Raw genomic sequence first — 123432 nt, 5'->3', positions numbered from 1 at the left:
CTATTTGGGTGTGTCTCACAGGCTGTTCCACCGCAACCCAATTCCATGGCATGCCCACCCCCGGGCAATGTTGTCTACAAGTAATTAAATGCCCTGGCACTGATTCAGTCATGCTGTGGGACAGGGACTCCTATCGATTTGGGGGCAATGTTTGAAACCAGAGGTATAATTTGGTTTCTGTTTCTCATAAAATCTGACACAAGCAGCTGCACCAGGCTGATGAGCTCTCCAAGGAGCCAGACATTCAACAGTGGTTACATCAGCCTTTTCAGCACCCGTGGGATGGACTTTGTAGCAGTGAGTGTTTTCAGAGCTCGGTGAAAGAGGGGACCACAGCCATGAGTCCTGTATATGACCAGCTATTCCCTGCAGAAGCCATAATGTTATGTGTGGGTCATCCATAAAACTCCATGCACTGACTACTATCTAATTTTGGGAGCTGGCATGGCAGAGCTTGTTCTGGTGGGGGTGAGGCTGAGGTGGGAGGTGGGCACCAGTTTTACTGTTTCACTGCCTCAGCCTGTGTTCTGGCACAGGCTCCAAGTGCCTGAGCTGCCCTTTCTCAGAATATTGCCGTTAGTACAGGAGTCACACATGGAAAAAGACAGTCACAAAGTCACAGGCTCTTTTGTGTCTACCTTGGGGTAAGGTAAAGGGATTTTTTGTGACCCTTACTTGGGGCAGAAGAGCCTTCTAAAATATCCCTGGTTTGGCTATGGCTTGCATGAACATAAATTTGTGATGACTTATCTCTATAGAACAGGTCTTATCTCTTCTGCTTTTCCATCACTTCCAGGGGCTGGAACATAAGTCTTATAAGCAATGGCTGAGGGAGCTGGATTCTCCTGAAAAGCTGTAAAAATATATTAGTGAATGGCTAGTAGTCATAGGAATGATGTAGCAGTGTAGCTCTGCTGACATGTACAATGTATTTATATTTAATTTTCAAAATTCAAATTTTCAGTAGAAATCTCTACATTTAATTGGGCAAACCCACTGCCGTTTGTCCACATATTTTGTGCATGGTAGATATTACCAGAACTCCTGTTATCATTAATATGGACTAACAAAAAAAAACGCCAGCTAAAAACCCGTCTTAATTAAAGACAGTAAAGTAGAGAATTTACCTGGTTAGTACTGCTGCTTGTATTTAATTCCCTATGAAGTATCTAACTTGTTTATATTTCTGGCATCTCCTTTTTAAAAAAAAAAGTGACAAAGGAAATGCTAAATACAGAAGTAAGTACCTCTTTTGCTCTCTGTGTAAAAAGAAATAGAGTCATTTTTTAAATTGAATGACAAACCATGGGTTTGGCTAAGTTACATGAGAGAGCTGTCTGGGACTCAGGTATTAACAAAGGATGAAATACATGCAGTTTTTGTAACCGCTTAAAATTTAATAACTACCTCATATGGACATGCATATTACAGTGTATTTGCAAATACCACCACAAATAATATAGTTCTTACATTGGTAGATTATACCTTTTTATTATACTTTATTTTTTAAAGAGTAGGCTAACTGCATCCTATTGAAATTGCCCTTCCAAATCCCACTTTTTTTTGTACATACAGCAGTTCCTCTGTTACTTTCTTCGCAATACAGTGGCCTCTACTTCCTTTCCAAACCTGTTGAGCAATATTGCGATGTAATTCCAAACAGCTGCTGTGGTCACCCTATGTCTGTACATCAGTAGCAAGTGAAACAATTTCTATATATAGTTTGTAAATCTGTTGGCAATGTTTGTAAAGCAGACTGAGATTCTTCCTGAGGAATAAGAGCAGCTATGTGAAAGCAAGAGCATTAAGACCCTCCTTGCGCACAAAGCAGTTTATCTTTTTGGTGTGGCAGAAATGAGGAAATGGCCAGACTGCAGAGACATGAAGAAGCACTTGCTTTGGGCAAAACCCTGGCAGGCATAGTTTGTGCTGTCAAAGATAAGCAGGTTCATCTCACACTGTTATTACAGAACATGACATTGTACTGACACAAGATGATTAAAAAGTATTAGCTGTGTAGGAAGGAAAGAAAACTGGGAGTGGGAATGACATTTATTCAGTAAGATTTATTTTTCCCTATTGGCTTCCTTATTTTAGTGTGATTCAGGTATGCAAAAGGAGCAATAAACCCCGAGTCTGCTGCACCTTTGGCACCCAGCTGCATCCTCTCTGTATAATAAAATAGACCTCCAGGATCCATGCATGAAGGTGCCTGTGCAATGTGAGCAGTGAGTTTTCTTTCTTTTAATTAAAGGTTGAGAAATTTGTTAGTTCAGAAATGTTGAACTCAGATGTATTTTTTCCCCCCAGTCCTTCCCTGCAGTCAGGTCGACCTCTTGACTCCCCTGCCAGCCTGCATCCTTACTGTCTTCCCATCAGTAGCACTATCAGAGCCCACTCACTTCTTCACTCACTCTTCCTCTTCTGTCTTGATAAGTAAAGGAACCCAAACACCCCCACCACCGAAATACATTAGATTAGTGCTTGCTCTGTGGCTTGTTGGTATATGGTGTATAGTTATGTCCCCAGCAACTGTTGAGAAAGCTGTTTTCAAAACTGATCTGAGCAATAAGGCAGCCCACATGCACATGTTTTTGAGTGAAAGCTGATTACTGTTTGTGATGGTCTGAGTTGTTAAACTACAGCTTGGACATGGAATCTGCCCTCCTGGTAGCCTAGGGTGTGTTGCAGGGAATCTGTGGGAAAAACTTATCTTTGATTGAGGATGCTGAATCTGATTCCCAAGCAAAGACTGGTTTTGAATGAGGGTCATCTTTGCACTTACCCCATTTTTTGTTCCCCCAGCATGGCTGACAGAAAAGATCTTTTTCTTCTGTGTGACTCCCTGTTTACAGCACCACCCGGAGAGATGGACTGAACAACAGAATCATCTGGCATAGAGAAAAGCAGCTGAAAAATTGTTCCTTCAAATGCCTTCAGTGCATGCTTCATCCCATTTTCTCTGCTGATACCACTGTTAAATGTAGGTGATGACACATCCTTTTCAGGCACAGTACCGTGCGCACGATTTTCACAAGTTATGTGAGTCTCCCAAGGGTAAGAGCTGCAGCTTGTCCCATCAGTCTGCCTCGTGGCCCTGTGTACTTGCCCGGCTGCTTGACCCTGTGTCTCTCCAGGATGGTTTGAATTCTTCATTCACCCGGGGCCTGTACACTCAACATACAAAAACTGAGACACGTACAGAGATAAATAAATAAATAAATACATACATTGCTATAGTGAGAGGGGGAAAGCAGCAGGCAGTGAGGAACACGAGGGCAGGACAGAGAGGACGTGCAAGGAGGAGTAGGAAGGAGAGGTCAGCAAACAGGCTGAGAAGTGGCTGAGAACAGTGAGGGGCTTGCAGGCAATGCAGGAGATGAGGGGCCTGCAGGGCCAGGGATGGAGAAGGCAGCACAGCAGCAATAAGGCATGGAGAGAGAACTCAGTGGGGGGGCCTCAGGGTCTGCTTGAGTGGATGGCAGGAGGGAAGGAGTTGGTTGAGGAATGAGGCTTGCAAAAGTGATGGTGAGAGGCAGGAGCAGCAGCACTGCAGACAGGCAGCAGAAGACATGGGGAAAGCCCAGCGTGCTGTGGTGCATTGTTTTTAATGTGCTCTATGGCAATTGGCCCTGTTCCTGCAGCGTGGGACTGAGCTCAGTATGAGCCAATGCATCTGTCTGACAGGCTGTCCTCGGGAGCTGGGACTGAAATAGCCACTGTCCTGTGCCTGAGGACAAGGTTGTACAGCCCTTTCTTTGCCTGCCTGTAGTTTTCCCTGCACTCGTCTTAGTGGAAATACACATTTAACTGTGGGCTTTGTCCTGCTGAGGGGTGAGCACCACCTGCCACATGTTGCTTGTGTCCTTTCAGCAATTTTGCCAATGTGCCCCAAATGTAGAAACGTGAGAAGTGGAACAAAGTTCCCTAGGCTGCTGATTGAAATAGTTAATTGCTTGGAAAGGCAAAAAGGACACTTACAAGGGTTTCGTCTTTTAAAACCAAGAAAATAAATCACCAGGTTAGGAAAGATTTAAAGTCTTGTCTGAAATCTAGCCGCTGAAAGCCAGGAACCTGGGTGCCAAGATCTACAATGACACAGTGAATCCTCCTCCTATAAAAATGGATGCTTCCAGTTCTCACTTTCTCTCATCTTAGCTCAGGTTCTGAAGTGAACAAACCTTTTAATAATTCTGTTGAATGAGTGATGAGTTTTCATGGCCTATTGGTGAAATGGTTAATTCCCTTCGTACAGAATTTCAGCAGGGCATTAGGGAGGAGTTTGGGTTTTTTGTTAGGATGTGGCAAAGCACTTCATCAAATCATCACAAAGCTCTTTTAGGTCATCAAGTCCAAATGTTAGAACCTAACACTGCTAAGACCATAACTAAACTGTGTTCCTAAGTGCCACATCTACACATCTTTTCAATCCTTCCAGGGATGGTGACTCAACTACTTCCCTGGACCATCTGTTCCAATACTTGACAACCCCTTCCATGAAGAAGTTTTTCCTAATGTCCTGTTAGAGGTTTCATCCTAAACAACAGTCAGTGTAGCTGTTATAAATCTGCCTCCTGTACTACATGTGGTTCATGCTCTATTCACTGCCTCCTGTGATGGAAGGAAGTTCACTGTGCCACCTCACTAGCACATGATGGACTCTTCCTAGACTGTTTATAATGGTGTGACTGAGAATCTCCACAGCCTGGGAGATAGAACAGTTTGCTCAGACTGCTGAGGTTTTTGCTTGTTTTTTTCAGAAATCAGAACATGTATAGTGCCTGAGAAAGGGGACTATGAAACAGGAACAAAATGTTTCCGGTGAGAATGCTAATAACAGGAAAATACAATCACTCCTGTTGTTGCTCTGAGTTCCTCTCGAAGTTGGAGCCTGTGATCTGAAATGTTGTAGGGGTGGGAAGCTTCAGCCATGGCTGATGCCCACAGGAACCGAACCCCTTTCAGCTGACATGCTTGCATAATGCCAAATACTGCCAAAAAGGGAATCCAAAATTCAAAATTAGTGGGTACTTTGAGTCTTAAGGTTTCTGTTACCTCTATTCTTTTTCATTAAAAAAGTGTTAACATCTTCATGTTCCCTGAAACGGGCCACTGGACAATTAAAACCATTGGTAGCCTTACTATGCTGAAGAACAGGGCAAAATAAAATGCTGAAAGGCTATTAAATGTGTGTGATGTTTCCTATGTAATGAATAAGAGTAAAGATCCTGCGTACTCATGGGTCTAGGATCAAAGTATATGATTACAGAACTGTGGAGTTAAGTGCTCTTCAGCAAGCAACAACGAATACTATTCCCACATTTTCTGACCTGTGAGTACTTAGCTTTACAGGTTTAGCATCTTTTATTTTTTTTCTCTGTGTGTAATTTGCCATGTGCTACAGCCTTATTTCTTTTATTAAAATTGTCCTAGAAAGTGTTCATGGGTCTTCACCTTTGACCATTTCCATGTAAAGAATAGGTCCTAAATTACCATGAGTGTCATGTAGGATCAAGAAAGGACAAAAATCTCTCATAACCTAACTTAATTGCCAGTTTTCCCCCTGATTTAGGGGAGAAATGTACAAGAAAGTACCTTGTCCATCTTTAGTAACATCTTTAAATTATCTTATCTCATGGCTAGAATGCACATCTTTGGCATTTTGTGTAGGAAACATCAGCACTGGCCCAGTGCTGTATCATGCCTCAGCAAGGAGTAGCCTTGAAGGTAATATTCATGTTATTAAATCTTCCTTTGGAATATTATTGTAGAAATGAATAATACATGTTGTTTTTTGAAGTTCCTTTGAGTTTGAAAAATTTGGTTTATACACAGAAAACTTTGAATAGACAATTCAGGTATCTGTATCTTTGTACTTTGTATTATGGACTCTCAGCTCAGGAAAATTGAAAGACTTACAAATTTTGTTGTACCTGACAAAAAAGGAAAAGCATCAAGCTCAGATTTTTCTGGGAAACACTATATTTGAATAGGTTTAATTTTTAACAGCATATTTTTGCTTTTAATATTGTACATATCAGTGTTGTACATATCAACATTATACTAATAAGATATAGCATATTTCTAAAAGCATTTCAGTTTCAATCAGCATCTTCCAACAGAAAATCTGTCCAGTGCAAATTTCCTAACTCCATACAAAAATGTTTGCAACAAAATGTTGTCAGCAAAAATGCATTCAAGAAGCATAACTTTGTTGTGCTGCTTCTCTGGCTAACTCCAACAATAACAATGTGAACCATTGTCCTAGACATACTGAAGAAATAAAATTGCTTGGAGTGCAGTTGTATACATAAAATGAATACCTATGTCAGCTCTACCAAAACGCATTGATGATGCGAAGTTAAAAGAAAAAAGGTACTTATTATTTTCCTACTCTTTCACATTTTTCAGAATTTGGCCCAGGCTTCATTCTGCAGGTGCAGCTGAAGGAGTGAGCAGAACTCCTATGGACCCACTGACTGGTCTGGTGCACTTGACCCATCATGGTACCTTATACTGTGAAGGTAACGCTCTTAGCTCTGTAATCCAAGCATCTGCCTCCTTTTTATTTTATCCAAAGGTTCTGTCAATGTAAATGACCTGCAAATATTTATTTTATTTTAAGGTGTACAATAGTCTTATGTCTGCTTTATTAATGTATTTTGTAGGTTAGGAAAGACTAGGGTTATAAGCTTTCATACCTTTTCTTGATCAACATAACTACATGCAGTTCATACAGACAAATGATCAAAGGAAAAATATAATTTGTTTATCAAATCTTTATGAAAATCTTGCTCAATCTCCTCTGTCTACTGTCAGTAAAGCAGTATGCATAATAATAAAACAAAATGTGCAGTTTGGCTGAACAACATATGTTGATTCAGGTGTTCAATCCATACTGACCAAAAAGAGATGATGTTAGACAAAAACAACACCTCAAATTATGTTCACTTACCTTTCCATTAAATATTGGCTTGACTGTCTAAAGCGCACTGTGTGTTACCGTTTAAGAAGGTTGATACATGTTGTTATGGATGCGTTCCTACTTCCCTGTACCAAAACCTTCTCTCTTCCTCTCCCTCCCCCTCTCTCACAACACAAGTTATCAGATATTGCTGGCCTGCATGTTTCAGAAAATGTTGCTAGTTCACCATCATTCACTGCTAATAGAAAAAAGAAAAAAACAAAAAACAACCACATCAGAAAAGCAAACAAACAATAAACAGTACGAAGTTTAATCTTTCTTTTTTAAATTTCTTCTTACTGAAATATACCTCTCTATAAAAATAATATTAGAATAGTGTACCATCTATTAGCAGAAACTGTTATGTAGCTATACATTTAGAGTAAAGATTTGAAGGGCACTCTCCAGCTGCACATCAGTCAGTGACAGCGAGCAACAGCCACTAATAGCCGCTAGAGGCCTTCAGTTGCTCGGCCTGTCAGAAGTGATGAAGGCACAGCTCCCCTGCCCACCCAGGGCTTGTTGCCCTTAAATCTCTGGGTGACTCTGTCCTTTCTCCCCAGCAGACCACAATTCTCCACGTGAAAAAAAAATCTCACAGGTGCTCCAAATGGACATGTCAAGCTGATTCTCCCTCTGATAGTCCTAGAAAAAATAAAGGAATTAATAAAAAATTCAATTGTGTGATTTGTTCCAGGCAACATGTGACACTGCAGGAGCAGTGCTCCCCACAGGTGCTGGCATGCTGACCTCCTCCCCTTGGTTGCCTTTCCACCGATCCCAAGTGCCTGCAAACACTTTGGCGGGATAACAGCATTCCAGTAGAAAACTGTGAAAGTGAGAGGAAGTCCACTGAGCAATGACAGGGGTGTTTTATTTCCAGCCCCTGTGACAGCTCAGGATTAAATGGATTTTCATTGTTCTTTCCCTACTGCAATTTGGACACAATGCCAGTGTAAGTGCACCCGGGGTTTTATTTGGTGCCGCCCCCCCGTCTGCAAGGCTGGTATTCTCCCACTAGCTGCCTGCTCTAAATATGGCCATGGCCAGTGTGTCAATAATCCCCCTCTTTAAGGGACCTGCAAACATTAGTGTTGGGACATTCTTGCTGTTCAGATGTCTAGCTGACGTCTGATGCTTAAAACGGAGCATGCTTTCATCCCTTCATGCATTGTCGTAAGCCCCCGATGATTACTCTTAAAAGGGTGTCTCTGGCTATGCAGGGAAACAGTTGCTGACCACACGAGACACAGCTTGCTTGCTGCAGCCTTCTTGAATGCCTGGTCACTTTAGCTCTGTACCAGCCTGACCAAGCAGGATCATGTCTACCTTTGGGTATAGAAGAGAGCTCAGTAAATATGAAGACATTGATGAAGATGAGCTCCTCGCTTCTCTCACTGAAGAGGAGCTGAAGGAGCTGGAGCGGGAGCTAGAGGACATAGAGCCAGACCGTAACCTTCCCGTGGGACAACGGCAGAAGAGCCTGACCGAGAAAACACCGACAGGGACTTTCAGCAGGGAAGCGCTGATGGCCTACTGGGAGAGGGAGACCAAGAAACTCCTAGAAAAAGAGAGGTTGGGTGCATGCGAGAAGGTAAGATGCTATTTGGTTTTATTCTTCATTGGTGATCTCACTGTGTGATTTAATTCCCTTTCAGTCTCTTGTAGCGTTTTTAAGAACATTGTTAGCCATACCTCTGTGCCTGCTAAAGCGCTGAGTATTAGCTCAGAGAGTTTTTGCTTTCTCTGGAGGTACCTTAAATGCTCAGTTCAGAAGAAAAGAAAGTGCCATAAAAACTATCACTAGTGATCAAGACAGGAAAAAATTCAAAGGGCATGTTAGAAATTATTAATATGTAGAGATGTGGGCTTTTGGATAGCATTTGGTTTTTTAAGATAGCTACACAAAATGCCTTTTCCTTTCCTTAAAAAACAGCCAGTATTGCCTGCTGAGAAGCATGTCAGGAAGATAATTTTGAATACATGTTATGTCAGAAGTTGAGTAAGTGGATGCCAGGCTTTGTGCTTGTTGGAAGAAAGCTGCGTTGCAGTCAGCAGCTTGTGTTGCTTTGTCCGTGCTGAGGATCCTTGGCATGGTTCAGGAGTCTTCTGGCAACTGTTGTCAGAGGGCAGCTGTACATTATTTGAAAAGTGGCCTGGGATAGAGTCATCAGTCAAACCATTTAACTGCATTTCCAAAAAATCAACTAATAGTGTTTGTTAGGCAACTCATCCCCCAAAATAAAAATGTTACTAATAAAGGCCATTTCCTGAACTGCAAATGAACGGTACAGCTGGGCAGGAGTGAAGGGCTCAGTCTTGGCAAGCAGTGAGCACTCTCAGTCTCAGCTGATGTCCATGTTGGCACCCTGATCCTCGCTAAAAGTATTTGTGAGACTGAGCCAAATCAAAAAGCAACTTCTATTTTCATGATGGCTCCGTGTAATTTCAAAGCAGAGTGGGGACTTGGGAATTTTTAGTCACTGCTTCATACCAAGCTCTTACTCTGTTTATAGGGACACGTTTTCCCATGTTTAAGCAGAAAGTAATACAACAAAGGCAAAGACAGCAAAACTGAATCAAAACATATAACAGCCTTGATTCAGGAGCTTGGTTCGTTTGCAAGGAAATAATTGCAGTTTATACATTAGATAAAATATCCTCCTAAAGGAAAGTCAGATGGATTAAATTACCCTGCAATATCCAGCATGTTTTTATATGTAAGTGTTTTCTCTTGCTTGTGAATGGTGGTATAAGGTCTTTGCAGGCAAGTGCACAGACCAGTAGCTGTCATCAGACCATTAGTATCAGCTTGCAGACATTGACTTCACTCCCTGTTTGTCAGTCCTAGAGAGTAAATGGCAAGATTAATGTTTATTTCCAGCTTAGCCTGGAACTCGAAACTTGGGCAGTTCTAAAAAACCTGCTGAACAGGTCTAGTTTGGTGTCTTATATAATGGCAGGATCATTCTTTTTTTTCTTTTTCCATGTATATATAGCATTAATGATGGGTACTGGCTAAACCTCAAAGTCCTGGCAAAAGACTTTGTACTTTTTGATCTGAGAAAAAACTCCCTAAATGCATCCTTAAATAAGAAAAGGTTAATATGCTGATATAGAGGGCACAAAAACTGTCCACTGAAGGCAATAAGAAAGCTCCTTGAAAGCAATTTTCTTCTTGCTTTCAGCTGTCTGGAAATTATACACCTTTATCTAAGATGGTTATTCATGCTCCTTCTATAGTTAGTGGTGAGAGATCAGCTGGTCCAAAAGGCAAATAACTTGCAGATAGCCTTTTAGGGTGAATAACTTGTCCTCCAGAAATATTTACCTCTGCATTGACTCTCTTAGTCCTAACTTTTCATCAAATTTCTCCCCCAAACTAAGGTGAAGCCCTGCAGGCTACCTGCAGCAGTCCTGTACCACAGTGCTCCCACAGTAAGAATACATCTCTGTATCAAATTTCAAAATTATCATGTAGATTATTATGACACCAGACAATGTATGTGACAGGAAATGAAATTCCACCTTTGACCTCAGAAATGCCACTAAAAAAAAAAAAAAGTGTTTTTTTATTAATCTAGCATCATTAAACATATCAACAGTGCATTTAAAGGCACCTCCTTCTGTTCATCTGTAGTATATATTCCTAGAGATATAAAACCAAAGCCATGAAGACAGGGTTTTAGGTACCTGGTATTTTCAGGTCTTAAAGCCCTACACATATATAGAAGCTCCAGATATAAGTCTTAGTCCCATAATAAGCCTATAGGTAGCACAGTATCTCTCAGCATAAGGGCCTTGCTGCACCTGTTCTACAGGAGAAGCAGTGGGGCTGGATCCTGCAAGACCTCTGTGTGCAGCCCAGTGCAATCAGACCCTGTCAGCCCCCCAGGCACTGAATGCTCAGGAACATCAGGCAGAAACAGCTCAATGTCCTGTCACAGTTCTGCAAACATTACAGTTAGCATCTTTTTTGCATATGTCCCAACACAGAATTCTGCTGAAGATTGTGAAATAGTACCATGCATTTTAACAATTCTCTATTTTCAGAGCCAGATAATTAAGCAAACCTAAAACTGCACAGGTTGTCTAAAAATAGGCTGTCCTGTTAGTAACACTTTTGTTTTCCAAAACAGAACCGCTGTGTCTCTGTAGAGTGTGTACTCACTTTGGAAAATACACTCTAGCGTTTTACAAAGATTAAAACACAAATGTTGCTAAAGTAGTGCATACAGAACAACTACGATTCATCCAAAATTTTATAAACATTTACAGTTGTAAAGAAAAATACATGCCTATAGTTTTTCCAGTAGACAAAACATGACATGGAAGATCTTTTTGAGCAAGAGGTTTAAGGTTTGTTGTAGATTCTGGGTTCAGTCACACCCCATAGATCCCCACCGCACTACTGGAGTCCTCCATGTGGAGAGTGAGGCTTTCCTGGGGCGAACACCTCTTCCTGCTCCTCTGCAGAGAATTCTCTTTTGCCACCGTAACTGCTGAAGGCAACAAGCAGAACTTTGGGGCATGGTTCCGAATTTGCCTTCCAGGTACTCACCAAACATACTAAAATAACCTCGTATTTCAGAAAAACAATGTGTTTGCTCTGTAGACAATGGGTTATAACAGTTTACAGTGTGGCAGCTGACCTGCAACAGCTGGCAGTGAGCACCAGCTTAGCTCTTGACAAACATGAAGAAATTCAGGGGTTATTGACATGTGGTTACATGTTACCTGTGGGAATGCATCTGAATCCTTTCTTAACAAGTAGTTCATTAGTACGTACAGCCCATGCAGTGCATCCAGAGTATTTTTGACATGACTTCTGTAATTCTGTATTGTTTTGCATGCCGGTATACAAGATTATGCATGCAGACACTATTTGTATTTTAAAGCATGGCAACCTTTAATCTTCTAGGCATACTAACATATGCAAGGCAGCCTGAGATGCCTGCTCCTCATGAAATGAAGAAGCTTGTTTCTTCTGTCCATTCTGAAATTGTTGTCTTATGTTTCTGCTGTCAAGGATCCAAATTATATCCCCTTGTGGATATGCCAACACATAGAAAACATGAAATATGTCTGTGTCGTAATACCTTGTATCAAGTTTTCTCTTGGCAGAAATCACTGACATTGGTAAAGTGGTTGCAATTTATGCTAAGCATTTTCTAAAGAATGTAAAAGAAATAATGTTAAAAAGGTGTTAGGTGAAACATTTTTTGTTCTCCTAACTGTATCTGTTTCTTTTTAGCTTTCTACATTAACTTATATAGTTTCTTATAATTGTTCCTGTGCCAAAAGACAGTAGTTACATTACTTCAATCATGTTTAACGTGCACACCTACATTCCTGTTCAGGATTCCGAGCAAGAGGAAGACAATTCAGAAGAACTTCAAGAAGAGTGTTTCACAGAGAGCAATAGTGAAGTGTCTGAGGAGGCATATACTGAAGAGGATGATGAAGAAGAAGATGAGGAAGATGAAGATGAGAGTGATGATGAGAATGAGGAAGAGCAAAATGCTGCAGCTGGTGAAAGACCTGATTATGGCAAGCGTTCTGACCACATCAGACACAAAAAGTGTAATGGTGCAAAGGACAATGAAAACTTCCTCAATGGCCATGATGGAAAAGACAGCGATAATCAGAGCTTAAAAAGCAGTGCCATCCACCCTTGTGGAAATCCAACAGTTATTGAAGATGCTTTGGAAAAAGTTAGGAGCAATGACCCTGACACCACAGAGGTCAATCTGAACAACATTGAAAACATCACTTCACAGATGCTTATACAATTTTCACAAGCCCTGAGGGACAACACAGTGGTTAAGTCATTCAGCCTGGCTAACACCCACGCTGATGACAATGTGGCAATAGCTATTGCTGGTATGTTAAAGGTAAATCAGCATATAACTAGTCTGAATATTGAGTCAAATTTTATCACAGGCAAAGGCGTGCTGGCCATCATGAGAGCTTTGCAGCATAACAAGGTTCTGACAGAACTGCGGTTCCACAATCAAAGGCACATCATGGGCAGCCAGGTGGAAATGGACATAGTCAAACTGTTGAAAGAGAACACCACTCTGGTAAAGCTGGGGTACCACTTTGACCTTGCTGGCCCAAGAATGAGCATGACGAGTATCCTGACAAGAAATATGGATAAACAGAGGCAAAAGCGTATGCAGGAGCAGCGGCAACAAGAGTCAGGTTGTGATGGAGCCGTCAGTCCAAAGACCAAAGTTTTGCAGAAGGGGACACCACGGTCCTCACCTTATGTGTCACCTAAAAGCTCACCATGGTCTTCCCCAAAGCTCCCTAAGAAAGCACTGCCAGTGAAATGCCAGCCTTCAGCACCTGCACCCCCACCTCCCCCACCCCCTTGCCCCCCACCTCCCCCTCCCCCTCCTCCTCCTCCGGTTATTCCACAGAAGAAGGCACCAACCAGGAATATAGCTGAAGTCATCAAACAGCAAGAAAGCTCCAAAAAAGCCTTACATAATGGACAGAAAAAGAAAAAAGGCAAAAAAAGCAGAAAACATGAGAATAGCATATTGAAAGAAATTAAAGATTCTCTAAAATCAGTCTCGGACAGAAAATCAGAGGAAGGTTCACGACCCTCCACCCGTCCATCCACCCCACAAAGGTCTCTCCATGACAACCTTATGGAAGCAATTCGGGCAAGCAGCATAAAGCAATTAAGGCGGGTAAGTAAGAGATCCTAGTTCAGTAGCTGATTGTGGCCTGACTATAGCACAAGCTCAGTTAATTTTAGTACACACATTAAGTAAAAAAAAAAAACCAAAAACTTAGAAACGTGAGTATAATAAAGTACTTGAGGAGGTTGCCTCTGATTGGGCTTTTCTCAGCACAGTGATTTCTGTCTGACTGTGATTTTAACAGAAAGTGGGGTACTTTCCCAGGCTCAGTCTTGTTATGGGAGATGATGTGTAGTACAGAGCTCTTGGCAGTGTATGTCTGGCTGGAATTTCAGGAATTTTGCCATCTAGACTGTACAACAAATGTAATGAATGCCCTTCTCACCCCTGTTTTATAGGTCGAGGTACCAGAAGCCCTTCGGTGAAAGCCTGGATGACAAAAGAAGCAGAGCAGTGGTCGAGGGGGAGGCTGCTTGTCCTTTCACTGTTGGTGACATAGACTGTCTAGAAAGCTGCTTCCAAAGTACACTCTTAGATTCAAGCCATTTCTCTTTTATTTCAAAGAAATAAACCTGCTAAATACAAAATAATGCTTTAAGGATCCATTTGCATTGTAATCTGTAAATATGGAAATAATTTTCTTTTTTATTTAATGAGATTTATATTGAGAAGCTGTTGCTTATTTAGATATTCTTGTCAATATCTGATTGCACATCACTGGACAAGTTCTTTACACTGAGATGTAATAGTTTACCAGCCTGTGGTTTCTTTTTTTTTTTTTTTCCCATGAATTTACAATAAATGTGGTTTGAAGCTTTCAAGCAGACACATAGTCCTGGATTTCTGTGAGTGAAAACCCACCAGATGGTTGCATCAAGCTCATGAGCGTTTGGGAAGTCTCCTGGGAAAGAACCTGAGATCTTTCTCAGCTGCACTTGAGCCTGTGTGGAGGATAGTACCTGAGCCCATATGTTAGTGCAGTTTCATATTGACATTGGAAAAAATGGTTCATAAGTCTATATACCACTAAAACTAAGCTAGGGATTGTGTCAGGTCACCAATGTTGCACACCAGGTCCTGAACATTGGCCTAAAGAACTGGGAGATGAATAGAGCTGTAGTTCACCTTGACTTACAGGCTGAAAGTTAACGTCAGTATTTTAAGGATGCAGCAGAGTTATTCAAGTGAGATCCATTTGGTACAAGTGCTGTCTATAGTCAGACCTAACCCCAGTGCAGACATCCAGTCAGACAGAGAAACTTGAAAAGCAGTCTACCATCCAGGTGGAAAAAGGCTTTCCTATGGTATCAGTTGAACAACAAGCAGGGTGTGAACTGTCAATATGATAGAGTGGAAGCAGAGCCAACATCATTTGGAGATGCACGACTGGAGGTATCACATCGCAGGCAATGGCACGAATAGCCCTTCTTCGTGTAGCACTAGACATCTCCCTGTCAGATTAGTTATGGTTCTGGGTGCTTCAGCTAGTGTGAAGGCAGTGATAACATGAAGGAAACTGAGTAGTGGCCAAAATGTTGAAAGGCGAGAAGAGAGATATGTTCAGAAGCACTACTAAGTATTAATTAGTTAGCTCATTGCAACTATAAATAACAGAATTAGTATTTCTTTTATATAAAGCCACATCAAAGAGAATTACTTAGGGTTACCCAGTAGTGGTACTGAAAAAATATGGGTAAGTTTGTACCTGCAAGTATTAATGAGACAGATTTTCCCAGAAATAGGAGCAAATTACTGGAGGGAAATTAAGCATAATGGAGAGGGAATCTTCTGATGAATTGTCAAAAATGTTACTGCCATGGCAAGAAAACAGTGGGCACCTTTTTCTTTTGTATTTATTGACCAGAACATACCAAAAGCAATTTATAACTAACTGAAACACTTCCTGACAATTTTCTTCTTGCTCAGGATCACAACAACTCATGAGTATTTCTAGATCCAGTATTACAGGAAATATGGTATGTACAATTGGTCTTTAGCTGCCTTTATAATTTCATAGGCTCCCATAGCATCAAAATCGACCCATGGTCAATCTCCCATGGCCAAATGGAAGCTGGGGCTTGGGATCTTCTGAGAATGGAAGCAGTACTGGAATGCAGATCACAGTCAGGATACAGACCTGTGACCCCAGGCCTTGTCCACAGAAACTTGTGAAGGATGAGAAACATCCTGGGTGTTTAATCAAAAGGCAAAAGCATCTAAGCAGCTGCAAGGGAAAATAAAAGGCAATGAGGTAACTCAGGGAAAGCACAGTGGAGAGGATTTGGACAAGACAAGTGAATGTATTTAAGGAACAATACCATACTTTTGAGGAAAGAAGTAGAGTGACGAGGGAGGAAACTGTATGAGAGGTAAAAAATTATATAGAAAAAGAAGGTGATAAAGAAGAAAATGAATATTGAAAAGTGGCAGATGAAAGAAGAGAAAAATGTGGAAGAAGAAAAAGCCTTGAAAAAAAGGAAAAGGGAAGGTAGAATTCATCTTTCAGGTTGGTAAGAGCTGTTGGAATTACCCTTTTGAGAAAGGAGGATGATGGGCACAGCTCCTATGAAGATTTGTCCAGAGCTACTGCCTATGGTGGCTGTCAAGTGGCCATGGGCCCTCTCAGGTGTGAGCCCTGCTCTGAGGTGTTGAGCAGTTGCGGAAGCGGCGGCCGCGTGCAGTTGTCGAAGCTCCTGCAGCACACTCCCTCACCATGTGTCAAGTCCTGTGCCTTAGCCAAAGTCTAATCTGGGCAATTACCTTCTGCCTACATACATTTCACGGCAGTTTCCCTTGGAGGCATTTCAAGGCATGGCTCCTATTTGCAGAGCCACAAGGCATCCCCAAACACCTTGTTAAGGTTTTGATGCCCCACTGAAGGGAAAGCCAGTCCCCTTCCCTCCGCGGTGTCAGCTCTGCTGCCAGTGGTCCTGAGCTCCCTCACAGATGTGTCCAAGAAGCAATCTCTTTTCCATTCAAACAGGCAAGTATGACAAGCATCCAGACTCCTCTGGGAGCTACTGTGCTGCCTTCCTGGGCAGCAATATGGTTTAGCAGGAGCCAGGAGGTGCCAAGGCATGTTTCCACCTTGGGAACAGACACCCCTAGGCCATTTCCCCTGGGGCTCAGGTCCTGCCCATAAGCTCAGTTCACTTCTTTTTGGTCACAGGGAGATAAATGATCTCTGCTGGAGGCCTCTTGTTTGGCCTGCAGGAAGGGTGTCAGCTCCTGCACATCCCGTGCTAGGCTCCCATCCAAGTTGGACACGGGAGCCCCAGGATGCAGGTATGCTCCTCGTTTGGACTCCTAAGGCTCCTGCAGTGGGTGGCCATCCATTTTCTGTGGAAGACCAGTCAGAGAAACAAACACATCAAAATCCAGCATCCGTGTGTTTCATGTGTAACATGGAACAGCTCAGCACTGTGAGGCCGCGCCTTGAATCCTGTACCCATCACTGCAAGAAGGGCATGGAGGTGCTGGAGCATGTCTGGAGAAGGACAACAGAGCTGGTGAAGAGTCTAGACAGAGAGTCATATGAGGGGTGGGTGAGAGAGCTGGGGGTGTTCAGCCTGGAGAGAAGGAGGCTCTGGACGATTACCTGAAAGAAGGCTGTAGCCAGGTGGGAGTCAGTCTCTTCCAGATAACAAGTGACAGTACAAGAGGAAATGCCCTCAAATTTCACCAGGTGAAGTTTAGACTGGTTATTAAAAAAAATTTCTTCAGCAAAATGGTGATTAAGTGCCCAGGGAAGTGGTGGAAGTGTTCAAAAAATGTGTAGGTGTGGTGCTTCGTGACATAATTTAGAGGTGGACCTGGCAGTGCTGGGTTAAGGGTTAGACTCAGAGGACTTTTCCAACCTTAATGATTCTGTGGTTCTGTGAAAGAGCTGACCTTTGAAAGCACCAGAAATATCAGAGCCTGACTGCTACCTGTAATTCCAGTATGTGGCCCTTTAGTTCATGTCTCACTACCAAGGGAAGTGTCTGAAATTATAGAAAGAAAATGAGCTCATAAAAGAGCAAGAAATTTTAAATTTTATTTTCACATCTTCTGGAAGTTTCCTGTCTCCTTCTTATCCCTTGTTGATGTTCTGGACAGTGACCCACCTTGCTGGGGCTTGGCTGAGGACAAAGGTGCTGGTCCAACTGCCCTGCAGAGGTGCTTTCTTTCCACCAGACAGGGCAGGTGGCCATAGGGTCTCCTGCCAGGTGAAGCCACATCCATTTCTGGAGGCCGAGTCTGTGCTGCACAGAACGGGGGAGCCAGAAGAGCTGGTGTGGGACAGTCCCTGCATGATGTGGGAGAATGAATGTCCTGAGAGGCTGGGAGGCAGAGGGGAGTGGGCAGCTGTAGCCAAGGCCTCTCCCTTGCCCACATGGTAGCACAACACAGTTACAACTTGAAGAACCCAGCAGAAGCTGTAAGTATTGCAGACTTCCACGCCACCACTAGTAGAGCTTCCTCAGAAGTCCTCCAGTTCAATGAAGTAATGCTTAAGGCAGAGCAGCTCCACACCCGAAATAGAGAGGACTTGTCTGCAGGCTGTTTAGAGAGTGACAGGAATGACCACCATGAGTTAGCCATGAAGGGAGTACTTGCAGTCCCTGGATGTAAGCGGAGAGGTAGCTCCAAACACTATTTTCACAGGTGCGGGCCCAAGTGAAAGAGCATCTGGAAGGGTGTGTACAATTTCAGTAACTAACAGCCAGGAAAAATAGTTTTGAATTGGAAGAGGGACAGAAAATGGCTGGGATAATTGGGAAACTGAAGAGGCTGTCCTGTGAGAGAGATGAGAACAGGTGGTGGGATCAATCTAGCCAAACAAAGGCTCAAAGGGATTTCAGCTCATGTCTATAAATACCTCAGCGTAGAAAGAGCTACAGGACACGGTTAGCAGTAGAAAAAAAAGAAAGACAGAAACTGTGCATGACTGCATTTGGATCAGAAATTAGATGACATGTCCAAACTCTTAAAATGAGAAGGTTCTTGGAACAGCCTTCCCATTAAAAAAGAAAGAGCAAATTCTTACTGTTACAATAATGCAAGAAGCTTGTGAAAATGGTAGTGTGCTTTGATGTTTTCAGAAGCAGAAGCCTGAAACTGGTAACACAGAAGCTCTGCCATTATTAAATTAATGCTCTTAGATGTGATAACTCCACAGGATCTGCAACCTGGAATAGTACTGAAAGTTGTAAAATTCTCCTACAATTTGTAGTAAGATGCTTTATTTTCAAATCCATGTAAGTCAGATGTAACTTTAGAAAAAGACTATCAGATGGAAACCAAAGTTTTCTATTAGATTCTGGCTTAATACCATCCACACCTGATGCTGACAGGAAACTAATAATTTACTAGAGGGAGTAAAATTTGGTTCACATATTGATAAGCCCAGCACTGTACATACACTCTCTGGTTCTGACAGATCCATGTGTCCAATGTTGCACTTAGAACATAATAAATTTTTAGATTCATTCCCCAAAAGTTGTAACACAAGTTTACTTTGACTTGCCAATTCAATTACTTGATTTTGAAGTTCTTAAATAGGATAGTGATAATTGTGCCATACACATAAGGAGAAATTTTCCTGCACCCAGGAAAAAAAGCCTTGCTTAGAAAATAAATTGTGTGCCTGTGTCACTGAGAAGATGTTTTTTACAAGCACCTGGTGATTTGTGGTGGCCCCTTTTATGTAATAGCATGAGATATTTTTCTTTTCATACATGTAAAATATCTGCCCACTCACAGTGTTTCAAGTTAGGCACTAAATGAAGTTTCCGTTCGGGACTGTGATTTTTGCAGTACTTTGGTAATTTTATTTTATCTGACAGTTCTCTTGCTCCAGGTAGTACAGAGGACTCATGTTTAAAAGCTGTTAACTCAGAAAATACCATTATCAAGGGAAAACATCTCAATATCCTACCTCTTGGGTGGGATTTGAGCTTCCTAGTCCTCAGTCTCACCCTGAGCTGCCAAGACCTGAAGCCAGAAAGGAGGAGAGTAGAGTGAAGGGGTGCTGTCACAGCTTGGGTGGGCAAAGTGAAGGTGTGAATCTGGACAAAGCAAGGGGGTGACTGGTAGGGATGGGGCAGCTCCCAGCATGGACTGACCATTTCCCCCAGCTCCACGCTACTCCCTGCCTTGCCAGGGCTGTCCTGCAAGGGCAGCATGGGCTGAAGGTCCGTGGTGGTTTTGGGTCTGCTGGGTGGATGCAACCTTGTGGTGAAACTGGAAGGCGAAGGAGAGAACTGCAGTGAGAGCACAGCAGCTGAGGGCTTTCTTTCTGTGGAGGTAGTGGAAAAATAGGGCAACTGTCATGCACAGGCTGCAGGGTAGCTGGGGCACTATCAGACCCAGATGTAACTGTTCTGTGTGAAAAGGATGGATCAGTCCAAAAGAAAAATGGAGATACGAAAAAATTCTGTCACTGTGGAAAGCAAGGAAACAGTCTATCTGCCAGATGTATTTATTTCTGTCTATAACCTTTGACTACTTTCAGCTTCAAATTAATACGAATTTTATAAAGCCTTTTTAATGGCAAAAAAATTTGAGTTATTTTCTACAGAACTATAACACAGGAAAAGATGTTTTTCTTTCATTAAAATAGAGTCACAGTAAAAATTCTTACTGAGTGTCTGGTAAGAACCCAAACATGTGTTTCAAAGCCAAGACTGAGGGTTGTGTCCTGGGCTGTTTGTGTACTCTGGGGTATATTTTTTAATTTGTTGTGCCTCTACTTTGCCTTGGAGACATCAGTACTGATACATCTCACAGTACTGCAAGGTTATGTTCACATAGACTGAAGTGTGCTCCAGGATCCTCAGGCATAAAATACCATTGGATTCATTATTACTATATTTATTTTATTTTTATTTTTGCTAACAGAATGCTTTGACTGGTGGAATATAAGTGACTATGATCATTGTCAGTGCATTTCTAAATGGTGAGAGAAGCACAGCCCATGATCCAATGCAGGAAATTTTGTAAATGCAGATGAGGCAAGCCATGAGGACAGGAGTCTCACAGCTGACCTGGCTGTGAAAGAATGCCTGTGGAAAGGAAAACATGCCATTTCTGTCATTTCCTCACCTAAGAAACAAGTGTATAAGGAACTGACAGTCAGAAATGCTTATGAACTCTGAGGAGGATAAATTTGGGATGATTCCCAGGAGTGGCCTAGAAGACATTTCACCAAACTAACCAGGTACAGCCTCTACGCATGAGATGATTTTTCTTGTGTGGGATGTACTTGAAGTTTCAATTCTATATGTAAGAAATTAATTCCTTCTGCACCCCATTATGCCCTTCTGCTCAGAGCATTAGGTCAGCCCACCCGTGAGGGACTAAATATTTCTGGGGCTTTTCTTTCCAGGTTTTTTTTCCAAGAAACATTTGGAGCTATAGCTGTATTTTTTAATTATCATACTCATGAGTGTTCTTGAGGGCTGTCAATGAGCTACAGTTAAAGCAGTGAATTTTGCAGGCACCTGAAGGAAGTGTTTATGTGTACACAGTGTGGGGTCAGCCCTGTCGCTGGGTCTCAGCTTACTGCTCTCTAAATCTGTGACACATGCACGTGTTGCTGTGTTTCACAAACAAGTTGGAGGGCAACAGCGCTCGGGTTTCATGTGCTCTTGATCACTTCTGCCAAATTCCAGCTCTTTGTTTTCCTCTTCACCAAGTGGGCCCTGACCATGTCATGTTAGTCTCAGCTGCAGAGGGTGGGCAGGCACAGGCAAACTCTGCCCATATTGTGAGTGGTGAGACAGGCACCAGCACCATTCCAAAAGGTTTGTTGTGACTGCAAGTTTGTGACACAAACTTTCATCCCAGTGTAGCATGGGTTTGGGTGTGTTACAAGCCCTTGTTACAAGATTTATGTCATCCCATGCCAGGATTATCTTCTGTCTAGCCACTCACGAGCTAAACTTTTCAGTCTCTGCTATAGTTTAAAGTGACTGAAATCAGTTTGAGATCCAATCACTCCAAACATCCTAGTAGTTGGATTTTAGGTGTGACACCAGCTGGTACAGCTCACAGACAATTTTGCAGCTCTGGACATGCACTGCAGTAATAAATCACAACAAAAAGGAAGACTGTTCCAGTTTGTTTCCCTAGTCCTCTCATTGCAGTTTCAGAGCTGTGTGGCTGGTGCAAAGGAGATGCTGGGAACCTCTAGCTAGAAACAGAGGGAGGACAGTATTGGGCAGCAAGGATTTAGCTTGGATTAAATTTTTCTGGATCAGTATTCTAGGTCTTTGTGACAAAGGAGCCACAGATGTTGATAGTTGATAGCCCAGCACAGCTGAGCAGCCTGAATAACCCCACCACTGGCTCCCACTCTCAAATTCCCACTGCAAAGAATCCCACAGGTCACATGGAGAGCTGAGCTCACAGCTGGGTGTCAAACAATGCTGAGCCCTAATCCTGCTCTGACAGCTCCCTGTTACAAGACATGGTGTTACCTCAAGGACACTGAGCACATTTTGTCAGCTTCCTGTCTGTAGAGCATAAAAACTCCAGACTGGCCTTTGCTCCAGGGAAGCATCAAACATAATTAAACCGTCCCTTAAAAATACACAGTAGATGGAGCTCCTATCCATTTGAAAGTCTTATTTAGTACTTTGTCATCTTCTTAGGTGAGAAGTAAAGTCATTAATATCAACCAAGCTGGGCATGGAGGACCATTCACACTGGATGGCTATCATTTGACTACCTCAGAGTGGCAGTGAATGGCCTTATCTGTGAGTGACTGTATAGCACGTCAGTACAACAACTTGCTCTGTCTCAGTCTAATGCTTAGTTAAGTGCCGGGTGAGCAGACCGGTCCAATGCAGAGGGCACTAGGTCCTCAGACAGCCACCCTCAGGGCCCTCAGCTCCTTGCCCATGTCAGACAGCTGTGATCCCACCTACAGACTGATTCTGAAGCAGCCAACTATCCCTGCTGCAGTGTGTTGCTTCTCACCTTTATTCCCCACCGGAGGAGACACGGTGAAATGTGGGGTCCTTATCACATTTGGGGATGTGCATTACCCAAGACTGCTCTCCCATCTCTTGCTCTGCCTGTTGGTTCTCTGATACTGTCTCATCGTTGTACTGACACTAGTGGTGCCACCTGGGATAAAGGGGCAATGGAGTCATACATGCAGAGGTTCTTTCATCAGTGATGGGTCAATCCATCACTTCCTGGGTGGAATTTCTGGGTCTCCAGTGCTGCTGTTGTGGTGGGACTCACATGACTGAGATGTCTCAAAGCAAAGACCTGAACTTCACTCTGTCATATTCCAATGAATGTTTAAACACCTGCTTTCCAAATCAGCTTCTTTCCAAGATGATAAATATTTAACCCCCCTCCAAATCAAGCAGTAGTCTCAAAAGATTTTCAAATTGACTATAGCTTTGTTTATAGGATATTTTCTTCTTTGAAATTCAAGGTTAATGTATCTCTTGGGCAGACTCAGGGTCTCTCTCTCATTTGCTTTTAAATTAACAAGTCTGGAGAGTTCATTACTTCTGGAACAAATGGTGAAACTGCTCAGTTCTTCAACAAGCCATGAGGTGGAAAACTTCTGCAGGACTGTTCAGTCCTCTTGCTGGGCTGGGGGAGATGCAATGATCTGTGAAAAGAAGATTCAAATGTGTCCACCTTGTTCTAGTATTAGTCAGCAAAAGATGCTGCCTGCTGGTCCTGAGGTCATGGGAGGTTTCCAGGGCCCTTCCTGCCATTTAAAAGCAAGCAGTGGGCTTGAGTAGCTATTTCTGACACAGAATATCATAGTTTAAAAGCAGAACATCTGGTTTAGTTGAAACCAGCTGGGGATGGCCCGAAGGCAGATCAGGAGTTGCATAATTACAGTTAGCTTCTAAGTGAAATTAGGGATTTAGTCTGGAAATTCTGTTGAAGCTCTAGCTCTGCTCTGATCTCCTGCCTCTTACACCAGATATATTATAATTCTTCAAAATGAAAACCCTGAGTTAACCAGTGCTGGCAGAATTTCCTTCACGGTATCTGTACAGCTGCTCTTGAGCAGGGCCCACACTGTGCTGCAGAGAGGAAGGCTGCGTTCAATGTATGAGGAAGAAAGGATGCTACACCCCAGCACAGTGAGAACATCTACCTTGAAGTGAGTCCGGAGGAGGCTACCAAGTTGATTAGAGGGAAGTAGCACGTTTCCTACATGAAAAGGCTAAGAGAAATGGGACTGTACAGCCTGGAAAAAAGGCAGCTTTGGGGTGACCTAATTGCAGCCTTTCAGTACTGAAGGGAGCCTACAAAAAGGTTGGAGGGGACTTCTGTAGATCAGGTAGTGACAGGACAAGGGGAATGGCTTCAAACTGAAAGAGAGCAGGTTTAGATTAGATATTAGGAAGAGATTCTTTCCTATGAGGATGGTGAAACATGAACAGGCTGCTCAGAGAATTTGTGGATGCCCCATCCCTAGAAGTGTTTAAAGCCAGGTTGGATAGAGCTCTGAGAAACCTGATCCAGTGGAAGGTGTCCCTGTCCATGGCGGGGGGGTTGGAACTAAATGATGCTTAGGGTCCCTTCCAACTCAGGCTCTATGACTCTGATTTTATTTGCCTTTCCCCCAAGTCGTGTGTGAAGGATCACCTTGCTGAAGGGCAGAGGTGAGCACCATCCTGCCAGTGACCTGACTTCTCACTGGAAGGGCTTTCTCACCAGCTTGGCCTTCATGCTGCACAGCACCAAGAAAAGCTTGACTATGGTCAGTTTTTCTTTTTTCTTTCCATATCTCTTGCCATTCCTCCAATTACTACTTTCAAAATTATGGAGGAAGCATGCTCCATCCCTTCCATTTTCTCCTGCTGCCCCTTCCCTTCATTGCAGTGTTTTGCATAGAAGAGGCTTGATTTTTTCCATGTTTGCTTTGGGACATTTGTCTGTTTAATAACTCTCTCAGAGATGTAATCAGCGTGATTCAAGTGGTATCGGCTTGGGCTTAGGGGCTCTCATCAGTGTCAATCCTTTCCTCACATGTCTGTCTGCTGAAGTCCACATTTTTATGTCAAAAGACACCCTGCAACCTTTTTTTCCCCTCTTTAATCCTCATCTGGCATTGCTCGGGTAATGGGAGATGTAGGTACATGAGGTAAGGAAAAGCCAAGCCTAACCCATGAAGACAGTCTGAATCAAAGCTTCATCAAGATGTTTTTTCCTTCCCACTGGCTCTGAACCAAAACAAAGAATAAGACATCTTTTCATCTCACATCTCACTACTGATGAAGAATATTCTCTCCTAGTAGATATCACACAATCCCTCAATTGACATCCCTCGTGTGTTTCAGGTAAAGGGTCGTCTCCTTGTGGTTGTGATATCAAGCCTGTCAAGATTTGAGCCTCTCAAAATTTGAATCAAACTGAATTTTTTTGTTGTTGTTAATCAGTAGCTAGAGTTGGACAGTTATGATAAAGCAATTGCATTGTGAACATTGTGTGCTTGGCTAATCTTTTAAGGGAAAGGGAAGACAATCCCAAGCTGAATGGGCTGTTTGGACAAGAGCCACCAGGAGTGAAGTCAGCAGAACTGAGCAGTAACTGGGGGAAAGGTAATTCTAGCAGTGGGAGGTCTTGACCACCAACCCATTCACCACCTACTCAAAATGAACCCAACTCAAATGGAGGGAAGAACTGTGCATGCAGAACAATTAGCGTGACAAGTGAGAGATATAATTAGGAAATAGGAGGTTCAGTACTAATTAATGAAAAACTTATGTACTCTGTAACCAATGAATGCTGATGCCTTTTTTAAAATGTATAAATAGCATAAAGTTTTGATGATTGAGGAGCCAGCCTTTTGTGAGTTACCTCCCAGCTCCCTACTTTGCACAAACTAGAATAAAAAGTAGAAATACCTCATCTTGGTGTGAATTGGCACTGCACACCTGATAACAAGCCTGTGTTTGGAACAACAGCTGGGTACGTGATAAACATAAATGAGAGGTTTCCTTGGTATATAAAGATAAAACTGAAACTTCCACTATGAATCTAAATAAATGTTCTTCAGCATTAATTTCTCAAAAGCAAAAAGTTCACAAAGCTTTTTAAATATAGATTTGCTTCTGTTCTGTAGTCTAAAATTATTTTTTATAGATTTTATTGGAAAGCAGTTACATAATCACCTGCACCACATAAAAAATACATAATTGTATCTTGGAGGACAAAATAGGTTTGTTCTGGTAATAAAAATTCTCTATCAGAAGAATTTTATGAATACAGTGCAGCATGCAGAATCAGGCTTTTTTTGAAAATGCCTTCTCCAGTACCACAGAGGTATGTCCTTTATATAGATAGCTCCAGTCTCTGGTCAGCCCAGCAATGACCCCTGTTACTAACGCCAAATGTTTTGTTTTGCCAGTTTGCAAGAGCCACCAAAAGTGTAGCAAGAACTTGTGGAACTCTTGATATGACCTCATACAGACTGATACCCTTCTGTGTGATGGGGCACTGCTTCAGACAGCCTAGCACATCCCTTCTGAACTCTGTAACTCCAGTCTTTGTTTCACCCTGTGAATGCTGCCAAACCCTTGCGTGCCACAGGAGAGAGAAGGGGGCTTTGTGCATAGTGTGCAGATTGCTTCAGATGCTCCCATCTGCAGTGTAAATCTTGTCTGTTGTGTATCAGCTTCTCTTTGCTAACATACACTTCAGAGGAGAAACAGTGATGACATGCAGAGACAGCCTCATAGCACGAGTCCCCAGCAGGTAACCATGGCCCATGACAGCTGCTCAGTGCTCATTATGAAGACTAATCCTACAGGGACTCACTCTCTGCGGACCAATAACTCTACTCCTGTGGTTGAAGTATCACACCAATTAAACGCATATTCTTCTCTGGGACTGAGACTATTGCTAGGGAAGTAACAACTGTACCACTGCATTTGCTGCTGCAGAGCTCCCATCCTGTCTGTTTCTGGAACATCCCACCAGCATGCACATGCATGCAGAGAACAACCAAGATTTAAAGTAAGTGAAAAAATTGGGTGTTAGTACCTCTATGAAGTTCTGCTCAGCAAGACCTTAAGAAATTGTGTAGGGCAGAAACATTTTGCCAGTTTCACTCGAAGTAGCAACACAAAGGACAAAGGTTTTGTTGGTTTCTTTTCCTTCTTTAATGCAACAAAATAGATGCTGCTAAATAAGCACCCCACTGTCTTCATAGTAATAAAGCAGGAGGTCAGATTTAAAGAGCAGTGCTTGCCCTTGTGTTTCTTGGAAGCCTTCTCTTTCTCCAAGTCGACAGTGAAGCTGTCCAGTGAAAATTATGCAGAAAGATTAATAAAATCTTAGCTGAAATCTTAAAATGTATGGCAACTCCAGAAGTTTTTTTAAGTAAGCGTGGATCATGTTGTTCAGATGCAATAGCTGACACATTTTTACCTTATGGTCGTAATTATCAAGTGCAAATTGTAAAAGAAGAAATTTAATAGAGGAAAGTAAATCAATCTGACTTCAGCCACATCATGTCACAATTTCTCCTAATGTTCCATGATGATCCAAGAGGCTGGGGAATATAGTGTGACTATCACCCAGCAGCAAAAATATTATCACACGCTTCAAAGATACTGGCTGCCTTTCCTCTAACAAAGTCAGAGCTCTAACGTGCACCCTGATGAAAACAGGATGGCCCCTTTCAAACTGAGATGATAGAGACAGATGAGGCAGTAAGACGAAACCAGCAGGAGCCAGCACACACAGAGCTGCAGTAAATCCAAGCCATAAACAGAATGCCTCCTGTAGCTCAAATCTGCCAAGGCCCCTGCACTTTCTGAAAGCATGGCAGCAGCACTGCTGCACCTTCGACCTTGCAGACCTATAGGGAGTCAGAGAAGCGACGATTCTGGCGATTTTAAATGAGTCACGCCCATGAAACAAACGCTTTTCACATGCTCAGGGAGGTCGGTGGGCAGCCAGGGAGGCAGCCTGGTGCAGCCCCAGGCGCGGCCATACGATAGGGCTGCCCACACACTGCGGCAGGACTCCCTGTTCGGGATCAGTTAAGCTTCTGACAGCGTCACTCATAGTGAAGTGCTCCTGATGGGAGCTGTGCAGCAAACCTGGCTTGTAAACCAGGGGATTAGCAACTACTCTGTAGGTCCCAAAACTCATGTCTTTCACATAGTGTATTGAAACATTTTTAGTTTACTAAATCTAAATCCATGGGGAACTGCACACTGTGGCTGGTTTCCAAAATATTAAATCAAAAATCAGTTTTAATGCAACACTAGAGCATGACCCAATAGTTGCACACACAAGTAATCAAACTGCTTAGATTAACTCTGCTCTAGACATGATTTGTGTTGTTTTGATTTTCTTCTTGAGAGCTTAAAAATGGCTACTGATTCTGAAAACCAGACCTTGTAGAAATAAAGAAGTCTTACCTAATGTTTTTGTTCTGAGAACTGAGATACCTAAATTTGAATAAGGAAAATGGCATTTAAAAGTATTTTAAGTGTCACATGTCTGGACTGCAGTACATGTCTGGACTAGATGCACTTATATGCATTGTGCTATTAGCACCATTACACAAGTGAGCAACAGAGGCACAGGGCAAGACAGATTTGGTTTCTGTTAAAACACCTGCATCTAAAGTGTCTGAAGTGCAAGATGGCACCTGCTCATTGTCTACATGCTCATTACAGCAAGTGGAGAAGAATAAGGGTCAGAAGAGTGACTGAATTGGACAAATGCAGGATTCCACTTTGTGCTGCTTGAGGTTAGACGAGATGCTTCAGTCACACACAGCAGCAGTTTCATTCAGGGCTCTGTACTCCTGCTAACAACATGAATTTGTTTTATGGCAAAGAATGGACACAACAGCAAATGTACAGACAGCTTGACTCTTCACTGTCTTTCAGAAGGCACTAGTTCTACCGAGGCAGAGGAGGAATATTTGAAGAATGGACCGAAGGTTAAGAGCCTTAGTGCTGAAAATGGCTTGGGGAAGAACAGAAGGAAGCATATAATCTAGTTTTGGTGTAAAGTCAGGAGCAATGAAGATCTGTAATGATTTCATATTGCATCACTCTTCTGGAGGATTTTAGGACAAACAGAAAGGCTGTTCTGACTGAAAACACAAGGAATGCAACTAACAACTTGATCTACCACAGTATTTGATTTCAATCAGGAGGCTGAAATTACAGCCTTTCAGAAAACAAAGATACCTTGTGCCTACAAGTAACACTGTGACAATTCACTTCTGCTTGTCAGAATACACAGGTCTCACCAAATCCTCCCCACTGCAGTGCAGCTGAAGGTAACTCCTGCAAAACCTATAATCCAGGGCACAAAGTACAAGGAATCTGCTCTGAGTCATTCCCAATCCAGGCATCATCTCTAGACTGGACAGGCAGCTTGACTGAGGACGCCTATCCTATACATACAATGTTGGAATGATGATGATCAGCCTGAGTGGCTGCTGCCCAGGCTTTGCATGGTTTCCTGAGGTTCGTAGCCAGGAGAGTGAGCACACACAATGAACCAGGCAACATGCCCAGTACCAAAGAAAGACTGCAGTATTTTTGTTGTTTTCTGTGCCAGCACTGATCTGTGTTGGGTTGATTCCTTGAAGAATGCTTCTTGGATTACACCTATCCTTTAACCAGCCACCCACCTCCCACAGGGCTCATGAGAGCAACCAGCATGACCTTTTCTCAACTGGTCATTTAGGATCTCTGTTGTTCTTCACCTTGGTACATAGGCAAGACCACTTTTTTCCCAAAGAGGAATCCACATCAGGACAACTTGTGTTCTCTTGAAATAGCTGATGTGTTAAAAAACAGCTGTGTGCTGTAAGCTGCTGAAGGTATTTGTGCTAACTGTATTTCTACCAAGAGGTTTAGGGGCATTGTTAGTGAGGACTAGAATGGCCAAGTAGTAAGGGCTGAGACTGGCTAACATCTCAGTTGTCTAGGCAGGACGTTATTGTAGTATGAGTCAGAAGAGTATCCCAGCTCCTGTCAGGCAAGCATAGAAGATACTGCAGCACAAAAGGGATCCTTTAACATTACAAAATTATTTCATACTCTTTTTCTTCTACCAGCTGCAGGCCTGAGCACTGTGAACACAACTGACAGCAGAGCGGTTTGCTCCCCAAAAGCTCCTACACTTCTTACCTGTCTCGGAGACAGCAGGTGAGCCTCAGTAACATATTCTCTAGGGATTAGATACTAGAAGCTACTACAGGTGAAAAAGACTACTAACTAGCAGATTTCTGCTTTAACCATGGGCCTTTCACATTCATACACATTACCCTCAGGAGATGAACCACAGAAAACATGTTTTATGTTAACAGGGTGTGGACTGCTTTTTCCATTTCATTTTTGAATTTAAAAATAAAGCCAGATTCTCTGCTGACAGTTGGACTGCCGTAACTCAGAAAGACTGTATTCTGAGGATTATTTCTTCTCTTGATTATTAAATAAGCACTATTTTGGTCCCAAGGACTATTCAAACCATAAAAATCTTGTAGTATTATCTAGAAAAGAAAGAGAAAAGAAAATGTGCAAGCTTCTCAACAGTTTGTCAGTCCCTGTTCCTTGTATCCTGACCATCTGGGAAAGACCCATCTACCAACAAAGTGCTCCAAATCCAGCTCAGATGCTCCAGCAGTTCCCTGGTTTTTGGCATCAACATCCAGAAGAGCCAGTTCCCAATTCTGTGTGCCTGCCAATGTCAATTAAGCAAGTACTTTGTGTCTGATATACGATACAACCATTATCCTATTTCTTAAGCTTTAAACACCAGATTGCATTGTGTTTCCCAACTGTTACATATAAAAATATAATGCTGGTAATGGCTGTTTTTTAAGCAAAACTTGCACTCCCCCATCTAGTCCTTCAGTAATAAATTTAGAATTCATACTGCTCAAGTAACGAAACTCAAGATGATTAAGCTTCAGGGAGGAAAAAGCACACACATGAAGTAATGGCTCAAGAATTTCATTCCAGAGAGACTCCAAAAACCCTTTAGAGCACAAGAAAAAAGGCCTTTAATTATATTTGTTGATACTAATAGATTTAAAAAACCCCACAATAAATGTAACATATCAAGCTTCCTAATTTGAGGCACTGTTTATAGATGGGTAAATCCTGCAGTTATTACCTAAAACTATATCAGAGAAAAATTTGAGTAACTGACAGATTACTAGTCTAACTCATTACAGCAGGTTAAACCTGCAAATACTGTAAAATTCAGCATAAAATAAAATTAGTCAGAAAAACATCCCACTAATTATATTTGGACAATGATTCTACTTCTCAACATGTATCTTAATTGTTTTCAAACCTGTGATTTCAAACAACCAATGCTTTTTTTTTTCAAGCACAGTATAGCAGACATGCCATAGCAGATTGGCAATTAAAAAAAAAAAACAAACCAAAAAGGCTCCTTCACAGCTGGACAAACATCCTCAAACTTTCAAAGACTGTCTTAGAAGTGTCAGGCTAGAGTCACTGACAAGATAGTTAAAACATGGATATTAAACCTCCCAGCTCACATTCTAGTTCTTACTACCCCATCCTTTCCATCTTCTCACTCACAAGGAAACTCCAGGCAGTAAACAAATACATAGCAACAGGAGTCCTTACTGCAGTGCTAGAGGGTAACACTGGTCCTCTGAGAGACAAAGGCTATCTTTTAAGCTTCCCTAAACCATTTTCACTTTTCTATAAATAAAGCTGCTTATCACTGTACTTAAGCTTCAGGAACTTTAATTAGACCAAGAATTCCTCTAATGATTAGATAAAGGCTGTTGCAGTGGGACTGCTAACAGTCTTAAAAGCAATAGGGTCTTTCCTCCTTTTTCCTCTTTACAAGAATCTTACTTGCGAAAGTAACCACTGGAAAAGAAAAGAAAAAATAAAAGAAAAGAAAAGAAAAAAGAAAAGAGAAGAAAAGAAAAGAAAAAGAAAAGAAGAAAAGAAAAGAGAAGAAAAGAAAAGAAAAAGAAAAGAAGAAAAGAAAAAAGAAAAAAAAGAAAAGAAAAGCCTCCTTTCAAAAGCATATTTTAACCTTCTGCTTATGAAGTGGAAAGGAAATGATTATATACCTCAGCTCATCCTGCAATTAACAATTCAACTTTCCTCATACTTAAGGCCTAGAAATCAGATAAGCACTAAACTTCAAAACAAAGCGTATGCCAGGTAACAGTTTGAAATGCTGGACTCTTCAGATGCTTTAGAAGACAGAAGCAAACTTCTGAAGTGTCCTGAACTCAAACTCAGGTTAAGTTAGAGCACTCATTGACAAGAGTTAACTATTTAGTACTTCTTCTAGAATGTTTATTAAGGATACCATGTTTGTTTGACCTTGAAATGTTGCTGGCTTATTACACTTGCCTGCAGCAGTAGCTGTTTCCAAGGAAGCTGCTTAGCAGCGGTGAGATCTGCCAGGAGGATGGGGTGTCACGTTCTTACTCATTGTGTTTACTCAACAGCACAATCCAACTTTCCAGAGACATGAAACTACTGCGATTTGACCGTGGCTATTTACTGCTTTGTGAATTTGACCAGGTGACCAAAGTTACTTTTAAAGTGTGTCATCAATCTACAGATCTATTTAAAAACCTGTGCCACAATCAGCACTTAAAAACCACACAGTTTTACACTAGTTGGGTCAAATTAATTTTATTATGCTTCATGATGAATTGCCACCAGTGCAACATCCTATTCACTGTACATTTCAAAAATTCACATACTAAAAATTTCAGTTCGATAAATGGAAAACTGAATGATTGAGAAGTTCTTACGAATTTCATACGTACAAGTGGCTAGCTGATATTGTCTATGCACATAGAGTGTTGAGATACAAAAGCCTCATGCTAGTTTGTTAATTGCTAAGGCTATCTGGACAGTCAATTAACCAGAATATATAAGAGGCCTTCATTACAATGTTTAGCAACAATGCACCAGTATCATGAAATGCTATCTTCTGCTCGGAGTGCAAGTGGCAGAGTGCTGAAGCATGCAGCTATGACTAACTTAACTGCCATCGCAGTCGGTATGCCTGACATTTATCATGAACAAACACTACTTTAAAGTAAATATTAACCTGGACACCACAGGTGTGAGTGTACTTTTTGTATGAAGAAATAGAAAACCCAAAAACTTTCTTTGGCCAGTATCTACAAATCAAAGTTTTATTCAATAATGTAACTTCAGAGCTCCCAAAATCCAGAACAGAAATTTGATTAATAAACTGTGATGCTTAATTATTAACTATATTACAGAAATTCCAATTCTGGGAACATAACAGCTAAACATATCTAGTAAGTAGCATGTTAGGAAAACCTCTAGGCCTCATCTGCTTAATTTTAAAATTCCCTATATGCAATAAAAATAAGTGAGCAGTGCCAGAAGTTATATGAAAGCCATACAAATATTTTCCTTATACACAAGTTGTTAACTCCACTGCCATTAGCTACACCAGGCTGCACTTGCACTTGATCCAAAGCTCAAGCCATGACAGCAGCAAAGCTAGCAGGAAGTGTTTCCAGCAGCAGAGGCCAATGCGAAAGTTACTGCAAGAAAGTGAGACCACTTGGCAATTTTTTTTTCTCAAGTTATGTGCTTAAATTACTCTTGGAAAGAAGTTAGCATCCTCTGAATAATTTAACTACAACCTTACCTCTCTCACTACTTTTCAGTAACTTTCTTTTCTTCTCATACGACTAAATTAATTTGCTAAAGACTAGGTTATAACTGGGTTAGAAATCCAAGCCGTATCATGCAGGTCCAGCCTGTCAAGATCAGGTCAACACTGGGTTTCAGTCAATACAATTTCGATAACTTAAATTTTGTTTGATACCCTGACTACAGTCAAAGACCCAGGACACTATGTATTAACTACACTCCAAAGGTAACTGATTTAACTAAACATTCTGTGTCAGATAATGTGGTTTTTAAAATGATTTTCTACCTGAAAATTACAGTAAGTACAGTAATTAATGCTGCAGATATTAAATACCCACGTAGCATAGATTAGTTTCTCATAATAGGCAGATGTGCCAATGTTTACTGCACTACAAAGTACAACTTATAAAAATGTGCAAGCTGTGAAATGAAAATCCCATTTTCTATCCACTTATTCAAATACTATTCTTGTGAATCAGGTTCTTGATCTTCATCACAACCCTCAGTCTTAAAGCCAACATATGAAGACAAAATCCTGCCATAAAATTCAGTACTTATCCAAGTGTCATTCTGAGTTAATGACTTTCCAACCTAAAGGATGAAGGATTGATGTTTCAGCATCTGCTGTGTACCATAAAGCAAAGACTGCAAAGTAATACCACTTGTGTTTATTAGTACACCAATGTCCTACAAAATTTAAAAAGTAATTAAATGCTATTGAAGCAAGCCTTAAATGTAGCCCTTCAGCCTAAAAACCACAAAAAATTGGTTTTAAAAATAAATCAAGCTGTAGCGATTGCCAGCCCCCAGTACAGCCCCCAGTAATTTAGACATCTTCATTCTGAAAGTAAGAGCAGGGAAGAAAAAAAAAAACCAAAACCAAAAACCCCAACCAAAAAACCAACCAACAAAACCCAACCACCAAAAAAATCCCCCCAGAAACCCTCCCCAAAACCCCAAACCCAAACAAACCAACCAAAAGTTGAACTTGTCTGCATCGAAGTTGCCTTCACAACTCAGACAATATAGAGCCACCCTGTTTAGCTTCAGATAGAGGTCTCCAATTAAGAATTTAATTACTAATGCCATTCAATGGCAGTCAGTACTATAGTTAGGGCAAGGTAATTTTCACAACTAGCTGTGCATTTCTGTAGTGCTTTTGTGTTATGTAAAGCATACTGCTAAGATTTGAACTGCAATACTGTTTTGATGTATTTGAAACCATGCAATAGTATAAACCAGCCTCAACATTCATATAGCATTGCATTTGAAATCAAGGGGCTAAATAAACTAAGAGCTGCATCACTTAAAGAACATAGTGCTATACTAGGCTTTAATAAGAAAATTTAGATACAGAAAAAGTAGGGTATGAAAATAGTGTTTTCCTTCTTGCATTATAACTAAATTACATTAAGGTTTTTGTCAGTCTCACATATTACATTTAAACTCCCTTATTGATGGAATGGAAAGTATTCACATGTACATGATCATCCAGGTGTAAACTTGCACACATTAACAGGGAGTAGCTTTGTAGAGGATTATGACAAACCTTTACAGATTAAATGAGGTATTGCACAGATTAATAAAAAAGCAAAAGGCAACAAAAATATACAGCAAATTGGTAGAACATTTACATGATAATTTTACAGAATCCATAGACAGAAAGCAGTGTTTAGTATATCATTCACCTTAAAAAATATATATATAATAATATATGATCAATCATCCCATTCGTCATCATCCTCAAAGTCTTCTTCATCATCTTCATCCTCATCTTCATCTGTAAGACAAGAAAAGCAAGTCACTTGCATGCACAGAATTAACATGATAAAAGTGTTACTGATTTCTGTCAGTTTTTTGAAAAGAGAACAATCAGTTCAAGGTTGTCATGACAATACATTTAGTAATACTCTATTTTAAGATTGCTAGACATGACATCCAGTTTAGACAGTTACTTGCTATAAGTTAAATCTATTTTGTTTCTTTTCTCACTCTTTTTCTCACGTAGGAAAAACGTGTTTTGTTCTAGGAGAAAAAGAATCAGAAGTTCTTGTTTAACAGTTACTACTTACTACTCTTTCTTAGAGAATGTGAGAGTTACCAGCTTGTTCCAGACTGGATTTAAAACTTCAGGAACACAATTATTTCTAGAATGTAAAGAACTGCTTTCCCAGATTTACTACATAATGGAATTTGTTTACTTTACAAACAGAAAAAAACCAGCGCCCCCAAAAAAGGTCTGGTGTGCTAAAGACCATTGTGGATACTGGAATATTCAAAGCTGTGTAATGAACATCAACTTCAAAGTCAATGCTTGTTGCTGACTTTATTCAGCCTTCTACTTTTTTATGTGCAAAATACTTTAAAAAAAAGTAGCCTGTTAAAATTAGACTACTTATTTGTTGGACAAGAGCATTTCCTTCCCATAGGAAAACACTGCATTTAGCTCCCTTCAGGTATTTAATTTATGTTAAGTACCAAAACTGGCAATTACTACATAGCACAGCATATCAACAAACCATACTGCACTTGGTCAAATGCTCTGCAGACTGCATACCCAGTTCTGATACCAAGGCAAGCTCTAGAAAAAAAATGCATCAAAGCCTAAACAGAACAGATGTACTCAAACAGCTGCATTGCAGCTACTGAAACACATTTATTACAGGCTGGTATTTGAGAAATGCAAATCCTCTTGCAGCCCTGATTTTTCCCAGCACTTAAGCATGGAAAGTTGATTCAATCCTGGTAGAGGCCTAGTCAAGTAACACTGGATATCTGCTCCTTATCCAGGAGGTGGCAGCCAAAGCCCACTGGGAGCCACAGCTCAGGAGCTGAATACTGGCAAGAGATTTAGCATCAACAAACAGAAAGCATGAAAAACTTTCTTCCAAAATATTTTGACAACTTATTTCATCAGACAGCTAGTAAATAAAAATGAGTCAGTTGCAACAAGAAAGTCTTTATAAGGATATTAACCTTGCTTAGTAACTTAATTGAGGATTACCACAAATTGCTACACCCCAGTAATTCAAAGCAGCATGAAGGACCCATTCAGCCCATCACCAGGGCGCTGCTGAGAGCATCCTGGTCTGCACTATATGCTGGAATCCATGCTTTTCTCCAGGAGTACTTTTCGATAAACAGAAGTGTTAATTCTTGAAAACCCGACACCGGGAGGTCACAAAAATTCCGTAAGACGCACCTGAAGAATGAATGGCTTTGCTCCTTTTCTGCATAACTTCCATTAACGCACCCACAATTCCTGAGGTGGGCGCAGGTGTAGGTGGCGCACTCTCCTGACCATCAGATACCTTGGAAAAAAGGTTACAATAGAAAGATGCAGTTAGCTAAACAGAACCTCTGCATTTTGAGACAAACTTCCTTTAAGATTAATGAGTTTATTTTCCACCAGAAGAAAGTGTGTTCCTTTAGCTCAAACTGCAAAATCTTTTATTAATAAAGTTAACTTTTTTACCGTATAACAGACCTGCAGTTAGCCATACCCAAGGTTAAATATTTCAGCTCTGATGAAGTGAGCATTCATCTAAAGGAAACCTTCTTAATATGATTGTACAGGCATGACTTGTGTGGCTGCATAACCACTATTTATTTTGTCTTTGGTATATACCACAAAACATTTTTCATTGTTTGGGTTTGTAAACTGAGACTGCTTTGGGCTGATAATCCTTTCTGAAGTAATTAACTTTGAGAACGCATACCTCTAACGGCAAATAAATATGAACACACCCTTACACTTTTTACAGCAGAAGCCTCAAGTGCAGAGGAGTGGCAAAAAATAAGAACCAACAGGCAAATTATTTCTAAGAAATTAATTTTAAGATAATCAGTGGCATCAATAAGAAACAGTAACAGCCTGTTCTGCAGCAGGGACAGCTACAGCTTCTCTCATGGGCAGCACTTGTCCAGACACAGGCAGCCACCTTCTTACAAGCCTCAACAGTTGCAGAACACAGGTCTGTTTTAAGACAAAAATAAAACTAATAAATGTAGTGTTTGCCTTCCGCTGTCATTACTCCTAAACTCATCCCCTGCAGTTTAGATTATTTTACTGAATACTCAGGAGAGCAGTAATCTTTCATAATTCTTGCAGAAGTTCTGTACAGCCATGATACTATGGCATCATCATTGTAGGATTTACGCTTAAAGCTTTACTCAAAAGTGAGAAATGAGTTTGAAAGGGTAATTTCATGTACCAATACTCATCTGTAGCAAATGTGTGTTTTTTGCATTTTCTCAGTACTACTGTTTAGTCATCACTTCGGGAACTCTAAAACTTACAATCTTGGCCCCAAAGCAGAGCCACAATTTACTGTTCACACTGCATTTGCAAGTCTCAAGGGGACCTGGATAAGAAAGAGCTTTTACTCACAGATTTCAACTGTATACCCTGTCGTATCTGGTCTAGCAGTGCATCTCTTCCTGAGCAGGACACTGGTCGACTGTTCTGTTCTACCTTCTTCAACTGAGCTCCTTCTCTGATCTGATCCAAGAGTGCTGCTTTGTTTCCCACAAGAACTGGAAGCTGGTGATCAACCTCTGAAGGAAGGCCTGGTGGTGGAGGAGGACCAGGAGGGGGTGGAGGAGGTGGAGGGGGTGGAGGAACAGATGACCCACTTGCTGGTGGTGGTGGGGGCGGAGGAGGGCCGGATGGTGCAGATGAGGAATGCACTGGTGGTGGTGGAGGATACATCCGGTTTGGAGGAGGGGGGGGCACTGTTTGCACCAGGTCTAGATGGAGGTGGGGGTGGAGGTCTGCTGTGGGAGCTCTTGAAGGAGGTGGAGGTGGTGCCCCTCGGCCTCTAGCAGGGGGAGGAGGAGGGCCCGAGCTATGGGGAGGAGGAGGTGGAGGTGGAGGGGGTCCTCCTCTGCACGGTGGTGGCGGAGGTGGAGCTGAAATGAAACAAAACAACTTTGAATTACATGCTACTCCATACCTGAAAGTCTTTCAGAGACTAGCAGAAAAAGACAACAGGCTGTGCCTTGCCTTTTGCAAGGATCTCTGTGCCTGTGCAGATTTTACCAATTCTGGATTAAACTGGATACAGCTGAATATAAGCTATGCCTATATGGCAAACCAAGCTAAACATAGCCTATGTCAGTTGTATATTCTGTAAAAGAGTCACCCACTGCACGAAGCACATGCACTACACAGAAAGACTGATTAAAATTCAGAAGAATCCTGTAAAATTTTGTTGACCTAGGACAGAACAAAAGAGAAAAACTTTTCAGAAAACAGACTTAAAATGAATTTTCCACTTTCTAGTCTATCCATTATTTTATTAGGTAATTGCAGAAACATTTTTTGAAGCAGTATCTTCTAGTAACAGAAATTCCCCTACTAATGCATTATAATGCAGCATAAACTGACTCTTAGTCTCTTTTACTGAAAATTACTTCCAACAATATCTTCATGGTAAGGACGGCCAAAAGGAAACAACTTTAGGGCTAAACACACAGGATCATTTCTCTGTGAAGTGGCCTTGAAACGTACTTGCTTTGCTAATGGCATTTTAAATAGCACCGTTTCATTTCCTCTTCCATTAAGCATCTAATGGCTCATGGTACTTCAGGTTGTGTGGTTGCTGCACATAACTACTTAATAATCCAGGTGCCGTCACATAAATAGGAAAATTCATGTTTGATTTCATATGCCTTTATAACAAAAAGGGTATTACACTCAAGAAGATACTTCTTTACATCTTCTACTATCCCCTTCATGTTACTTGCAAAGAAAGCAGGCTGGCTGCACTGGCATGGAGAAGGGAACATCCCTAAAAATGGGATTCTGCAGAAGCAGGAGTCACTAGTACCTCAAATGCTCCTTCCCGGCTCATCTTTAGAGAAGATACTACTCTTGAAATCAAGTATTATGTTCTTAAGTTCCACAAGCTGCTGGTTTTTTTCTACCCCTTCACAAGAACAACACGGAGAGAATTGCCTCTGAAATGTCATATATTTTCCAAGAGACATACTGCCAACGTTCTCGATTTTAAAAACTGCCACCATTTTTGGCTGATATGACTGTAGTTCCCTTTCCGGCCACTGGAGGGCGGCATTACCAAGCGTAACAACCCGCCAAGCACTCCGTACGGGATTTTGGCAATACTGAGGAGATACTCAGCGTGGTCACGGCTCCAGTCTGCACTGTCTGTAGATTTTGAACACAAGGTTTAGGTTTTCCTGCGGGGAAATGGTTTATTCGCATTATATCTAGAGAAAGATGCCAAATCTAATCTGTGGAAACAGCACTCAGCTCGTCTGTACTCAACTGTAGTGAAATGAGGGAGGAGCAGCAGGGAGAGAGCACATTAACTCATCCTCTCTCCCTTCCCTCTCAGATGGTACAAGTAAAGCAAGAAAATAATTTTTCTTTTTTATAAATGCACGCTAATCTGTACACTGCTATTAACAATAAAGTTTGTATAATCTTCTATTGATGGTACTGTCACCAAGAAAACAACCACCAGTACCAAAACTAGGGAAAGAGCAGGGAAAACAGGAAAGTAATTTCCATCTCAGCAGAACGGCTTGTCTGCAACTCTCTAGTCAGCATCCTCGCAGAGTGAATATGTAAGCACAGAAATTCTTGCAATAAACACAGAAAAATGTGCTTCAGTCGAGAAAGAACACTTCAAACAGCAGTCAAGCCTATATGTCAAGTAACACAATTGTGGATAAACTCACTGAAATACTGGAGTATTTTATCTACCTCTATCAAAAAGCACAGAGGTAGATTATCATCACTCATGTTCTAGATGAGGTTTTTCTTTTAATTGCATACATGCAAGTGGCCATAATGTGAAGTTAACACATACAAAATAAAAAATGGGCATTTTAAAAATATTTTAAACTAGTCATAAGACTCCAAGGCAAGTCTTCTCAATCTAGTTTCACAGTTAGCAATCTGGGAGCAACGACTCTGTAAACATTTAAACAGAGTTAAGATTCTATAAAGAAGCTGACAGATATCTTACTGAGACAAAAAAATTGTAACTGGAAGTTTTGCTTACAATTTAACTAAGAAGTTCAAACATAATTTTTAGTATTGCAGTCAAACAGGTGCAGACTAAGATACCATCAAGGAAAGAAATCACACAACAGCATGAATACTTTGAAGCATATGCTTAGATGCCAGCTCAAGTACATACCGCTCCACCGCGGGGGACCTAAGGAATAAATGTTAACAAGTCATTGTACCCCGATTCTGTATCTCTTCAGTCACTGAACAATTTACTCATTGCTTTCAAACTGCTATTAATTTCAATTTACATAATTTTCCTCTTGAGAAGAGCTCTAAGTAAATTTTTGGAAGTTTGGCACTGGCAGGGCAATTTTAAACTGACTTGCTATCTTCCACTAGATAATACATCAGCTGAGGTCACATTTAAAGATTAGGCAGGCAGCAGCTTGAGAAATTTTTTGCAGCAGAAGCATGTTTAAAACTAGTATTTTTAATTTCAAATTAGAAAAAAACTAACTTTAAAAAATAATATTAAATTTGCAGGTCTGTAGGTGTTGGAAGGCTCACTACATAGAGCTGCCAGGGTAAATGGGCACCATACATACCTGCCAGCCATGTACTACCACTACAGCTGACAACAGCATTATGGCTTCCAACATTTTATATTCTTTATAAGATTGAGATTACAAATAAATATTTAACACACGCAGTCTAAAAAAATCTTTATCAAACATACTGCGTAGCTTTGCAGCCAGACTAAGTGCTACTGGAAGTTATTTAATTGGCATAAATATCTTTATTCCTAAGGGACAAGTACTCTCATGGGTCATGCCTGAACATTTTTATATAGTGTATGGAAACATGATCCAGGGCAACTGCAGTGACATGAAGCCCAGAGAAGAGAATCAAAAACTGCTCACCATCAACAGTTAAGGCATCAACATCGTTAAGGCAAAAAATGCCCTGTTAATTTTTACGTAGAAATAAAAGGAATCCCACCTTGTCTGCGCAGTTCATTTTTAACAGCTTCCACACCTCCTGTTTTTTCAATGAAATCATATATGACCTTTGAAGTTTCTTTGTCTTTTAGTTGAGCCTCTGAAATTCCACACAGATCAAACAGGTTTTTCAGTTCTGGGTCTAAGTTGTTCACCTGCAAGTCAGATACACTAGTTTTAAGTAGCTTGAAATGTGGAGGTATTTTTAAAATATCATTTGTATTGGGGGAAAACAATAGCCACAAACCGTATCATTAAAAGGAACAGCAAGGTGACGTACATGTCTCTGGGTTGACTTTTCAAGTTGGAAAATACTACTTTAGGAGGGGTAAGTATCCTGCATGAAAAACTGAAGGTTCTGAATCTTTTCTCCCCCCCTCAGTCCCCTTTGGCCTATTCCCTTCTACTCCAACATCTGTTTACATCACATCATAAAATCCCCATTTATAACTATTTAATTGTACAGTTAACTTTTTATTTAATGCAAATCTTCATGACTTACATTAGAAAGTCTCTAAAGTTTAAATCATTGTCTTCAGTAACTTATTAAATTACTTACATCAAAACCTGTGTTTGGATCCCAACCAACATGTCCAATGTGTCTAAAAAAGCAGAAAAGTCCATTTAATCAGCATAAAAAGGATCTTGTTAACTAAAATAAGAAGACACCAAGACAACCAGAGATCACTACCAGCTTCTAAGCAATTCTTATTCCCCAGTGCCCCACTTGAGAATGGAATAGTAAAACTTCTTTACTTCCACTTTTTGTCTCTCGTCCAGAAGATCGAGAATTTATTTCTCTCCTTAAGTTACAGTCTGTGGAAAACATGAAGGCTTCATGCTACCCTATGGTGCACACGGATAATGATGGAAGGACTGCACAGAGATCAAGGAGAAGTTTAGCCTTTACAGAGCAACTGGACCTTGAGCTATTGCCAAATTTTTCAGTGGCATGCAGCTGGAAAACCTCCTCCTCCCTACCATCACTGTGTGTTCTCTTATCACCCTTCTCCCATTTACATCTTTCAAAGGTAAGTCAGGACTATTTTCAGCTGCCATCTCCCTAAGCTTCTAGTAGCCATGTCATGTGGCTACTAAAGTATTACTCTATGTGATGCTATAACCAGTTAGAACAAAGATGGGTTTTGTGCCACTCCAAGCTACTTCATGTTACTGCTGTTGGATATGGAAGACAGAGCCATAATGTTACCAGGACTCCATGTTTTGTGATTATTTTCACATATGGTGACTTCTAGAAGCAAGATACAGTTTTGAGGAAGTTCAACTCAGAGTTAAAAAATACCAGGTGAGCTGTTAGTAGCCAATGCAGTTTAGGCTAAGCTTGCCAAATTACAAAGGCTGTTTGGCTCCTATTAAACAGTGCCTCACCCACCAGACCTCCTATTCTTGCTTGGGTCTTTTATTACCAACAGCACAAGTTTTCTTCATGAGAATATTGAAGTAAAATGATCAGTTTTGGTTTTGGTGTAACTATGACTAGCTAACTACTTATTTTAAGAAGAAAAGTAAAACGTCTGGTTTAAAGTCACATTATGCCATAAAAAAGGAAAACCAAGGAAAGCCCTGTTTTGCCTAATTATTTAAATGCCTTTAACTACCAAAATATGGGATGATTTATTGATTACAGAATTCTGAATGCTAAGCTACAGCTTACTTCACATAAATGAGACACGCATTTCCTAACAGAGTCTCATAGCTGATTGCAATGTATTAACTGGCACATGTAAATTGACATTGGTTTACCACTAATGTAGTATTACCCACATACTTGAGCACATGTGTGTGACTCAGGATGCTCTTTTAAGAGGTTGTGAGCATACAACTCAGAATTTAGTGCGCTTAATTGATACTGAAGTTTTATATGCCATACTTTTAGCATTATTTATCATTTATTTTTCACCCTTCAGAGTAAGATAAATTACTTGTACACACTGACTGTGACACATGTTTTTCAGATCTTTTCAATACAAATGCATTAAAACTCCAATGCTACTTAGAAGAACGTATACAGTAATAAGTTGTACTCATGTTGAGTACAAATTGTTGTTTTTCTCTCAAAACACTGAAACTTCACAGCTGTCTAACAGAAGGCATTTAAAAATTTTATCTACTGATTGCAACTTTGATCTGGAATGAACAGTGACTGTGTTGGTCTTCACCAGTATCACAGCGCAAGTGACATACAAGTTATCCTAGTAGCTTATTTGCCTAACAATATCAAATGCCAGTTTCCGCATGTTTGTACAAAACCCGCAATTAAACTATCTTACACAGTAAGATGACACATAGCCGCTGCACTCCACAGGGAACTTAAATAGCCAAAAAGACTTTCAACAGACTTCTTTTGTAAAGGTTCACCACTTACAATTTAATATTACATTTAATGATACTGGAACGTATCTTTTGCTTGAGCTCCATGAAGTATTTTATCACCTTACTCTCAGCTTTTCTAGGTCACACTCTGATAGACGTCATACACAAAGTCTCAAAGTAATTTTGTATCTATGCTGCTGCACAACCTCTTCCAGACATTCCAAACAGAGGTCTGACATGGTGACGCAAATTTTGTCCGCATATGCTCAAGTCTGCACCAGTACAGCCACAACAGTGGCCAACTACCAAGCACTCTTCATTTTTGTTCCCCTCTTCCTTCTTTTCTCTATTTTTCCATTCAAGTGACACTAACAGATGCAGCACTTCATTGATACTCATATCAGTAAGAACAAGGTTGATGCCTAAATTTTCTAGGCAGAGTCGGTTTAGGGAGAGTTTAGAGACTCTGTTTAGAGTCTGTTTAGCCCACCTCTTTTATGTTCCATCCACTATGCCATTCCACAGAGCACTATCCCAAAACACTGTGCAGTAATGTTACTGTAACTGGTAATGTCAACATTATTTTAATGGAATTTTATTCTGGGAAAACACATTAGTGTAAGTGATGCAACATACCAGTTCAAAAGAACAAGACAATCACTTGGCATGTAAACCTCACACTGGTTTTCTAATGCTTCACAGAAACTGGTCTTTCCTGTAACTAACTCAAGCTCTTTAAGTTCCTGTTGCTTCAGCAAATAAAGTACATTTATTTTAAAAGGCAGAAGATTATAATATCAATAATGTTCAGGAAAGCAACAGTTAATTGAGTAAAGTGACCAAAACCAAGTTTCATGAAAGTGAAGCTTAAAGTGGTACATCATAACTACTCCAAAAGATTAAAGATACATTAGAAACTACATCAGGAAAAATTCTTGAAGGATGTATACATGCTGTACTTTCATCACAAGATGTATGTCCTAGCCTACACATCAGAAAAAGTTTGTAAACAGAAAGCCAAAGATGAAATTATGGCAAGTCATTTCTGCAGTTATGACAAGTCAGGACCCAAATGTGTACTTCACATGACAAAGCACAGCTAAATATGTGCAGGCATAGGAATAACAGTATTAAAGGGTTGACCAGTGAGGTTGAATATGAGTCTCCACTGAGCTAACAACTTCAGTAAGGCACCCCTATGCAGCTGAAGTGTTTTCTAAGCTGATTTTGGATAGCAAGTGACTTTTTGTTAACAGCTGCAGTAAATCCTCATCTGTATATAAGCTAACCTGCTTAAACCCCACAGCATTCCAGCTAGCATTTACTTAGTTCAAGTTCAGGTTACACAGATTCAAGACTTGGCCATTTTCAAGTGTAACTGACACAAAAAAAAATCAGAAAAGAAAACAGAACCAAATGCCAACAACCACCCTGCCCCAACAAAACTTCCACCCATCCAAAACCAAACTCAAAAATGTACTTACTGGAAATTAGATGGAGTTCCAATATCTGCCTTTGTCAATCTTCTTTTTTTAGTTTTTCCTTTCTTCTTTTCTTTGGTATATGAAATATTGTTGACTTGTGGAGTATAAAATCTGTTAGTTGTAATTTCTGGGTTTTTGATATCAACAGTTGCCATTGGTAGATTTGGGCCTGTAAAAGTAAAGTACAGGATTTTTACTACTGTGTTTCAACAATGCCATGTTCAATCCACAAACGTTGAGGGTTGTTTTTGAGCTGTAGCTCTACAAGCCATGTGCATCCAGATGGGTTCTGGATGTCAGATGCATAAACTAAGTTATTTGATGAAAAAAAAAATGTTGCTAAAGCAGAGAAACAGAAATATTTTCTGAATTATGACTTGGTTTTTGCCGCTTGCACAGAACACATGGAATGATGAGACACATGAAGATACAACATAGCTACAATCCTAGATAAGATCAAAGATGTGACTTCATAAACAGCTGGACCCGAAGAGCCAGCAGGCCATTACCTGGGCAGCACACTAAACTAATCTTTCAGGGGACAGAACCTTTGCTTAATAAGCCCCAAGTGGGAATGCCTTCTGCCATCACACACAGAACCTGAACATCACAACAACTACAGAAGGCTGCTCTGGACACACTACTGTCTTCAAATATAGGACAACATCTGTGGAACTGTTCAGGATTTCTTATGTCTTACTCTTTGACAGGTTTTCAAAACAGTGAAGTCCCAGGTAAGCAACAGCATGCAAAGAGTAAAAACGGCACCAGAAATAAAACTTGAGTGTTTCATGCATGTTCTCAAACTTTGTCCTTAATTATGAATAATTCTGAATTATTTTTCTAGTTATTTAAAATGTATCTGAATTATACTCCTGCGAATTTAGCATTTTAATGTTATGTTACTTGTGTAATACTAGCAAATGAACATACCTAGCACATGTTCCACTCCGGTTTTTTAGCTTTGACAGAAGATAACTCTTGACATAAGCAAGTGGTAGCAGTACTTAAATACTAAGAAGCAATTTATGCATTTATTATATACATATATATGTATACATACATACACACAGGTGTATATTTAAAGAAACCTACAAAAAGGGTAAGTAATTTCAGTTTTGGAAGAATGAGATTAAGCAGGTAATTTAAAACCAGTTTGGCAAGAAATAGTTTGAAAACACTCCCTACTTCCCTGTGAGTTAAGACCCAGTGGTTAGCAAATCAGCTGAAGTAAGACCCAGTCTTACTGGGCAGATGATAAAAAAAGTCTAATTAGACTTTGATAAATCTGAACCTTATTTTGACACTATTTTTTCATAACTGCATTCAGAAAGAACCAACAAGCCTTATGTTCAGAGTTCAAAATAAAAATCATAAAGGACAAGTAGACAGTACAACAGATAACATAGCTGACATTTGCAGTTAAACACCTCAGTGGGAAGCACCTAGTACTGGCCAGGAAAAGAAATAAGAACAGAAACATGACATTGGGCTAGACAAAACTCATCTAAAACATGACAACTCCAACATTCTTAACATTCTCCAACACCCTAGGAGTCTTAAAGGACAAGATTTAAAACTGCATGGAAAAATTTCTGAAACATTTTCTGCTAAGCAGAAATGCTTTTATCTAGAAATGTTTTGATCTAGACAACTGTCCTCTGAGAGTACATAATCTGACCACATACAACAACACAAAACAATCTGCATTGTTGGAGTTTCACTTAAAATTAGCACTGAATTGACTAATCATCAAATATTATCAACTCTAAACTTAACGGTAAGTTCAGTAAAATCTCAGAATGAATTGAAAATTACAGTCTTAATTTCCTTGGTACAAAACAAAAAACACTAGGCGTTAATCTTCACTTTAATCACCACTTACATTTTCTGTTATATTCTGCCCATTTTCACCTATTATATTGGTATTTACAGTTTCAATAGCTGTACTGACATTCAAAAAAGAAATGGGTGCCTTTATAATGCTAGTAAGTTTGTGATATTCTTCTCTCAATTTCTAGCAGTCTTTGAAATGCACCTTTTTGTATATAAAATCCTGAACTAACCAAACATGGTCAGTTGTATGTAAAGCAGCAGCAATTTGCAAAAGGAAGTTTTAATCAGCTGAGCTAAAAATCAAGGATTAATAGCCTGATTCCTTGACAATGATATTCATACAAGAGAGGTCACAGTAAACTTAAAGATGAAAATTTTTCTTACCATCTGGTTTAGACCTTAGATGTCCACGAGGGATAAAAGAACCTTGGAAAGAATTGTACTCTTCTAGCACTGCCATATTTATATCCAGTAATATTTTTCCCATCATTAGACATGCACCTTCCCCATCAGGTGTAGACAGCTCAATAAATGAAGATGAGAGAGGCATATAGAGCTCATCATTAGGAAGTACCTGACAGTACAGTGGCCTTAAGCATCCACTGTGATCAGTATCTGTGACGTCTTCAGAAGGGGCTCCAGAAAACGTCGTACAGAACATTTTGAAATGTTAATTCTATTCTGTATTTTATTTAGAGCCTCTCTAGGTATCTGTGCCAGACTACAGACAGCCCTACAAGAAATGCAAACTGTTCTAGTTAACAGCTGAAACAAAAGTCCATCACATGGTTCTTTGAGATTCCCTCAAAACCTAATACTCTGACAAATCCTCATTTCATCCAGTACTTCACTAAAAGGTCAGTTCAACCACAGTAACTCTTCTTTATTTGCATAAAGAGACCTAGCTATTACAAATGAGTAGAACACAAATCCCAGGAAATTACAGACTAATACATTTTACATAACTGCTAATGCCAATTTGAGTTTAATCCTGCGATTCTACAAAAAAAAAAATCTTAAATCTGTATCATTGAAAACGTCATACAAAAGACCAAGTGCTTTTTCCATGCAGCTTCAATGTATGCAGAAAATCCAGACTAACAAGCTCCAGTAAAACAAAATTCCCCACAGTATTTAAACCATGGGTCATGTGAGTACAGAAATGCGACTGTTCTTGTTTTTCAGTTTTAGAGCTAATAATGCACTAATACCCAGCACAAAAAAACAGGTGTTTCATCATTTCTCCCTAACAGAATTTCTGAACAGAAACTGCATATGAAGAGTAAAACAAAAACTAGCTGTTATTAGAACAGGTGTGGGGGTTTTTTTTCCAGTTACATTTTGATAGTATGTATCTGTTCCAGTCTTAATTCCAAATACTGAAATGTGAAGTCTGTGGAGAGTGTAACAACCTAAGGCTACAATCCATGACCTGACTGTGTCTTATCTGTGACTACTTGAGGACATGGCTATGCAACTTTCTACCAGCAGAGAAGCCAGGCATTACAGAATTTGATACATTCAGAAAAGGAAAACGGACAGATTTTGAGAGAGCATGTGGATGTCCCAGGGAAACAGTTTATTAAAAAACAGATATGCTGAAAACCTTTGAAGTGATTACAAATCTGAAACACTGAGCATAAACCCTATGTCTTCCACAGAATACTCAGGATAAATCCAGCATAGGGACAATGACTGCAAGTTTAGTATGAGAGAATTTTTCTCAGAAAAATATTGTTCCCAAGGTCTTACAGCATGAGGTATGGAGAGTATTTTAAGCAGAAAAGTTTTTGCAGGCTTAGTTTTCTTAAATCTTATTCTAATCAAGGATAGCAAACTAGACCAGTAAATTGTGTCAGAATAGAGACAAAGGCTAAATTTTTTGTGGTAGGTGTTACTACATGATCACTGCTGTTGTAATTCCCATCTGCTCTGCAGACATTGCTATCACGGATGTGCTGTTTAGGAGAGCAGAACAGTCAAAACCTTCTGAAAGCTCAGAAAACCTGGCGAGACCATCACAGATGATATTACTATGAGTGTCTCAAAACTTAACAGCCCAGTCAAAGTTGAATCTATACTAAAAATACCTGGCCTCAACTGATGATTGCCTCAATTTCCTCAAAACTTAAAGGTTATCAATATGAAAAAGCTATGTTTTTAAGAAGTATTCCACATGAGGGAGGTTTTATCTGCGTATATAAAAGGAATCAGTAGTTCCTATAATTCAGGATTAGTTAGGAATTAGACATTTTGGTGACCTACAGAGAGATGCTTGAATGACTTGGTTAGTACAAATTTTAAGGCTTTCACCTCAAGCCATACAGGTATTTCAGAACATCAGTTGACTCTACCCTTGCTCCAGCAGCAAACTCAGAGATACAGGGGTATGATCTATGATCTGGATCACCAACAGAAATATGACAGGTGAAATCCCTTTTTAACTTCAGTGTGAATTCAGAAATCAAAAACATCAAACTTAATAATCAGTGATGTGGCTTTTTCATGATTTTAGAATAGATGGTAAAAAAGTTCTGTATCAAACTGATACACAGTTTGATTCCTTCCATCAATTTAATAAGAGGATCTTCTGAGGAACCTGTTATCTTCATGCTAGTGGGACATGTTTCTGAGAGACAAGGAGATTCAAATAATTCTTCATTCGGAAAGAGTTTAATATTAACAAACATATGACGTAAACCCAAAAGACTGTTACATTCTATTAAATCCATCATCGTTATGCTTGCTATTAAGACGAATGGACTAACTCTGTATAGTGATCCTATACATCATATTCTGAAGATCAAGCAGCAAATGCAAGGTCCAAAGTTTTCTTCTCAGTTTAAGCTGAAGGGCCCTCTGTCCTATTTGCAACAAAATATGCTCCTCCAGAAACATTCTTTACAAATTCCAGCTAAGCCACAAAGTTTTCAAGCCACAACTAAACAAATACCATAGAACAGAAACAAAAAGGATACTGTAACCTCCAGTTTACCTCTTTTGTCACTACATGATCATCCTGAACAAATCTGAAACAAAGCTATACATAAACAGTAAATGACAGCAAAAGGAAAAAATAAAATGCAGAGATTCATGCAAAAAGCTTACCATTTGGTGGGTCTCGTCTTTTTTCTGTTGAAAAAGAAAAAAGAACCTTTGAATGAACAGGAAAAAATAATTCTAAATTTTAGTTTCTATTGAAGCTTTTAATGACCTTGACCTCAAACTTAGGAATCTATTTATATCCCTAAAGTCTACCTGTGCAGTTGAAAAAAAGTATTACAGAACAAAACCCCCCAGTTTTAGACACTACGCACTGATTTCAACTGTACAAACTGAGCAGGAGCATAAGGCAGTAGCTACTGACTTGGTTTCAGGCATTTCAACCGTGAAGTAGAGTGAAGTATTCAAAAACTATCTGTTTTAATATGACCTATCACAGTAAGATTTTTGAAGCATTATGCTTTCTGATGTCCACTGAATGAAACTGTCCTTTCATTTTAATCTGAAATATAATTAGCACTTTATAGAGTATTGTTCTCTCACAGAAGCTAAAATTTAATTAGTTTTGCTTTATGCATAAAAAATAGGACACACAGGGGCAAGACACCTCACCTACATTATCCAACAGGTAGCTGAACAATATGGTAAGAACTAGAATCTCCTTGATACTAATATGATACTCTATTCACAGCACCAGAGTGTTTCAAAGACCATGAAGAATCTGGCTTGATGATTTAAAATGTAAGCATTTCACACCTCAATATTCTCAGCTTATAATAGTAAGTTCCCCTTTAAAGAAGATTCCCTCACTTACTATTAATTCCTATCCACCCCCAGTACATATTTACACTATTTGTGTATCTATACACATACTCTTAAGAAATTTGGATTTAGCAGCACCCATAAAGGCAAGCAGTTTATCATCTCTCTACAACAAAACCCACAGCCCTGTAAGGATCTGGAGTATCCGTAGTAAGTAACAGGGCTCCCAAGAGTTGTATAATAAGGGCATTTCGCTTTCCAGCAAACCCCAGAAAAACCGTTAACTTCTTGTATTTTTCCAGACTCACAAACATAAGGGAGAAGGTGCCTCCACAGATGGTGCTGACCTTGTCCTAAGAATACTTAAAAATCAAAAAATATACAATCATAAGTATGCAAGGCAAGTCAGCCTCATGTCAGTCCACTGATCTTCAGATAGGAACAAAAGAATCCATCAAGATCATCAAACCTTCATGGGAAGGTGACAAAAACCTATTGAGAATCAACTTTTGATGAACAAGCCTTCCACAGCCAGCCAGCCGATTTTTAAGTCACAGCAGGGTAGTTTCAGGCATAGAGGTGGAGAACCTCTGCAAGGGTGCCTCAGCATAAGGTATCAGGTCTGAGGTGAGAAAAAGAAAAAAAAGGCTTTTTGGCCAAATACTGTGCTCTCTCTTCCTACAATATTCAGTTTAAGAAACCACATCTTGTACTGTCCACCAATAATAACAATAAAAAAACCCCAAACAACAAAACAAAACAAACTTAAAAAAACCAATCAACCCCCACCTCAACCTCTGGACCATAATTAGAGTTTTAATCAACAACTCGATTGCAAGTCATCTGTCATAGGATGGGAAGATGGCAAAAGTAGGAGGTATTCACAGGAAGTGTGACTCAAGTGGCTTTGAGTCAAATCATGGGAATCCTTTACAATTTTGATTAGAATAAACAGTTCAAGAAAATAAATAGTGTGTAACAAACCAAAACATTATCCTGTAACTTCTACTGGCTAATTTATTTGTGGCCCAAAGAGACTAGCTCTGTTTTTCTGTGGTTACCACTGCTGACAAGAAAGTACAAACTTTTGTTCCTGAAATGCAGATGACCTGACAAGAGTGGCAGATTTTGCATTTTTAAAGAGGAACATGCCTACTGATCTAAAACAGATGAATATCAGCAGCTACCTATGTACAAAAAACCACAGCTCCCTTCAATGACCATTCCTGGAAATGAGAATAATCTCTGCCAAGAGTTGAATCCAATGCAAGCTGAGCAGGTTAGAGATGCCCTTGTCACCCAGACAGCAAAAACTGTGACCAAAGATGAAAGAAGAAAACCAAAACAAATAAAAAAAATCCTTCTTCATATTAAGTATCTATCTTGAAATTTAAGAAGTCTATTATGAAGGAGCTAAGAGCTTGTGGAGGAAAAAAGAAGTTTCATGGAAGGTTAACAGGGCTCCCACCCATAAAGCTACAAGCAATACATAAAAACTAGTCAAGAAGCCTCCTACTTCAGAAAAGACTATTTGCAGTTAAGAAAAAGTATCTGCTTCCCTTTTAGGGCTAAGTGCTCAGCATGTGGAGAAGGCACTTGTGTGTGTACACACATTAACATTTCTGAGGCAAGATACTAAAAATAAAAACTAATGGTATTTATGTGCAATACCTGAAGTGAGAGTGTATTACAGTGGCAAGGGCACACTGTGTTCACAATGCTTACTGGGGGAACTTATCTGGGATTGTTTTAAGAAGTAAATGGAGAGATTATTTAAGTAAGTCCACAGACAAATTAATGAATTATAAAAATTTCTTTCTAACCTAAGGTTAAGAATTTAATTGACAAAAAAAACCTCAAGGAAAAAAAAAACAAACCCAAGACCCCCAAAATGAAGCCAACCCAAACCAGAGTTCAGTTAGATGAAACCCTGCACTATTACAAAGATTAGGACAACAGATCAAGAATTGTTTCTCTACCTTTGTCCCTCATTCTAGTCTCTACTTGATACTTTGTACATTTGCAAGCTTTTGTACATTCTCTGGAGCCAAACTTTCACCTCTCTGGAACTCCAGATGCACTTACTCAGGGGTTGTCTGTATACTGGAGTGCATTTCACGCTGAATGAGGAAGAGCAGAACACTGTTGTGTCTTCTCTTAGCTGTCTGACAGTATTTTGTGTACTAACCTCCAAGTCACAGCTTTGTGAGCCAGAACTGCTGTTACTGCTACCTTTCAATAAGCTTTCCATAAGACTCCTGGAGAAGTCTCCTAGCAAGCCCTGAATAGCATAACAGGCAGCTAAATGATCACATGGAGTACTTAGTTGAGTTGAAAGCATCTCAGGTGGCACTACTATGAAATGACACATAGTTTGGAAGGTATGGGAGTAAAACCAGAAAAACATCAAAATTACCAGACTATTATCTCTGTGACTGAGAAGTTGTGTTAAGCTATATTAAGATGTATTAATATTATACATAATACACAACTTTAGTATCATTTCTACTATATATAAATCTTTGTGTAAATTAATATATGTTTTATACAAGCATTTAAAAATAAATAAAAGCATAAACACCAACAGCAAATCAGCTTTGATTTGAACAAGTGCAAAGCCTGTTATTTTAGAAGCACAAATAAATAGTCACAAGGACAAATACAGAACTCCATCTGGTGGCTTGACTAAGGAATCTCCTAACTGTTCTAAATTCTTGGTTTGCAGCTTTTAACAAGGAAAAACCTGAAGTGCTTTGTTTTGAGGGTTATTTTTTGTTTCATTTCTTTTTTAAAATAATGGTTGTCTTGAAGTTGCAAATGTTTGGGGAGGTGGAGTTGTTGGTTAAAACAATATATAAAGTAACAAGAGCTTTAGCATACAAACCAAGATTAAGTCCAAAGAGTGAACAAGAAAAACTTAATGTGGTCCCATGAAAAAAAAATCTCTATGTAGAAGAAAAACTCTGTGAACAGAAGGTTTGATTGAACCACTATTTTCAAACGAAGTTTGCTATGGCCAATAATGCAAACATGCCTCCTCCCAAGTCATGTCTGTGCATTGTAGCACTGTGTTTTAGACATAGAGTAAAACTTCAGGAACAGTAGATGCAAAATCACTTTTCCAGTGTGGGTATGAGAAACTTTATTAATGTCACTTCTTAGTGATCCCACTTCTTCTCATGAAACCTTATGAACTTTTTCTGAGCTGAGGGAATCTCGTCATTTAAGCTCCTGGAACAAGTGCTCTGGTCCTGAGTCACCATGCCTTGGTGAAATCCAAGTGAATACATACAGATAATGCACATTCCCAAGAACAGTTGCAAGGACAGTTCTCCAGGAGGAAGGCTTCCTCCTTTTACAGTAATTTACACTGCATTGCTAGTGCAATTCAGTTCCAGAATGGATTACAAAAATACATCCTGTAGCTCACACACAGGTCCACACTACATCTTAGAGCAAGCCTGAACACATCTACTTGTTCCAAGCCTGTATTTTGTATCACTTTATCCTTCGTGGACATACGGCTGTCAAGACAGGAAAGTTGTTTATGGGCTCCCTGCAAAATGACCGATATCTGCAGGAAGCCTGAGCTCCCTTTAAAGCACTGACCATGTTCCCAAGGCATCTTGCAGCTGGCAAAAAGCATGCTGTGCTTCACTGTCCCATGCTGCTAAGGACAGCATAGGCACATTATGTCTTCTGTTCTTGGCCTAAGCCAAGATCACTAGTTCTGAATAAAAGATATTTCCCTACTAGCTGCTGGATCAATGCCAAAAATTCACGAACTACTGAACATACCAGATGGTAAAATTTATGTTACAACCCACTTGGGCTGAATTTCACGAATCAGTTATAAACAACCCAGGGCTAAAAGAGAGTTTATTCAAATACAATAACAACTTAGAGAAAGATTTCTAGTTTTCCCAATGTTGGTGTGCCATTTTTATTTTCCCTGATCTATATTTTCAAATCACAACCTTGGGGTCTCAGCTTACACTGAGACTTACAGACTCATAGAACAGAACACCAAGAGTGAGTTGTTTCAGAAAATACTAATTTTTGCACAATAGAGAAAGAAGCATGGTTTAATAGCATAATTACTTCAAAATATAAATATGGGAGTAGTGCCCCGAGTGGCTTTCAGACATAGCAGTAGCTTCCTGCCTCCCCCTCCCCACAACAACATAAACAAGCCTGAATTTAAGATTAATTTGAATATTTACCAGATTTTCTCTGCCGTCGTCCAAGTAAATCTGTTACTGTTTTGCGGAATAGTTTAGCTTCTTCTTCATTAGCAAAATTAAGACCAACTTGACATGTCTGAAAAACATTAATATTCCCCCCCCCATGACTGAGATGATGTTTTAAAGGCTTTCTTAAATATTGTCTTACACCTTTCTGAAGGTATAACCAGAAAAAATCACTGCAGATTTGGAACCAAGTCTTAGTGAAACATTGCATCTTAGGAATGCCTGTCTACTAATCAAGTTTCTAGAGATCATGGCTAACAGATATGAGCAAAATCTTGTACCTACAAATCAAAGGGGGGAGGGGAGAGGAAAATTAGTGCTTTAAGAATAGATGATATGTCATAAACATCATCTTCAAGTCAAAATGTAATTTCATTAAAGAAAGCTAAAAAAAAAGAACCATGTTTTATGCTTCCGTACTACACATTGAATTTTCTAGTTGAGATACCAAAAAAATTTCCTTTAATAAATAAGCTTTTATAAGTAATTTACAGAATTAATTAATAACCTCAGTTACACTAAAAGAAGATACTGTTCAAACCAAAGACATTTTAAAACATGTTCAAACACATTGAGACTCACATCTCCAGCAAAGGTATGAAAATATCCTCTAGGACTATTATATACAAAGTTATTGTACAGCTCCTGCTCCCACAGTAATTTTCCATCCTGAAAAGAAGAAAACAAACAAACAAAAGACTGAAAAACATCAGATGAAATTGTAGAGTTTAACTTCTTTTACAATAGAACCTACTAAGAATTGAACCAGCGTAGTGCTAAACATCTGCCTTGCTATTAACCCAATGGATAAGCTCAATCAAAATCAAAATACACCAGAGCTTGTGGAAGAGCTATGAAAGCCTATTACTTTAGGTAGCTGTGTTCTGTTCAAATTCCCGGATGTTTCCAAAAACTTCTTTCAAGTTCTACAACCCTGCAAGAGTGATACTGAGAGAAGTAATAGTGACCAGTCATAAGAATACAGTGATGAAACAGCAACAGCAATAAAGGAGGCTTCCAGACTCCTGTTCTTATCTCAGGCTTGACTTGAAAACAGTTAACTTAAAGAGAACAAAAATCTCATCTTTTTAAGAAGTCTCATGTATTTAAATGACATTACAGTTCAGCACCCAAAGAAGAGGTTTCTCACAAAGTCTTAACAGTCAAGTGACCAAATCACAAAGTCAAATGCAAGTGCCAGCTGGCAATCCTGAACAAATCTGAGAGTCTTCAAGCACTGACTGCTGACAGATAAGGAGCTGTTTCCTGGCTGCGGAAATAAAGGGAAGCTTTCCAAAGTCTCAGCACAGTCAGTAGGACTTAGGTTTCTCAGCATCATTTTTGTTATGAAAACACATCTTGGACACTTTGTCTCTCAGTTCCCACTCTCTTGAGTGGAATATTATAATAAGACAAAGATCTTCAGTATGAGTGTCTATATTGTGGAGGGGGGATGAAAGAAAAAGCCACCAAAACCCCCCCAAAAAGTCAGAACATACAACTTGTTTATTCTGCAGTTTTCACATGCACCACCACACTGATCAAAAAGATTGTTTCCACCCACGCATAAGACAGCATCTATTTTCTTAAACCATCCAAAGCAGTGACACCTGCTTGAATTTTGATAGCTATCCATACCAATGACACTATACTAATTTCCACTAATGTGACTAATCAGATCTGTAGAGGACAGCTTCTGAGAGCTATAAAAAAAAAAATGAATCTGATATTTATTTCATCCATTAAAGATGACATATATGAAATTGTTTAGATTTGGGATACCTGAGAAAGTTGCAATTGCCTATTAATAACCACTGCAACTGCACTGCTTAAAACACGACCACATATCTAAGAATTTCTGTGAATGCATAGCTACAACCTACACTCATTGAATTCAAAATGGAGAATGAATGCAACCAAACTTAAAGAGTCTGAAAAAGAAAAAAGATGCTTACCTTAATGTCAAATATTCTGATAAAATACGACCTCTGCGGATTGTCCTTTACAAGGCAAGCTACACCACAGCATTTCTTTGACCACATGGCATTGCGATCTGCTGCATATATCTGAACAACTGCCGAAGACATCGTCTAAAAAGAAAAGGTAGCTATTATTTCTAAGGAAAAAATCATTAATTCTATAATTGATCCTTTCCCAAAGGATCTCTTAATTTTGTTCCTTGTTCTAGGCAGCAATTTTGCTGCCATATAGATATATCCATATAGACATTTGCCACTTTGATTTCCCAGGTAGTTAACACCATAAAGTTCAAATAACACCATATCACTCCTATGCTTTAGATTTTCACTTCTGTGCAATATTTAGACACTTTAAGAACCCAAATGAACTCTTCATTCTTTTTCGTGAAAATTAGCGAAGAGATTTAGCCTGTAAGAAGCAGATCTGTAACTACAGTAGTCACACAGAGAAGCCCTATTGTGCCAGGAAATGTCTGTTTAGTACTTCAAAGTGGATACAAACACAATACTCAAGATGAAACTGTAAATTACACAGTGCCTGGACACACTCCTGGGTACTGGAATGCAACTGGAATACATTGCTTAATTGTTTGAGTGGTCTCTGGCACAATTTTAACCTATGCCAACTAGTGAACTCTGAAAATTCCTGGGCATGGTTTGAGAATTCACATGAGCTAGGCTCATTGCCAACTGGCAACCAGGAATTGTTCTGTTTTCAAACTGAGAGATTTTAGTAAGAGATGAAGATTATTCCACACCAGATTGCTTCAGTCACTAGAACGTTCTGGAGCGTATTTTCTAGTATATATGTGTCTTGCCTTAAGAGTCCCATGAGGGAAGGAAAATGGAAGCCCTCTAAGAATATTTATTTAGCAGCCAAGTCGTAAGGACATAAAGCTTAAATGATCTGTAATGGGCCAGACCAGAGGCTATCTAGCCTAGGATCTACTCTCCAGCAGCACCAGATGCCAAGAGAAGGTAAAAATACAAGAGTACACCATTACAACTATGGAATCATATCCCCAGGAAATTCCAGGTTGGAGCTCAGAGATTCCCCGGCCAGCATGCATTTTACAGCACATACCTCATTCTTCCTTTGTGAATTTGTCTATTCACTTTTCAGACCCACGTGAAATTCGGAGCATGACAACACTGGACAGGATTGTGTTTCACAGTTTACTTATGTACTGTGTGAATAATTAGCTCCTTTTATGTAGACTTTTGCCACCTGCTAGTTTCAGTTGATTGTCCCTCCTTACTCTTATACTAAGAGATGGTATTGATGGCTCCACAGTTGTTTCTTTATGCTGCACATGCTTTTATAGGTATTTGACACACTTCTTTGGCCTCTACGTTCTCCTTAGGAAGTTTAGCAAACAACACTAGGTTTTAAGTCATTCTTGTACCAAGAGAAAAAAAATCATGCTGCATGTTACCCTTGTCACTCTTACATGGATATTAATTGTCCTACTATGTCCTTCTTTGAATGAGGGTAAGACTTATCCTTATCCCATATGAATCCTGTTTGTTAGCCCTTCGAACACAGGGTCACAATAGTAGTTTTCTGCTTTGTTCTCTACTTATTTCACTATCAGTCAAAAGCTGTATTTCCTTATTCACTATGAAATATTAAGCAGATGTTCTCTTAGATCTGTTATAATTCCAAGACCTTTCTGGATGAATTATACCTAATCTGAGTAATGGGCTCCCTATGGGGTTTTCCTCACCTGCTCAACAAGGATTACTCTGCCTTCATCAACACCAACCAAGCCAAGACAGTAGACATCTAGAATGCAGGCATGTCTTCTTGCACTATGAGATTATCTACTAAATATCATTATCACCATGGTCATACTTTTTAAATTGTTTTAAAACCCAAAAGAATAGCCTAATTGTTTTTTTTTTTAATCAAAAACCTTTCAGTTTTGTTAAAACAGAGTCGATGTAATACAGTCAGACTGACAACTATGCCTTAGGGAAGCTATATAACCTTTGCTCGAGAACTGTGATGCTAACTTCCACAAGTCAAGATATATTTCTGTTCTTCTTTGCAGCCACCTCATCAGAAGTTGTCAGATTACTACTAATCTTGCTGGTAACCTACAGAAGAAGTTAAAGCATGATTGTCTGATGAAAAGAGCGCTTTGTAGATGCCTCCTCAAATGCTCTACAACTAAGTGTGGAATAAAACTTCTCTCCCTAAAATCTGCAGGGTAATATGAGTAATTTAATCATAACTGCACTTGTCAGATGAGTAAAAAGGGACCTAAGAATTAGCCATATTACCACAACAAAACAGTTACATCTGCAACTTAATGTCAGCTAAGAGATACCATTTTCCCCTCTATGTTGCAAACAGGCAAAGACCTAATTTTGGGCACAGCTGGGCAGATTTTTTTCAAAACCTCTGATTCTCTAACAGCCTTTTCACCTCATTTCTCCAATATTGTCTAACAGTTAAATTGATAACCTTGTAGACACAAGACAGTATGCAGGAGCAAAGGTGGGCCATTTTACAGTTCACATTTAACCACAGTAACTACCTCGCCACCCCTGCAAGAAACCTTCTTAACACTCCAAAACAACTCCAGCTCCACTAACCTCTACCCAACAGGACTTCTCACAGAAATGGGTAATCTTGGCAGGAATTATACAACTTAAATTCAAGGCACAGGAGACAGTGATCTGTGTCAAGAAAGGGCTCCCAATGCATTGCTTACTATCATATCTAATAGCAAAAGCACCAACTGGATTATCTGGGTAAACCAGTAACTGTCATAACTCGACAACTGCTTATAAAATCTTGAACCAATACCTAACCCATGACTACAAAGAAGAATATTACACAGAGTGTGTCCTCATTCTGCATAATCATAATATATTTAATGTATACTTGGTTACCCTATGAGTAGAGCTTGATTTACAAGTTAGAAAACAATTTCACTGAATATAAAGTAGATTTTGTTTTGAGGTCTACCAAGTTTAGAGTTCAATTGCATTTTAACTTACTCATTAGCACTGTACAAATTCCTAGTGTTGACAAGTTGCGATGAGGCTTTTGCATATTAGAATATAAAGTTACAAATTCTGCTGTCACACCACTCATGTTTTTTTATTAAAAGGACAATATAGGAAAAAAACCACGAAGTGTATTTTTTGGGGGGGAGGGGAGCGCAAAGGACAATAAAATCCAACTCCTTTTACTTCATGCCCTGTTCATTTTCATTACGTAGAGCAGTGGTGCCAAGCTCTCTGCTAGTCAGCTTCTAGAACAAAGTTGGTAAAAGTAATTATCCACATCACTAGGAAATTTACAGACTTATCAGCAAAATTTAAAACTTGAGAAAATAAAACTTCACCTACCACAATTCAATATGAATCCTAGCCACACAAATTCAATTTAAAAAGTTGCAAGTTTAATTGCATAATTGCTGCTGCACCTGAGAACATTTACACAAATATCATAATTTGAGTATTCTACTGCATTTACTGAGTGAGTATTCACTGTCTATTTTGAAGCCAATTAATATATTTCTTTCAGCATTCTTGAAGAGAATATTGCATTTAAAAGTATGGGTTCTTTTATATGTAAATATTTTGTTGGAGTAGGTCACACCACTAATTCAACATAACGAGTGTATTTTTTTCTGACATGTAGTAGGTTACTTAGTTACTACTGTATTTTCAGGAGGAGGATTTTAAAGTTGTCACTACTGCTTTTTTCAAGAGTTTTGGTGAGGACCTTGTTCTTCTTATATAGCTGTATATTTGGAAAAGATGTATAGGGGAAAGAAGTAAGGTAGTCCACCAAAAACTGATGGGCCATGGAGCTGAAAAGCAATCCTGCTCCATTCCCTTTACTTTTTCCACAAGCTCCAGGAACTTGTCACACCCTTCAAGCTGATGAGCTATGAAGCAGTAAGTCTGTGTTGTCAGCTGTACACTGGCTCCTCTCACTGGAAGATCTGGTCCGACCCTTGGACTCATACTGCAGGATATGTGGTATCAACAAAAGGCTCACAAGAACACTTTCTGCCTGGAAAACTTAGCCACAACCAGTCATCACAAGTTCGTAGAACGTGATCACAGCAGCCACTGACAGTTTCCGACTGGGCAGCAGATAGCTGTGCACTTTGATCAGCTTCTGGTGTGAACATTTGCTGCAGTGCCTGTCAAGTTAATGACTTGCTGTAACTCAAGTGTTTCTCAAAAAACAGTGAAGCAAGCCAACACAGACGGTGGCACATCTCATTACAAGAAAGAATCATTACAATAGATGGCTTATGGCTGACAGACATTAAAACATAGCTGGCCAAGAGTCACAACAAATAGTGGCAGCAAGATTAAAGCTGCAAGATATTCAGCCACCTCAGTATACACCGGAACAGAAAGCAAGACCCACTGTGATGTTTTTTGCAGTGTTTACATACAGCTGACAACAGGTTATGGTGCAAAGATCAAAGACTCATAAAATTACTTTGGTTGGATGTGATCTCTGTAAGTCTTCCAAGCCAAGCTCTGGCTCACAAAAAGGGTAATTAAAAGCCTAGGATTCATTTGCCCAAGGTCCTGTCCAGTTAAGTTTAAGGGCTACAAAATCACTTCTGTGCTTAACCACTCCCATTTTGTTGCTGATATAAGTGCATCTAGGTTTCATGTATTTCTCTACTGGTTCAGTATCATTATGTGTTACATGTTGACAGTACTACTGAAGACACACTGGCATTAACTTTCAATCTTTTCCCAACTTTAAGAGTGTTTTTTCCCATAAAGGTGCAAAACCCTGCATACACACGAAAGTTAATCACACGACAGGCTTGCTTTCCTTAAGTTATCCTTCCCAGCCCCTGAAAGTGTCTTACAAATAAAACCAGGAAAAAATGATTTTAAAAAAAGAAAAGACTTTGTCCTGTGATGTAAGAATGCAAGTAGTAGCAGTTGCTTCCAAAAAGAGTAACCTCTTGAAGCTACGGCTTTTGTATAAGCATAGCTTTTCTTCACAAAGTCAGTCTGAGGACTTTCGGCTCAATTAGCTACTTTTTCCTGTAGGAAAAAACAAGCTATAGTGAATAGTTGTGTGCAATCCAAACCCTCTAAGAATAGAAATCAGTATTTCTATTCTCTTTTCCATAGAGCAGGTATCTGGAAACATTGTCCTAATCATTACTAGAGCTGGTGAGAAAGTATGCATGGCAGGTATTTTTAATTTGGTGGAAATCCTCATTATGGCTAAGCCAACACGCTGCAGCCTGACCAGATAAAGCTGGGTGCTCCTGGGTCACACATTTCTCCTTTGATACAAGACCAGGAAGATAGCCCACTATTTGCTTCTAGAGTGACTGTTCAAGAATAAAGGGCTGTTGCTATTCACTGACATTACAACAGCAGGAATAGTTTTCCTCAGACAGCAGGGTTCAGGAACACAGGGATGCTAACATCAAGTACCACTTCACAGTAGAAATGCTTAGTAAGGTCCAACTCTAATCTTGACCACAAGAACAGCAGGAAGCTTCAGTACCAAAGCAATCTCTAATGGCCTAGCATTAGCTGAGTCATGAAAGAACATACGGAAACAATGTCATTAAGACTTGTGAATGAGAAAGACAAGAATCGGAAGTGAGACCGTGCTCTATAGAAAATTGAGCTTCATTCACAAAAAGTTAGGCAATTAGATAGAATTCAGTGGCTGACATTTTTTTCTCCAGATGACAAATATTCTGAAGGAGAAAAACAACCAAAATGTACCACTGACTAATCAAGTAGAGACAGCACTTGAAATCTTAGTTTTTTTCCAAAATAGGCTTATGTTTAAGCAATTACACTCTTAAATGTTGGTACTTTAATTAATTCGTGTTATTCAATGCAAACAAAATTGTAATTAGACAGTGATAATAAATCTCTGTTGTTTTGCAAATGCTTTATCTTCAGAGTTTTATAAATACATGGACCTTCCAAAAATGTTTCTGCAGTGCACAATACAGCTACGCATTTTATCTCATCACTCTATACAGAACCATAAAACCTGCTGTAGGGACCATGCACCAGAACTTCCACCCCTTTCTCAAGGGAAGACTTTGGTGCCCTACACAATCAAGCTCTACTTGCACCTTCTGGCAGTTTAATTTTCCTTCTGCACAGTGGTCCTGTTTCAAGAAAAAATGTAGCTTTTTTTCTTGGCATTGAGGAGTCTCCTATCACGTGGGAACAGTATGTTCCCTTCCTGCTAGAAAGGGCTGATAACCCACTTCCAGGGAGAATGTTCTCTCCACCATGCACTCCTACAGAAGGCATGCAATGCAGCCTCCTCCAGAGCTAATCTTAAATGAATTGACTAAGCCTGCCACTATTGAAATGACCCCCTAACTAATTAGGCCACATAAAAAACATGCAAGTATGCTTCCCTAACAATTGCAACATTTTAAGTAGCAGAGGCATTTGCTAGAGTAGACAAAAAGATTTCCAGGCACTTTCACAGAAACTTAGAAGAGTTTAATTAGGTTCAAAATCCTACAATATTTATTAGCCCTGGAGAGTAGGTAGGCCAACTTTTTTAAACATGGGCGTCTAGTATGATGGTATAGGTGCAATTCAGGCCTAGCAGCGAGAAATAAGAACACAAATTAACATCACCACCAAATTTTAAAAATCTCAGTAAGTATTCACAAGTGTCAACTTGTAATTATTTTTCAGTTATAGATGGGAAGGGATTGAGATGGGAAGAAACTGGAGAGAGGAAGGACTGCTGATGCTGAAGGCAGACTACTCTTGCTTACTGCTGACACCTTCATCTGAAGGACTTGCAAGGATTATGGCCCCAGACGACAGAATAAGCACAAGAGATACATCTGTCTTTTTAAGTTTTGCCCCCCAAAAACCAGTGTATCAGGCTATTTATGGCTGCAGCATCTTCTACAAAAAAAGTGTGATACTGTCTTGATAGCATGCACACACACATGTGCTGTCCTGTTGCTAAAATACTCTTCAAGGACACCACAATATTTTGACTACAAAATTAGATTTTCGTCAGTCAGATTTTGCAACTCTCAGACTGGTTTATAATTTATGTTTTCACACCAGGTTGCCTCCAGAATCTTCACAACTGAATCTAAATGTGACAGTGTTCATCTACTGGGGATTTGACTACTACGTTAATTTGGATAAACTGTGATCACTTCAATTTTTAAAGCTATTACAGCTTCTAAAGATGTATTTGGCAAATTATTAATAACGTTTTCTTTAAAGACAATTGTGTATTGCAAAAAAGCTACCTCTTCAGATGTTACCAACACGATTTTAAACTAGTTTCCCATAGAAAGAACACATACAGAATTTCAGAAGTTTGCTGGCAGATTTCAGTAAGTTAAGCAGCTAGAAACAATCTTCTTTTTTATGCCATTTACAGGACATTGTTTTCAAAAGACCAACTGATTGCTCCAAAGACAGGAAAACTAAAGCAAGACTTCACATCGATGGAACTGACAAAAGAAAGCCTTTTGTAAACATCCAATCACATGAGTAAAACTTTATTTGGTGCAAATTTAAAAATTACTCAGCTGAAGACACTGAGGCCTCACTGATGCCTTAGGTTTTAACTTTTATATTTTTCAAATCCTGTACTGCCTAGTGTGTAACTCTGAAGTTTCTTGTAGCCTGTTAACTTCTGCTCTCTCATGCTAGTTTGACCTAACAAGCCTCTCCAAGCTTGCTCTCCAAGGACACCAAGATTGTCCCAGGCCCAAAATGTGTACACCAGTATCTTAAGATGGGGGGTAAACTCGGGGAAATTACATCATTAACTGAAGTTTTAATTGAAGAGTTAACCCTGATATGCAAATGAACCAAACTTACAAAAGTGTGAAGAACTTGTGACTCAGCATCTTGGGTGTAGCCTTTGGCCTGCCCAGGGTATACCTTTGAAGGCCCTTCAAATAAATACCTACCTTTATTCCCTTATTCTTGTCTAGTCTCTGTTTTTAGGTGGCCATCTCAGGCATCATCACCAGTTCTACTGCTTGTGAAATTATTTGCTACAATTACCAACAGTGTTCAATTTCAAGCTTAAAGCTTTCTTTTACTTTTATTAATTTCCCATGATTGCCCACTGATTTAAAAATGCCGCATGTATAGATGCTAAGAAAATAGTAATTTTTTTCCACCGATACACAAAGTTAGGCTATGAGAAATAAAGCCACTGTGTAAGAGATACTGCTTTTTCTTATTTGAAGGGAGAAGGAAGAAAGAAATTTTTTCAGAAATAACAAAGCCACTTCAGGTATTTCCTATCACTTCTGAAATATGAGAAGACAGTTACAGATAACATAAAAAAAATAAAACCTATTAAAAAAAATTAAAGTTAATACTTAAGAACAGATTCCCTGCCTTGCCTGTGCCGTGATAAGCAGACAAGTCAGCTGCAATATCCCCACTGAAGATCTTTTACTGATGTGAAGAAGGTACCAGTGATCATTAAGTGATGTCACAATATAAAAAAGGGATGAAACAAGGGACTGCTCTTTAGCAAATCTAAGCCATTAAAGTGCTTGTCTGAGCTTAAGTCTGCTGTTGTCCAGTAAAGAGATCCTTCACTCCTAATCCTCAGCCAGCCAGTTAAGACAGCTCACATTTTTCCAAGTGTCTTCAGATACTTCAGATACAAATTCATTTGCATTTCCAGTACCTCCCACAATCCCTCAGTTCAGTTAGAGCCGGCCAATTCCTTTTCAAAACACCCACTGCTCAACGGTGGATCACAGAACACCAACAATTAGGGTGTGGGTAAACAGCATAGCATATAAAGCCTAATCAAACAGCACATGATTAAGAGAGACATTCTTTTATCAGACACAGCATGAAGATATTTTAAAATCCTACAACCTCAGTTCAGAACAGCACATGGAAGACTTCAGCCTTCCTGTGATATGACATAACCATAACCACAAGCATGCTGCATATTATAATATTCCAAACTATCTCAGGTTGGCAGATCATTTACCAGCTGACATACACAACCTGGGGCTTCCACTGATGAGCAAACTGAACACCGTCACTTCCTGATTACCTGCACAGCATCACTCACTGAGCTGCACGTCACTGTCACTGCTTAATGCTGCTGAAACCTAGGCTGGCCACAAAATAGCACACACGGCAGAACAGTCATTTGTGTTCTGGAGTTGCAGCTGTACATATAGTTATTTTCAGAAAAAGAGAATGTGCTGCATACAGGCTTTCCATAAATTTGTCACTGTCTACTGTCACAGAACAAAAATTCTCACTACAGAAGACATTTCGTCTTGCAGTTCCACTCCCATCTACAGCCTCCCAAGAAACACTCAGATTCAAAGCATTTAAGACTGTTCTTGCCAACGGTCAGGGAATTTTTAGATGAAATGCTGAAGTCTACCTTTGAATTTTGATCCATTTTAAATTTATCAAGACTCCCAAGACTCGGGTGAAACTTACACAACCAGACCATTGTACAGATTATACATAGATTAACCAGTTCTCAAAACTGTGTTTCGTGGTCATACACAGAAATTGCAGATTCAAGTCAAGAATCATGAGTTTCATGCAACGCATGGGATAAAATTGGAGTTTCCCTCTGTTTCGTCCTGTTCCACCGACCATCCAGCTGTAAGAAAACACAGCTTCTTTCCCTCAACATTCCCTTCTCTTCTACAGCAACTCACTGCCTTCATGAACTAAGGTCCTCTTTCTTCAGCCGTCAACAATCATTCCATTCTCTACACAGTAACATTTTTCTAGATGATACATGCTAGTTCCACATTAAATGCAGATTCTTGTAAGCCAATCCTCATACCCACTTTGAATATATGAGTGCTTTGAGAAAAAACATTAGAATTCAGGCCCATTTTTTTAGAGTTAGATCCACTGCAGTTTCTTATTGACCAAGTCAATGATACAGGTATCATGAAGTTCACAAGTAAAAATCTGTAGAACAGCAGTTAAATTGATTAAGGAAAGGATGTGAAGCATAAACTTCAGGAATTTAGAAATTATCCCAGCTCTGAAACACTCATTAATGAGCCCTTTAAAATGCTATTTAGCATCCACTGGTACTCCCAGGTCCAGATTTAAAAAAAACAGATTAAAAAAATGAGTATTTGCTTTGCAGAGATGATGTTTAGGTGAACTTTACTTATGATCTTTACACTTGATGACAGAAAATAATATGGACTTTTGACTTTTGATACTTAGGGAAGATTGAAATAAACCAGCTTAAATTGTTTTAAAAGAAAAGAACTCTTTTTTAAGACTACGTTAATTACATGCCAACATAAAACAAAGAACTCCCTTCAAAATATTAGCAAATATGAGAAAAGGCTATTAAAAGTAAAACCTCTTTGAATAATAGTCAGCAACTGGTCTCGCAATTGTGTATACAACTTGTGTCCTGTCCTGTAAAGCAGACTCAATCCACTTACATAAAGGTACTTAGACATGCAACCCCCCTCACACGTTCACCGTGCCACAATTCAACATGTTTTAATTCCTCCTTCAGCAGTTCACATTGGAAGAGAAGACTTGTAGCAATTCTAGTCTGATCCAAGAAAACATAACTACTTCATGTAAGATTTTTTTTTAAAATATATACCACCAACTGAGTCTACTATGAATAGTTGTTCCCAGTGACAAGTCTTAAAAAGTAGATATACTATGGGGGGAAAAAAAAAAGGCATGAAGATGCATTATTTCTATGATCCCTTGCCATATTCAAAGTTTACTGCAGGGATAAAACATCAGACAGCAGTTGAATGCCCAGGAGACTGCTGGTTTTCATTTAGTTCTGGCAATGCTGGTGTTTGTTTCTGCCCCGTGCCTCAGTTTCCTCATCTGTAACATGGAAAGGAGACACTAAGCTCTACCTCTGTAAAGTGCTTGGAGAACTACTGATGAAGAAATATTATGCTGTCACAGACAGAAATTATTTTGGAGGGTGTGGGATATGTGTCAGCATTACCTTCTCTGCTAATAACAAAGGTTAAGACAGGTTAATTTCCACATCTGTTTTAGATACGGACATGGAGATATTCTTTTACCATGGCAGATGCCCCTTGAGTCTAGTGACATTTATTACAGCTAACAGTTTCAATTATCATTGCCCATAGGGGCTCCTTCTTTGCAGGTACCAGCACTACATTTACCAATGTGCTGTGGAGGCCAAAAGCCACTTAAATTCACCCGCGTGTAAACAAACGTTAGCAGTTTGGAAGCAGTGTCACAGAACGGTGGTCTTAGATGGCCAACTGTATGTAGATCTCACGCTTACAATTTAAGTCACCTATTTCCATTCTAGACAAACCATGGCTGCAAATTCTTTGTAACAAACTTACTAATGCTTTTCTAAGTCCCCATCACACTTATTTTTTTTACAGTACATTTAACTCATGATTCTTAAGAAGGAAAACTAAAGAGTACAAGGCGTATGACTCAAAACTTCCCATGTATCTGGAATTTCTCAGTGGTCTATTCCATGACAACCTCTGAGCAACAATAATCCGTAAAGTCTCAGCATGTAAGCATTGAAAAAGATATAAGACAATGCACAAAAAAACCACCAAACCAAACCAACCAGCCAGAAAAAAGATGTCATTTTGAAAACTAGGCACTCTATCCTAGCTCTGACTAGCCCTTCAACACGGGCAATCTCATCATCCCCATATATCTAGGTTCATTTACAAAGGATTAAGGCTCCATTGAAAAATGCTAGGGACAGTTTAGCTTAGCTTTTGGCATTGCTACTTGGTCCCCTAAACTCCCCTATGAGCTGAAAACTCCACTGTAGCATGGCCTTTGCCATGCTTAAACTCTCAGGTCAGATATTACAAACCTTCAACTTCTACTACTAAAAAAAAGTCCCAGCCAAAAAAAACCTTGTGTTTTTGTTACACTCTCCCCCTTGATTATCTAAGTGAGTAGTACAAAGGTAATATTTGAGTGTAGTTTATTGAAGGGAAAAAACACCCAGCCTTAAGGAAAGAATTGCTGAGTTTGCAATATCCAATTTCCATGGTGAAAAAAGAAATTAATACAATTGAGCTCTGCCAAGCTACGACTTAATAAAAAGTTCAGATTAAGAACTATTTTGAAACTCAGATATTAACAATGGAGTTGACAATTTCCTTTCCGAACTTACTACCCACTATATGAAAATAAATGCACAGAGGGCTGCTGAACGGGAAAGCTCCTTCCCTGAAGCCAAAATTCTTCTGTAACTCTTTAGAGCGCCAGAATGTTTCTTATAATGAAATTACCAGCTCTACTGAACACACCTAGAAGAGCAAACACCATAAAGAATCTACTTATTTAATGATAAAGCGTTTCTTTATACAAGAAAAATGTAGAAAGAGGACAGCAGCATGTATTTTTCCACTGCACTTAACACTTTGGTGTCCATAACCAGTCACCAGTTTCCAGTTTTAAAAAAAAATTAAAATACCATACAATACTTATTTTTTCTTTTGGTGCAGAGCTGGTAGTACAAGTTCACATAGCAGAAGGAAGGAAGAGATACAGTGATATTGTTCTCAATCTTTAATTCATAAATATTAATGTCTGGATGATCAGAACAAAAGCATCCTCATCTTCATTTGAAGATAGTTAGCTCCCCATAACTGCTGTGTTCCTATTTGTACCTTGTGAACATTGATCAACAACAATAACATATATGCTAAATGAAAAGTGTACCCACCTGAATTGACAAGTAATATAAAAATTATTTCACTCTACTTACAACGGTACTAGTAGTATTAGACTCATGTGAGGGGGAAAAAGCTTACAATAAAGAAAATAAATATTTATTAGACCAATGTAAGAGTTTAGAATCCACTAAGTCACACTAACATGTACACAGTAGTTTATAACTAACATGTATAACTAACATGGACACAGTAGTTTAAGATATTTTAACAGCTCCTAGGACAGAAAATATTTATTTCAAAGAACATCCAGAAGAAACATCTGGTCTGAAACTGACCTTTAATCTTTTTGGTGAGTATTGTCTGAATTAACAAAATACAGCAAGTTTAGCCAAAACATTAACTGAAATGAAAAAGATCTTAAGATAGCTTTGCTTCAGATCACAGTGAAGTTGAAACACTGACAACCATCAATCTGTATTGCACTGCAGTCCAATTAGCCAGTATTATCCTAATCAAGCATCAGATTTGAAGCCTTACATGCTTCATTTTCTGAACTACTTTTCTGTAAGTCTCCAAGTCTGTTCCGGAGCTGACAGAGGCTAACATGCTCAATGTTACTGGTTCCTGTTGCTTGAGAGAACTGGCAGCTGCCTTCCTGTCAGGTCAAGTGTTTCTTGCTATTCTGAAAACCTCCACTTACGCAATAAATTACAGTGCTTTTATGACAGTATAAAATCAGCAGGTAAATTGTTACACCATACTAACATAATAAAAATGTACATTAATGCTAGTTATAACCATTGAACAGATAAAAGTTATTAGTGACATACTGATTATTTTTTTTAGATGTATAACACTTTTGGAAACAAGATATTCCTCTGTAAGGGCACTGATGCGCCTTAAATTCCAATGACTGAAAGAAGGTACCCCTTGTCAAAGCAGACTTTGGATTTCCAGTTTTTGTATGGATATTCCCTTCCTTTGTGGTCAACTAACTACATCAATTGCTCTGAGCACCTGAACAGCCTCAATCTACTAGTATAGAAACAGAAGGCTCTTGATGTTGAGTGTATGACAGATAATACCACTCCCATGAGTATACAGTTTAGACAAAACAAGCTGGTTACCTCACTAAGACAGAGTTGAAGAAAAATTACACCCTACTTGAGAGACTTTACATTAATATAAAAACAGGGTACTTCTCCCAGTCTCCTGGAATAAATTATCACAGGTGTAGGACCTACATAATAGCAATACATTGCTAGAAGTACAGTATGGTTGATTTTATGAACATCAGATTTAAGTCTGTATAACTGGGTCCTCAAAAGACCTAGGAGATAAATTGCCAGAAGCTTTATTATTGTGGTACAAATACTTCCTACAGGTAGACTGTGATGGAGACTGCCAGTAACACAGCTGGAGCTTGAGAAAGCCTAGGGGGGAGAGGGAAATAAAATCTTGATTTCCTGATAGTCTAGTATCCACTCCTGGGCACACAGAGCAGATCTACAGAATAATTTGAAGGCTAGTCAGCTTCACCGATGGAAGTGTCCCATCGAACATCTGTTATTCAAAAGTGCATCCTTCAGAAGAAGGTCACTGCCATCCACCATGTTATATGCAATATGATATACAGCTTGAGAGTTTTTTATTAGCTTACGTGGAACTAAAATCTCTAAATCTGACAATCCCTACTTAAAAGCTTCAGTTCTGCAAGAAACACAATGGTTCTCTGAAGAATTCCAGACTCAACGAAGTTACATGTCAGTCAGCTCACTTCAGGACTAGGTTACCCTGATAAACCAGGCACCATGCTGCACTCCATGAAGTGCCCAGAGCACCTGAACTGAAAAACAGCGTTGATGATGCATACCTCATGGCAGACATCCATATTCTGATTTGTTTATTTGGAATAAGCCAACTACGTAACACCCTTTGCTAATTCAGACTTGCATCATAGTGATATTTTTTGTATGCGGTGACTTTGGGGAAGGTATATCCAGTCAAATGGATATTGGTACTGCATCATTTCATTGCTAAAACAATTATCGCAGCCAGAATTGACATGCAAGTCACCATCCTGAAATAAAGACTGAAAGCACTCAGCTTCAAATCCATGACAGATTGTTATCTCCCTTCTGCTCTGAACCAAATGCTACCTGTTGTAGGAGAGAACCACTTGTACAGCACCAAGCCTCACCGGGGGCCAGTTCCTGCCAGTGCTGACTTATAAAAGTGACATTGAGAAAAAAATATGGCTTGAAGGGAGAGAGGGAATAATCAGACACTCAAGAGGAAAAAATGACAAAATAAAAACTTCAGAGAAGTGTTTACAGAACTGAGGCATGCAAACACTATCTAGCAAATCCTGTGGACATAGAAGACAGAACTGAAAAGTTTCCTGAGCTCGTACCTTTATACCCCAGAAAGAACCAATGATGAAGGTGAGATACCAGAACAGACAGAGTATGCAATGATTAAACTATCACTAATTACACTACTTCACACCCTAGAACAGTCTCTGGAGCTCAATCAGGAAACAAATTATTGCATCTGAGCTGACGGAAAACTGCCAAAACACTCCAAAATGCAGCTTCAGGTAAGGTTCCATGAGAACACAGTACATCCCTGGAGGCTTTGAAGATGCACAGAACTTTTCTTAAATTACTTACAAACTACTCATCAGAAGAGACACCTTCATACAGGAATACATCTTCTTGGTAGGCCAGCACTCTGCAAACAAGAAGTGAAGTGAAAAAAATGCCTTTAAGGTCATCCCTGCTGCACCTCATGAACTCTGTAGAAGGACAGCTAGACGTCAGCTACATCTCCTTACCAGAAGGCAAAATCTTTTTCCTCCTGAAATCAGATATCAGAAACCTTATGAGACTGTGTTCACAGTATCAGTATCAAATAGACCTGATCATTTGTCCACTGCAGCAGGTTGTTACATGCACAGGCACACTTTTGCCTGCTGTAAACTTCTGTGCACCTGTATTTTCTCAGGCTTCCAAAAGCAATTTCTAGGAGCAGAAAGACAATACTGAATTTTGCTGCTGGCAGAAAAACCAGGTTTGACTTGAACTTAATGTCAAAGCAAGCAGTTATGTTCACAGCAGAAGAGCTGACCCTTATTCTGTGATGTATGTGCTACTGACAACACTAGAACAGACAGCTCACATCACCCCATCCTCAGCACCAGAGCTGCTTTTGTCTCCCAGCAGCTTTCCCTGGTTGTGCAGATAGTAAAAGATCTGGGCCACTTTCTGGATACAACTGGAAGTGGTGCAGAATGCACACATGCACAGAGGAACAAACTCTCTTCCCAACACAAATTGGGTAATGACAGTCCTACCCCGTAAGATGTATCAGAAGCTGTTTATACCATTCTAATCTCAAACCCACACTCATTATTAATTTGAGCAACTACTAGGCTAGCACTCAAAACTGCCAGGAAGTGTGCCAACAAACTGAACACCGTGGACAGTCACGGAACAGAGCCTGAGTTCATGCTACTGCCCTACTTAGGTTTGTTAGCCATCAGTATGTAAGCATAGCTGGCTGACAGACCAGAGGTGAGAAAAAGGACATGATGCATCCTTCTGCCACCAAGCTTAAGTGTTATCAGGGACATAAAGGTATGGTCCAGACAAGTATGGCCAGTGTGAGAGATGGACTCCTTGGTTACACAGTGTGAAGCCTGGAGCAGCAGCATGAACACTTACTTTTTTGACAAACAGATTGCATAAACAATATGAAGAGAGGGCAGAGAAAAAAACAGGATTTGTCATTTACAGGCAGAAAAGACCAGAGGTGTTCAAAGAGGCTGTTAAGGAAAAGTCTCAACGAAGAACTGAAGCATTCAAAGCAAGACCTCCCAAATGACACAAAAAGATGTGGTTTAAACTATGGCATGGAGTGAGATCTACATATCTGAAATATTTAGCACCAAATCAATCTCCATGCATCCTATCAAACAAAACTGTAACACAACTATAGGTATGTTGCATCTAGATGCTTGAACTAAGGCAAGGAAGTGCATGCTCTGAGCAGAGACAACAGCTGTATTATCAGTCTCTCAAGTATGGAAATACTGGCAACCTGAATATGATATGGACAAATCTCTTAAAGACGGAACTATTTTGTAAAATAAAGAAATGGTGTGTTGAATCACTACTGAGTTCTAGACATCAAGTGCAACCAGCATTTTCTGTTGCAATCACACCTTAAATTTAAAACTACACAAGGTTTTAAAGTTCCAGCTACACAAACTGAGCACAGTGCTAACAGTATCAGTAACAGTGTAACACAAAGATGCCAACACTGTTTAAGAAAGGTTAAAATTACAATACCTATTGTATGGCTAAAAAATATTGGTTCACATAACATTGCACAAAATTAAGCCCAAACCCTGATTTTTTTTTTAACTGTTAATTATCAGGTTGCTAAAAATATAAATGCGTGTCCAGTTATAAAATGAATTTCATACCTGAGATACTCTTAACTAAAACCTAAAGCAAATAAAGAAAAAAATAGCCCTGCATTTAATTTGTTAGAAACTACCACTTCCTTCTCTCCAAATGCAAGGGGAAGCTTTTGCCTGCGATACTGCACAGAGCACACACCACTACAGGATGTTCATAGTTTTCTTCCTCTTTTCAGTTAACCACAGAAATCAAGCACAGTTTTACAGAGAGGAGTCTATTTGGATGCCTTTTTGTATATTTAGTGTCATAAGCCAAGTGATGTTTCTGTTTGCTTTGGCTGACTGAGGGGGAGTAAAGGGAAAAAATGTCTACTTAGAAAGAATGACCACATCTTAGCTATGCTCAGAGAGAGCTGTCACATGGTTAGAGGAGCAGGAAATAACTTACAGTTCAGTCGAAGCAGGACTAAGCAATTCTGTGGTTTCAGATCTGAGCCTGTAGAGTTGCTGAAGCTGTATCTTCCAGCATACAGTTTCTTAATATAACAGCTTACAAACTGGAGAGTCTGGTCCTGCCTGGAGAAGCAGCAGTGAAGGGTGGAGCAGTTCAAGAAGCCTGAGGAATACCATACTCCTCCTTTTGTGTACCCTTCTCATATCCACTAGAAGTTCTCTTCCCTGTAACATTAACAATGACTTTGGCAAGTGAAGATAAAACAGGTGAGAAATGTGTAATGGCCAGGTCTCAGGCTCAAGTGCACTCCATGACTGCAGCAGCAAACAGCTAGCTGGTATAGACACTGCCTCCTCTCCTCATGTCTTTCCTTGTGCAGTGCTCTGCTGAGTTACACTACATGCCATGTCTATCTGGGAACTGGGTATGGGTAGGTGTCTTGGGGTGACTTTATGGGTATCCCCTATGACCTGCTCTATGCCCAGACATGAATCCTGAGCCTTTTCTGTAGCTTTAAAGCTAGCTAAGGGAGCAGGGGGGAAGCTGGTGGAATTCCTTCAGCACTGTGTTCAAAAACACAGATAAGCTCACTGGCTTCTCCTGCCCGGCTGCTCAGCTCGGCTCTCTGCAGCAGGGAAGAGAGTGGCATTCTCCTGCTTTCTAGCTAGCTTTTTGTTCGTTAGCTAAAACAAGGAGTCTTCCTGGAACTTTGGTTTCTTCTTCTTCTCCTCTGGACTGTCCAACAACACCAAAACATCAGCTGGGAGACCTTACACCTCGGCCTGGAGGGGCCCAAGCTGACCCAGCTCCGAAGAGGAGAAAGCCACATCCACAAAGGACTCTGAAATCCACCCAGGTTCTCTCCACAGCAAGAGGTTTTATTATTTAGCATTATTCTTTTCCCATGCCTGCGTGCATTGTGTTTGTTACATAAATAACTTTTTTTCCTTTTTCACTTTCCTCCAAGGAATTTCTTCCCGAACCTGGTGGGGGAGGGGTGGCTGAAACCTGCCTTCCTTCGAGGGGGATGTTCCTCCCAAAGCATTCCTCCAAATTTGTCTCAAACCGGGACAGTAGGACTATGTGTCTGATGAGACACAAAGTTTATCCTCAAGAACAAAGCAGTTGAGGAAATGAGAAGTAAGGGGAATAAGGGAGTGGAGGGGAGAATGGTGAAGAAGAGAGTCAGTCCTACCTGGAGATCTTTGTGCAGATTATGGATGCAGGAGCTGAAGGGAGAAAGGAAGATTCTGGAAGCACTTGAGATACAAGAGAGAAAGAGGAAAGGCGGAAACCCTGTTACTGGGACAGGACAGAAAACTTGCTAAAAAGATAAAAAGAGTATGTGTGTTAAGAGAGTACAAGGAGAACATGATGAAAGCAGAGACACGAGATTTGGAGGGCAGAGGTCACTATGCAGGACTTCATGGTACATCAGCAGGGTGGGACTTACAAAAGAAATAGTGATTAAATTGATTCCTAAAATATGAAATTATTTTTAAGTCAATAAATTACTGCTTCTGTTATAAAATGTACTAAGGAGGTTGTAAAAAATCTCTCACTTTTCTTTATTTCTAGCACAAAAAAATATTAATACAACAAATTAATACTAATTTCTTATCCACAAATCACACACAGATAAATTAATCTCTTGGCTGCCACCTTGAGAGGGGAGAAGACATTTAGAATTTACTGCCAAATTCCCATTTTCAAATATTCTTGTTCTTCAGCCTAGACAGCAAGACAAGTAGTAGGGCTGGTTACTTAATCTCAGCAAGTGCTGGCTAACTTTTGGGAAAGCCATTATCATCAATATCACTTGAAGCGCGGTTTTTGTAAAGGATTTGCAATCTAGGAGGCAAGAGTTATCTTTGCATAATTGAGAGTTCAAATAATGACCAGTTTTCTAAGCTGTTCAAAAAGGCAAAAGTCACATTTTCTTTTGCTAGGTTGGCGTTTCTCAAATTGCAGGCACAGTACCTTCACATGCAAAATACGCTTATATGGGAACATATCTATGCTCACTAAATACACCATCCTGATGCTGCATAGTGGCTAATGAACAACGGGAGATAAAGGCGAAATAACACATTTGCATTGAACGGAAAGGAGATGAATTACACAAAGTTCTGAAGGGGAAAAATGGTGTGTGAAACCGTCTTACAGAAATGGAAACACAACCTTAGTGTGATCTTTCAGCTTCAAGCTAGACACACTGGAGAACTGAAGAAATGTATTAACACTGTTTCTCAGAAAACCTAAAAAGAAAATGCTGCCTTAAGAGTGAGGATTTTAAGGACAGCTAAATAAACAGTAGAGGGAAAACAGCCTCACCAAGGTGGGGATGTATGTATGAAAGCAAGTGCTTAAAGTGAGAAGCAATCTGCAAATCTGTCAGTATGTTGTGGATCTCTGCAGCAACAGTTTCCTTGCCAGCAATGATCATCTCCACAGAACATTATGTCTACAGGAATTGAGTAATTCACTTAATGAACTTATTCCAGAATCATATATTCTTAGCACAGACATTCTAATTTGAGGTGCCTAAAGTGTCATTTACTGCACAGAGGTGTCAGCAAAACTGTCTACCTTTAACTCACAAGCGTCTGAGAAAACACTACTAATTTTAAGAATTAAGCAAGTGAGCAGTTTCTAAGAAAGTGTCCCTATGACTGTTTGAACTGAATCTTTTCTTTTTCCATTTGGACCTTCTAAAAAACTGCTCCTGTCATGTGATGATCACAGTACACTTCAGGATCTTCAAATTTAACTGTAATTGCCCCTGAAGGTAACTGCACACCTACTGTTCCCATTTTATTGGTTATCCACGCATAAACAACATGTCTGGAAGCCACAAAATTTAGTGTGGCAGCGTACCCAAGCAAATACCTTGAGAAACTAAACTATCTTGTACAGCATCTGAGTCATGTTCTGGTAGAGTGGGCTGTTTAAAACCACCCATGAAGATACACTTCTAGTTCCATTAAATCCACTTTGCATGATTAAAATCCCTCTGTGCACAAGCAACAGTGTCAGCCTTTCTTGAGGAAACTGTACCCTAACCTACCAATAAGCAACTCTGTCCAGTGCCTTTGACACATATTCGTTACTTCCTGTATTTTATTATCTAGGTATTAGGTAATGAAACCATAAGTCTCCATACTATACTAAGTTTTATTTCTATACTACAAAGATTCCTCAAGAGATGAGCCTATGAAACACGCTCACTGGAGGAGAGGACATCATAAATCTTACCACATAGCTTTAAGTCAACAGCAAATTTTCTCAGCAAACTGAATGCTTAAAGCTCCACAAACCCCATCTACTATGCAGACAGTTCTGCCTATAAGAGGTCAATGATGAGATTGGGCCTTTTTTCACATAGGTTAATGAACTAGTACAGAGTTTCTAGGTGGCACTCACTCAGGACATACAAATATCTTCAATGCTTCACTTCACCCATTCCAGCACTAAGATAGAAGCTGCCAGTGGCAATTGCTGCCACTGCTGGCACCTGCAGCCACTATCAATGAAAGCAGTAGATTATGCTGGCACTATTAAAAACAGAGCAATAAGGGTCATAAGAAGTTCTAAAGAAAAAACAGGTGAGTTTTTCAGGCAGAAGTACCAGAATTCCTTCAAAAAAAGAAATTCAAGATCTAAAGTTAGAGTGTTCCCCACGATCATGTTTTTAGCCTGAAACTGCACGGTTCTTATGAGACAGATCTTACACTCTTCACTTGTGGCAAATTCAGCTTGTACTACATCTTTCAGAACCTCAGAAGAAATAACCAGAGAGAAAAACATTCTAGTGATAAAAAATTCAAAACAGTATTTACAAGCAGATAATGCTAAGAAATCACACTAATTTTTCCATTCAAGGAAGAACAAAGTAGTCTTTACATTTACATATTTGCATGAAATAGCAAACTCAATTTTTATCTTCTAACAAGAACCTACCTCTTCCTTGGGTGTTCTGCTAAGCAAGGGCTATCTGGACATCTTGGTGAAAATCTAGCAGTCAAAACACGACCATTCATCTGAATCCTACATTCAAACTTTTCCCTCTTCTAAATTCCTCAATATGATTCTTATCTGTGAAAAACCAGCAAGTTACAACACAACAGCTTGTGACTACAAATTGTTTTCATCCTGTTGTGTATGTATACCATAGGATTCCAGAGCACTTATCAGGAGCATGAGTAGCATGCTTGACCATCTGATTAACCACAGAGATGCTGAGAGACTTTTGGCATGCGACTGTCTCCAAAACAGATATATTTTATCTACAAAGATGCTCAGAAGAGAATGCAATCATGCTGAAGCCTTAACAGAGTGAGGTACTGGTTGCAGGTCTACCTTACTAGGTCACCCTTCATTCAGCAATACATAAGGCTTCACAACAGAGATACACAGTGACTGAAACTTCTATCAGGACTCGCTCCTCTTATCAAGACACAATTTGTCTAGCACATGAGGTACAAGCATGGCCAGGAGGGATGTAACCACTACAGTCACTAAAGCAAAGATAAAAACTTCTATTAGCTGAGTTTCTATCTTAAAGTAAGTTGAATAGGAGATTTAGATAACTGACAGTGAAGTTTATTGACAATTATGGGATTTTAACACCTAAATTTTCATCTATTACTCCTTCACTGTCAGGAAGCAGACAGCTCTGCACTTAACCATATCCCACACTTTGTGAGTTGATGCTCTGTCTCAAATACATACAGCTACAAGATGCCTTCTAGACTGTTTCTAAGCGGTCTCAAAGCATTTCTCATCCATGAGTAAATAAGCTAAGGCAGTGAACTATGCTGTAAAGACATTAATAGCAAGCTGTGAGGAAAACGAGCATGAGAAACACACTATGATAAGGACGACGGTTGTACCACTTGCTCTGGAGAGTCTGATATGATCCATTACTGTGAAAATCACTTTTGTAGGCACAGGTTTGGTTCAAAGGAACTGTCAAAAACCCACTGTCACTCCCTCTAGAATGGAGGATTATCACTGACAAGTTGTTCAGGGAACTCACTCAAGTGGATACTAGTGAGGTCTCTAAAGATGCTACATGTCTTTTGTAGAACAGGACAAATCCCAAAAGGTATCTAGGCATAATTCTCAAAACTCTTCTGTTCCACAAAACCCTATCCTTTACACTTTATCTTCTCCCTCAACATTTCATTTAAAAACAAATGCAAAGATGAGAGAATCACCACTGAACTAATGACTCAGTTCTCCCTATTTGTATAGGGGATAAGTCCTTTTTAAACTGCAATGTTGATGTTTTTTGGACGTACAGACTGCAGCTTAAACTCAAACTGAGGAATTCCAGCACTTCTCAGACACATGAAGTTGCCCATTACTTAGACCTGCAGTCCACCTTCAAGTCCTAGTTCATGCTTATTTTCATAAGAACAAGCCATCTTACAAGTCCCTTCCTGATAAAACATTTAATTCTTATCAACTAAGAGCTATAACTGCCATTCAAGTTTTTATTTTGTTTTATCTCAACTATTACTGCAATTTGTTCTTTGGCTCTGATATATAAACTTATTCTGTCACATTCACTTTTAAAAGCAGCCAAAACAGTTTTCTTAGTTAGCTTACTGCTGTGTCACTTCTTTTTCTGCATCATTCACAAGTTCCTGTTTACCATATGAACCATGGCAAGATCTTACAAAGAAACAACATATTCCTAGCCTTATTCATTACGCCTTATCCAAGTGTTGAGTCTCACTTCTAAGCAATATAAAATATCCATACTCAATTTTACCTACTCCTAATGCTACCAAATACATGTTTCTCATGGTTTTTTTCCCTCAGGCCTCTCAAAAGATTATTTCTACAGAATAAGCTAGTTTTTCATTACTGACATCTCTGACCAATATTAATCACACAAATTATAAAATGAACATCTAGCATTTGCTTTTTCTTACAAAACTCATCGTTGTTTAAAGTAACGATTTGTAACTTATCAGAACTTCAGCAAAAATTTCTAAGTTGAGCATAACCACAAAAAAAATCCATTAATATGCACAAAATTAATCTCATATCTCCCCTTAGTAAAAGTATAGAATTTTATTTCTACATTATGATAAAAAAGTTATTGAAAACTTTTTACAGATAGCAAATTTTACACCTGACCTAGATAACAAAGGTCACAAACTTGAATGAAAATTAGTTACATGCCTAAACAATGAAAATCCTAAAGGGCTGCCTTACACTGGAGACATATTGTAAGTAGTTCTACATCTGGATTCGTATTTCAGCCAAATTAACTATAGCTACAGCTTTAACTATTAGCCAATGGCTTGGTTTTGAAAGCCTGATCTGTCATGGGCAAAGGTATTTTAATCACTTATAGATTCAGATAAACCATTTTACAGCTCAGCAAGTGGAGGGGGGAAAAAAAAAGAGCAGAAAAAAAAAATCAATTACCCTCTGTATGTACATTTGCTTACTAGTGAGTTTCTCGAAGTAGAAGTAGTAGTCTGCAAAATGGTATCAACCTCAGCAACATAAAGAGTGATGGCTCTTCACCATTTCCCCCACTCCCAGGAAATTTTTCTATCAGGCATTATTACTTAAGATGCCATTAGAACTATGTCCATTTCTGAGTTCACAGATTGTGAGTACTCAATTGAAGTTATACTACTTGATAAATTCATCTGCTTTTTCACAGAACAAAAACCATGTAGCTGAATCCTCAATGCTATTTCAAAATAGCTGCCTTGTTATCAGTCAGGAACAAAGGAAACACTGAAATAAATCAGATCCAGAGCACCACATGCTTTCTTAACTAAGCCCTTCAGGCCTAATAGCAGCACTATGCCCTCCATTAAGAGCTCTATAAATTATTACTACAAAGACTATCTAGGATCGTAGTTTAATGTCTCAATTGTTCCTCTGGTGTTCACTGCAGTAGTGATCTAAACACGAGGCCTAGTCAAACAACACCTAAAATTTTGTCAGTGTGGCTGATGCACATCACATCCAGTAGCCTCTCCACACCCCAGAGTGACAGAAACACCACCTGCAGCAGCCAGGCAGCCCAGACATTTCAGCTGATTGCAAGAGCAAGCATTTAGCATCCTACAGAACTCACAAAATTTTCCTTTCTTAAAAAGCAGCACTTACAGTCTGAGGCTTCACTAATGAGTAATTCAAACATGGATATTATGAGATCAAATATCGTGTACATTACAGCAAAAAGGCATTTATCAGCACAGCATGTTGAGTCAAGCTAGAAGGTCAAGAGTACCAAGAGTCCTACTGGGCTCAAACAGATACTGTGGTTTTAAGTTAGCCAAGGCTGTTACCATCTCCAGGTACTCATTCCACTGCTCTGCTTAACACAATGCCCTCCAAAGGACAGAAATACTCCATCTGTTCATTTGTTTCTGAATTTCTGGCTCATGCCACACAGTAAGCCAAAAAAGCCGGGTTAAATACCTCTAGACCTTCAATGCTCAAGTCCTCAGGACTGAACAGAGAACCTTAACAGTACTAAAATAAGCCTATGATTAACTTAGAGAGCATAAAGGGCTGGGGAAAAGGGGAAAGAACAGACCACAATTATAAGAACCTCAACTAGAAATTCATTCAATATTCAGTGTAAATCAGAATGTGTAATTTCAAGCAAGCCATAAATCCCATGACACCCAGATCCTGTGAAGATATTTACCTCCAGTCTGCTTTCAGCATACTATTTATGCAGTTAAGTTGGGAACTTAACTGAGTTTTACAGATGAGTATAACAAAAATGAAAAGTGCATCCACTTGACGAGAAAAAAATCAAGTTACAGAAAAGCAAACTGGAAATCAATTTACACACAAATTCATGCACTATTTTTTGTATTTAGAGAAAAGTTGATACAGTTTTTTTTTCTTTCTTAGCAAAGAAGCTGAAGATATGAAACATGTGCCTGAAATTAACTGAGGGATTTCTACAAATCTACACTTTTCAAAACATATACTTCAGGCTCATACCTTCTGACACACTTAGTTACTGTGACAGCATCTTATCTAACCCACCCCAATGTAAATATTCTCTACTTCCTGTTTAGTTACTGCATCTTATGTTTTCCTTGCAAAAGTCAGTTTGATCAACAATATCATTTCAAAGTCCAGAGTTATGTGGAACCAGTATGACTACACGGATATCCTGCTTTAAGTCACAGTTTTAAGTTCATGAAACATCCTCCCTAGCTGTACAGCAAGGCCTAATAGTCTTTTAGGTACTGGACACAATGCACCGGAACACAGTCATTGTTTTGGAAAACATGATTTTTTAAAAAGAAGCTTCTTTTCTAATAAAAACAGTTACCTTTTGAATATCTTTTGAAGCCTTCAAATAGTTCTTTAATACAGATAAATAGTTTTAGTACAGTTTTACATTACATGCAAGAAGGTATTCTGAAAACGAACTTACTGATATAGAAATAGGAAAATATGAAAGATTTGAGTCGTATTTGAGTACACGAACCTGTTGTTTAGGCTAAGAAAGTACAGACTAAACCCAGGGCAGGCCTAGCACTGATACGAGCCTTCCTACAACTTCGTCAACACTACTTTGTTGTACCGCTGGTGCACCTGAGGTCCGTCCCAGCCTCGTCGAGCAATGGAACTTGTGCCCCTCGAGCTCCGCGGCTGCTCCTTTGCGGCCGGTTCCCCCTGCAGCGCTGCAGGGCAGATGGAGCCCCGCTGGCCCCCGGGAGCTCCATATGCCGATGGACAGCGAGGCGCGGAAGGACGGCGCCCACACCGGTGCTCGAGGCGGTCTCGGAGCCGCCCGGAGCGCCCGGCTTCGGAGGGAACGAGGCCGGGGCTCGGCGCTCAGGGCCGGCAGCCCCGCCGGACCGGGCCGGCCGAGGGGCCGCTGCCGCCGCCGTTCATCGCCCCCCGCCCTGCGCTGCGGGCGAGCCGGGCGAGCGGCGAGGCCTGCGAGGGCCGCCCCGCTCCCGACGCCGGGACAGGGCAGCGGAGCAGGACGAAACTTCTGCAGCCTCAACTTCCCAGCGCCCGGCCGGGCTGTCCTCACACGCCCCCGGTCCGCCCCGGGCCCGGCCCGCCGCGTCCGGGTGGGGCGGCTGGGGGTGCCCCAGTCCCCTCGCCCCCCTGGCAGGGACTCACCACGCATTTCTTGCCGAGGAAGCCGAAGAGGCTCTCGTTCTCCTGCGGGGTGAGCAGCAGCGAGCCCACGTTGGTAACCCGCCGCGGGGGCTGCTGCTGCGGGGCGCCGCTCATGGCCAGGGTCGGCCCGGCGCTGCCCTCGCCGCCCTGCGACCGATGGCGCCCGCGGCCCCTTCCTCCGCCGCCGCCGCCGCCGCCGCCGCCGCGGCCTCACAGCAGCCGCATCGCGGAGCCTCCCTCGCGGGGCCGGGCAAGGAGGGAGGAGGACAGGGGCGGCGGGGAGGGTGCCGGGGAGGGGGCGGCCGAGAAAGGGGATGCCGGGCAGCCGGGGAGCGGTGCAGCCGCGCCGGAGCCGCTCCGCGCTGGGGCCGATCTCGATCGCTCCCGCCCCTAAACTTCCAACTCCGGCCCGGCCCCGGCGGCCGCGCGATCCAACATGGCAGCGGGGGCGGGCGAGACCACGGCGCGCGGCAGCCAAGGGGGAGCCCAGCGAGCGCGCGGCCGCCGCGACCATGCGCCGTGCGGGGGGGAGGGGAGGGCGTCGCCTTCCGCGCCCGCCCCCTCGGTACCTGCCGGGCCGGGCGGTGCTGGGCAGGGGCGGCCAGCGGGGGCGAGAGGAGGAGGGGAAGGATGATCAGAGCACGAAGAAAAAAAAAAGACAAGATGACGAAAAGGAGAAGCGGTCGCTGCCGTAGGGACGCGGCCGCTGTCCCGGAGCCGTGGGAACCGCTGGAGCGCCGCGAGGGGCGGTGCCGCCCGGTGCTGCGGGCCGAGGTCGTGGGGAGCCCGGGTCTGTGGGGGAATCGCCCGGAGCGCGAAGGGGCCCCGACAACATCGCCTGAGCGCGGGGTATCCGGGCCGCCCGCGGGGATGCGGGAACCAGCGTGTGCTGGAAGCCCTTCAGCTGTCAGTAGAACCCGATGTAATTTGTAACTCAAAAAGTCTTTTCTCGTTTTGTAGCAGAAAGGAAGCTTGTTGGCCGCGCAGATTGCCCAGCCGGGGTGTCACTGTTCTCAGTCAGCGGGGAGGCCGGGCAAACCCGGCCAAACATTGCCTGCCACAGTCTGAGGTGAAACACCTCAAAATAGTAGATATTTCAGGCTCTCCAGAGGCCAGCTGCTTAGGAGAAATCAGGTATACAATCAACAGCCTTTGTCAGCTAGATTTTTCTTCCCCCTGCTTCTCTCCATGTGAAGGCAACTAGCTGCGATGAAGGTTGAAGACCTTTCAAAACCCAAAGACCCAGAGCACTGCTGCTTATACCCAGCTTTCAGCTGCACAAAAGAAATGTTCGTGTTTCTCACGTGCAAAGGTGAAAAACAGATATCAAAGTGAGCACCTTGCTAGTTTTCTGTGGTTTTAGGTGGAGAGTGTGTTGGCGTCTCATCCTCTGATAAATTAATTGTCCATGTGGAAGGTGCTAAAGCAATCCCTGCATTGTAGTTTACTGTGCTTTGTGGAGGAGAACTGAAGAAGTACAAAAGGAAAGGAACTAGGGAAGACTGGAGGAAAACCTGGGAACACAAGTCTTTATATGAAGATCAGGCGAGGACAGATGGCAGCCCCTTCTGCTCTACTTGCAGGCCCTTTTGCCTGTACTTAAGAGCTTGTAACTGTGTCCAAAAGTGTAAGCAAGGAAGAATATGGAAGAAAATCCTGATTTTACACCATAAAAATAGTTTAAAATGCATGCATATGCAGGATTCCTAAATCTGCAGGTCTCTCAGAAGTGGCGTGAGTCTCAGTGTAAAGGAAAACCAGTAGGAACCAAGTGCTTCCAAAGTACTTCTCAGCAATCCTAGGTTCTTCAGTTTTACGCACTTCCTGTAAAATATACACTTTCTGTGTAAGTATGTGTGTATTTTTAGCAGAATGGGAAATATTTTAGCTATAGAATATTGGCAGCATTTCTTTCATTGCAAATATACGTAAAAAGATGAAACACTTGGCAGCACTTTGCAAGAAGGTATTTTGTGGGATTTTTGGTGAGGTTTCTTGTGGGTTTTGGTTTTTTTGAGGTTTGTTTGTTTGTTTGGGGTTTTTGTACTACATAAACCAAACAATTATTGTATAGCCGAAGCGATTTTGAGGAAATTTACATGCCTCTCTTGCTGGTGGTGTAAATAACCAAAAATATAGTATGCCTTCAATGGGTACTGTCCTCATCTTTTAATCACTTGTATTCCTTGATTATTTTTTCTCTCTAAAAATTTTTGATGATTGTTCCTGTGTAGATCTTGCCATATTGCCTGGGTGTTACAGGTGATGCATTTTGCTTCATACTGTTCTTTTCAGACCAGCAGGCTGGTAGCTATTCTTAAGGGCCTTTTAATCTTCAGGCTCTATTCTTAGGATTTTGTTTGCTTTTTTTAATAAGGGTAGCCAGGAAAGGGAAGAAAAGAGGTCTATTTTCAGCCCCGGTGTTTCATTAATTATGCAAAAGCTGTTTCTGTTTTTGTGTCATGGCTAAGCAGCAAGTCCTGAAGGGAAAGGGAAATACCAGTATTTGTCAATACATCCAAGGGATCCACTGAAAAATAGATCTTTGCCTTTGATATTTATGTTTGCAGTAATTTCAGCAAAACCCTGCTATTTCTGCATACAACACTCAGTTTGAAGCAAAGTTCTCTCAAGGAAAGCCACCAAGTAGAGTTACCTATCTGTATTTTAAAGGAATTGGACTGCTCTTGCTGACTTAGGGCAATTGCTGTTTATTGGAGGCAGTCCTCTGAATTTTTCACTGTGCTCCTTAGGGTTCAAATTGTGATACCCATTGCTGATGTCTATGATCTTCTTGGGAGTATGTTCTTCTTTCATATTTTTCCATTTCAGGATACCAGCTCATAGCACCTGGGTACTAAAATACATTGGAAATTGCATAATCTGTATCAATATAAGCAAGTGTCATGATTTTAAAGATCTGTATTATAAATACTTATTCAATAAATAGATTTTATTTTCCTTGTCAGTTACCTTTGACAGAAAATCGAATTTTGTCTTTAAATGTGAACCTCTACAGTAGTAGTTCATACTTTGAGTTTCACAGTTTAAATATTCACACAATTTCAGAAGTAACATTCTACAGTTGAAAATGGAGTAAGAATGTGAGGAAAACTTTCTATCTAAAGTTCATTTTTCTAGTGCTATGAATCATAATTCAAGATTTTATTAATGACTGAACTATAGAAATGAAAAAAGAAATAGTTATCCAAGGATTTATTTTTTTTTTAGTATCATCACTGCGTTTCCCAAATCTTGATCTTGTCACAGTCCTGATTTTAGGTCATGGTTTGGTTTTCTTGTTTTCCATAAAATGAAGAGACAGTTGATTACACCAAAGAACAAGCAAGGGTAACAGAGAATATGCCTTTCCATAGGGGAAAAAAAAATTCCTACCATCTCTTCCATCTCATGACATTCACAGTGACAAGTGGAATGGTCTGGGACAAGGGCAAACCTCGCTGTAGCGACCACAAGAGCATGGCCGGGGGAGCTCAGGAGTGAGAGCTGTGATTACTGTGACCACACAGGAGGGGTATGTCAACAGGGCAGCCTGGGAATGAAGAAAAGGGAAGAAAAGCGTCTTTCCCTCAATACCCTTTTTGGTTGGGCCTGTAGAAAATACCAGTCTGCTCACTGCAAAACCGCTTGTGGTAACTGAAAATAAGGAAGTGTCTTTGTGGTTGGAAGTGGGTTTGCAGCTGTAAAGACACAAGTTCTCTTTTTTGAGTAAATCGCATTTTTCTCAAGAGACTCCATTGAAGAGGATTGGATTTGCACTGTTACTGAATTGATGTCAAATAACATATTAGTTATTTCACTGATAATAACCTCGTTCACTTCTACTCTCTGTGTTCTGAGCCTTTAAAAGTTTAGGAATCACAGCCCTGAGAGGTACCCCCTCTGGAGGTAACTGAATCATGTAGGGTTGGTTTCAGATTCAGTCACTGCATTTCCTTTCTCAGAGATTTTGCATTATCTGTTTCAGGTGAGGAATAGTCTGGAAGAAAGAGGATCAAACCTATGGTGTTTTATTTTCTCTGTATTGAATTTGTATGCTGTAGGTTTCAATAACAGAAGGACATGAATTAGCAACAAAAGATGACAATTAAGTTTTATATTAATTGGTCAGTAAAGCCTCTGCTGATTCCATGCAGATGTAGGAAGAAGCTTCCCCCTTGGTGGGCAGGCTGTGCAGCAGTGTGTCCTTGCCGCAAGAGTGAGCAGACTGCAGCCTGAGAACCAGTGCTGTGGGACAGTAAGTTCTTTCATTTCTTGCACGAATCCTGTCTTAGGTGCCAGCTAGAACTTTTCTCTTCCTGTAGTGCCCATTGTATGTATCTTTTTGTTTGCTGAATCTTTTCTAGCCCTCATTTTGGACATCATACTGCTTACTTGAAAAGTAATTTGTGCCCTTCCATTTTACTCAACAAAGGATAATATTGATTTTGCTTTGGATATAGAATTGTACTTTTGAGTTATGGGGAGATCTCGCTCTTTTCAAGAGCTCCTCAGCAATTCCTTTGTGACCTGAAGCATCAGACTGTATCGCTCTCCTTTTCAAGACTGTGAGGAAGATGGACATGCTGGAATTTGAGGCATCCTTTCTCTCCTCTTACTTATTCATCATTGCCTACAGCAACTGTGCAACAGTTCTGTAGGTGCTCTGCAAATTAGAGGAAAACATTTTTCTTTCCCCAGTCCAGGTAGCATCTAGCCTTGCATTAGAGCTTGTCTTCAAAATTGTATGGCGCATGGTTGGTTGAAACACTCTTTTTATTCTCTTTGCTTGGTTTATACCTCAGCAGAGGTATGACTTCTTGAGTTTTACACTCAGCAATGACCATGAGTGGAGTAAGTAAGTCAGTCTTGTTTTATTCAGAGGTATTACAAGGAATATTTATTCCTTCCTGTAAGTTTCCTGACAATTTTTGAATTCAGTATAATGAAACCCCCCTTCAGCCATTAGTCAGCCACCATGGAGCTCAAGAACTTCACCAGTTAAAAAAAAGCAAAAGAAAAACATGTTCTTTCCTTACTGTGATCTGCAAATCAGTTGTTAGAGCACATTTCCTTAACAACAAAAATCTTGCTCTGGCTTTGAAACGTCAGTTCTTATTTGCAGCGTGACTGACCTCCCACCCTGATCAGCATCTGATTCTGATCACCTGGTTCTGACCAGGAAGCCTCATCTTACTGAGAGGAGGGAAGCACAGGCAAGTGCATTCAAAATCCACCCTTTTTACTGTAAGTGCTAAGAACAAAGTACATACTTGCCCTCTAAAATCTGCCTTGAGGTCAATAGTTTACTCCCAACAGGTCAATGAGCAACTGGCAAATATGTAATGCCACTCAGCAACAATTGCTTTTTGGATCCTGATGGATGACTTAATAACTTTTACATAGTTTTTATTTCTTTTTTTTTTTAGATTTTCTTTTTTTTCTTTAATTCTCTCTCTGGCACATAACAACCTTAAGGAATAGGCATGAACTACACCTTTGTTCTCTGTTGAGGTTGTGCTGGGGCTCACACCAGCAATTCCTTACTGCAGCCCTGTGGTGTGTCAGGGCTGGCCGTGGCCTGCCAGTCCTGCTCTGCTGCTGCTGCTCTCCTGGAGGCCAAAGACTGAGATCCTGTCAAAGGGCAGATTTGAGTCCAGACCTGGTGCTTCTCTGTTGCATCATACTCTCTCTGGTACTTCTTTAATTGTCTTGCTTCTGTGTGGGTTTTGCCAGTTGATGCAAATATTTGGGGGGGAGGGGGAAAAGAGAACAGTCTTTATGCATCAGTGTTCTTGCAGGTGCATGGCTCCACCTCATAAAGCAAGATTGAGAACATGCATATCTTGATCAGCCTGATTTTTGTGTTTGGGGAGGTTACTTATATAAGCTGCAGGCCAACTAGAGCAACTGGTACAGTGAATTATATTGTTTTTATAGGAAAAAGATAATATACTTTAAAAATCTAAAATCTTAACAAATGTATGCTGTAGGAGTTCTAACATATAATCAAAATAAAATTGAACATGCTTCAAACTGTCTTGAGAAGATGGATGAAAACTATTAATTAATTGTTTATTCAAAACTATGTTGCTTAGTGCATATGATCCATCAGTAAGAAAATCTGTAGTCTGTCCAGTTGTTTCATCTCTGAGAGAATTAAGTCTAAAAGTACTTCTCTTTTTTTTTTTACTTGCATTCTAGTAAGTAAAGACAGTTAAATTTCATTAAGACCTTAGGACTATCTGGAATTTAGCACAGACAACCAAGTTATTTTAATTGGTATATTCGTGAGGACCCTATTATTACTTTCAATTAAGGACTCTTCCCATGGTATGTTAGGATTGCACATACAAATTACGTCATTGCATTATGTGGATATATACTTTGCTCATGGTCACCAACTCTGCCTGAAGGAGAAGTTGTCCAATAAGAACAAACTTACCTGATTTTTTCTTTTATAACTAAAATACTGGTATATGTGTAGCATAGCATTGCTTGAAGCCCTGTATAGTTTTGGTACCCAACTGCCTTTTAAACATGTATGAGAACCCAGTGGCTGATCTGGAGGGAGGAAATGTTAAACCTGAAGAACATCCACAGCAGTCCCCCTCCTAAAACTAACCAGTCTTTAATAAATACTGATTCTGTGTGCTACAGCCTGAAGTAGTGAAATTTAGTTCAGTTTTTACTTTGTGACAGTAAATGTTGGAAGATGTGTAAGTTTTCTTTGTAGATGTCATAGTTCTCCAAGCCTATCATTACATGTGTTAAAATTATATGTGTATATATGAGACAGCTTCAGACCTACCATTTTGAAATGTAGATTTGGTTTTGTAGTGTTTGCTGCAACAGCATAACATGTTACGCTGACCTGTTTTGTCCAGGTAGCTTTCTTGACCTTGAATTTTCTTGTGTCTATTTAAAAGATGAAATGAAGCATTTTTATTTAAAATACTCTCACAAAAATTAAAGTACAATGAGTTGCTGTTCAATAACTAGAAAACTACAGCACAGCTAATAAGGCTTTCTGAGAACATACTTGCTACTGCTATAGCAGAGGTCATGGCGGGGAGCCAGAGGAGGTTGGTACACAGCTAGGCAACCAGAAAAGAACAAGTTTGTCAGCATGTACAGCTGATTAACGTGAGGATAATTTTCCATAAGCATAGCCTGCAGTGTTTGCTTAAGGTGGGGGGGTTTAATTTTTCACTAAACTTCTAAAAGCTAAGCCATTTTTAACTGTGGTAGAAAGTAATTTGTTCAATTCAGATGGAATAAAGCTCTGTAAGATTTTTATGCTATTTTGACTCTGCCTACACATTGCAGTAGGCTGAGGTATATTTTACATATAGGCAATATAAGATTATTCCCATGAAGATACATTATGACTATTATTTTTGATAGGTGGTTTTATTTCTACTAATTAGAACGATAAGAACAAGAAAACATGAGAAACATTTAATGGCAGAAGAGGCAGCCTTTAGATATTCTGTTCTGCTTTTGAATGTCATCTAGATTAGCAACATGTAACAGGAAATGAATTAACCTGCTTTTCTATATAGTTATATATATAGCATAACTCATTGTTCTAAATGTAGCATAACTCTGTGGGAATATGAATGGTCTTTTAAGCTTTATGGTGTTCTGTAACCCAAAATCTCTGTTCAAGTATAACTGAATCATAGTTCCAATCTCCAGAGCAGGTTTAGGTGTATTCAACTGCTGCACTGAATCTATACTTCTCCTTTCTCTGGCTCTTTCCATGTGCAAGGTCAAGGCTGAAAAGAGAATATTACCCAGGCCTGTGTCATGCAGAGACTTCTTTCACACTGAAATAACCCAGTGTTTGTCTAAGGAATAGTATAAAGAAGATGGACTAAAACAAAAGCATGAACTCTAAACTTTCATAAGAGAAGACAAAAATCAATTCATATTTACACTGTTGGGTTTTTTTAAAATGAAATAATAACTCACTCAATTGTTCTTGAATATACAGGGTATTTGCCAAAGTCTATAACCATTTGTGGTTTACTTCAAATATGATGCAACCCATAACCTGCATTCTGCTTAATTTTGCAGTATGAGCTGTTTTTATCCATTATTTATCGTGTTCAGATATGAGGAGGATTAGAACATTAGACAGAAAGAGCACAGTGGCTTTGAGGATGAGTTTCAGAAATGAGATGAAACTGAGTAGTAAAAGCAGCTGTGCTTAAGTGTCTGAGTTGAGCATGACTGAAGGGGAGATACGGGAGTGGTTGGGAGTTGCCCTGGCAATGTTGCCTTGGAAAGGTGAATGCAGGTCCCTGGCACTCCTGGTGAGAGATTCCCTCTAAAGCTGGGGAGGCATCAGTGCCATTGTGCAAGGCCCTAAATCCCTTATTAGGAATAATGTGTATGATTCTCTCTGCCTATTTCCTGGAAGAATTATTTAGATTGGGACAGGTTCAGAGGACAGATAGCATGTCTGGGAGAATAGGAAAGAGGAGATGAGGTATCTTGGTAAAACAAAATGGCAGAAGACCAAAGAAAAGATGTAACAATTTAAGTACAGTATACTTCGTGATCAATGAATAGGTATAATTTCTGTTGACTTGATATAATTTCTGTTCCTACAGAACAGAAATTGTAGTTTCTTATCAATCAACAGTGACTGCATTGTCATTTTTCAGGTGCTGAAGGACTTTATAAGCAACAGGGAGGAAATCTATATTTTTTAAAGTAAAGGGTGATGTTAGTTCCAGAAAAGTGTTTAGAATATAATAAGATACACTTCTAGAGACATTTACAGATTCCTAATTATGAGGACAGTCTGTAACATATCTCCAACAGAATTAAGTGGAGACAAAAAGATTACACTGCTTTAAAGCTGGAGCTCAAGACAAAGTGATTCTATACAGTGCTGCTTTTAACACCAAAGGACAGGACTCAATAATTCAGAAAATCCCTTTAGTGTTTCTGTTCATCTTTGTCTTTTAGATATCTTGCTGTCTAAAAAGTAATAATAAACCCAATCACTGCTATGGAAGGAGTTTTAAATCCTTCTGTCTGAGGTTGTCTAAAACTAATAATGTTTTGGGGTCTGTTGAAGAAGAGTAGCTTCTAAACAAATCTGTCAAATATTAATTTAAGTCTCTGTTTTGTCTACAGCAGTGAAATTGCTTTGAATAGAAAACACATGATAAAATATGTGTAATGGGTTTCGTCAAAAAGCTTTTTCATTCTATTTAGCATTTTCCAATAACAGACAATCTCTACTGCATTTAATAAAAAGTAATAAAACTTCTGAAGCCAGAACTGATTGCTGGTTAATTTAAAAGAAAGAAAAGTTTATAACCTCTCTTTGCAGTACACTGCTTATTCTCTGAATCTAGAAGTCAGTGGTTAAATAAAGTCTCTCTGGGAGGAATTTTCCATTGTGAGTCATAAGCATTGGATTGACAACCTTTATAGAAATTTAAATGCAATCCTATTAAACAATACACTTCTATAAACGCTGAGGGATGAATTTCCTTCACTGGGTGTGGGGGCACTAAGGTGCAGTATCTCAGAGAATGGCTTGTAGAGAGTTTATGTAGCTGTGAGAACCTATATGGTTGGGAACTGTGTGGCTGGAACACCTGTAGTATTCCATCAGGAGGACAGGATATCTAATGGTGCAGAGCCCATCAGCCAGCAGCAATTACCTAAATGATGTTTTCCCACAGGAATAAAGCAATGGCCACGTAAATAAAAATGGTTGGGTTTATTTCAATATCTCATTAGAGCTGGATATTGCTCTTGCAAATATCACTTGAAACAAGTATTTTAGTAAAATGAAAATACCTATCACAATACTTCCTGGCCTGTATTCTGAATGTCCAAGATTTACAAAAAAATAATGTCCTCTAAACTTACTTTGTGGTTTCATCAACTTTGTCTCCCATAACTATTCGTTTGGCTTCATTTTGAGTTTTTACCCTTATAACCTCTGGGTAACCTATAAGTGGAAAATGTAAATGTGTTCAAAATTATTAAAAAATTCAAACACCACTCTTGTCGCAAAAAAAATAATGCATAGGGGAAATAACTGTTTCCCATATCTAAAGTAATTGGCAAGTGTAATGCCAGTCAACCCACTTGGAATGCTGAGCATACACATGAAAGAGAAAACTAGGGAGATCACAGATGATATTGTAATGATGCAAAGGAAGAATTCTAAAAAGAGGATATGTGAAGATGTTGGACAGCTTTCTGGAACAACAGAGAAGACATCACCAGCAGGTGTTTTGGGAGTTCGTAGCATCCCTGTTCTCCTTGAATCCGAGCACTCATAAATGCCAGTGTGTGATCACAATTTTGTGAAGCTGCCCCTGGTTGCTGGGCTGGGCTTATGGTGAGGTTTTTGGACACAGATGCTTCTCGATGGTGGCAATTCTCAGAGCGGTTCTCAAAGCCTACTCAGCTACGTGAGCTTAAAAACCACCACTCCCAGTATAATCCTTTCTGACATCAGGTCAGGCACATGGTGCTGTGCAAGTTATATCTTGTTTTCAGCCTTCTGCTATCACAACCTCTAGATTGCTTAAGATCTGGCACTGGTAGTAGCTTCCTGGGGAAGGGCATTGCAAGGTGGTTGCAAGCTACGTGTGTGGACACAAACCCCATGCAGCTCAGGACTGTGCTTCTCAGAAGACAGGAGTGCCGAAAGAGAAATGCAGTGAGGCCCTGCCACTGTTCAAGAGTGTTACTATTAACATTTTCTGTCTTGTAGCAATAATTTTCGTCAACATCCACTTCTACATGCTATTTCTTGTTTGTTAATTTAAAGCAAATTACTGTTTACTGCTAGTGATCAGCTGCTCTAACTTTATCTTCTTCCTCAAAAGCAGCCACTAATAAAAGATCAAAGTCTGTGCTTTGCTGTACATATGTTTTTCTCTCAGTAAAACTGAATAGCTAAAGTTATGCCAAAAGTTTGAACAAGCAAATGAACAAAACCCAGTAAACAATCTACACAAGTGAGCTGTGTTTAAACACATTCTTCTGAGCCAGGAATCAGAGATTCCAAGTATTTGGAAACAAAACCATCAATTAACCAATGCTGTCCATAAAGTTAATCAACCATAATATACTCTCTAAGATTAGCAATAATTTCCCACCAGCTGTAACCTCCCTCCCTCCAGCAAAACATGCACTTTACAGGTCTCTATCACTCTATGTCTCATGGCAGCCCACAATCCAGAGAGCAGCACAGTTATTTACAGTTGGTTTCATTAAAATTGCCATGTATTGCAGAGATGGGAGCATTCATGTGTGTATATGTATGTATGTATTTTATATATATATATATATATGTGTGCATTATTTGTTCGTATAGAGTCACAGATTTTTTTTATCCTGCAGTTCTATTCCAACAAGGATGCAACCTGACCACTTGGGTAGAGGAAAACTCTCGTGAGAGAAGAACCATTTACATTCAACAGTCTTGTAGAGCATCATTTGTCTTTGGCCTTTCCAATGCATTTTATACTGGAACTTCTACAGCAGCAAAGGCTATAATTGAACTTTTAATGTGGCTTTTCTGTCTGCATGAGGTTTTATAGCCCGGGGCCTCAGGACAGGCAAGATTTCCAAGATGCATTTTATTGGAAAGTTTTGAATAGCTCTGCTTCTTCACATTGATTTTTGAAATAACTGCTGGTCATGCAAGATAATTTGAATCCAAAGTCATGTGGAAAACCTCCCACTCTCAAAGTCCTGATGTATTTGCGAGTTTTGTAAGCAGTTAGCCTATAAATGTAAATCTCTTCCTATGGTAAACATTTACAATGAATCAAAGAGATTGTAGTGGGTGCATGTTGAGTTCAACAGATCTATGGGAATTCAAAGGCACTGCAAACATGGCTGGTTCTCCAGTGTGTAGTCTTACCTGCAGCAAGGTAGATGAGGTTTTTACTAAGAAAAGGTGTGGGAATATTTCCAGACCCAAAACCAGCCATGGCTCAGTACTCAACTCTTTTGTATTCTCTTTTCAGCCACCGCTGACTTAAAATTCTAAATTATTCTATGAAATCTCTTTTTAGTTTATTAGCAAGAAGTCTTACGCCTCTCTTGAGTTTAATTACAGACAGTGAAGATACAGAGACTTGATCATTAAGATTTTTTAAATGTATGATTATTTAATGAAGAAATTTCAAATTATTCTGCTTTTTCTGTGCCATATTAGAATGTTTACAAAAATCATTCTTGATTGATAAATCTTGATGAAATAAATCTGGATAAATCTTCTGATGGCTTCCCTTTCATAATAATATGTTTGTTTCCAGTGTTTCTACTGGTCTCTCACTTTGTCCCAACAAAAATACTGAGAAAGAGAAACTATAATAAGGTGTTGCTCATTCTAGTACAGGCACATCAAGGAAGTGTAGAGAATGTGACAATTAGCATGGCAATCAGTATACCAACTGATGGTGGCAATGCCTTCTGCAGTTACAGAAAAGGCTCTGGGTTCTCTCAGGCTCACTCAAAATTGTGTTCAAATTGATGAGGCAAAGTTTAATGTTCAGAGGATTTTCCACTGAAGTTATGCCCTTAATTCTGTGAGGATGGGATGCCAATGGCAGGAGCAGAGATTTGGGGAAAGGCATCACACTTGCTGTCAGGCCCATGATAGTGCAGGAACAGTTTGTAATCTTGGTGACATTTTCAACTGAAGAAGCACAGCAGGAGATGAAAAGGTGGGTGGAGTGGCTGGCATTTAGATGAGCCAGACTGCTTCTAACATCAAAAGAGCTTCAGTTCAATAACTGGCCAAAGGGTCAACCAGGTTCTTGCCTTGCCTAAGGCAGTATTTCCATAATGGTTTTGGTCTGTGCAATTGCTTCCATACAAACATGGAGCCAGAGAGCCCAGGCAAACTCCTTAATTCTTAGAGGGCTTTGTGCTGGGCTAGGAATTGTACTTTCCTTAAACACTGGACATGTAATTACAAAGTTTATCTTGCCAAATTATGGTTTTTTTGCACAAAGTTCTGGTATCTTTTCTCAACAGTTGTATAATTGGGCTGGTTTGCAATAAACACTTTTAATCTGTGTTGCCTCCTTTCTAGGTAATTATGGTCTTGCTAAATAAGTTTTTGTGGAAGCATTGTCTTATGATTTGCCTTTACAACTTTATACATATATATGTATATAGATATCTATATATCTATATGTATATCTCTTTATATTCTTTTGCTGCTTCATTTTTAAATGGTGCTGTTGTATTTCAGTGATTAAAAACAGCACTTATTGCTACTTCACCCATTAACTTTTGTTAAATGTTGCTTTCTACATACACTTAGCAAAGGCAAAATGAACTGAAAGTGCCTCTAAATGCAAAGCAACTGGTGGTATAATGTACAGTTCCCCTTGTAGGTTCACCACAGAGGATCATGCCAACCTCCTGACACAGCATGTGTAGCCCTATATAAAGCTTTTTTAATGGCTCTTAATTTGTTTTTTATTTTTAGAGCTTGTTCTTGAAATATGTATTTAAGATTCTCTGTTTAAAGTAATTTGTAGTTCTGAATTAAATATCCACAGGGCTCAACAAATCTTGATAATGTTCCTTCTGTGAGGCACAAGGGGTAGGATTCATTTGACTGTGTGCAGATCACTGCAGGAGTTATCTGCACCTATGCTAATCACATTATTTTCCCTTTATAACCAAAGAAGAGAAATAAGTATGAGTCAGCTGATCTACTTCTGATGTCTGGTACAGGATGAGATGAACTGTACCTTAAAAGCAACTCTTACTCCCTACATACTTCAAAACAAGCTTTGGTGACCTGCTCAGGTATAGACATTTGCACTGGTGATATCTAAAGAGAGGTGAATCCCACTGAGGTGACTGACAGCAATTATGAGCACTCCTTTAAATGAGCTTGAGCACTACACATTTACTCTTAGCTGTGCAGCTGTTTGCGTATTAAACAATCTGGTAACACTCAGCTTCCACAGTATCCTTTTTTTCTATCTTCACAGTAGATTGCTGACAATTCTGACTAGTCCTTTAAAAGAAGAAATTTAGGTATTAAAAAAAAAATTCTGCGATTTGTAAATTCTAAGAGTGAAGGCAGGGGTATCTGTTTTTAAGTAAATTGCTATATAGCTATATTATTATCTTTAAACTCTTAGGAACTTTACTAATGGTCCTGAAAACACGTGAGTAAAGGCAAATCCACACATTATGCTTGAATCTAGTTTGGATAATTTAATTGAAGCTTAAATTATAGGCTTAAATCTGTAAACAAATCTGTATGTGGATATGAAGAATTTTGACTCCTTGGAATAACACATTGCCACTGCAAATGTAGCATTATTTTCTTGATGAACATGTTTTTTTTCCTAATTTTATGGAGCTGACCTCAAAAGGATTTTTCAAAAATCTTTCTGTGACATTAGCCAATGTGTTAGAAATCTGTATAGCATGGTAGGTAATCATAATAGTGTGCATTTTTTGCATAATAGATCTCAGTTTTGCGCTAAAGTCTTCTGAAACAATGATTATTTTTCAGACTCAGAGGGCTACTCTGTAGAATTATGAGAACCTAAAAAAACCCAAAAAACAAAGGAGGGGGGGGGCAGGGAATTGAAAGAAAAGTGAAAAACAACTACACTTGCTAAAGGAGTTACACTTTAATTTTCACCCACCAGATGGTGCCACTTCCTCAATTTAAAGTACAATTTTCCTTTGAAAACATTTACCAAATTAATCCACATGGAAAGAGTGAAGGAGCAGAGAAGTCCTACTAGTGCCTTTAAAATAGCATTTAGATGGCATTTAAATGACATATGGTCCTTGTGTTGGCCCTCTGCACAAGACTAGGACACATCCTGCTTGAATTCAGGGACGTATTTGCTAATTTGTGTGACAGAAATAGCCTTTTAGTGCATATGGTCACTGCCAGCTCTTCAGCAAGTCATGGTGCTCCATCTGAGTGGGTTTCTCATTCTTTCTGTGTACCATAAAAACAATTATTAACAAATTTCAAACCTTTATATCTGTGGAAGTGTACTGAAGATTGGTGATCTGCACAGATACAACTGAAATTTAGGAAGAGTGGGGCTGCCAGTGTGTGGCTGAGAACGCATCTGACCCATTCACAAGATTCTTTTTAGAGCCATTTCAGAAGATGACCTTTTGAGATAGTAACTGTGGTTTATTATTCTTTTCACCTTATATGGGTGAAAACATAAAAGGGAAAGAAAAATATCTATGGTTTGTGCAGTACTTTGTCTATAAAATTATCTTGAAGTCAGATGCTGAAAGAGTAGGAAATGGGAAAAGAGGCAATCCCTTGGCAGTTGTCTGCCCCCATGCTTGGCTCCACTTTGCTCATCTCCACTGGTCCCTCTGGAGGCCCTGGCCTTTGCCCCGACCTTCTCCATGAATCTTCTGGTTGTTTGCCCTGGTTGTTTGCCCTGTCTGCTTCCCCTCACACTCACTTGGTAGCTGCTTCCTCTGTGGTCACCCCAAAAAAGTGCAGGGGAGCAAAAGAGCATAGAGTGTCTCCCTGCTTTTATTTGGGGTTCAAGTACCCTAAAAATAATGTGTAATGATGCAAAAATGTTGGACAAACTTGACCATGTGCATCATTACTAGTACAACACATGATGAGACTATGTTTTATTTTACTAAGAATAGAAGTGTAATGTTGTGTTTTATCATGGAAGTCCTAGTCTTTATTTAAGATGGAAAACCCAACCTTTCATTCAAATGAGTTGTGTGAGTGATTCCTACTGAAAGTCAAAACATGTAGCCTCCTACATCTCTCAGGCAGTCTTGTAAGACTTATTTGAGAGTGTAAGCCAAGACTGCTTCCCTTCACATGGGTACGAACAGCAGTGTGAATAACTGAAATGCTTTCAAGCATTTTTATTGCCTGACAAACTCTTCTGAAATGTAGAAACCCTAATATGAGCAGCCCGTGTCAAAGCATGACTCCACCTCTGACCCGGGAAGCAAATCATTGTCCCAAGGTAGTTCCGCACTCGCACCCTGGCCAGGTGATACAGTGTCATCCGTGTGGTAACCCCACGTTCCGGAGGGAACAAGTTATTCACCACCTGGAGCATGTCACCATCCCAGTGGGTGTCAAAAGATATCCTTCAATTCAAGTTGGATTAGTGTGGGATTCTTGGTGACTCACAGCAGTCTGATGACTCCGTACCTCATTTGTTTAGGCAAGCTGCAAGCCTGAGGATGTGTTCCAGCCTACGTCATGCACGTTGATTCTCCTGTTCCTTATGGGAGTTCCCCACATGCATATGCCGCCTATCCTTGAAAAACAAAAATTATTTTAAAGATGAGGCACGACATTTCATGGAAAATGACTGTACTACTTCCTTGAAATCTGGAGTCGAGCTTATGTGGCAAGGCCCTTGGATTTTACTAGTTATGTAAGAAGTAAAATGGCATTTCGTTTTTACTAAAATGGTAACAAAGAGGAGGTAAATAGAGGGAAGGGAAAAAGGAAACAGAAAAAGCTTTGAAATTAAGATTTTTAAAGGAGTGTTTAATTGAATTTGAGTTAAATCTTATTGAAAACATCAGTACACCATATTTCTAAATATTTCAATTTTATAATACCATGTTTTTTATATTATACCATATTTTAGAGGAAATAACCTCTCTTGGTATTCTTTAAAGTCATAATTAATGCTTCTTCTGTGAAAAAAAAGAACGTATTAATTTGAGACAATTTCTTTTGTATTTCACAGTTAAAATTGAATCATACTTCCTTGTAAATCAAAATAAAGCCCTCTGTTAGGAAGGGAAAGGAGGAAGGCATAGCAAAGGCAGGAAAATACAGCTTCTGTATCTGGATAGCCTTAGGAGTACATGATCCAAACTGTGGCCTTCAAGCCAGGAAAAACATTTGCGTTTTTGCTCTTATTTTCCTCTCTACAATTCATGGAAAACTTGTTGTTTTTTTCTTTTTAACCTAGATCTGATTGTTTGGGGTAAGTTTTTATCTTGCTGCGCTAAGCTAAATGTAGAAGGGTTAAGGTGATCTGCCTGGTGAAGATGGAGTCTCAATCAGACAGAAAGCAGAAAGGATTGAGAAAAAAACATTGCAAAGAAGAAAAAAAAGCTGGAAAGGAAGTTCATACTTTAGAAGGATGGTTATTAGAAAGGGCTTGTGTCAGAGGCTTGAGGAGGCTTTTTCCCCACCACTGATTGCGGTGGGGAACGCCTCTTTGGAGCAAAGGGCTGCTGAGCCCAGGCAGTCTGGCGGTGCCAGGAACATGACCTGTTTGCTATCTGTTGTAGGGTGGTGTAGCGAAGGTGTGCACTGCCAGTGGGGTCTGGGTGCTGGTTCTCTGTTCCACCATCCCTGTTTCATCTTCAGCACTTTTTAGAATCCTTCCTCTTTCAGTTCTCCTACACAGAGAGCTTTTAAAAGGCCAGGGGGCATGACCAAAGTGAACACTTCTGCAAATATTTATATTTATGATATTTCTACTAGCTGACAAGCAAGCTTTTCACAAGATTTCATGAACGTGAATGTTCAACAAAGAAAAGGACTGAATAATTTCAAAAAAACCAAGATTCTTGGTTTTATCAGTAGATTACTGTTATCCTCCCTTCTTACCCAAGTAACAGCACAGGCTTGAGAAAATGAGTCTAAAATGTGAGGTGCATTTTGTGAGCGGTGTGTTTCTGACTGTCACTTCTGTATGCACACATACACACACACACAGAGAGAGAAAAGCAGACTTATTTTTCACAAAAAAAAGTTTTTCTTAACTGCTGTCTTATTTTCTATTAGCATTCAAAAGTACTTATTAGTGCAGTTAAAAATCTTCTATTTCAATATGAAGAAATAACTTGCTCTCCTGAGGTTTTTTAATGATCCTGCTTGCTTCCTTATCATATGAGAAAATACATGAAAATTGATGAGATGTGACTTAGCCACAGGCCTCAGCTTCTGCTTTCTGGCTATACAATAGAAGCAGAAGAAAGGTGCCATGCAGAAGTATGTGGGAAGTCATGGCTGTTCTTTAGCTTCCTCTTTAGTCAATATAAATTGACATTTTTTTTCTCCTTATTCATTTATCTCCTGCTGTTGCCTGAAAGTACCGTCAGTCGCACAGGCCTATGAGTCAGCCACCTCTCTGCATGAAGCTGAACAATAAATTCCATTTCTTCTTCCCTGCACTTTAAATATAGCTTCATTCCTCTGTTTCACTGGGACAAGGTCTGTTCCTTATTCTCTTCCTGTGTGATTGGGTTACCAACTCTCTTTAGTGTGACAAGGAAAATTAATCTGTGTTCATAAAAAAAGTGAATCCACACATTTTTTTCTAAACTAGTGCCAAAATAATGGCAATATCACAGAAAAAAAGGAGGAAAACTTTGAGTAAAGTGTCTCTTCAGACATCAGTATCTCAGACCTGGTAACTTGTATCCTCAGACCTGACTTTTCTCTGTTTGATAGATGTCCAAAGAGCTGAGACACCACAGCTGATTTTGTGAGAGTTGTTAATAAAGCATTTATTTCTGCAAAACTATGTTCTGAGTGTCATAAGCTTATAAATGTTTTCAGGCTTCGAGGTTTAAACACATCTTCTATCTTTTTATTGTAAATGACCATCACCAGAGTAAGGTCCCAGAGTGCAAAGGCCCAGCATGCCAAATGTGTTCTCAGGAGCTCCTTGCAAGAATACCTAGAAACTAAGATTGGCCAAACCACTGGATAGATCCAGAGAATGTTACTGAGGGGCAGGCTCCTTACATTTACCTATGGAATTAAACGTTTGTGGAAATGCAGAGGCATTGATGTAAGAGGTTCAGTCTTAAGTGGATTTTTGGGTTCTTTAGAAAACATAAGGAAAGTGAAGGGGGGTTGTCTTGAATTTCTCATGATTTGTGTTAGACTAAGAGTAGGCATCAGCTGTTCCTTGGACAGAACCTCTAACCATATTGCAAAATTTCCTTGTAACACTGTTAAACCCCTGATCTTTCTCCTGATGAGGTCAGATTGCTCGCCCAAACTTCACATTGGTGTTGACTGATTTGTAACTGCCCTGGTATACACAGGTATGACCTTTTTTTCACACTAAAGCTGTGCACACCCACTGTCCTTTCCTGCATAGCAGAAGTGCCACTCACACGTAGGTTGTGCATATGTTTTTCAGAGACACTCCTACTTGAAAGAGTTTGTATATATATATATATTTGTGTGTGTGTGTGTTCTTTGGCATTTGGGGGTTGTGTTTGCAGTTGCCTCTGAACAAAATACATGGGTTATGTTGGATTTGGTCCGGCAGGTTGAGGGAGGTGGATATGACTCTGGATTGGAGGCTGAGTGCTGGCAACAGGGACCAAATACTTTTCTGGCAGAGGGGACCTGAGCATCCTTAGCTTCAGCCAGACTTCACCAAAAGCCTGCCACAACAGGGTGCTGTTCCCCAAAAAGGTGTTGGTAATAAGCGTTGACAAAAAGGCATCTAACAATCAGTACCAGCACCCCCAACTTGTCCCTGTCCAAACAGAAAACTGGGAGAGGCAGCTTATTCTGTCTCATGGTTAACTAGATATGTTCAAGGTATGTTTTACTTGTAGTTTATCTAGCCATAAAATCAAACATGTAGTATTTATGATTAATCGTGTTCAGAAAGGCAAGAGAGGGACCTAATCCTTTAACCCTTGAAGGGATAGCTCTATGAAAGTTCATAAGGGCTTAATGAACTATCTAATACTTTCAAAAGTAGTAGACCTGGTTCAGTGCCATCAGTCTTATGCCCAATGATATCTAGATGCCTCATTGCACTGAAATAACCAATAAATTAGAATTAAATATTTGCATAATTTTACAGATATGAACCCTTAGTCCTACGAGGCCAAATCAGTTCAACTGCTTTTAACAGTTAAGTGCCTGTTTGCATTTTTAGGCAATGATGCGACTTGGAACTCTGATAAACCCTCTTACTTCACGTGAACTTTAAATAAATTGGACTCAGGAGCAAAATTCAGTTCTAGATACATGTATGACCTTGAAATGAAACCCACAGTCCACACGTCTAATTAACCCGACAACATTTATTTTAAAAATGGTTATTAAAAGTCAGAGTAATACTAAATTATTCCCATACTCCTTCTCACCCTTTTTTTCCTAGCTGTGAAGCAGAAGAAGTTATTCTGTAGGCAGTGTTGAATTTTTTTTTTCTAAAACTCTTAAAAGTAATTTTGTTAATAAATGCATATTCTGGATAGAATTGTTATGCTACCCAAGTTGTTAAATAACGTGAGTTTTTTAGATATTTATTGTTTCAAATGCATTTGTGACATGGCATAAAACCTGGGTTTTAATATATATTAGGACTTCTTCTTTTTCTTAAAGTCTTTAAACACTGATGTTAATAACTACTTGGTAATTAATTAGGAAATATGCATTCAAATTATTTTGTCAATAGTTTGAAAATAAATCCCAAATCAGATCAGTTCTGTATCTGAGAACGTACTACATTTTATTCAAGTTTCAACCCACATACCTGTTGGAATTTCCTGAGACATTTCTTTCTTGATGCATTGGAAACTGAATTATATTTATCAGGAATAAAATTTGAAATAAAACTATTATTATTAGATACGTAATAAGAAGCTGGGGACAGCTGAGCTTTCTCTCCACCTCTAAGCAAATGCTGCTTTACATAAAATACAGCACTCTCCCTCAAATTCCTACGAAGGACTTGGTTTCCTTTTTAATTCAAATAAAACCAAAGCACAAGCATCTCTCTGAATTATTTACCCAAATGTGTCTCCTTATAATTTCCCCTCTTCTGATGCAGCCCATAATTCCTTCTGTCCCCCAGAACATTTTCTGCGTGGCTGAGGATGAGGCTTGGCTGCCAAGAAGGAGCAGGACCTGGGAAGGCTCCTGATGTAGATGCTCACCCCCTGAGCTCAGGGCAACAGAGCAAGGCTGCTCTGGGCTTTTATTTTTAGCAGAAGTTTTGTATGGCACAGAAGAATGTTGGCAGGAGCTAGACTGCAAATCCTGGTGTCATTCTCCTCTCCGTCAGAATTATATATATACACACACAGGCATCCTTTGTCAGATGCTGGGAATCAACAGCTGCTGACTCATGGCAATTGTTGCACCTCTCCTGTGATCTCCATTTCCCAACTATCAAGTGAAACGGCAATATCAAGTAAAACAAACAATATTTCAAATTTGTTGTTCTTTACCACTTTAGTCAGTTGTTTCTTCCACCCTTCCACTCTATTTTAAATGTGTTCAGCTCTATTTTTTTACTATAGCAAAGATTTTACCTACATACGTATATTACCTAAATACATGTGGACAGCATATGCATAATTTACTCTTACATACTGATATTTTTATTAACATTTAATTGAGAAGTTATGGTATTTTTGAATGGATAGAACAAAGAGATTAATGGGAAAAAATTCCTCACAAATTATGCCTTAGTTTGCTTCATATTCTGAGTGCAGATAAGAAAAAAGGGAAATGTTTAAGTGAAGTGAAATAAGACCCAGAAAAACAATGAAAATAAGGGAGAGGGTTCACTGCAGATCTGGCAAGGCTGAGCTGCACAGAGCTGAGGGTCCAAGGGGATGCTAACCTTTGCAAAAAGGGTAAGTATGTATTAAGGAGGAGGTGGGCAGTACCTGCATTAGCAGCCACTCCCCGAAGGAAAAATCCGTCTAGAAACACGTGGACAAAGAGGCATTTCAAACACGTGTCAGATTGGCCTCCACTCCCGAGCCTGCAGGCTGAGATAATATTTGGCTTAAGAAAAGAGATGGATGTAAGGCCAAATATGAAAAGCTATCTGTTTAGTTTTACCCTTTGTCCTATAATCTATTTTAGGCAGATAAATCACCTTTTGTTTTGCATGTGGTGTTGCTGAGATCTGGCAGGTGGTCAGGAAGAGCAGTGCTTGCTGGGTGATGCTGCTGGCTGTGCTCTGCGAGGGGACCCTGAGAGCAGGGCTGCGGCACAGCGCTGCCAGGCTGCAGTCAGGTGCTGGGGGGCACCTACCCCAACAGGGCTGCAGGGCTGCACTGTGGCACGGCTGGGACATCTGCTAAATGCACCCTCTAGCAGAACTACTGATGATGGTGGGTTACAGTCAGTAAACAGATTTTTCAGCATTTCCCATTGTAGGAGTGACATTCAAGCCCTTGCTGACCATACAGATATGAGCAAAACCCTGTCTGTTTGTCTGTGTGATTGCCTGTCCTTCCCTGACAGCAAATATCAGCCAGACGCTTGAGAGTGGCTCAGGTTTCAGAAGCCGTCTCAGGTCTACTGATTGATGGAAACAACCTGCTGAGTAAAAGGCAAGAAAAACGGGAGTCATGCTGCAAGCTGGAGCACCAGTGCAGGAGAGGTCTTCTGTACATGCCTTAGCCTTGGGAAATCTTAGTTTGGACCTCAGTCAAGGATGAGACGCAGGCCCATAGGAAACTTGCTGTTATTATTTCCAAGACTCAGGGAGCTACTTCTTTCCTATTTAATTCAAATAGCTCTGCAGATTTGGAGACAAATGTGGCAACAAAAATAACAAAAATGTCTGTAGTTGTTCCAATAATTCTTTGTACTTGTTTCCTGTATTTGTTTCAAATTTAATACTTAAATGACAACAGTCATACTTGACAAGATGAGGAAATCCAGGGTTTCCTTCTTTTACACTTCACAATTCCCACATGGAGATATGGACGTTTTTGACCTCTTGGTCTGCATTGTTAGGATACACAAATGCCCTTGACCATCATAGCTCTGTACACAGGGACTCCTTCTGTCCGTTCCTATACATCTAATGGGGGTTTGACTGGTCATGGAGGTGGCATGTAGCTGTTGAAGCTCTTTTCATGCTGAACCACTTTAAAAGGCTCTTTATGGAGCTGTGATATGGCTGGTCCCTTCTGCCCTTCTTCGGTCACTCACACCATCCCATGGCATGCAGACACTGGGATCAGGAAACGGTGGTCCCTGGGGTCTGCTTGCAGGTGTCACATTCAAGGAATAGCAAAGACTAGAGCACTCCATATGTAGTTTTAGGGAAGATTATGAACAAATGATAGAATCATGGAATCCGTTTGGAAAAGACCATTGGCAGTTATTGAGTTCCACTGTTAACTCAGCACTGACCGAAGTCCAGCATTAAACCACATCCCTAAGTGCCACATTTATAAGATATCTTATAAATATCTCCAGGGATGGTGACTCAACCACTTCCTCAGGCAGCCTATTCCAGTTCTTGACAACCCTTTCCATGAAGAAATTTTTGAGGTAACTGTAGAGAGCAATAAAGTCCCTGCTCATTTTCCTTTTCTCCAGGCTCAGCAATCTCAGTTCCCTCATCCACTCCTAATCAGACTTGTTCTCCAGATCCTTCATCAGTTTAGCTGTCCTTCTCTGGACATCCTCCAGCACTTCATTGTGTTTCTTGCAGTGAGGGGACCAAAACTGAACACAGGATTTGAAGTGCAGCTTCACCAGTGCCAAGTACTGGGGGATTATCACTGCTCTTGTCCTGTTGGCCAAGGATAACAATTTCTGATCCAAGCCAGGATGTCATTGGCCCTCTGAGCACACGCTGGCTCATGTTCAGCTGTTGTTGACCAGCACCCCCAGGTCCTTTTCCACAGGGCCACTTTCCAGCCACTCTGCCCCCATACTCTAGCGCTGCATAGGGTTGCTGCGACCCAATTGCGCTTCACCTTGTTGAACCTCATATACTTGGCCTTGGCCATCAGTCAAGCCTGTCCATATCCCTCTACAGAGCCTTTCTACCCTCCAGGATATTAACACTCCTGCTCAGCTTGGTGTTGTGTGCAAACTGAGGGTGCCCTTGATCACCGTGTTCATGTTACTGACAAAGACATTAAACAGGATTGTCCCCAATGCTGAGCCCTGGGGAACACCACTGATGACTAGCTGCCAACTGGACTTGAGTCTATTCACCACCAATCTTTGGACTCAGCCATCCAGACAGTTTTTAAAATAACTCTTCCTGAACTATTTTGTTTGCTTGGTTTTGCCAGCATCCCTGCTTCTCCCTGTGCTGCAGTGACCTAGATGTCCCTTCTGCAAATGCCTGGTGCTGCTGAGTCCAGAGTGTGTAACTCTCAAAACACAACTTAATTCCTCTCGAATACCAGTCCAGTTGATCCCTTATCAGTCATAAAAGGAGGCAATACAAAATTATTACAGAACAAGCCCAGATGCTTACAAGTAATACATCTACCTTTTAAATTAACTTACCTACTTATTTTACAATTAGATGATGAGTGTGTGTTTAGGTAAAATTCTGCCCTCATCTTTGAATGCCGTCAGTTTCTCATTAGTTAAAAGCCCACTCATTAGGAGGAGCACATTCCTGGGACAAACACATCAGCTGTTGTAAATTGTTTCAGCAAAGTTTGCTGCTATTCCTTGATTTTATAGAGGTAAGTGCCATGTTATTTACTCAATTAACAATCAGTAAAGACAAAGTTTTCACTTCTGCTTGTAGTCTACCAGTTAGGAAGGATTTCTGTGTTGTTTTCTGTATCATGTCAATTCTGGACTATATTTTATTTCTTGGTTTGTAGTTTTATCTGTCAAATAGCTATTTGGTGCTTAACACTCCAATGTGCATCAGCAATTTTAGGCTAGAAAAGTGATATTGAAATGGTGTTTGTAAATAAAATTCACATTTAAAAAAAAAAAGTAATGTTTTGACTTTTGGGATATTTTGGAATTTGATTTATCAATTTAGTACTTAAATGCACTGGGCTGTGCATGCCACACTGCTTACCCAGGGGGCAGCTAATCATATGCTGTTCACATATTTAATCCCATATGAATAATAAAAAAATACTTCTTTCATTAGAAGCAAAACATTCAGGATAATTGTTTCAAAATGGCAGTCACACCTACAAACAGTGCATTTTAAAATAATCTCAAGAGGAGCCCAAAGGAAGATGCAGTTAGTTGTTTGAAAATAAGTTCTATTCGTTAATACTTTGTGTCAATGTATTGAGCTGGGTTTTTGTAGAGCTAGAGTACTTTAAATTCTTTATTTGAAACAATGTAGACAACAGACTAAGCTGTGTATTGGCATGCAAATAAAGTGTAAAGTTAATTTCACCTCAAATGCTTTATGCATATTTTCCAAATTGTCTTGAGTTTCTGCAGCCAAAGTGTGATATTCCCTTTTGTACTATCCAAAGAAAAGGAATTATTTACTGCAAGTAGAGATTCATGGTGGAAATATACAAATGTTTTAAGAGTTTGCCAAAATATTAGGGTTTTTTAGCTGACTAAAGGACACATTTTTCTCTCACAAGATTATAAATGCTTAATAACTCCATTAATTCAACTGGAATATTTCCAGATTTATATCCCTCAATTAATTTCAATTGAATTTTCTTGAATTACACTATCTGAAAGCATAATTTATCATTGTGTCAGCTAAAGTTAATTTAGCTTAGAGCATTTTCTCAGGAATAAGCCAAGGCCTGATTGTAGGCATTCTCGTTATCAATTTGATTTAATTTTCTCTCTTATAAGTGCCTCTAATAACAATAAACCTTTCAGAAAATGAATGTGTGAATTTAGCAGATGGTGTGAAAGAAGCTAAACTATTTTAAATGCTTTGCAACAATGTAAACTCATGTATTATTTATTGAACAGTATTTCCCATTCATACATTCTTATAAGCTATTAAAATTCCACACCAGAAGGTAGGATGTGTTCTATTAGTGCCAATTAATGTTCATGGTCTTCAGCTAAGAATATTTAGTAATAAAATTAGAAGGAAAATCTATAAAAAACTGAGAACTTCTTTACAGAGTGCTGGTGGTAGGCACTTTAATTTTCACCCATTGAAGGTCAGAGCCAGAAGAGTGTACTGAACAATGTTGAGGATGTTAGTCTTAATTATTCAGGGAATTAAGGCTTTAGCAGTTCTGAAAATCAATAAGGCTCCTCTAAAATGTATAAGCCACCAATTTATTTTTCCCCTTTATTCTTTGCATGTGGAGAAGAAATAAATATTAAATTGCATATAAAAGTTCATACTTTTGACATAGATTTTGCAACTTGAAATACTGGAATATATTTTTCTTAGAATACCTTTGTCTTCAGTTTATAATGCAACAGAAGCAAATGGACTGGAATTGAAAATAACAATGCATCAGGCTTTTACATAAAAAAATTAGATCGGTTCTTCATGTATTAGATGCAAGCTAAATTAATGTATTTGATATATAAAATGGTATAATACTGCTGATGTTACATGGTTTCTTCCACTCACAAAATACTTTTTTTTACTCAATCCTTCAGCAATTGAAAAATTGCTTGTGGCACATATATATTTAATCTCCCTCTACTGCCCAGACAGATTTAGACCATATTACCTTATCTTCCCCTGGTGTTCAAAGTGTCATCAATAATCTGCAGAGATTTAAAATGGCAGCACAATCTTTTAACTGGAATAATACTGGGGACCTGTATCTTTATTTTCCCTCTGTCATTGTGTTGAGTAGCCCTCAGTCTTGCTGGTACTAATGCAGTGACTTGGCATAAGAAACAGTGTGTGAACATGTCAGAGTCTGGCCTCTAATAATTAGAGACAGAGGCATTACAGGTAGATGAGGATAGACCAGGACATACGAAGTATGAAAATGGTTATCTTTAATAGGAGAATTGCAGGCTTCATGGGAAAAATAACTTGTCGATACCAGTTCTTTCCCCTTTCATTCCCATGCTTCCTTGCAGTCTTTTCTCTCAGTTTAAGGCATGACACAAGCTGTACATAGCAGAAACAATAAAGCCAAACAGGAAATGCCTAAGCAGATCGCTGCCCCAAAAGTGACTTAATGTAAGTCTGTGACATGCACCAAAGAATGTCCTCTGGCATTTTGCATTTGCTTTTACATGAATAATCCACAGTTCACAAAAACATCAGCAATGACAGCATATGCCTGGATCCCCATCTCCTTGGTCTTTGAATTTCTTTTCATATATTTACATGAAAATAAAGGGATGCTTCTCCATGCTTTGCAACCTGGTATTTATGCTCACCTACTGGAAGTGAACTGTAATATGTCAATCATATGTTCATTTCTGAACTTTGATCTTTAAGGGAGATTATAAACATAGAACCATAGAATCACAGAATTATAGAATGGTTTGGGTTGGAAAAGACCTTAAATATCATCCAGTTCCAGCCCCCCTGTCATGGGCAGGGATGCCACCCACTAGATCAGGTTTCTCAAAGCCACATCCAACGTGGCCCTGAACACTTCCAGGGATTGGGCATCCGCAACTTCTTAGGGCAATCTGTGCCAGAGCCTCACCACTCTCATAGTGAAGAATTTGTTTCCTGCATCTAATCTAAACTTACCTTCTTTCAGTTTGAAGCCATTCCCCCTCACCCTTTCACTACATGGCCTTGTAAACAGTCCTTCTCCATCTCTCTTGTAGGCCCCCATTAGGTACCAGAAGGCTGCTCTCAGGTCTCCCCAGAGCCTTCTGTTCTCCAGGCTGAACAATCCCAACTCTCTAAGCTTGTCTTTATAGGAGAGGTGCTCTGAGCATCCAAGCATCTTCATAACCTTTTTCTGGACACACTGCAACAAGTCCATGTCCTTCTTATATCGAGGGTCCTGGAGCTGGGTGCAGCACTCCAGGTGGGTCTCAGGAGGGCAGAGCAGAGAGGCAGAATCAGCTCCCCTGGACTGCTGGTCATTATTCTTTTTGTGCAGCCCAGGGTACGGCTGCCTTTCTGGGCTGCAAACTCAGGATGCTGGGTCATGTTGAGCTTCTCATCAACCAACACCCCCAAGTCCTTCTCCTCAGGATATTATGGTTCTTCTGTTCACTTTTTTTGTTAACTTGGGATCTAATCTGAGAAATATAACTGGAGAATTACAAAGATATGTGAGTCAAGAGACTGAAAACTGGTAGTTGTGAGGATACAGTGGATGCTTAATCTCTCTCTAATGCAGTTTTACATTTTTGGCCCACAGAAGGTTTCAGTATAGAATACTTCTGCTGAGATGGACTCAGGTATTCTCTGTCCATTTTACCAGCTTACTAATGCAAGCCATTATTAAACATAAACAGGAAAAGCAAGACTTTTTGCATCATTTTGAAACAGAAAAACAACAACAGAGTGGGACCAAGACAGAGGCAGGCTGGACAGATTTGGTCATTCCTTTATTTCCTAAGAACACAGAGAAATATACATACATGTGTAGATAAACACACTGTAAATACATATTATATGCATATAAATCATACCTCATAGAGAATAATGTATCCATGCACAAGATTTTCAAATTGAGAGAATAATGTATCCATGCACAAGATTTTCAAATTATTTGCAAGCAACTTTGAAATGTGATTGTGTGGCCAAAAAAAAAAAAAAAAAAGCTTAAATACAGTTGAGATGTCTGTATTTCTTAGCCATAATAATAACTTCTACATCAAATGTGGTCAACTTACATTCAAAAAAGAACAGTTCTTCTAGCTGCCAATTTTATACGTTCCTCAGTGGAATTCAAACAATTCAGTTTCATTATTTCCCTTTTTAGGTGTCATCAATTTTATTTCTTTTCCAAGCAAAATTATTTCCTACAGATATGAGAAACACTAGTTAAAAAGAATATATTTGCCATGGAACAAAGTGCAAAGTATACTCAGCAGTTGCAAGACAGGAGTCAATAGCACATTTGAGAGGCTGAAAACAAACTTGGAAAAATGTTGTAAATCTGGTTTAGATCACAAAACATGACTCTTTTTTGTTGGAAAAATCACCTTTCGTCTGTAAGTCAACTGTACTCTTTCCTGTTCTGGATTTTAAATTATGTTAGTCAGATACTGCTTAATGAGGGAATCATAAGTGGCTGTTACCATAGCAACTAGCCTTTTTTTTTTAAGTTTGTTTCAGAATTCTGAAGTAATTATTGAGTTCAATGACAGATGTGCAGTATAACCCATACTTCACAGATTAAACCAGTTGTGTTGTAGCTAATTGTATGGACAATACTTCAAGTCAGCACATCAATGAGCATAAAATGAGAGGATGAATTTGCTGGCTGTTATGAAATTGTGTTGTCTGGTTCTATGACCAATATAAATATCATAATAAGCAGCAGGTGTAATGTCATGTGCTGCAGTGCAAAAAATGCTGGAATAATCAATAAAAACCATTAGAGAAGAAGAACTGTCCATCTAGAGAACACCATCAGTCTGCATTGGAACACATGGTGTGCCAACAGGTTTATTTAGCATGAGAGTCTATATTTTTATGAATTTTAAGTGGTGTATTTTGTAACCAAAGTGTGAAATTAAGATGGCTAGTTCAGTTGTTTTCAACTATTTGGAAATCAAAATAGAGTGGAATAATAAACACAGTTGAATACAGGTTGGACTAAGTTAACAGCAGTTGCTTGGGAAAAGTAAATGTTTTTAATTTTTACAAAGATTATGAAAGGAATATGCAGAAATTAACTGATTTTTCCTATTCAAGAAATGGCAAAATTCACACTTACTAAAGGATATATTGAAATCCAGCCATAGCCTGTTTCATCATAAACTGCATACCAGAAACTGAGGCAAATAAAAAACTACATGTTATTTCTTGCAGTGAAAATGTGATCCAGAATTTCCTGAATACAATAAAAAAAATTTTCATCAACCCCAAGAGATTTGTGATCAGACCCCATTTTCTTCATTTATGAAGAATTCATTTTTGTTTTTAGAATATAGAGCAGAAACTCTGAGAGCATATTCTGCTCTGAAAACACTGTAGTGCCACATAAAGCTCTCTGCATCTTTGAGAAGTTAAACTGACCGTGATAACGTGTCATTGAATAAAAAAAAAAGGAAAAAAAAAGGAGAATTCGAATCAAAGTTGATAATGAGCTTCAAGGAGGAATTGTTAGTGTCTGTGCTCATTAAAAAACAGGGATTAAAGCAGTCCAATTAGTGCCCATGCATGAGAATAAAAAGGATGAAGTCCAAAGATAGAGCAATGGAAATTGTAATAAAAGATGTTTTGTTCATGTTTAGAGGTTCTTTCATGCATTTGTGAAACAACAGATAATTTATTTTCTCATCATTCAGACCTATAGGCTTGTCTGCTTTGAAAACTCGTTTCACTTGCCTTCAGAAGAATTTTTAAAGAAAAAGTATCTGTAATTAAATTCCCATCTGCAAATAACATCAGAATTAATTGTGTATGATAATGTCTCCTATGTGAAAAGTGAAATGCTTTGCAATGAAATACAGTGCTTTAATTGCAATGAGGTGCTTTAGCCTTCTAGAAGGTAGGCATGTTGTCTATGCTCTTACCAGCTTACTTAGATTGATAGAGATATCTGGGTGACTAATTCCACACAGCTTTAAATAAGGAATTTACAGCAACTTTCGGAGGTATCAAGTATTCACTAGAGGATCCTGAATGACTGTCCTTGACCAGACCCTAACTTCTAAACAGCTTGAGCAGGATTAGACTGATTTCTGCCTTTTTTTGTGGGATTCATCTTGCAGGTACAGAAATCGGCATGTCTAGAATTAAGCAACATGTCCAGCATTCTTCATAATTTCAAAGATTTGGTAAATTCAGCCAAAAGACCCTTGAGAATTATTTGATATTTCCTGAGATAAACATTTTCATTTTGTCACTTGTGGTGTTTTGTCCTGAGTGACCAGATCTGGGGGTGAGCCAGGTGACCTCCAGAGGTCCCTTCCAACCCCAACTTCCTCTGTCAGGAAGAGTAACAAGAATTGCCCAAGAACTAAAAATACACAACTAAAAATTACCCTGCAATATTATCTCCTGACCTAACTCTGTTATGATTTATTATCTGCAATGTTCTAATGTCTAGGGCTCTCAGATCTAGAAAGAACTGTACTGTATTAGTCATTAATGTCTAATTATATGTACATAATAACACAAGGCTGAACAATCTAGCATTTGGATTGTGGGAATAAGCAGCTGGGATCTTTTCCCAGATCTTTTCTTACACAGAAATTCACTAAAGGTCTTTTCTTCTTTCCTGGTGCTCTTCCCATTTCATCTGAGCTACCACTTTTTGAGAAAATTTCTGTTTATCTTATGGATTTGTTCACATGTACTGCAAAGCCATCCAGTCCAAATCATGAAAAATCACTTAGCAATGTAGTGAGATCATTTGCTACATCAAAGAAAAAATGCAGAGCACTGTGGTGCATTCCTCAGTTTGTATAAAACAGGAAGGGAAAGGCAATTTTTCTGGCTTGTTTGTTTGTTTGTTTGTTTTTCTCAGCCCATGCCATTACTTACATGATTATGCAAGATTGCATGAAAATGGAGAAAAATATACCGGTTGCAAGCATAAGACCTCCCTTCAACAGATCAGTGGAGTGACAGTAACCTGGCATCCTTTTTCAGCAGGCAGGGGTTTAAGTAATATCAGCTTGGTGGCAATGGCCCATTTCACTCAAGGATGTTATCTTTAATAGGGTCTAAAGGATTGTGAACAAAATTTTAAAACTTGGGTGCTAAATCTATATTTAGGTTTACAAAACAAGCATTCAGAGAGTGAGTGAGGAAACAATGGAGTATAACTCTAGCTTGGTAATGAGGGCTTGCTCCTGGGGAATCCTGCATTGTGGCTTCTTGCAGTCCTGCCCTTAACTCCCTGCCCCAGCCACTGTTTCATGCAAATTGCCTCCTTCTGATCTTGGGAAGGTGCTCTCATATCAGACCACATGTGGGGGGACTCAATGCTTTTCTGGGACTGAGGATGAAAAAACACAAAACTGAGGATAGAGGAGAGAAGGGCTGTTCTGTAGGAGACATAAGGACAAAGTAGAGTTTAAGGGAAAGGGAGAAAATTAGGACAGCAGTTGCAGACAGGAGAAGAGCCATCAAACCCAGAGCATGGAAGAATGGCATGGAAGAACAAATGACAGAGGAAGAAATCCTGGATTATGTAATTTATTAGAGCCAACATATTTTCAAACGGGAAAGTTTTTTCTCTTGAACAAGTCTGCCAACAAATTTGGATAGTGGTGCCTGCAGCCTTCCTGTAGATTTGGCATCCCATTACAGATTAAAAGGAAATATGAGAGGAGTACTACAAGATCTAGTATTTAGGGTGGTGTGTTGGCCATACTGGTTTGGAAAGCAAGAAATGTAAAAATCCTGGCTATGAGCTAATGCATGAGTAGGTGTGAAGAGCTCTCATAGTCTAGAAGAGGAATTCAGTGATTAACTGATGTTAACTGAGAAAATACAAGGGACAAGTAAAACTAGACTTCACAGGCAAGGAAAGAAATCATTAAAATGGATGTAAAAATAGGGAAACATCCAGTTTCAGGACATTTAAAATTTACATGTCTGGTGCATGAATTGAACCTGCAGTGCACACAGTGATTGCAGTGATTTAACATGTGCCTAAAACAGTGAATGATAAAAAATAACAGCTGAGTTGATGACCTATGTCATACTATATATATTCATAGGGAAACCATTTTAATGACCTCTGCATCATAAAAAGGTCAGCAAAGAGACCCGAATAACAAACCCAGGACAGAGCTGAGTTGTGCTTCTTGGTGAAGAGACTGGAGCAGAGACAGATTTTGGAGCAGAGACAGATTTTGGAGCAGAGGCAGATTCTGGAGCAGCGACCTGTGGACAGTGGGCGAACAGCTGCCCCACGGGGTGCAAAGTGGGGGTGTGTCCAGGATACCAGCAGCCTTGCAGCACTGGCAGTTCCCAAACTACTGCAGTCCCAAGCCAGTGTGACTACCAGGGAAAACATCAGACTCTGAAAGGAAAAATGGACATGAATACCCCTCATTTCTACAAACTAGCCCTTTTTTCAAAGATACAGCAGGTTTTTCCAGCTAGGTCAGATCTGCTTAATGTAATTTATTTTCTTTAACATATGAATATTTAATTTGTCTTCAGAATAAGTAGCTTAGACCAGTAAGTCATTAATAGTATCCCTCTTCTAACCTGAAGATTGATTATCACTCTTGCATCTATTCATTTACAAAATGAAAATGAAATTCAGGGGTAGATAACAATATAATTTTTTCATATCCTGAAAATTGCAGAGTTTCTGAGTTGTCTCCATTAATCTGTGTGAGGTAGAAGTGTCTGACTTTTTTTTAAACTACCTTTCCTGTTGTGACCATTAGAATATACAGATAGCAAATGCTGCAACCCCACTGTGATGATCTTCTAGGCAAGTCAGACTGACTACAGCAGAGCTTGTTTGGAAGCTGAAATTTCAAATGAGCACACATTCTTTTTTTATACTATCATTTTAGGTTATTACTTTATTATCTAGTTTAGTAGACATGGGGGAGCTAATAAATGTTAAGGAAACGTCTGAATCAACTGTGTGAGGAGTTGGGGTGAAAAGGAAGTGAAGTTTCCAGACAGCGTAGTCTATAATAAAGTTTTTCAAAGCATTTGAAATTCATTTTAACTTTTACAAGATCAGTTTTGGACTCTTTGCACTGAGTTTAATGTTATCAAAAGCAAATAAAACCAAAAGACATTCCCTTATCATAAAACCTGCTTCCATGCTGCCCTGCTAACATCTTATCTTGGTTTTGTTTTCAAAGGCACATCATAGCAATTTCCCAGAAAAAAAACATACCATGGATGTTTGGGTCAAACAGTTGGCAGTGGTGGCACTGCTTACTCTGGCTGATGCTCATCTGCCGAAGCCGGCACGGGCCCCTCTGGTTCTGCACAAGCCTTTCATGGTTGTCTGGAATGCACCAACCGAGCAGTGCAGGCTGCGGTACAAGGTGGACCTGGATCTTGCTGTTTTTGACATTGCATCCAACATCAATGAGACTCTGAGTGGATCCAATGTGACAATCTTCTATCACACTCATTTGGGATACTATCCCTACTACTCAGATAACGGAGATCCCGTTAATGGAGGGGTGCCCCAGAACGAAAGTCTTATCAAACACCTTAGCAAAGCAAAGTCTGACATTGACTATTGCATACCCATGAAGAAATTTCAGGGACTTGCAGTCATTGACTGGGAAAACTGGAGGCCCCAGTGGGATAGGAACTGGGGGAATAAAAGCATTTATAGAAACAAATCTCTCGAGATTGTTAGGAGACGGCATCCTCGGTGGTCAGAGGACAAAATTAGGAAAGTGGCTAAAGAGGAATTTGAAAATGCTGGCAGGAGTTTTATGAATAACACCATCCTTCTGGCTGAGCATATGAGACCAAACGGTTTGTGGGGTTACTATCTTTACCCAGATTGCTACAATTACGATTACAAAGAACACCCCCAAACATACACAGGGAAATGCCCGCCCATTGAGTCTTTCCGCAATGACCTCCTGCTTTGGCTGTGGAAGGAAAGCACTGCTCTCTACCCTTCTATATACCTGGATTATATGCTGAAGTCAAGTCCAAATGCACTAAAATTTGTTCACTATCGGGTTAAAGAGGCAATACGTGTTGCCTCAATTGCTAGAAAAGACTATATTTTGCCTGTGTTTGTTTACTCCAGACCATTTTATGCCTATACTTTTCATGTGTTAACAGAGGTAAGCAGACAGACTTCTTTCAAAATTTAGGAGTTAGAAATAGCCTCTTAGAAAAAGTATGTTCTAAAAGCTTTTTCTGTATAAAAGCACGTACACTTTTGTTTTTCAAATTTAAGGCAGCCCCCTGAGAGGAAGTACTGTAGTCACAGTACAAAACTCTATGCCTTTCAGGGGTTAATATTGCAGTGGTTTGGTCTACCTCTGTGAGATAACATTGTATATTTTTAATGAGGGTAATTTAGAAAGAAAGTACAAAGAAATAATTTCCTTAAGGAAATAATTCATTCTGGTATTTTAATTCTTATGGGCAGCTTGTGAAATGAACTTGACAAATTTTGTGATGTTTAAAACTAATTAGTGCAATGGAAAGATAAACTTTCATGAGAAAGGAGCCTCAGGGCTTTTTTGTTTCTTTATGCAAATGTAAATTCATTCAGTATAGAAATAAACTAGTCAAGCAAAGTAATCTGTCCTGGAGTTCCTAACTCCATGATGAGTATTGGCCACCTATCTCACTTTTCAGAAGTACAACATCTTCATGTCCAACATTTAGTGCTAAACTGTGGAGTCATTTTATCAAAGAAACACAGTTTTTGAGTTCTGCAATGTTCCATCAATCAGTGATCAAGTGCAATAAATATGTAGTGGCCACAACACTGGTGGTAAATTATATATATGTAAATCTCAGACTTTCTGGATTTGTAATGATGATTGTTGCTCTGACTTTCTTTATGCACATGATAGAGACACACAGACACTTACTCATTTCTCTGGTAGTTGTCTCAAGTGCCAAAAGCTTTTCTTCAGTTTCTATCAATTCCACGAGAAAGGAGAAAATCCGGGGCAGGGAACTCATGGAAATAACCCCTTGATGACAAAGGGCATCTGGGGGTGCTCCATCTCTTTATTTTCTGGAGAGCTGCATGGGAGATTCCTTCTACTGCTGCCAGAGACAAGTTCTTGACTCAAACCAGAACAAAAAAAAGGGAGAGAGGTGTCAAGGTAAAAGGCAAATTCAGTCCAGTAAACCACAGGCTGTGGGGGGCTTCAGCCTGGAGCTGGAGCTGAGGAGGTGCAGCAGACCCCTGAGAACCTGAGAAATGTTTCAGGAAGCATATTTTACATAGAAGTAATTAGGAATTTGGTCTGGTTCATTTTCAGCAACCAGGAACTCTCTGGAGCCATTTTGTCTGTGGAAATCACAGGTGCTAGCTGACTCAGAAATTGTGGGCAGATAGGCCAGTCCGGTCCTGAAGGAGTCACTGGGGTCAGTACAGGCAGGATGTCACCCGGAACACCTTCACTGAAGAGCTCAGGCTAGGAAATACATAAGAATTCTTCAAATGCAGTCTGCAATAATACATTTTTATAAAATTAATTAGTCCCTTGAGCAGTATAAAAATACCATGAATGTTACTGAAAGTTATGAAAACTAGCATGCTGTTACCAGTTATGTGTGAGTTCAAGATCTGTGGTGGTACATAGTTACTGTTTTACCTTAAGCTGTTTTCCGAACAGTACACTGGTAATTTAGAGTGATGCTCCTCTCAGGTTACATTCTTTAACTCACCAGCCTGTTTTCCACTTGCATGCAGCCATTTACTTTTGGATGCTTTAAAGATCACTTTATAACTCTGCAGCCAGGAAAGATCTTTGCATAGCCAGAGAAACATATTTGGATTATGCTCCACCTCGTATTTCTCATAAGGACAGCATGGGCAGGATACTCAGCATGGGACAGGGTTTAACATGTGTCCAGGCTACACACATCATCTGTGAGAACAGCTTGGGGTCTGACAGGAACTTGCAGGGTTGCATTTAAAAACCTTCTATATAGGAATGATCCAGCAAATAGTGTTCTTGTGTTCTTTCATAGTCCTGGAGCCACCAGGATAATTTAAATGTGGTTTTGTATGCTCAGGTTTTAGATTAGATTGGTGCTTCTCATTTGACCCATGCCATGCCCCTAAGCGATACTCACAAAGTTACAAACAAGGCATGAAACCTCTGAGCTCCAGAAACTATGTGCATCAAGGTGACAAGGAAAGGTACCAGTGTAGGACAATTACATGCAGGCTAAATGGCCATAGAAAAACTGGAACAGTAGGCAGTTGGGATAGTTACCTGACCTCTGTCAGGGGCTGGGCCAGGAGAACCACAGCCTTGCTCCATTGAGCTGTGTGAGAGCTGTAATTTATGTTCCAACAGAAACAAGACTGACTCATTCAAGGGCTTGTGTGCAAGCCCTTCTGTACACAGGGCTTGTGTAAAATCACACAGTGGAGTCAGAAAAAATGCTTGTGAGTCAGAGTCACTGAGGGAGAGACACAGGTCTATCAAACCTTCAGAAAGATGAAAGGCCCAGGTCCCAGACAGATGCTGTAGCTGTGTGTGCTGTACCTTTCACCCTGACTGCATCTAGAAATCAGGTGAGTTGTGCATAAGGTGTCTGAGAAATGAATCCTGCTTTTTGTCATGGAAACAATTTATAAATTCTGAATTGAGATCCAAGTCATTATGAAAGGTTTCTGTATTTGCTACGTATGTGTATAAGCAATTTGCCATCTGTGGGGTATTTAGGAACTTTCTGCCTAGACAATTCACTACTAAGTGTGTGGGAGAGGGAAGTCACACAGTAGAATCTGTGCTTCCTGACTAGATGGCTGAAGTCATTAATAAAGCAGGATGACAACTGACAAATGATTAATAATGGATAACAATCCTGTTCTTCCCCTACAGATAGTCTTCTCTGATGACCAGGTGTGCATGTGTATAGAGACCACTCCCTGCAAACATGCCAGGCTTGCACTACCATTGCTGAATACAGAAAACTCTTGTCTGCAACAAAGGCTCTTCAAGATTACAGACATACTTATTTTTCTTTCCTCAACATGTGACTAGAACTGACTGTCTTGCTTTGTCTTGAGCTCCAAAACTGAAATGGTTTAGTTCACCTCCTATTTTTTTAATGTCCAGTGCAGTGACTTGTGTGATCTAAATACAAAGAAACACTGACAGACATTATAGCCTGCCAAATCAGCTGTCTTTGGAGATAGTCCAGCCTAGTCTTGAGGACCTTAGGCAGTTGCACACTGCCCCCAAAAGCTTGAACAAGAATGAGCATCAAAAGGGAAGAGGCTTTGTCAACTTGTTAATCATTTGGAGAAATACCAGTCGCCCATGTCTGATACAAGGAAAAAATTAGGATTCTCCACCTAGACAGATGCCAAGATATTAATATTTAAAATATCTAATTTTTTTTAAATTGCATGTTCTCTTCCGTATGAGGCATTTTTTACACTCTCACAGAAGAGCCATGCCAGTGAGCCCCCACCAATGCCAAGCTGTCCTGTGTGAGGAGAGGCACTTGGTTCCATCCCAACACCAGGACTGCCGTATCTGAGGCTGCTGCTGGAGCTCATGTGCCTCACTCAGTTCTTCATGGAGGCACCTCCTTATCTCTGGCCTCAATTTGCCACTCTCACCTATTAGGAGAGGGACATATCTTTCCTTTTCTCAAAATACCCAAACGAGGAACAAAACCTTTATTTTCTAACCCTGTCTGTAGCACAGGAGGAGGAAGAAGGTGGTGGTGCCTCCCTCTTTGTATGACCATCAACTGGTCAGAGCACCTACCTCTGGTGCAGAAGCTCTTGGCTCTGTTCTCTTCCCAACCTGCTCAGGATGAATCCAGCACCCTGTGTCAGGCATCAGAAAAGAGTTAAGGAATCATCAGACCAAAAAGAACAAGTGATCAGAGAGCAAAAGTAAAAGCAAAGGTGCAACCTCCTGTCCATAGGTCATTTAGGGAAGAGCCCTTCTGTGTTGATGGCTTTAAGGGTTAGTTTTGTCAGTTTTACATGCATATGAATTAGACATGAAGTACTGTAATCTTTTTGTGGATCTGATAAAAATAACAAAAGAAAGATGTGGAATATGGGGTTATAAAAACTAGATTTACTGACTTCTGGTCAAGCAGTCTAATTCCCAGAGCATATTACTTGCAAAAAGTAAGGGTTTGCTCAGGTCTTAGTTCATCGAGCAATGCTAAATATTTATTGAATATTTGTTCTGGATGTCTGATAAGTTTTAATTAATTTGTTAATGAAATCTGATATGTGTTAGTGTGAAATCACTCAACTGTCATGTGAGTAATGTAGAACCACAGTCTAGCCTTTGTATCTGGGTAAACATCATAAAATGCGTTGCAGATGATGATGGCCTGGGAACCCTCATTACCAACACATCAGACTGTATTTCACATTCTTTTAACATTTGATATTTTGATCTTTAATTAACATACCTTTTTTTTAAACTGATTAATTAATTAATTCCCATAAGAAATACCCCTCCTCCTTATTTCCCCCTTGAAAAGAATACCTGCAGCCCACACCACTATCCTTTAAAAAGTACTACTGGCCTATATACTTTCAAGAGTAATGACAGTCTCTAGAAGACTGGGTGATCAGCAGCAACAGGAGCTGCAGGCAAGACCAGCTATACTTTATATCACTCTGAACTCTGCACTAAGAGCCAGTAGGCAAGCTCTGCTCTTCCCGATTTTTCCAGGTTCTCCTGCACTGTTTTGTCCAACCTTTAGTTAAGGGTCAAAGCCCCTGCTTGCTCTGAATTCTCTGTAATTGTCTTCAACTCTTCAGTGGATTCTCCCTTTCCCACGACATTTATTTGTGCTTTTTTTTGATATCTCTCAGGCCGCAAATGTTTTGGGAATGGGAACTCTATAACTATGCATTGATAAATCAACAGGCCCACTTAGACAGAGAAATATATTATTTAGTAGTAATTAACAATAATAACATGGTTCTTCCATTCTATAATTTTGCTTTTCTAAGGTTCCACCACCATACTGAGATAATTTGCTTGGTATTTTGGATTGTTCTCTCATTAAAGATTTGCGAAGACTATATAAAAGACCATCACTATCTTTTTAAAGGAATTTTCTCTTTGTCAAATTGAGAAATATTTTAATGTCTGTCACTACAAATACTGATCAGTAATTACTTTTTAATCAATTATTGTAGACAGAAATGGTTTTAGATGTAATTGATTATGCCTTGAAATCTGGAGGAAGAAGTTCCTTCCCATGTATTTTTGAAGATTTAATTGCATTCTTTTAGACACAAAATTCATAATCTCAGAGAATGGCTTTAAGACACTTGCAAGATACATTGCCATGCTGTTGGCAAGGCACTGGTGACCCCTGTTCTACACTCAGGCTGCTCTGGTAGAGTTGTATTGTTGCTATTGCTACAACTCAGCTCCTTACT

General features: G+C 39.7%; 3 protein-coding genes and 1 long non-coding RNA gene across 4 annotated transcripts in view; 3 read left to right on the top strand and 1 right to left on the bottom strand.

Moving 5' to 3' along the window:
• The first annotated feature begins 8036 nt into the window (after window positions 1-8036).
• On the top strand, window positions 8037-14443 carry LMOD2 (leiomodin 2). The gene is made up of 3 exons (XM_019283528.2): window positions 8037-8558; window positions 12325-13665; window positions 14016-14443. The coding sequence occupies exons 1-3, from the start codon at window positions 8286-8288 to the stop codon at window positions 14040-14042; spliced, it is 1641 nt and encodes a 546-aa protein (XP_019139073.2). The 5' UTR covers window positions 8037-8285; the 3' UTR covers window positions 14043-14443.
• A 17802-nt stretch (window positions 14444-32245) lies between these two features.
• Window positions 32246-84051, bottom strand: WASL (WASP like actin nucleation promoting factor). The gene is given in 13 exon segments (XM_039570694.1): window positions 32246-35046; window positions 36469-36577; window positions 37657-38004; window positions 38006-38040; window positions 38043-38177; window positions 41248-41401; window positions 41806-41848; window positions 45065-45233; window positions 50009-50032; window positions 54889-54985; window positions 55498-55584; window positions 56871-57005; window positions 83572-84051. Coding segments are annotated over 13 exon segments (1512 nt in total). The 5' UTR covers window positions 83686-84051; the 3' UTR covers window positions 32246-34984.
• An 81-nt stretch (window positions 84052-84132) lies between these two features.
• LOC109144103 lies at window positions 84133-96647 on the top strand. The gene is made up of 2 exons (XR_005604439.1): window positions 84133-87829; window positions 94960-96647. It is a non-coding gene; the product is annotated as an uncharacterized LOC109144103 (long non-coding RNA).
• An 11012-nt stretch (window positions 96648-107659) lies between these two features.
• Window positions 107660-123432, top strand: part of HYAL4 (hyaluronidase 4) — a 20437-nt gene continuing 4664 nt past the window's right edge. The window contains exons 1-2 of the mRNA XM_010395691.4: window positions 107660-108024; window positions 117191-118144. Of these exons, the coding sequence (XP_010393993.1) occupies window positions 117227-118144 (918 nt within the window). The 5' untranslated portion in view covers window positions 107660-108024; window positions 117191-117226. The remainder of the gene's footprint in view (window positions 108025-117190; window positions 118145-123432) is intronic.

Source organism: Corvus cornix, chromosome 1A, assembly GCF_000738735.6.
Source record: "Corvus cornix cornix isolate S_Up_H32 chromosome 1A, ASM73873v5, whole genome shotgun sequence".
Lineage (NCBI taxonomy): Eukaryota > Metazoa > Chordata > Aves > Passeriformes > Corvidae > Corvus > Corvus cornix.
Note: the sequence above shows the minus strand (reverse complement) of the source record. Positions and strands in the feature narration are given on the sequence as shown.

Coding starts and splice junctions, on each gene's coding strand:
- LMOD2 (XM_019283528.2), top strand. CDS start 8,286: ATGTCTACCTTTGGGTATAGAAGAGAGCTCAGTAAATATGAAGACATT. Junction 8,559..12,324: donor GGTTGGGTGCATGCGAGAAG/GTAAGATGCTAT, acceptor ATTCCTGTTCAG/GATTCCGAGCAAGAGGAAGA. Junction 13,666..14,015: donor GCATAAAGCAATTAAGGCGG/GTAAGTAAGAGA, acceptor CCTGTTTTATAG/GTCGAGGTACCAGAAGCCCT.